The following is a 144179-nucleotide window of genomic DNA, read 5'->3' on the forward strand; positions in this document are numbered from 1 at the left end:
ATAATATTTTTTAATTTTTAAAAGAATTAATTGAAAAAATAAGTTTAAAAAATGGTGATAAAAAAGTATTTTTTAAAATAAAAATAATGAAATTGACACACTGAATTTGAAAAATATAAAAATCCAATCAAAATCATTAAACATGATATCTTTAGAGATAAGTTAAAGATAGGAATTAGCATTTAAAAAACCTTTGAAATTCACTGAAAAAACCATAGGTTTCATGCACATTATAGTTAGGAATTGGCATTTAAAAAACCTTTGAAATTCACTGAAAAAACCAAAGGTTTCAGCGGCGTTATAGTTAGGAATTGGCATTTAAAAAACCTTAGCAAGTCACTGAAAAAACCATAGGTTTCAGGGGTGTTATAGTTAGCTGGACATTTCCCTTGTACAAAACCCAAGACATTCCCCTGTTATAGTTAGTTCAGCTAACTATAACTTGCACCCCCGCAATGCACTGCTGATGACGTCACATATTACATCACTCATGACATGGTCAGTGACATCACTGATGACATCACTGATGACATCTCAAATGACATCACTGATGACATCATCCATGTGATAAATTAGTGCATCTTCTCACACCCTAATTTAACCTTTGATACACCGACTCAAAATTTCAGACGGCCAGTTTGAAAACCATAAATACTCCAATACCAATAACTACATACCCACTCATTAACTCTTAGGTCTACATACACCTCCACTCACTCACCTGTACAGTCACTCATACTTACAGTCACTCCGTACAAGACTATCATATGCATTTATACACCTATATAGACACTCACATACCACCAATCATCCATTGAGGTACTGACACACCTAGTCAGTCGTGCAAGTAATTAAACACAGTCGAATTTACTCACCTATACAGTTAAACGCACTCAAGTTCACTTACTCATAAAAATAGTACCACATTCTTACGCTCTTATACAATCATTGATACAAGCACACACTCATCCATACAGCCACTCTCACAATCACACACTCTCACATATACCCACTTATATACTCTTACACACATATATACTGCCTTTCACATATGTAGTTAGTCACACATGTACCACTGAGAAAAACATTCAATCCCTAACACACCCATACATACACTCACCCAACCATACAGTTCATCACAGATGCACTCTTAAAACCATGCACCCATAGAATCACCCACTCACACATCTATGCATAGAGTCACACACACCCTACCCACAAAAAACACTCAGGCACTCATACAGATACTCAGACAACCAATCAATAACCAATATAGACACTCATATAGGTATTCACAAAACCATGCAGCCACTTATACACCTACACACAGACACATACAGACATTCACAGTTTATTCACTAGTCTGCATTAAGATACATTTAATGACTCACTTATAGAGTCAGTTACACACCTAGAAAATCATCCATTCACACACTTGTACACCCACTCATTCTTCCACAGGTTCTTTCACTATAAATATATAAAACATATTTAAACTTTACAGAAACACACAGTCTCCGGATGATGGCATCAGTGATGTCATTTGAGATGTCATCAGTGATGTCACTGACCATGTCATGAATTATGTAATATGTGACATCATCAACAGTGCATTGCGGGGGCGCGAGTGATAGTTAGCTGAACTAACTATAACAGGGGAATTTCTAGGGTTTTGTACGAGGGAAATGTCCAGCTAACTATAACACCCCTGAAACCTATGGTTTTTTCAGTGAATATATATATATATATATATATATATATATATATATATATATATATATATATATATTACCTACTGGCGGTCACCAGTAGGTAGTTATAGTTAGGCCCTATTTTCCATAGGAAATCCGCAACATTCTATTCCCAATAAGTCTGGCGCCGATTGACGAAGTTTTCCAAACTTTTGGCCAGCTCCGGTCCGCTCCTATCCTGAAAGTTTCGGGGTGATTCGTCAAGCGGGGGCCGATAAAAAAGGGGGGTCCCAAAACGCATTTTCTCCATGCAATTTCCCATAGGACCTTTTGACGCAGCTACAGCCCGAACTGCTGAACGGAATTACACCAAATTTGGCAAAAAGGTAGTCCTCAGTTCAGACTCGTGCCTTTTGCTTAAATGGTGCAAATCCGTTCAGTAATTCCTGAGAATATTAGAGTTAAAAGTACATATATATCTATGGCCTCAGAGGATCCGAGCACCCTATGCACACCCTGAGCGCACCTTCTGCGAACCGTGCGCGCACACTCCCAATCACGTGCTGAATGCTAATTGGCTGTCAAGTGTCTGTCAACATTCGAAACCAGGAACTGTTGGCAGCCATTTTGTGCCTCGGTAGAAGCGAGGCTGAAGAAGTAAGAGAAATAAGTGTGTGAAAGATGTAAAGGGGGCAGGGTAGAAATACTCTGACCCTCTAGTGTTGCTTAGGGGGCCCAGAAGAACTCCCAGGGCCCCGTTTTTGTTTTTTTAAATGGCAAAATGCACGGATGCGCGGTTCGAGCGTAAAAAAAAAAAAACAAAGCGCAGGCTTTCGAGCTTCCTTAAGAATTAGCCCCGGGGTGCCAAATCCCGGGGGCAAAATGCGTAAAAAATTAAAAGGGGGGTGCAGGGGGGCCCCCAGCCCGGGGACCGCTACCCCCCGGGGCTAGAAAAAAATAGGGTGGGGAGCTGAAAGGCCCCACCAAGCCCCGGGGACCACCACCCCAGGGGCTTTATTTATTGAGGGAGGGGGGCTGCGTGGCCCCCCTCCTGGAGCCTTTGAGGGCCCTGGGGACTGCCACTCCCCAGGGCCGGCGCCTACAGTGTCCTGGAGTGCCCACCCCAGGACACTGTTGTTTGCTATGAGAGGGCGGGAGTCTCCCGCCCTCCCATAGCAAACTTTGTTTGGATTTTGAAAGAGAGAGCAGGGAAACCTGCTCTCTCTTTCAAAAACCAAAACATATTGCTTTTCCACACGGGGAGCTGCATGTCAGGAGCTCCCCATGTGGAAAAGCAATGCCAGCTCCCGAAGGATGCAGGGAGCCGGCTGGGACTGTGGGGGCATTGACGCCCCCACCAAGGTCTCCAACGTGTTTTTATAAGCCCCGGGGGATGGGGTCCCCAGGGATAATAAAAATTAGTGATAGGGGCTATTTTTTTTTACGGTAAAATTAGGAGTCGCGCATCCTAGCGCGTTGTATGCACGATTTCTCTCACGTAGGGTGCGCGGCTCCTAGCGCGTTGGGTGCGCGACTCCAAGGAAAAAAAACTGACATTTTTGGGAGATAAACATCAAGCTTAAGTGTTTTGTTCTTGAGTGGCTCTAAAAAGAGTTTAGATTATGTCTTCAATTAATATTTACATGAAATACATATATATATGTTTTTTGACATTTAAAATATTTCGCGGGATTCGCGCTCCCACCGCGTCAAACACACACATGACGTTTCGCGGAAGCGCACGAGCGTCGCGTAACATACTGCGTACGTGTCGCATATGGGCTTGGAGTCGCGTACCAGTCGCATGGCAATCGCTCACGAAAATACTTACCTAACGCATACCCTACGCAGATCCTACACTACAATTGTGAAATGGTGACTATGTTCCGCGCAGGGATTGAGAAAGGTGCGCATAGGGAGCCCGAATCCAAAAACAATTGTAAAAAAAAATTTAAAAACAAAAAATCATTAAAACAATAATATTTTTTAATTTTTCAAAGAATTAATTGAAAAAAAACCTTAAAAAAATGGTGAAGAACAATATTAAAAAAACATAATTAAAGGAATTGATACACTGAAATATAAAGATTTAGAAATCCTATGAAAATCATTAAACATCATAGCTTTAGAGATAAGTTATAGATAGGAATTGGCATTTAAATAACCTTTGAAATTCACTTAAAAAACCATAGGTTTCAGGTATGTTATAGTTAGGAAATAGCATTCAAAAACCTTAGAAATTCACTGAAAAAACCATAGGTTTCAGGGGCGTTTTAGTTAGCTGGACATTTCCCTCGTGCAAAACCCTAGAAATTCCCCAGTTAAAGTTAGTTCAGCTAACTATAACTTGCGCCCCCACAATGCACTGCTGATGACGTCACATATTACATCACACATGACATGGTCAGTGACATCACTGATAACATCACTGATGAAATCTCAAATGACATTTTTGAAAAAAGACAAGAAATCATTGGTTGCATGACTACTTTCTACACTGAAAGGTAGGGTGTATATTTCTGTTTTTTAAAGGTATGATTCTTATTGGTTAACAAAAACAGATTGTAAGGAATAATATATATGATAAGCTCATATGTTGAAAAGTCAAGTACAGTTCCTGTCTTGTTTAGTAACATTGTGTGCTGAACTTGTGACCTGTGAGCTCAGTGCAGTGTTCCATGAGCTGTTTCTATGGTAACAGGCAGAAGGCAGATTGGGGGAAGGGTTGAAATGTATTTCAGTTGGAAAGGGTGGTAATGTTTAACCAATAGAAATGTGTGTTTGCTTTTGAGTTTATGTGTGAAGGATTGTGATTTGATGTTTACATGTATATGTGTGGAAAATGAAAGGGAAACTTTTCCATTCTTTGTTTTTGCTGAGAGGTGCACAGTGCAGAGATTCTGTAAAAGAAAATATGGTGAGTGACTGATATACTTCTTAATCTACAAATGAACTTGAAATATGAGTTATTTAATTGTGAGGGGATGTATGTAGACTATTTTGATTTTAATCAGACTAATGTATTTCTCCTGCTAAAGTGTAGGGAGTACTTTTTATCTCTACAATCTTATTGACAGTGTGTGTGCATGTAGAAACCATTTTGTGATGAGCATTTGTGTTTTTCATGTGTTTGCAGACAGATAACTGTGTTGTTTTTATATTTTGGTAGAATTAGAAACCAGTCATTGTTTATGAATTTGTGAAATGAGATATGTTATGTTTCTATACTAAAATGTAGTACTACTTCTAGATGAAGAAATGTGTTTTGGTATAGTGCAAGGGATAGTATTGTTTGTCTAGAATCACACAGTGAGTCTGTGTGCATTTGGGAACCACTGTGAGAGAAGCATTTGGTAACATTGTGTATTTGCTGACAGATAACTATTTTAACTTGTCATGTTGTGAAGTTTTAGTAGCATTAGAAGACAGTTATGGCTCATGGTTTGATTAAATGAGTCAGGATTTGACAGAAAAGTGCAGTCCTGAAATATGTAGATTGTGTGCAGTTCCATTACCAGTTGCACTGTAGTGAATGAGTTTTGGTAAACTCCTAGGGATAGTGGTGCTTGTCTAGAATCACAGTGTGAGTTAGTGTGTATTTGGGATCAGTGTGAGAGGAGCATTTGGTGACATCATGTATTTGCTGACAGATAACTTTTTAAAAACCTGTCATGTTGTGAAGTTTTAGTAGCATTAGAATTCAGTCTTTGCTTATGAGTTGATTAAATGAGTCATGCTTTGACACTGATGTGCTGTACTCAAATATGTAGATTGTGTTCAGTGCCATTAACTCTTCTAGACTAGTGAATGAGTTTTGGTAAACTCCTAGGATAGTGTTGATTGTCTAAAATCACACTGTGAGTCTGTGTGCATTTGGGTAAGGATTGTGAGAGAAGCATTTGATAACATTGTGTATTTGCTGACAGATAACTATTTTAAAACCTGTCATGTTGTCAAGTTTTAGTAGCATTAGAAGCCAGTCATTGCTTATGCGTTGATTAAATGAGTCACCCTTAAAAGTAATGGGGTAACCCAGTGACCCTCAGAACCTGGGTATGTATATAAAGCACAAATATTGGTTCTGTTGGGAGTACGTTCAGTTTAACTGACATTAAATGTTTTTAGATGAATATTAAAGATTTTTTAACTTAATCACTTTCATACACACACATACAGAGATGAGTAATTTGAAAAAAACTGAGAGATCAATTTCCTTTTTGAACTGTATTTAGCTCCACGTATATATGAATACTATACAGGACTGACCAAAAAACATATAAATCACGACATATATAATGACCAACAATATATAATGACATGACAATTGACATATATTACATCAAACTGAATAAACATAAACTTCGACAAATATATGTTTTGAATGTAGTTGATCCAAAATAAATTGCAGTAATTGTCTTCTATTTTGAATGATGAAATTGCATGGACCAATCTGATGAACAACGTCGACGTTTCGACCCTAGAAGCTATGCCCGTATCCCTGGCGACCCCACTAAAGAAATTGCCAAACTAATCCGAGACCTCACGAATCGAGGAGTTGAGGAAGGTTTCCTCTCGGAACCTGAATGTAAGTTCCTCAATAAAACCAACCCGAGGATCCCCACAATATATACAATTCCTAAAATACATAAAAACCTACATAAACCTCCGGGAAGACCAATCGTATCCGGATGTGGATCAGTGCTGGAGCCCCTGAATCAATACCTTGACAGCTTTCTACAGCCTTTTGTACAGGAAACAAGATTGTATCTCCGTGACACAATGCACACTATTCAGTTGTTCGAAGACCAACCGTTTGACAAATCCATACAACTGTTTGTCACACTGGATGTGTGCTCACTTTATACGAGTATTCCACAAAGAGAAGCAATTGAAGTCATCAGTAACATCTTGGATACTCGTCCAAAACCCCATTGGATCCCCACTGAGTTTTTGGTACAACTTCTACGGATCGCGATGACGAAAAATTATTTCATCTTTCAGAATGTCTTCTATTACCAGTGCAAAGGTGTAGCCATGGGCGCAGGGTTCGCGCCAAGCCTAGCGAACCTGTTCATGGACGACTTTGAGGACAAGAACATCTACTCGAACCACAATCCATACATTAACAATATATCAGCTTGGAAGCGATATATTGACGATGTTGTTATGCTCTGGACAGGAACCGTGGACCAATTGACATTATTCTTGACTTGGCTTAATTCCTGCAGCACCGACATTCAATTTACCAGAACTTACAGTACGGACTCGATTCCATTCCTAGATCTGACATTGGAGGAAGAGAATGGTAAAATAATAATGAACCTATACAAAAAGCCCACCGATAGGAACACCCTCTTACAATACCATTCACATCACCCTAGGAATCTTAGGGATAACCTCCCCTATGGACAATTTTTGCGGCTACGTCTCAATTGTAGCAGAAGAGGCGACTATTTCAAGGAAACCGACATCCTCATTGCAAAAATGAGGGAAAGGGGATATCCAAAAGGACTCCTAAACAGAGCCAGAAAAAGAGCCTGGTACAGACCGAGGGAAACCTTACTTGAAATATTGCCGAAGAATCAAGAAATGGACAAGCTAGTATGCGTTACCACCTTTAACACCCGCAGTAACGAGATCAAAAAGGTGATCAGAAAGTATTGGAACCTGGTGGGTCCTGAAATCAAAATGCCCAAACCACCTTTATTTGCATTCAAACGTGCAAAGAACGTTAAAGACCATGTGGTGTCGTCATATTTAGAACCACCGTCCCAACCAGATATTAGATCACATTTCAATTTACCACCCATAACTGGACATCATAGATGTAGTCACTGCAAAGCTTGTCAATACACCTTATCTGGAGACAATTTTGTGCATCGGGGCAAAACATATGGCCTTGAACAATTTACAAACTGCAATAGCCAAAATGTAATTTATGCAATCAGATGTCCTTGCAGTTTAATCTATGTAGGACAAACGACCCAAAAAGTGAAGAATAGAATTCTTCAACACATAAGTAGAGTAAAATGTAAGACACAGGGAGCTCCCCTTGTAGAACATTACTCTAGGCTAGGTCATACTCATGAACAAATTGAGTGGTGGGTGATTGAAAAAATTGTCACACACCAGAGAGGAGGTAACATTACGGGCTCCCTTAATTATAAGGAATGCCGTTGGATACATGTCCTCGAAACGGTTAATCATGGTCTTAATGAACATGAGGAGACCTATATTCAGATGAGCAAGCTATAAGGGATATAATCTTAATTGTGTTGCTTTTAGCTTATCTTTGAAATGGTATCTGTACATCTGATAAGAGTCATTCAAGTATAATAAGTGTTGTCACTTGAGCCCAGCCCAAATACGAATGTGGACTTGTCTGTAATCTAATATCTGATTTGCTTAAGTTATAATCATCCTTACTGAGTATTGTGACAATTGCTAATGTGAGTATCTAAAACTTTGTTTCCATGGCAATATAGTTTTCGCTACATGATATGCTAAATCTTATGGATATATTTATGTAAGCATGGACGAATTTGACTAACAACGTCCTTTATTCAGTGTTCTATGAGAGTTGCTACACAACTTTTTATGTATAGGAAAAGAGCATAGGTTGTAAACAGCTGGTCTTTTACGAACACACTTCCACGTACATGGGTAGAGACTAATTTTGTCACTTAAACTGTTTATGATTCTTGATGCTCTATGCGCGCATTGACAATCTTCTAGACCAACGGGATGTCACACGTCTTTAAGATCGGGTGAAAATCTACAAACTAAAGTACATGACACGGCGTAAGAGTAGCCGTTGCCTTGGCTACCCATATGATTATAAACGGCGGGATCTTTCTCTCGCGTTCGAACATTGTTTTCCGACGCGTTAATCACTGGAAGCGAAAGGAATGCGCTCCGAGTGAATATTTAAACATACCTTTGAGTTTATAAATGATCCTTACCACTTTTTGAATATTTTGACAAATTACTGAGACATTCCGGGTTTTTAAGATCACTTTAAAAGAATTCTTGCCATTTTTTTCAAAACGCTGACGTAATGATCACGCCCACACATATAAACAGCTGATTCCTACTCTCGCGTTCGAACAATTCTTGTCCGGCACGTTGAGAACGGGAAGCGAATTCTGTGCGCTCCGAGTGAGTAATTAAGTATGTTCAGTTGGGGATGGGACTGCTACGATACTTGGCGCGTTGGAGAATGCACCGTAAATATACTCGCAGTTCTCCATTCTAGTGTAGTCTTTGCTTTTAAACAAATGATGCCTTTATACGGCGGGAGAATGGCCCCTTTCATGGTTAAGGCTGAGACTTTGTAAACGACCTTTTAGTCGTTCGGAATCAGTGCGAATTCCGTGCGCTCCGAGCGAGCAATTAAGTATGCTTATTTAGGGATGGGACTGTTACGATAATTGGCGCGTTGGAGAATGCACTGTAGATATACTCGTAGTTCTCCATTCTAGTGTAGTCTTTAGTTTCCATTGCTTTTCAACAAATGATACCTTTATACAGCGGGAGAATGGCTTCTTTCATAGTTAAGGCTGAGACTTTATAAACGACCTTTTAGTCATTCGGAATTAGTGCCCTCAATGGATTTTTTCATTTAAAGTTTGGTTGTTGGCTGGATTCCACTGGGGTGAAACTTGTGAGTTGTAACTATCAGGTCCCTATAGATTAAATAAAAAGCGACTTATTTGAGTCCTTTTTCTCCCCTTTTTAGATTTCGGTGATCGTTTTGACGGCACCGTCACTTGACTCGTGACTGCTCAATTCTCAAGGTATGTAGTCAATGCCAGGTATTCGCATTAATAATTGTGAATACTACACATGGCCATTCAGAATGGTTATTATTCTTTATTTATTATAGAATCAATATTCAACAGACGAAGACCATAGTCCATCGAAATCTTCAGATGTGACAGTACGATCGATAAATTAATTTTTCGAACTTTCAGGTGAGCCTGAGTTTCACACGTGCTCGAGGTATATTACATATCACACACATACAGACCTTGTGACTGTACGTTTTGTCTTTACAGGCTGACATTTAGACTATTGTCCTGAGGAAGACCCGCCATTGATGCGTACAAACTCACACATTATTCTAGGGTCGAAACGTCGACGTTGTTCATCAGATTGGTCCATGCAATTTCATCATTCAAAATAGAAGACAATTACTGTGGTGTCATATGCAATTTATTTTGGATCAACTACATTCAAAACATATATTTGTCGAAGTTTATGTTTATTCAGTTTGATGTAATATATGTCAATTGTCATGTCATTATATATTGTTGGTCATTATATATGTCTTGATTTATATGTTTTTTGGTCAGTCCTGTATAGTATTCATATATACGTGGAGCTAAATACAGTTCAAAAAGGAAATTGATCTCTCAGTTTTTTTCAAATTACTCATCTCTGTATGTGTGTGTATGAAAGTTATTAAGTTAAAAAATCTTTAATTTTCATCTAAAAACATTTAATGTCAGTTAAACTGAGCGTACTCCCAACAGAACCAATATTTGTGCTTGATTAAATGAGTCAGGCATTGACACTAAAGTGCAGTCGTGAAATATGTAGATTGTGTGCAGTTCACTTACCACTTCCACTGTAGTGAATGAGTTTTGGTAAGCTGCTAGGGATCGTGTTGTTTGTCTAGAATCACACTGTGAGTCTGTGTGCATTTGGGAACCACTGTGAGAGAAGTGTTTGGAAAATCTTGTATTTGCTGACAGATAACTGTTTTAAAACATGTCATGTTGTCAAGTTTTAGTAGCATTAGAAGACAGTTATGGCTTATGCTTTCATTAAATGAGTCAGGCATTGACAGTAAATTGCAGTCGTGAAATATGTAGATTGTGTGCAGTTCTCTTACCACTTGCACTGTAGTGAATGAGTTTTGGTAAACTCCTAGGGATAGTGGTGCTTGTCTAGAATCACACCATGAGTTAGTGTGTATTTGGGATCACTGTGAGAGAAGCATTTGGTAACATCATGTATTTGCTGACAGATAATTGTTTTAAAACCTGTCATGTTGTGAAGTTTTAGTAGCATTAGAATCCAGTCTTTGCTTATGCGTTGATTACATGAGTCATGCTTTGACACTGATGTGCTGTACTTAAATATGTAGACTGTGTGCAGTACCATTAACTCTTCCAGACTAGTGAATGAGTTTTGGTAAACTCCTAGGATAGTGTTGCTTGTCTAAAATCACACTGTGACTCTGTGTGCATTTGGGTAAGGATTGTGAGAGAAGCATTTGGTAACATCGTGTATTTGCTGACAGATAACTCTTTTAAAACCGGTCATTTTGTCAAGTTTTAGCAGCATTAGAAGCCAGTCTTTGCTTATGCTTTGATTAAATGAGTCAGGCTTTGACATTAAAGTGCAGTCCTGAAATATGAAGATTGTGTGCAGTTCCCTTACCACTTCCACAGTAGTGAATGATTTTTGGCAAACTCCTAGGTATAGTGGTTGTTGTCTAGAATCACACTGTGAGTCTGTGTGCTTTTGGAAAGCACTGTGAGAGAAGAATTTGGTAACATCATGTATTTTTTAGCAGATAACTCTTTTAAAACCTGTCATGTTGTCAAGTTTTAGTAGCATTAGAAGGTAGTCTTTGCTTATGCATTGATAGAATGAGTCAGGGTTTTACACTAAGGTGCAGTACCATGTACTATTCTGTTCACTGTTGCAGAACTGAAAATTTAAAAGTTTTACCTAAGCACTGTCCTAGAAGTAGTATGATTATTTAGTCAGTTTCTAAGTACCAAATAGATTGCTTCAAATGTCTATGCAGTATGCATGTAGTGTTCTAACATACTATATACTTGTCTTTTACACCTTCAATTCCCTAGTCAGTATCCATACACTTCCAGGAAACACCCTGTCACTTCCTTTGCAGTCCTCTAGAGACCCATTCAACAGCATGTACTAATCCATTCACTGTGCCAAAACCCAAACACTTATAAATTCACAAAGACACTCTCTTTCCAGTACTCTAACGATTCAGTCACTGCCTAAGTATTCATGCACTGAGCCAGGTCTTAGCACATGGACTTCTTCAAACCCCTATCCACTATGCATGCAGTCCTCTAACCACCTACACACTTGTCTTTCACACCTTCAATTCCCCAGTCAGTATCCATTCACTTCCAGCAAACACCCTGTCACTCCCGTTGCACTCCTCTAGTGACCCATTCAGCATCATGTACTAATCCATTCACTGAGCCAAAACCCAACCACTTATAAATTCACCAAGATACTATCTTTGCAGTACTCTAATCATTCAAGCAGTACCCAAGTACTGATCCAGTGACCCAGGCCTTAGTATATGGACTGCTTCAAACCCCTATCCACTATGCATGCAGTCGTCTAACCACCTACACAATTGTCTTTCACACCTTCAATTCCGTAGTCAGTATCCATACACTTCCAGGAAACACCCTGTCACTCCCTTTGCAGTCCTCTAGTGACCCATTCAGCACCATGTACTAATCCATTCACTGTGCTAAAACCCAAACACTTATAAATTCACCAAGATACTATCTTTGCAGTACTCTAATCATTCACTCAGTGCCTAAGTATTCATACACTGAGCCAGGCCTTAGCACATGGACTGCTTCAAACCACTATGCACTATGCATGCAGTCTTCTAACCACCTAGACACTTGTCTTTCACACTTTCAATTTCCTAGTCAGTATCCATACAGTCCAGCACTTGTCACTGCCTTTGCACTCCTCTAGTGACCCATTCAGTACCAAGTACTAATCCATTCCCTGTGCGAAAAGCCTAGCACTTATAAATTCACAAAGGCACTCTCCTTGCTGTACTCTAATCATTCAGTCAGTAGCCAAGTAGTCATGCAGTGAGCCAGGCCTTAGCACATGGACTGCTTTAAATGCCTATGCAGTATGGATGCAGTCCTCTAATCACCTACACAGTTGTGTTTCACACCTTCAATTCCCTAGTTAGTATTTATACTCTTCTAGCAAACACCCTGTCACTCACCCAGTGTGTCTCCTTATAGTACTGTAATCATTTAGTCAGTTAGCATGTAGAGTTTTAGTGAGGTAGGCTTTAGGGCATGAACTGCTTCAAAGTAGTATGCACTATGCATGTAGTGTTTTAACCATCGTCACACTTGTGGTTCAGGGACATAGTTTCTTAGTCAGTATTTATATAAAATGTGTTTGTACAGTAATGGAATAGTATAATTTTGAAAGTTATTAATATACATTTATTTGTGATTCTTTTTTACAGATACAGAATAGGAGTGTTTCTCATCTGTTTGCACTCTTCTCGTGCAAGATTGTTCAGATGAAGGGTCCTTAGGTGTTTCATCATACTTGCCGTGCCGCATGAGTATTTTTTGTTAGGATCCCCTCGTAACAGAACTCTTTTGAAAATCTTGTGCATGATCAAGTTGGCATTGGTCTTTGTTTGCCCCTTGGAAAAGTAAAAAATGTCCTCACCACTGCAGAAAAATGTTGTGGGCATGGTGCCTTCTGCAAAAAATGTTCCTCAGATTCGGTAAATATTTTAAAGCGGCAACATTTACAGTTTTTGTAAGTTAAACTTATAACATTTTGTTAGCTGTATGCATTTTATATATCTGTCATTTGTTTCTTGTGGTATTTTGTTGAGAATACCATGTTGTTTTTTTTTTAACAATCTTTCTGATTTTCCAGGTCTGTCGTCGATATCCATGGTCTCCACAGGAGTGTTCCGCCTTGTTGTTTTGTATTATTGTTGTTACATTTTGTTTATTAGTTTATCATTCATATATACGTTAATAAAAAAATAAAGTTTGAAAATAGTTTATCCTTTACATATTTATGATTATAAAAAATAAAGTCTGAAAAAAAAATTAATAACGTTTTGGGTTGTTCTCTTAACTGCTGTGTGACTCTTTCTTGTTCTTATTACTGTTATTTTACGGAGTCCACCATGGTGTTAAATTTTGAGGCAGTTATCGCTGGAATACTGGTGATATCTGCAGTTTGCACCAACTTCTGAATAGTGTGTTAGATTTATCTCAACTTTACTTCCGTTAAAGTTCTGATAATGAAATGGAGACTAGCCGTTCGCGTGCAAAAAGACACAAGGTGCACCTTTCCAATTTATTCTAAATACTAAAATCCTGTATTGAATTGCACTGAGGTATTGGCTGCACTTACAGTGTACACACAAAATCTATTAAGGAATCTCATTGTGTTTATATTGATTGGGAATAGTGCGTCAGGTGCTGGATCTTGACGAGATACACTGCTCAGTTCGTATATTTTTCTGTACACGAAAAAAATCACATCAAAACTTTCACTCCAATTGCAATGCGAAACAAATTACGGCGATAAGACACGTTAGCACCAGGGATTTTATACCTGCTTTCTGCCGGTGTTAAGCAGGACAACTACCTGCACCATGAAAGGGAACACAGCCAAGAGCCACACCAGAACACCCACAGGTGCCATAGAGTCAATGAGCATGATACAGGGATACCCATGAGGGCCAGAAGACTCATCTCAACAACTCCATGACCACCAATGCCCCCCAAACCCACATCTTAGTAAGTGTGTCCCTGTGGTCATTGTCTTAGCATGATAGGCACGAGCCCTGCAACATCACAGTGTGCTGTCACCTCAGCGTTGGCAGTGAGCCTGGACGTGTAGCTACGCACGCATCCTCCTGCATGCATAACTGGCGTGTGCTGGTCTGGGGTTCACAGGTCAGTGCAGGGGTGTGCCAATCCGGCAAGGGGAACGGGGTGTCTCGGACATGTCCGTGTACAGGAAGTGCGGTAAGTGTGTCTCTGTGTTCTGGTACGGCCTGCTACAAGAGCCGCAGCAGTCGATGTTGTAAAGTGGCATGCACCACCTCCAAACGGCACGGTGATGGTGTAGTTGGAATGTAGCAGGACATGCGCAAATAGGCATTACAATGGTGTGCCGTACGAGTGCACGAGATACAACAGCACACCGCACAAAAGTGTGGGGGCTCGTGGGCGGGAGGAGCAGCCGTTTGGCAACATAACACACAGTGAACTCGACCATGTGCCACATGCTGGGCATCTCATCCATGATGACCACGGTCGCAGACATCCCACAACACCAACGACTGGCCTTTGTACACATCCTGTATGATTGCAGCGTGGTTTTCACTTCTATGCTTGTTTAGTGGTGTGATGTTGGTGGGTTGTGTGACTTGTGCTCCTTGTTGGTGTGTTTCATTTTGGCCATTGTTAGTCTATATGTGTGTTGTACTTAATTGTGCATGTGTGCCATTCTGCCCATCTCCCCCCTCCCCCACTCCCTGCTTCTTTCTCTTCCTAGTGCTGTTGTGTCTATAATTTTGTTGCTGCACACATAAATACATGTAAAGAATAAATTAGAATAGTTCCTTGATTCTTTTAGGTTTCAAAACTTCTCTATTGGTTTCTTTTAAATTTTCAATATGAACCGTTTTTTAAATATTCAACAACACATAGAAGTCAGAAGTGCAACGTATTCTATCAACACACTTTCTAGAACATTCTACAACACGTGCAGGTTAAAAGTTCATCAATTTTTTTTAAACTTAACGATATTTTTTTGCAACATTTTCTTGAACATTTAACGACGCGTGCAGGTTAAAAGTTCACGATTGTTTTAAGTTCCAACAGTGCCTTCCAAATGCAAGTAGCAGGTGTGGTTGAGCTGAGCAAATTTTATTCTGTGATATGTACTCCACGTTGACACTGCTTTTTCTTAACCAATCACAAAGATGCTTTTCCACAAAACTAATGTGCACCCTACTTTTAAAAAAGAATGTTTTTCATGATATCTTTTGAGATAAGTTATAGATAGGAATTAGCATTTAAAAAACCTTTGAAATTCACTGAAAAAACCATAGGTTTCAGGCACGTTATAGTTAGGAATTAGCATTTAAAAAACCTTAGAAATTCACTGAAAAAACCAAAGGTTTCAGGGGCGTTATAGTTAGCTGGACATTTCCCTCGTACAAAACCCTAGAAATTCCCCTGTTATAGTTAGTTCAGCTAACTATAAGTCGCGCCCCCGCAATGCACTGCGGATGACGTCACATATCACATCACTCATGACATGGTCAGTGACGTCACTGATGACATCACTGATGACATCTCAAATGACATCACTGATGACATCACTGATGACGTCATCCATGTGATAAATTAGTGCATCTTCTCACGCCCTAATATAACCTTTGATACACCGACTCAAAATTTCAAACGGCCATTTTGACAACCATAGATACTCCAATACCAATAACTACACACCCACTCATTGACTTTTAGGTCTACATACATGTCCACTCACTCACCTGTACAGTCACTCATACTTCCAGTCACTCTGTGCATTTATACCCCTATTTATAGAATTTCTAGGGTTTTGTACGAGGGAAATGTCCAGCTAACTATAACGCCCCTGAAACCTATGTTTTTTTCAGTGATTTTCTAAGGTTTATTTAAATGCTAATTCCTAACTATAACGTGCCTGAAACCTATGGTTTTTTCAGTGAATTTCAAAGGTTTTTTAAATGCCAATTCCTAACTATAACGTGCATGAAACCTGTGTTTTTTTCTGTGAATATATATATATATATATATATATATATATATATATATTATTTACTGGCAGTCGCCAGTAGATAGTTATAGTTAGGACCACGTTTCCATAGGAAAAGCATTTTTTCATGTGCTTATAACTTTGGCGTCATTTGACGAATCTTTCTGAAATTTTCCACAACGTTTCTCTTTTTTGATCAGCTCCTATCTTGATTGGTCTGGGGGGGCTGAGAAAAAAGGGGGGTCACAAAACGTGTTTTCTCAATGCATTTTCCATAGGAAACTTTAGACAAGGCTACAGGTCAAACTGCTGAACGGAATTAAGCCAAATTTGGCAGGGAGAAAGGTCTTTGTCCAGAAAGCACGCTTTTGTTGTGATGGTGTAAATCCGTTCAGTAGTTTTTGAGATATTAAAGGGAAAAAGTATATATATATATCTGGGCGGATCCTAACTCCTGAGCACAAGCTTGCCTCTGATTGGCTGCTAACACTTCAAACCAGGAAGTGTTAGCAGCCATCTTGTGCCTCGCACCAAGTGAAAATATAAAACAAAGGTCCCGGGGGTAATTTAATATAGCGGAGCTCTGTCTGTGTGAGATACTCCTTGCACGCTCACAGCTATACCTTTAGAAGGCAGTCCGTCGGCTAGCAGCTCTCTACCTTTGCGAGCTAGTACGCTGCTGTGCCTCTTTGCGAGCGGACGCGCCACCTAATATAGGGGAGTTCTGTCTGTGCAAGATACCCCATTCACACTCCCTCTGCCCACATTACCAGCTCGCAGCTATGCCTTTAGAAGGCAGTCCTTCGGCTCGCAGCTCTCTACCTTTGCGAGGTAGTACGCTGCTGTGCCTATTTGCGAGCGGATATGCCACATTTGGCAGGGAGAAAGGTCGTGGTCCAGAAAGCACGCTTTTGTTTAAATGCGGTAAATCCATTCAGTAGTTTTTGAGAAATATCATATTGTACAGGTATCGATATTTGAGAATTCTGACATCTGATTGTTTGAGGCGTTACAAGCGCGAACTTTCAGCTCATTGGCTACAAACTGTTGAGACCAGGAAGTGTTGGCAGCAATTTTGTGATTCAGACCGTCAGCTCGTATCTCTCCGTACTTCTACCTCTGCGAGGCAATACTGAAAATATACTGGAGCTCTGTCTGTGTGAGAGTCATGCTTCATGCTCCCTCTCCCCACATCTCCACTATGCCTTTAGAAGCCATTCCGTCGTCTCGCAGCTCTCTACCTTTGCGAGCTAGTACCCTGCTGTGCCTCTACCTCTGCGAGCTAGTACGCTGCTGTTCCTTTGGGAGCATGTGGCCCGTGGTTCTCCCTCTGCGAATGGAGCCCACGAGCCGCAGCTGTCCCTCTGCGAGCCTGGGTGTGAACTGTTGATAAGTCACACTATATGAGCATTGAAAAGCCATTTTGTGATTCACTCCGTCAGCTCGCATCTGTCCGTGGCAACTCTGAAAACAAACCAGAGCTCTGCCTGTGCGAGATACCCCTTTCACGCTGCCTCTGCCCACATCAGCAGGTAACGCACCTTCTTCCCACATCACCATCATACCCCCAATAACCTTCATGTGCGAGATACCCCCTTCATGCTCCCTCTCCCCCACATCACTGTTCCTCAGCTATCTCTTTGAAAGCTGACGGCCCGCACCTTTCCCTATATCTGTTGGCCCACAGCTGTTCCAGCCAGTCGGCTCGCAGCTCTTCATCTATGAGCCAGCCCACCGGCTCGCAAGTCTCTGGGAATAGATGCAATGGAGCCAACGATCATGCAGGTCAGACACCCAACACTGCTCCGACACCCCCCAGCTGCAGCTCCTTGTCCACCATCGCCCCTTCACCCCAACCCCCCAGAAACAAATGTGACAGTCATGTTAGGGAATCTTGAATGTAAACAATTGGCTAATGTCAAACAATTATTAATAGGAAGATGCTTGTGAGGTTGGACAAATCATTCATGTATGGATTTACATATAAAACATTGTATTTAAACAAAAGAACAAAATAAACGTAGGTACAGGTATAGCGTGTCATCCCTCGACAATTTGTGAATCACAGCCTGCAAGATAAAAAGAAAGATAGATGGTGCGTCATGCATTCAGCAAAGGAGAGAGAATCACAGCCTGCAAGACAAAAAGAAAGGTAAGATGGTGTGTCATGCGTTGAGCAAAGGAGAGAGAGAGAAAGAGTGAGAGAGAGGAAGAGAGAGAGAAAGAAAGAAAGAGTCAGAAGAGGAAGACAGAGAAAGAGAGAGAGAGAGAAAGAGATAAAGAGTGAGATACAAGGAAGAGAGAAAGAGAGAAACAGTGTGAAAGAGAGGAAGAGAGAGAGAGAAAGAGTGAAAAAGAGGAAGAGAGAGAAAGAAAGAATGAGGAAGAGAGAGGAAGAGACAGAGAAAGAGAGAAAGTGTGAGAGAGAGTAAGGAAGAGATAGGGAATAAGAGAGAGATAGAGTGTGAGTGACACAAAAGAAGAGATGGAGAGGGACATAATGCAGCCCTCAAGTTTAGTCATCTGAAACATAGTATAGAAAGAGTATTGGCTGAATACACATACAACTGCACAATTTGTGAATCATAGCCTGCAAGACAAAAAGAAAGATAAGATGGTGCGTCATGCGTCCAGCAAAGGAGAGAGAGAAAGGGAGAAAGAGTGAGAGAGGAAGAGAGAAAAAGAAAGAAAGAGTGAGAGCAAGAGGATGACAGAGAAAGAGAGAAAGAGTGAGAGAGAGAAAGAGTGAAATACAAGGAAGAGAGAAAGAGAGAAACAGTGTGAGAGAGAGGAAGAGAGAAAGAGTGAAAGAGAGGAAGAGAGAGAAAGAAAGAATGAGAGAGACAGGAAGAGACAGAGAAAGTATGAGAGAGAGAAAGGAAGAGATAGAGAATAAGAGAGAGAGAGTGTGAGTGACAGAAAGGAAGAGATGGAGAGGGGGAGTGAGTGTTGACAGTGTGGAGAAATTCTTCACAGCTCACCTTTCTGCCACCGGTGTATATCCAACCATGTGCTGGGACATAATGCAGTCCTCAAGTTTAGTCATAGTATAGAAAGAGTAATGGCAGAGTACGTACAGCTGCACACGCGTAATTCTCTGTTTCGTCCCTGCGCACTCAGGCTGCTGCACCCCATCGACTCCCGTCGCCCACAGGTGTCTGTCTGGCCTGCGCACTCAGGCTGTTGCACACCATCGACTCCTGCCGCCCAGAGGTGTCTTCCTGCGCACTCAGGGTGCTGTACCCCAGCCAGTCCTACTGCCCAGAGGTGTCTGCCCACTGCTGTGCACCCAGGCTGCTGCACCCTATCCACTCTCAGTGCCCAGAGGTGACTGCTTGTTCCTGTGCACCCAGGCTGCTGCACACTATCCACTCCCACCGCCCAGAGGTGACTGCCCACTGCTGCGGAAACAAGCCTCTCTGTTCACCTTCTGCCACCAGCGTGTGTGTAAGAGGGTGCACCATGTGCCGAAGCAACCTTCTCAGGCGTACATGCGGTAAAGCAGAGCTCACAATTCATATTGGGTGTTGATTGTCAGGATGGCACGCATCGTCGCAGATGCGTTGAGCTCTGGTGGCACTGGCAGGAGTTCCGTGTTGGGGGGGCGTCAATCCGTGAATCACAGCCTGTTAGACAAAGAGCAAGATAAGGTTGTACGTCATGCGTCCATCAAAGGAGAGAGAGAGAGACAGAAAGAGTGTGAGAGGAAGAGAGTGAGAGAACAAAAGAGTGAGAGGAAGAGAGAAAAAGAAAGAAAGAGTGAGAGGAAGACAGAGAAAGCGAGAAACAGTGAGAGTTAGAGTTAGAGGAAGAGAGAGAGAAAAAAAAGAAAGAGAGGAAGACAGAGAGAAAGAGAAAGAGTGAGAGAGACGAAGAGAAAAACAGTGCGAGAGAGGAAAAGAAAGAGTGTGAGAAAGAGAAGAGAGAAAGAGAAAAACAGTGTGAGAGAGAGGAAGAGAGAGAGAAAGAGTGTGAGGGAGAGAACAGAAGAGATGAGGAGGGACAGTGAGTGCCCACACTGTGGACAAAACCGTCACAGCTCACCTTTACGCCACCGCTGTGTCTCCGACCACATGCCGGGACCTAGTAGAGCCCTCAAGCTCCCACATCTGAAACATAGTACAGAATGAGGAATGGCAGAGTATATACAACTGCGCATGCCTAAATCGCTGTTCCGCCGCTGCGCACCCAGGCTGCTGCACCCCATCCACTCCCGCCGGCCACAGGTGTCTGCCTGCCCCTGCACACCCAGGTCTCACTGCTCACCTTTTCGCAGACAGGGCATCCTGCACATCATGCAGGCCTGCTCCGCAGGCTAACAGGTCTCACATTTGGTGCTGCATCTTGATTTTGTCATGGCAGAGGACATACCAGTGCACCCATCATCATCGCAGGTTGCACACCCGCTCAGCACTTGTGGTGACACTAATTCAGTGACCAGTGAAGCCACGCACATGGCGGTAGACCTCCGCTGTTCGATGGCTTAGGCCTACACTGCAGTCCAGCAGGGCACACAGAATATGAGCTGTGTAGACCACTGGGACGGGGCATCATCGCAGGCTGCACACCCGATCAGCACTTACAATGCCCCTACCTCAGTGGACAGAAATTCACCATCCCGTGGCGGTGTGCCTGTGCCAGCCGCAGTGCATCCGTTGCACCAAGTCTGAAATGGAAATGGCGTGGAACACATGCATCCGGTCATTTTTATTGGCAGGGTCACATGTCCAGCGATGCCTGTGCTTGATGGGTGTGGTGTGGGTATAAACCAGCCATCAGGGAGTGGCTGTGGCGTACTGACAACTAGACCTGTGAGCAGCAGATCACTACAATGAAAGCTGGGTCATGTAGCTTTGTTGTCCCTCCCTGTATGCGTAAACGGATTGGGTTGGCCTGGTGTATGCCAGTCCTGCTTGAGGCTGTGAACAATGACTCTGGAGCTTTGGGCGTGGTCCTGTCCTGGGCTGTATGAGAAATCAATTGATGCAGGTGTCCCTGTTGTAGTGCTGCGCCACCCAGGCCGCAAGCGCCAATGTGTCACCCTGTACTCTTGGTATTGTGTGCATTATTATTGGTGGGTGACTTGCGTTCTTCACACATGTTTGGTTGCCACATCTACCTATATTCAGCTATTGTGTGGCTGAGGGTCCATGCCGTTTTTGGAAGGTCTGCTGTCCTGTTGTGCGCTGCCTCAGTGGTAGTGGGGGTGTGGTCCGGGGGAAGGTCGTAAGGGTGGTGGCAGTGGGTTTTGTGGCCTTCTTGGGTGTCTGAGTTGCATGAACAGTAGCTCTATGACATGTGTTGGTCTTCAGATGTGATTCTGGGCTGGGCTCCCTTTCACACTGTAGGTAGTCGTCCTACTTTACACCAGTAAAAGGCAGATGTTACATTCCTATTGCTAACACAGCTTATCGCCTGTTTTTGGAAAGCACAGCAGATTTGGCTGCTCGTTGAAAATATCGGGAAGTGGTGTTTTCATGTTATTTTTGTACAGGAACGCCAGCTCTGCATATTATTTGCGTTAGTTGTTGCTCTCATTTGTGGCAATTGTTTTGGGTGGGAGCTATTGCTGGAAAACTGTTTTAACCAGGTTAAGAATGGAATGATAATTTAAAATCACTGACAAAAATATCGATTTAATGAACATTATAATTAAAAATTAACATTTAAAAAACCTTTGAAATTCAATGAAAAACCATAGGTTTTACAGACGTTCTAGTTAGAAATTAGCATTAACAAAACCTTTGAAATTCACAGACAAAAAACAATAGGTTTCAGGGACGTTATAGTTATTTGGTCATTTCACTCGTACAAAAACTGAGAAATTCGAACGTTATAGTTAGTAGAGCTAACTATAACTCGCGTCCCCATAATGCACTGCTGATGACGTCATATATTACATCATTCATGACATGGTCAGTGACATCACTGATGACATCTCAAATGACATCACTGATGACATCATTCACATGATAATTTGATGCACCTCTTCACACCCTAATAAAACCTTTGATACACCCACTCTAAAATACTGACTACTATTTTCTAAACCATAGACAAACCAATAGCAGTTACTATATACCCACTGACTACTTCCTACTTATAAACACACATTCATTCACCCATACGGTAACTCATACATGTAGTCACTCATCAATACAGCACTATTATATGTACTCATACACCTATACAAACACTCATATACCGTCACTCATCCATAGAGTTATTGACACACCTAGCAAGTCATGTAAAGAATCTATAACACTGCCGTTTACTCACCTATACAGTTATACATTCACTATCTAACCTATTCATACATACTAACATATACTTACTCTCTTATACAATCACTGACACAAGCACACACTCATTTATACAGCCACTCTCACAATTACTCACTATCACATAGTCATTTATATACTCCAACACTTACATATACTGCCTTTCACATATGTAATTACTCAAACATATACCAGTGAGATATACATTCATTCACCAATACACTGATACACACACTCACTCACCGAAACAGCTATTTGCACATGTACTATTGAACCCATACACCCAGTAAATTAGCCACTCACACATGTTGGCAGAAAGTCACACACCGTCCACCCACCTACACATACAAACACCGAGCCACCCATACAAATACTTATGCTACCCCTAAGTAACCCATATAGACAGTCATGTACCTAATCATCAAGCCATGCAGCAGCTTATACAAAAACTGTGAGACTGATACAGACATTCACACAGTTTAGTCACTAACCCATGCATTCAGTAAGAGACTTGTAATCACTAACTTATACAGTCAGTCACACACCTATTAAATCCTCCCCCAGACACTTATAGACCAACTCATTCTTCAATACACCTTGACATTAACATATATAAAAAATATTTAAACTTTACAAAAACACACATTCGCTGAATGATGTTATCAGTGATGTCATCAGTGATGTCATTTGAGATGTCATCAGTGATGTCACTGACCATGTCATGAGTGATGTAATAGGTGATGTCATCAGCAGTGCATTGTGGGGACACGAGTTATAGTTAGCTCTATTAACTATAACATTCAAATTTCTCTGTTTTTGTACGAGTGAAATGAGCAACTAACTATAACTATGTGTTTTTTAGTGAAAATAAATACATGTATATATATATTTCCAAAAATTAAATTGAGAATAATTTTTGGTTAGGAAAACTATATTCATTTTTTTTTTCAATATTATACAGAAGTCGCGCACCCTTCGCGCACCTTACACGATGGCTGCGCGCATTCCGGTAGCCATTTTGAAAAGTCACGCTGGTGTCGCGATTTCGGCGTAATTTGTAAACTATCAAATATCTTTAAATTAATTATAAATACAAGTTTTCCTTTAAGTGTTTGTCTAAATTTATTAATACAAGTATTTTTAAAGTATTACTTTCAATATAATTTCAACTAAAAATTATTAGATTAATTTTGGATTCGGAGGTTAGGAGGGATGGGCATTTTGCTTGATCTGTTTTACAAGATGTTTTGGCATAGTCTCATGGACACCCTCCTCCGGGTGAGGTACGGCTTGAGGATTCTATTCAAAAGGTGAGCAATCCACAGGCAGAAGAATCCATCAGAAAAGCAAGTTACTTAGCTTCGGTAAAACTTTTTCTGGTGGATACTGTATCTGCCTGTGGATTCCTCACTGTCCCACCCACCTCCCTGTTGTCCACCTGTTTCTACCAAAAGGATGCTTTTACTGTTTGGCATGAATGTTTTTAATATGTCTTAATCATGCTTATGTTTTAATAGTGAGAAATGCTTGATCTGTTGCTATTTCTTTATGCCTTTATTGGTTATGCATTTGTATATATATATATATATTTTGTATACTGTGAATATATGTGAAAATGTGTTGGTCCACCTGTTTACCTCGGTGGCATGGAAAAAATGGGTGGACCTGATGTCAGCACACCAACGAGGTCCTCTTATGGCTCCTATGACATCATACGGTGTCGCGAGCGGAGCCGTGCTATTATGACATCATCGTCGATGTGGGAGAGCTAGGAAATAATTTCCGCGGAATGCTGGCGCAGGGGATATTCACCTCAGTGTTCAGGACTTGTCCTTTGGGAGCAACTGTTTATGTTGCCACTCCAGAAACCGAAACCAGTGATCCAAGGGCAGAAGCCCTGCAGATGGCACACGAGATGGGGAGCCAGTCGTGTGCACCGGCGGGGCAGCGAAGTGACAAGCACCACGACCCACAAAAAAGGTAACGAGGGCACTGAATGACACAGGATCTTCTCTTTGTATCTGGCAGGAACAGCAAGGTTAAAATGCCCTAGTTCCAAAATGTAGAATTAGTGCTACAACGGTCTTCAAGAGGACCTGCGATGAATGCCGCTTCTGCCTTCCGTACACTGGAGGTGACACATGGGTCACGCGGTACAGTCATATTGTGGTGGGACGCACACTCGTTGACCTCTCATGGCACTGCTCCACACTTCACGGACAACGCTTTCCATTAGCTGTGTTTTCTGATGACGTGTCACACCGGCCCCGTTCAACAGCAGAACCCCTTTAGATCCAAACAGACTCTTCCACTCTCTCACAAGAAGTGAAAACAGGCAACGCAGACACTTTCACAATACAACAGCTCGGAATGCACTTTTCGGTAAAGAAAACACATTTCTTCCTCCTAATTTATCAAATAAATGACTCACTGAAGAACAGGGGCCAGCTTCGTTCGGTAAACAGCCCTTACAATGACTTTTTTACTTTGCGATACCATTACAACGCATGCATTACCACGCATGCGTTGTACATCACAAAGTCATTACTACGCATTTTTTTAGAACGCATGGTCATTTACCATGCATGCCTTTACAACGAATTTTGTTGTAAAGGTATCTATGGTAAATGACCATGAGTTCTAAAAAAATGTAGACGATCCACGTCGTTGTAAGTAAACAGAGGCTGTTCCGTTTCCTCACAATGACGTGCACCACCTCTCAGAGACGACATGAAGCAGGAACCATGAGGAGAGTGGAACCACGAGGAGTGAGAGGTAAGGGGGATTGGGCATGGGTGGTGGTTACTTTTCTAGGGTTTAGGGTAGTGCAGTGGTATTTGGGTAGTGTAGGGGGTCGTGCTGGGGGTAGTGTAGTGCAGTGGTGTTTGTGTAGTGTAGGGGGTTGTGCTGGGGGAGTGTTTTAGGGTTTAGGGTAGTGCAGTGGTGTTTGTGCAGTGAATGGGGTCGTGCTGGTGGTAGTGTTTTAGGGTAGTGCAGTGGTGTTTGTGTAGTGTAGGGGGTCGTTCTAGGGGTAGTGTTTTAGGGTTTAGGGTAGAGCAGTGGTGTTTGGGTAGTGTAGGGGGTCGTGCTGGGGGTAGTGTTTTAGGGTTTAGGGTAGTGCAGTGGTGTTTGGGCAGTGTAGGGGGTCATGCTAGGGTAGTGTTTTAGGGTTTAGGGTAGTGCAGTGGTGTTTGAGTAGTGTAGGGGGTCGTGCAGAGGGTAGATTTAGGGTTAAGGGTAGTGCAGTGGTGTTTGGGTAGTGTAGGGGTGGTGCTGGGGGTAGATTTAGGGCTTAGGGTAGTGCAGTGGGGTTTGGGTAGCATAGGGGGTCATTGTGGGGGTAGATTTGGGGTTTAGGGTAGTGCAGTGGTGTTTGGGTAGTGTAGGGAGTCGTGCTGTGGGGAGTGTTTTAGGGTTTAGGGTAGTGCAGTGGTGTTTGGGTAGTGTAAGGGGTACTGCTGGGGTAGTGTTTTAGGGTTTAGTATAGTGCAGTGGTGTTTTGGTAGTGTAGTGGGTACTGCTGGGGGTAGTGTTTTAGGTGTTAGAGTAGTGCAGTGGTTTTTGGGTAGTGTAGGGGGTACTGCTGGGGTAGTGTTTTAGGTTTTAGTGTAGTGCAGTGGTGTTTGGGTAGTGTATGGGGTAGTGCTGGGGTAGCGTTTTAGGGTTTAAGGTAGTGCAGTGGTGTATATGTAGCGTAGGGGGTAGTGTTTTAGGGTAGTGCAGTGGTGCTTGTGTAGTTTAGGGGGGTCGTGCTGGGGGTAGTGTTTTAGGGTTTAGGGTAGTGTAGCCTTGTTTGTGTATTGTAGGGGGTCGTGTTTTAGGGTTTAGGGTAGTGCAGTGGTCTTTGTGTAGTGTAGGGGGTTGTGCTGGGGTAGTGTTTTAGGGTTTAGTTGAGTGCAGTGGTGTTTGGGTAGTGTAGGGGGTCCTTCTGGGGGTAGTGTTTTAGGGTTTAGGGTAGTGCAGTGCTGTTTGGGTAGTGTAGGGAGTCATGTGGGGGGCAGTGTGTTAGGGTTTACGGTATGCAGTGGTCTTTGGGTAGTGTAGGGGGTTGTGCTGGGGGTAGTGTTTTAGGGTTTATGGTAGTGCAGTGGTGTTTGTGTAGTATAGGGGGTCGTGCTGGGGTAGTGTTTTAGGGTTCAGGGTAGTGCAGTGGTGTTTGGGTAGTGCAGGGGGTTGTTCTGGGTATAGTGTTTTAGGGTTTAGGGCAGTGCAGTGGTGTTTGTGTAGTGTAGGGGGACGTGCGTGGATGCTGTTTTAGGGTTCAGGGCAGTGCTGTGGTGTTTGTGTAGTGTAGTGGGTCATGCTGGGGATAGTGTTTTAGGGTTTAGGGTAAAGCCATAGTGTTTGTGTAGTATAGGGGTCGTGCTGGGGGTAGATTGTTAGGGTTTAGAGTAGTGCAGCGGTGTTTGTGTAGTGTATGGGTCGTGTTTTAGGGTTTAGGGTAGTGCAGTGGACTTTGGGTAGTGTAGGGGGTCGTGCTGGGGGTAGTGTGTTAGGGTTTAGGGTAGTGCAGCCTTGTTTGTGTTGTGTGGGGGGTCGTGTTTTAGGGTTTAGGGTAGTACAGTGGTCTTTGGGTAGTGTAGGGGGTCATGCTAGGGGTAGTCTTTTAGGGTTTAGGGTAGTGCAGTGGTGTTTGGGCAGTATAGGGGGTCATGCTGGGGTAGTATTTTAGGGTTTAGGGTAGTGCAGTGATGTTTGTGTAGTGTAGGGGGTTGTGCTGGGGGTAGTGTTTTAGGGTTTAGGGTAGTGTAGTGGTGTGTAAGTAGTGTAGGGGGTCGTGCTGAGGGTAGATTTAGGGTTTAGGGTAGTGCAGTGGTGTTTGGGTAGTGTAGGGGTGGTGCTGGGAGTAGATTTAGGGCTTAGGGTAGTACAGTGGTGTTTGGGTAGCGTAGGGGGTCATGGTGGGGGTAGATATAGGGTTTAGGGTAGTGCAGTGGTGTTTGGGTAGTGTAGGGAGATGTGCTGCAGGGAATGTTTTAGGGTTTAGGGCAGTGCAGTGGTGTTTGGGCAGGGTAGGGGGTTGTGCTGGGGGTAGTGGTTTAGGGTTTAGGGTAGTGCAGTGGTGTTTGGGTAGTGTAAGGGGTACTTCTGGGGTAGTGTTTTAGGGTTTAGGATAGTGCAGTGGTGTTTTGGTAGTGTAGGGGGTACTGCTGGGGGTAGTGTTTTAGGTTTTAGGGTAGTGCAGTGGTTTTTGGGTAGTGTAGGGGGTACTGCTGGGGGTAGTGTTTTACAGTTTAGGGAAGTGCAGTGGTGTTTGGGTAGTGTATGGGGTAGTGCGGGGGTAGTGTTTTAGGGTTTAAGGTAGTGCAGTGGTGTTTATGTAGTGTAGGGGATAGTGTTTTAGGGTTTAGGGTAGTGCAGTGGTGTTTGTGTAGTGTAGGTGGATCGTGCTGGGGGTAGTGTTTTAGGGTTTAGGGTAGTGAAGCCTTGTTTGTGCAGTGTAGGGGGTCGTGTTTTAGGGTTTAGGGTAGTACAGTGGTCTTTGGGTAGTGTAGGGGGTTGTGCTGGGTGTAGTGTTTTAGGGTTTAGGGTAGTGCAGTGGTCTTTGTGTAGTGTAGGGGGGTTGTGCTGGGGGTAGTGTTTTAGGGTTTAGGGGAGTGCAGTGGTGTTTGGGTAGTGTAGGGGGTCGTTCTGGGGGTAGTGTTTTAGGGTTTAGGGTAGTGCAGTGCTGTTTGGGTAGTGTAGGGAGTCATGAGGGGGGTAGTGTGTTAGTGTTTAGGGTATTGCAGTGGTCTTTGGGTAGTGTAGGGGGTTGTGCTGGGGGTAGTGTTTTAGGGTTTAGGGTAGTGCAGTGGTGTTTGTGTAGTATAGGGGGTCGTGCTGGGGTAGTGTTTTAGGGTTCAGGGTAGTGTAGTGGTGTTTGGGTAGTGCAGAGGGTTGTTCTGGGTATAGTGTTTTAGGGTTTAGGGCAGTGCAGTGGTGTTTGTGTAGTGTAGGGGGACATGCGTGGGTGCTGTTTTAGGGTTTAGGGCAGTGCTGTGGTCTTTGTGTAGTGTAGTTGGTCGTGCTGGGGATAGTGTTTTAGTGTTTGTGTAGTATAGGGGTCGTGCTGGGGTAGATTTTTAGGGTTTAGGGTAGTGCAGCAGTGTTTGTGTAGTGTAGGGGGTCTTGTTTTAGAGTTTAGGGTAGTGCAGTGGACTTTGGGTAGTGTAGGGGGTCGTGCTGGGGGTAGTGTTTTAGGGATTAGGGTAGTGTGGCCTTGTTTGTGTAGTGTAGGGGGTCGTGGTTTAGGGTTTAGGGTAGTACAGTGGTCTTTGGGTAGTGTAGGGGGTCGTGCTGTGTGTAGTGTTTTAGGGTTTAGGGTAGTGCAGTGGTCTTTGGGTAGTGTAGGGGGTTGTGTTGGGGGTAGTGTTTTAGCATTTAGGGTAGTGCAGAGCTGTTTGGGTAGTGTAGGGAGTCATGTGGGGGTAGTGTTTTAGGGTTTAGGGTATTGCAGTGGTCTTTGGGTAGTGTAGGGGGTCGTGCTGGGGGTAGTGTTTTAGGGATTCGGGTAGTGCAGTGGTGTTTGTCTAGTATAGGGGGTCGTGCTGGGGGTAGTGTTTTAGGGTTCATGGTAGTGTAGTGGTGTTTGGGTAGTGCAGGGGGACATGCTTGGGGTGCTGTTTTAGGGTTTAGGGCAGTGCTCTGGTGTTTGTGCAGTGTAGTGGGTTGTGCTGGGGATAGTGTTTTAGGCTTTAGGGTAGTGCAGCGGTGTTTGTGTAGTGTAGGGGGTCATGATTTAGGGTTTAGGGTAGTGTGTGGTCTTTGGGTAGTGTAGGGGGTCGTGCTGGGGGTAGTAGTATTTTAGCGTTTAGGGCAGTGCAGTGGTCTTTGGGTAGTGTAGGGGGTCGTGCTGGGGATAGTGTTTTAGGGTTTAGGATAGTGCCATGGTGTTTGTGTAGTATAGGGGGTCGTGCTGGGCGGTAGTGTTTTAGGGTTTAGGGTAGTGCAGTGGTGTTTGTGTAGTGTAGGGGTCGTGCTGGGGGTAGTGTTTTAGGGTTTAGGATAGTGCAGTGGTCTTTGGGTAGTGTAGGGAGTTGTGCTGGGGTAGTGGTTTAGGGTTTAGGGCAGTGCAGTGGTGTTCGGACAGTGTAGTGGGTTGTGCTGGGGTTGTGTTTTAAGGTTTAGTGCAGTGGTGTTCGGGCAGTGTAGGGGATGTGCTGAGGGTAGTGTTTTAGGGTTTAGGGTAGTGCAGTGGTCTTTCGGTAGTGTAGGGAGTTGTGCTGGGGTAGTGTTTTAGGGTTTAGTGCAGTGCAGTGGTGTTCAGGTAGTGTAGGGGGTTGTGCGGGGATAGTGTTTTAGGGTTTAGGGCAGAGCAGTGGTGTTTGGGCAGTGTAGGGGTCGTGCTGGGGGTAGTGTCTTAGGGTTTAAGGCAGTGCAGTGGTGTTCGGGCAGTATAGGGGTCGTGCTGGAGGTGGTATTTTGGGGTTTAGGGCGGTGCAGTGGTGTTCGGGCAGAGTAGGGGGTTGTGCTAGGGTGGTGTGTTATGGTTTAGTGCAGTGGTGTTCGGGCAGTGTAGGGGACGTGCTGGGGTGGTGTTTCAGGGTACTGGTGTTCGGGCAGTGTAAGGGGTCATGCTGGGGGTGGTGTTTTAGGGTTTAGAGCAGTGCAGGGGTGTTCGGACAGTGTAGGGAGTCATGCTGAGGATGGTGTTTCAGGGTTTAGGGCAGTGCAGGGGTGTTCAGGCAGTGTAAGGGTTGTGCAGGCTTTGGTGTTTCAGGGTTTAGGGCAGTGCAGTGGTGTTCGGGCAGTGTAGGGGGCATTCTGGGGGTAATGTTTCAGGGTTTAGGGCAGTGCAGTTGGTTTCGGGCAGTATAGGGGGTCATGCAGGGGTGGTGTTTCAGGGTTTATGGCAGTGCAGTAGTGTTCGGGCAGTTTAGGGGGTCGTGCTGGGGGCGGTGTTTCAGGGTTTAGGGCAGTGCAGTGGTGTTCGGACAGTGTAGGGGGTCATGCTGGGGGTGGTGTTTCAGGGTTTAGGGCAGAGCAGTGGTGTTTGGGCAGTGTAGGGGTCGTGCTGGGGCTGGTGTTTTAGGATTTAGGGCCGAGCAGTGGTGTTTGGGCAGTGTAGGGGGTTGTGCTGGGGGTAGAGTTTCAGGGTTTAGGGCAGTGCAGTGGTGTTCGGGCAGTGTAAAGGGTCGTGCTGGGGCTGGTGTTTCAGGGTTTAGGGCAGTGCAGTGGTGTTCGGGCAGTGTAGGGGTCGTGCTGGTGTTTCTGGGTTTAGGGCAGTGCAGTGGTGTTCGGGCAGTGGAGGGCGTCGTTCTGGTGCTGGTGTTTCAGTGTTTACGGCAGTGCAGTGGTGTTCGGGCAGTGCAGGGGGTCGAGCTGGGGCTGGTGTTTTAGGGTTTAGGGCAGAGCAGTGGTGTTCGGGCAGTGTAGGGGGTTGTGCTGGGGTTGGTTGTTTAGGGTTTAGGGCAGAGCAGTGGTGTTCGGGCAGTGTAGAGGGATGTGCGGAGGGTGGTGTTTTAGGGTTTAGGTCAGAGCAGTGGTGTTCAGGCAGTGTAGGGGGTTGTGCTGGGGGTGGTGTTTTAGGGTTTAGGGCAGTGCAGTTGTTTTCGGGCAGTGTAGGGGGTTGTGCAGGGGGTGGTGTTTCAGTATTAGGGCAGTGGTGTTCGAGCAGTGTAGGGGTTCTCGCTGGGGTGGTGTTTCAGGGTTTAGGGCAGTGCAGTGGTTTTCGAAAAGTGTAGGGGGTCTTGCTCGGGGTGGTGTTTCAGGATTTAGAGAGGTGGTCTTTGGGTAGTGTAGGGGGTCATGCTGGGGGTAGTGTTGTAGGGTTTAGGGTAGTGCAGTGGTGTTTGTCTAGTATAGGGGGTCGTGCTGGGGTAGTGTTTTAGGGTTCATGGTAGTGCAGTGGTGTTTGGGTAGTGTAGGAGGTCGTGCTGGGGGTAGTGTTTTAGGGATTCGGGTAGTGCAGTGGTGTTTGTCTAGTATAGGGGGTCGTGCTGGGGGTAGTATTTTAGGGTTTAGAGCAGTGCAGTGGTGTTTGTGTAGTGTAGGGGGACGTGCTTGGGGTGCTCTTTTAGGGTTTAGGGCAGTGCTGTGGTGTTTGTGTAGTGTAGTGGGTCGTGCTGGGGATAGTGTTTTAGGGTTTAGGGTAAAGCCATAGTGTTTGTGCAGTATAGGGGTCGTGCTGGGGGTAGATTTTTAGGGTTTAGGGTAGTGCAGTGGTGTTTGTGTAGTGTAGGGGGTCGTGCTGGGGGTAGTATTTTAGGGTTTAGGGTAGTGCAGTGGTCTTTGGGTAGTGTAGGGGGTCGTGCTGGGGATAGTGTTTTAGGGTTTAGGGTAGTGCCATGGTGTTTGTGTAGTATAGGGGGTTGTGCTTGGCTGTAGTGTTTTAGGGTTTAGGGTAGTGCAGTGGTGTTTGTGTAGTGTAGGGGTCGTGCCGGGGGTAGTGTTTTAGGGTTTAGGATCGTGCAGTGGTCTTTGGGTAGTGTAGGGAGTTGTGCTGGGGTAGTGGTTTAGGGTTTAGGGCAGTGCAGTGGTGTTCAGGTAGTGTAGGGGGTCATGCGGGGTAGTGTTTTAGGGTTTAGGACAGTGCAATGGTGTTTGGACAGTGTAGGAAGTCGTGCTGGGGTAGTGTTTCAGGGTTTAGGGCAGTGCAGTTGTGTGTGTAGTGTGCAGCGCATGCGCTGTGTCGCTAGGTGAGACCTAAAAAGCATTGCACCAAAATGGCTGCCAGGAAGTGTTGGCAGCCAATTAGAGCCAAGCTCGTGCTTGTGTACTTAGGCCCCGCCCAGATATATAAAGATTTGTTTCCTTTATTATCTCGAAAACTACTTAACGGATTTACACCATTTAAAAAAAAAGGTCACTTTATGAACCAAGCACTACCTTTTTGCCAGATTTGGTGTAAATCCGTTCAGCAGTTTCAGCTGTAACCGTGTCTAAAATTTCCTATGGGAAATTAATTTTTTGACCTCTATTTTTTGAATTTCTCAGGAACTACTGAACGGATTTACACCGTTTAAAAAAAAGGTCTCTTTCTGAACCAAAGGCTACCTTTTTGTCAAATTTGGTGTAATTCCGTTCAGCAGTTCGGGCTGCAGTCATGTCTAAAGTTCCCTATTAGAAATAACATGGAGAAACGCGTTTAGTGACCCCCCCTATTTTCTCGGCCCCTGCTTGTCAAATCACCCCGAAACTTTCAGGATAGGAGCTGACCGGAGCGGGACCAACGTTTTGAAAATATATTCAATGAAATATCACTCCAAATGACCTCCAGCCAACAGGAACTGGCGAAGAAGGAGACGGACCACGAAGATTTGGTGAGATGGTATTTATTCAGCCCAAGTTACAGCAGTGACGCGTTTCGAGCCCAGGAGCCCTTGATCACACACCGGTCACAGTGAGCATGATTCATTTTAAATGCTTGAAAGTGCACTCCCACAAACTACTCGTGTTTGGTCATGTGACCATGAAAAGTGAGAAAATACCATTGAAACTGTATTGTGAGTTTAATACTCCAAGTGAATTCACTTAGTATCGAGTTAAATCTCAGATGTAAGCTGATGCTCTTAGATGTAATTAAAATAGGTTTAACAATATATAAATATAAACAAGTATATATATATATAAAAGCATAAATGTATAAATACATTTTATCGTAATATATATTTATAGCTGTGACTGGACCTCTAAATGCAGGTTCGCTGTAATTACTTTGTCTGTATAAATACATGGATAATAGGTAGATTTTTTCGCAATATATTTTGACAAAATTCTATTGTCTTTCTGTAAATTCCACCTAGTACATGCTGAACCAGTCTATTGTCATTAACTGTTACAAAAATAGATAAGGCATATGGCCCAGCCACTAAACCCATGTAAACCAATCTAATGCATCTATCTCAATTGCATAATTCAAACAGAATCCATTGACTACTAAATAGTCATTAAAGTGCAAATAACAAAGCAGCAATCAATCCACTGTGCAAAACTGTGCAAATTAGTGCAAATATTCATTAAAGTGCCTGCTGTATGATTAAATAATTTATATAAATATTATTAACAATAAAGGTACCATTTCTGGATAATATTATTAAAATCATATAAATAACATTTAAAAATGCATCCTATCGGTGAAAATAGTGCAAAAAAAGAGGTCATTAAAATATATTGTTTTCATAGGGCAAGCTTTAGAGATATATAAGTTGTTTCAGGCAAAAGATCAATTTCATTTTGTACTTAATATTAGGGAACCTATATATTAAGACCACAACATGAATACAACTTACAGGCTCTACAGCTAGAGCATTTCCGGAATCCATGTGCAGGTTGAAGCCACATTGTGTTCTGTCTAGTTTCAGGGCTATTTTTATCTAGGACAGCACCAATGCTCTTTGCTCTCCTAAATGTAATTGTGGGAGTACTTGGCAATCTTGAGTTTAATACTACATCTGTTAGTAGTATGGGCCAATTTTTCTTCACAATGGCCCTGATTTTTCTTTCTTCACTACTAAATGTAGTTATTAACCTTGGACTTTCGTTTGTGATAGTTTCCACCCTTGTAGCCACCTTTACTTCTACACCTGATTTAGTGGATTCCTTAGATTTAAAAAGGCTTTCTCTAGATCTTGATTTTGCCTTGTCAACAGCTAGTTGTAGTATTTTATCTGTGTACCCTTGTGCTTTTAGTCTCCTGATCATGTCAGTTAGGCAATAATCAAAATCCATGGTTAGACTACATATCCGTTTTAATCTTAATATCTCACTGTAGGGAATGCTAGCTATTAAGTGCTTAGGATGCAAACTGGTGGCATGAAGCGTTGCATTCCCGGCGGTGGATTTCCTGTACAGAGTTGTTTCAATCCTCTCATTTTTAATATACACTTTCACATCTAAAAATTCTGCACTCATTTTATTGATGTGTGATTTGAAGCGAAGATTGAGGGAGTTACAATTAATGGCTTCTACAAAACTTAGGGCCTCTTGTTCATCTCCTTGCCACAAGATGAAAATGTCATCTATGTACCTTAGATAACATATTATCTTTTCATTGACCCATTTTTTATGTTCTGTTTTTAGGACCTGTTCCTCCCACCAGCCTACGTGTAAACACACATAGCTGGGGGAGAAACTCCTCTAAGTTGTCTGTACAGTTCCTTCCTGAACAGAAAGAAACTGTTATTTAAACACCACTCAATGAGATTAGCAATACCCTTATTATGTTTGTGATATTCAAATGTCCTATTAGCCAAAAATTGTTTCACTGCATCTACTCCTTGTACATGGTTTATGCTCGTATATAGAGACTCAACGTCTAAAGTCATAAGCAGCATATACTCATTTCAATATTGATCTTTAATCTTTTCCAAAAAGTCACTAGTGTCCCTCACATAGCTGGGTAAATTTATGACCAAATCTTGCAAGAAAAAGTCGATATATTGGCCCACTTGTTCCCCAGCGCTTTTGATGGTTGATATGATTGGTTTACCAGGTATTGGTATTACACCTTTGTGAATTTTTGGAATTAGGTATACAACAGGGAGAACTGGAAATTCATTGTTCATGAATTTAAATTCTTCAGATGAAATAAGTCCTTCCCTGCGCCATTGTGATAGTTGTTTGTGGAGAGTCTCTTTAGCTTTGGCATGTTCCTTGTGTGTGGTTTTCTCATAGCAGTTGCCGTCACTCAATTGTCTATTGGCCTCTTTAACGTACTCGTTCTTAGGCCAAATGACCAGGTTGCCGCCTTTGTCTTTGTTTTTTATCATGATTTCATTGTTCTCACCTAGTTTCTTCATAAGGTTAACATATTACCTACTGGCAGTCGCCAGTAGGTAGTCATAGTTAGGACCTATTTTCCATAGGAAATCCGCAACATTCTATTCCCAATAAGTCTGGCGCCGGTTGACGAATCTTCGTGAAATTTTCCAAACTTTTGGCCAGCTCCTAACCGCTTCTATCCTGAAAGTTTTGTGGTGATTCGTCAAGCAGGGGGCAAGAAAAAAGGGGGTCCCAAAACATGTTTTCCCCATGCAATTTCCCAAAGGACCTGTTGACGCAGCTACAACCCGAACTACTGAACGGAATTACACCAAATTTGGCAAAGAGGTAGTCCTCAGTTCAGACTCGTGCCTTTTGCATAAATGGTGTAAATCTGTTCAGTACTTCCTGAGAAAATTAGGGTAAAAAAGTTAGTGATATCTATGGCCTCGGAGGATCCGCGCACCCTACCCGCACCGTAAGCGCACCCTCCCCGAACCAAGCGCAAACCCTCCCGATCACATGCAGAATGATAATTGGCTATCGAGTGTCTGTCTACATTCGAAACCAGGAACTGTTGGCTGCCATTTTGTGCCTCTGTAGAAGCGAGGCTGAAGAAGTAAGGGGAATAAGTGTTTAAAACATATAAAGGGTGCAGGTTAGAAATACTCTGACCCTCTAGTGTTGCTTAGGGGGTCCCCCTTTTTTTTTTAAATCGGCAAAATTCGTGCAGGAGCCCTCAAGGGCCCTGGGGACCGCCACCCACCAGGGCCAGCTCCTACAGTGTCCTGGGGTGCCAACCCCCAGGACACTGTTGTTTGCTATGAGAGGGCGGGAGTCTCCCGCCCTCCCATAACAAACTTCGTTAGGATTTTGAAAGAGAGAGCAGGTCCTGCTCTCGCTTTCAAACTCCAAACGATATTGCTTTTCCACACGGGGAGCTGCATGTCAGCAGCTCCCCATGTGGAAAAGCAATGCCAGCTCCCGAAGGACGCGGGGAGCCGGCTGGGACCCTGGGGGCGTTGGGGCTCCCCCCACGGTCTCCAATGTTTTTTTATAAGCCCCGGGGAATGGGGTCCCCGGGGATAATAAAAATTAGTGAGAGGGGCTATTTTTTTTTACGGTAAAATTAGGAGTCGCGCATCCTATTGCGCTGGGTGCACTGTTCCTCTTGCGTTGGGAGCGCGGTTCCTAACGCGTTGGGTGCACGGATCCAAGGAAAAAAAACAGAAATTTTTGGGAGATAAGTGTTTTGTTCTTGAGTGGCTCCAAAAAGAGCTGTTGTGTTCATTGAGAGTTTTTGGTAATTATAAGTAAGTACCTATACAGAGTCTAAAGTTGTTGAGGAAGACTCTGTTTCCTTCATCAGTAAAGTGTACTCCATCTCTCCTATACATCTCTTGCATATGAAAGCGCAGATTGTTATTGTAAATGGACCCCATTCTATAGTCTCGGAGAAAAGCAGAAACAGATTTATTCACATGTTTCCTAGCTTTCTCAATCTGTGGACAAAAATGATTGGACCAGTTCCACTTCTGCCTTTGGCATATGTTAGAATACACAAAGGTAGTTTTGGGAAAAAGTGAAAACAATTCTGTAAAGGTGTCCTTCATAAGCATTTCCAGACCTACCCCAGTCAAAGTGCCTAGGTCATTGCCACCACAGTGCACTATTATGAGGTCAGGGTGTTGGATATGCATAAAGGTTTTTACCAATGGCATCAATTGGTGCCACTTTAACCCTCTCTGTCCAATCCATTTAATGTCTACATTTGGCAAACCTAGGTCTTTGTGACTGCCTTTGTTTTCTGCATACCTTTGGCTCCAGAAAATATAGCTGTGTCCCACAATCCACACTCTAAGCATCTTGAAGGGAGGTCTGGATGCACTCAGATGGTCTCTCTAAATGAAATGGCAGTTTGAAAAGTAAGATTTTCTAAAATGGTAGCTAAGATGCAGTTTTTTTTTCAAACGCATGATTCTTATTGGTTAACAAAAAGTGCCTGAAAGGAACAATATATATGATAAGCTGATATGTTGAAAAGTCAAGCACACTTACTGTTTTGATAGCAACATTGTGGGCTGAACTTGTGACCTGTGTGCTCAGTTCAGTGTTCCATGACCTGTTGCTATAGTAACAGGCAGAAGGCAGTTGTAGGTAGGGTTCAAATGTATGTCATTTGGAAAGGGTTGAAATGTTTAACCAATAGAAATTTGTGTTTGTTTTTGAATTTATATGGGATGGAATGTGATTTGATGTTTACATGTATATGTATGGAAAATGACAGGGAAACTTTGCCATTCTTTGGTTTTGCTGAGAGGTGCACAGTGCAGAGATTCTGTATATGAAAATTTGGTGTGTGACTGATATCTGGTGTGTGACTGATATACTTCTTAATCTACAAAACAACAAAAGAGAGCAAGATGGCGGCCGCAATGGTGGCCGGTTAAGCTAGTGCCTTCTACCTCTACAACGGTTACCGGGCCTATGTCGGCGTTTAACTAACCACTCGATCCCAGCTCCGGAGGTTTTGGTCTCACATCGGTCTCACATCCTTCGAAGGTCTTTAGATTCCTTGCGGCTGCTTCAGTGTGGAGAAAGCGGCACTTCATACTCCTCCGGCATCCATTATTGTAATTGGATGGCAAAATGGATCCCCGAATTTGTCCAGATGAATATAGGAACAGCAAGGATAGATATTGTCTGGGATGCGCTGAAGGCGGGGGTAAGAGGTGAGACATTAAGATTTGCTGCAAGGAAGCGTAAGATAGAGCGCCAAAAGGTTTTAGATGATTTAGGGACTCTCTCTCAGCTGGAGCAAAAACTGGTGCGAGAGATAAAGATTGGCGGGAGGGTAAAGGATGTTCAAGCGGAGGTGGCAGCTTGTCGGGGGAAAATTTATCAAGGCTATGCAGATGGGGCGGCTGCCAGCTACCAAATACATAGGAGAGAGCTCTACGAGTATGGTGAAAAGGTCGGTAAGGTCCTTGCCAATAGATTACGTCAAAGGGAGGTGGATTCTAGGATAGATAAGATTATAGATCTTGAGGGAAATATGGTGGAGACTTCTTCCCTGATCCAGGATGCTTTTAGAAAATACTACGAAAAATTATATACATCTGAGTCAGTCGTAAGCGCTGAGGGGTATTTAGCAGGAGTGGCCTGCGTTGGGGTAAAGGAACAGGATAAAGGGGCACTAACGGAGGAGCTTTCTCCAGAGGAGATCGAAAAGGCAATGATGTCATTAGCAGTGGGGAAGGCTATGGGATCAGACTCGATCCCCCTGGAGTTCTATATTAAATTTAAGAGGGAACTAGAGAGGATAATGACCTTAGTTTTTCAATCAGCATTTGTTGGGATTCCTCCGGCCTCTTGGTCTCAAACTATAATAGTAGTTTTCAAAAAAAAGGGAAAGGATCCTCAGGAGCTCTCCTCGTATAGACCGATCTCGTTAATAAATGCTGATAATAAGATCTACTCAAAGTGTTTGGCAACGAGACTGGGAGATGTGATCAGCCCCCTGGTCTCATTACAACAACATGGGTTTATAGCTGGGAGGGGGACCACGGACCATGTCAGGCGACTCATCACGATATTTGACTGGGCTCAGGCAATGAATGTCCCTGTTGGGGTGGCCCTGTTGGATGCTGATAAAGCATTCGACAGGGTCTCTTGGGAGTTTTTATGGGCCGTAATGAGATGGAAGTCGTTTCCTAGCAGATATATATGGGCAATACAGTCAATGTATTTAACTCCGAGAGCAAGGGTTCGACTGGGAGGGGAGGAGACACAGTTTTTTTTGATTAGTAGGGGCACACGTCAGGGGTGCCCCTGCTCGCCACTTTTGTTTGCTCTGTTTATTGATCCTCTCATTGCAATGCTAGAGTCGGACCCAGTTATTTTACCGGTAACCTCGAGTCAATACTCAGCTAAAGTCCTGGCATATGCTGACGATCTTGCGGTACTGTCATCAGATATGAGCAGTGCTATGCCTAGAACCGAGACTATTACTGGAAACTTCGGAATAGTATCTGGCTATAAATTAAATTTGGGGAAGACCCAAGTATTGCACTCAGAAGTTGGGTCTCCAGTGGATTTAGGGGTGGGTGTGGCCACAGAGGCTATGTATTTGGGTATAATTGTTTCATCTAAAATTCAAAACATCCCGAGGATTAATGTAGAGCCGATACTTGCTTCTTCAAATAAAACTTTGGAGCGAATTGATCGGCTGCATCTTTCCCTATATGGAAGGGCTAATGTCTTGAAAATGTCTATCTTTCCTAAATTGCTGTATTTGTTTCGGGCTATCCCTATTCTCTTTCCAAAAGAGTTATTTGATAGAATAGAACGGATGTGTTCACGATTTCTTTGGGGATACCACCACTCCAGAAGGGCAATTAAATGGCTTTACTTGCCATCGGAACGTGGAGGTCTGGCTCTCCCAAACTTCTATTTGTATTACTCAGCCTCGCTGTTCCAATTAATGGGTGTTTTGATTTGGGGTAAGATGACGGTGTTGGATCCTGCTTTCTCTCCATCTATTTATGAGTGGTGCTTGGAAAATTCAGCACAAGGGTTACTTTTAAAAGTATTAGAGCCAAGCTACTACAAAAAGACGAGGTTTAAAACCATTCAGGCGGCCTATGCAGTTTGGAAGAGGCTTTGCAAATTATTCTCTATTCCCTGGATTATACGGTATACACCGTTAGACTCGTCAGTCTTACCCTATGTGGTGTTTAAGGATTCCGTTATGCGTAGGTGGTCACAGCTTGGTATTAGGTTAGTAGGTGATTTGTTGGAGCAGGGCGAGATCGTATCTTTCTCAACTCTACAAAGCAGATTCGGGGTTGGAAAGGTGGATTTCTTTAAGTATTTGCAATTAAGAAGTGCCCTACAGTCCACAATTGTGGGGGGAAAGTGTTACCCCTTGCAGATCCGTGTCTTGGATTTAATAAAAGGAAAATGTAAAATAGGGCAACTATATGCAGAGCTTATGCTAATACAGGCTGATGACCTAGGAAGGCAGAAGGCAATATGGGAGGAGAAAGCGGCGATAGTTAATTTGGATTTACAATTGGTAATGCGAACGGCCAGCTCTATCTTGCTTTCTGGTAGCCTTAGAAGCCAATCATACATGGCCATGTTTAATTTATATTATACGCCAGGAAGGATAGCAAAGTGGAAGGCTGGTAAGGGGACTAGCTGCTCAAGGTGTGGATTCTATGCAGCAGATTCGCTGCACATGTTTTTCTCCTGTCCGGCCTTACAGCCACTCCTGCTGGATATTCAACGGTTCCTGTCACAATCTCTGGGAATACCAATATCTATTACGGCTTCTTTGGTTTTGTTTGGAATAGAATTCAGTACAGATATGGGTAGGCAGTCGTCATCCGATAGAGGATTTAAATTTATTTGTATGTCAGTTTTGAGGTCTTGTATGACATCTCAGTGGTTGGATCCTGAGCCTCCTGCCTTCACAAGCTGGAGGGCAAAACTCATTGCTATATATAATATGGAATGGGCATTATATAAATTGAAAGGGATTACAAAGAAAAAGTTGGGGGTGGCTATTTGGGAACCGATCAGAATTTGGATACAGCAATGATATATTTATTAATGCATTATTGTTTTGATTGTTTTGTTTTTTCTGCTTTTATGTACGGGTTTTGTTTGTTGGTCGTTTATTTCTCTGTTACAAATAATGGTCTGTAAATAATGAATTGTGCTGCTGAATCGAGAAAAATAAAAATATTAAAAAAAAGGAATATGATTTGATGTTACATGTATGGAAAATGACAGGGAAACTTTGCCATTCTTTGGTTTTGCTGAGAGGTGCACAGTGCAGAGATTCTGTATATGAAAATTTGGTGTGTGACTGATATCTGGTGTGTGACTGATATACTTCTTAATCTACAAAACAACTTGAAAGGTGAGTTATTTAATTGTGAGGGGATGTATGTGGACTATTTTGATTTTAGTCAGACTAATGTATTTCTCCTGCTAAAGTGTAGGGAGTATTTTTTTTTGTCTACAATCTTATTGACAGTGTGTGTGCATGTAGAAACCATTCTGTGATAAGCATTTGTGTTTTTCATGTGTTTGCAGACAGATAACTGTGCTGTTTTTATACTTTAGTACAATTAGAAATCAGTCATTGTTTATGAATTTGCAAAATGAGTCATGTTTGAACACTAAATTGTAGTACTCGTAGATTAAGAAATGTGTTTTGGTAAACTCCTAGGGATAGTGTTATTTGTCTAGAATCACACTGTGAGTCTGTGTACATTTGGGAGCCACTGTGAGAGAAGCATTTGGTAATATCATGTATTTGCTGACAGATAACTGTTTTAAAACCTGTCAAGTTGTTAAGTTTTAGTAGCATTAGAAGCCAGTCTTTGCTTATGCATTGATAAAATGAGTCAGGGTTTGACACTAAAGTGGAGTCCTGAAATATGTAGATTGTGTGCAGTCCCCTTACCCTTTCCATAGTAGTGAAAGAGTTTTGGTAAACTCCTAGGGATAGTGTTGCTTGTATAGAATCACACTGTGAGTCTGTGTGCATTTGGAAACCACTGTGAGAGAAGCATTTGGGAACATCATGTATTTGCGAACAGATAACTGTTTTAAAACCTGCCATGTTGTCAAGTTTTAGTAGCATTTGAAGCTAGTCTTTGCTTATGCTTTGATAAAATGAGTTAGGCTTTGACACTAAAGTGCAGTACTTAAATATGTAGATTGTGTGTAGTCCCCTTACCCCTTGCACAGTAGTGAATGAGTTTTGGTAAACTCCTAGGAATAGTGACGCTTGTCTAGAATCACACTGTGAGTCTGTGTGCATTTGGGAACCACTGTGAGAGAAGCATTTGGTAACATCATGTATTTGCTGAGAGATAACTGTTTTAAAACCTGTCATGTTGTCAAGTTTTAGTAGCATTAGAAGCCAGAGTTTGCTTATGGATTGATAAAATGAGTCTGGCTTTGACACTAAAGTGCAGTACTTAAATATGTAGATTGTGTGCAGTACCCTTACCTCTTCTAGACTAGTGAATGAGTTTTGGTAAACTCCTAGGATAGTGTTGCTTGTCTAAAACCACACTGTGAGTCTGTGTGCATTTGGGTAAGGATTGTGAGAGAAACATTTGCTAACATTATGTATTTGCTGACAGATAAGTGTTTGTCAAGTTTTAGTAGCATTAGAAGCCAGTCATGGCTTATGCTTTGATTAAATGAGTCAGGCATTGACACTAAAGTGGAGTCCTGAAATATGTATATTGTGTGCAGTCCCCTTACCCTTTCCATAGTAGTGAATGAGTTTTGGTAAACTCCTAGGGATAGTGTTGCTTGTATAGAATCACACTGTGAGTCTGTGTGCATTTGGAAACCACTGTGAGAGAAGCATTTGGGAACATCATGTATTTGCGAACAGATACCTGTTTTAAAACCTGCCATGTTTTCAAGTTTTAGTAGCATTAGAAGCTAGTCTTTGCTTATGCTTTGATAAAATGAGTCAGTCTTTGACACTAAAGTGCAGTACTAAATATGTAGATTGTGTACAGTACTCTTACGCCTTCTGCACTACTGAATTAGTTTTGGTAAACTCCTATGATAGTGTTGCTTGCCTAAAATCACACTGTGAGTCTGTGTGCATTTGGGTAAGGATTGTGAGACAAGGATTTCCATAGTAGTGAATGAGTTTTGGTAAACTCCTAGGGATAGTGTTGCTTGTATAGAATCACACTGTGAGTCTGTGTGCATTTGGAAACCACTGTGAGAGAAGCATTTGGAAACATGATGTATTTGCTGACAGATAACAGTTTTAAAACCTGCCATGTTGTCAAGTTTTAGTAGCATTAGAAGCCAGTCTTTGCTTATGCTTTGATAAAAATGAGTTAGGCTTTGACACTAAACTGGAGTCGTGAAATGTGTAGATTGTGTGCAGTCCCTTTACTCTTTGCACAATAGTGAATGAGTTTTGGTAAACTCCTAGGGATAGTGTTGCTTGTCTAGAATCACACTGTCAGTATGTGTGCATTTGGGAACCACTGTGAGAGAAGCATTTGGGAACATCATGTATTTGCTGACAGATAACTGTTTTAAAACCTGTCATGTTGTCAGGTTTTAGTAGCATTAGAAGCCAGTCTTTGCTTATGCATTGATAAAATTGGACAGGCATTGACAGTAAAGTGTAGTACTGAAATATGTAGGTTGTGTACCCTTACCCCTTCCACAGTAGTGAATGAGTTTTGGTAAACTCCTAGAGATGGTGTTGCTCGTCTAGAATCACACTGTGAGTCTGTGTGCATTTGGGAACCACTGTGAGAGAAGCATTTGTGTACTTCATATGTTTGAATATGCATAACTGCTTAAAAACGTTCCTGTTCTCAAGTTTTGTTAGAATTAGAAGGCAGTTATTGCTTATGTAATCACCCAGGAAGTGTCCTTGCAAATACCGTAAACATTCAGTTAATATTCAAGTAGTAACTAAGTGAGGCAGGCCTTAGCACATGCATTGATTCAAATGCTTATCTACTATGCATGCAGTCCTCTAACCATCTACACAGTTCTCTTTCACAATTTAATTCCACAGTCAGTATTCATACACTTCAAGCAAACACTCTGTTACTCCTCATGTACTCCTCTAGTGACCCATTCAGTAGCATATACTAAACCATTCACTTTGCCAAAACCCAAACACTTATAAATTCACTCAAGCACTCTCTTTTTAGTACTCTTATCATTCAGTCAGTATCCAAGTGCTCATGCAGCGAGCCAGGTCTTACAACATGGACTGCTTGAAACCCCTATGTAGTATGCATACAGGCCTCTAGTCACCTACATATTTGTCTTTCACTTCTTTACTTAATTAGTCAGTTTCTATATACTTCAATAAACATCTTGTCACTCATCATGCACTCATCCAGTGACTGATCCAGTACCATGTACTAATCTTTTTACTGTGCCAAAACTGAAAAACTTAACAGTTTTACCCAGGCACTCTTCTAGCAGTAGTCTAATGATTCAGTCAGTTTCCAGGTACTCATGTAGTGAACCATGCATTACCACATAGAGGGCTACAAATGTCTATGCAGTATGCATGCAGTCTTCTAACATACTATACACTTGTCCTTAACAGCTTCAATTCCCCAGTCAGTATCCATGTACTTTCAGCAAACATCCTGTCACTCCCCCTGCAGTGTTCCAGTAAATTATTCAGCACCATGTAGTAATGCATTCACTGTGCCAAAACTGAAACACTTGTAAATTCACCCAGGTACGCTTGTTGCAATAGTCTAATCATTCAGTCAGTACCTAAGTACTAATGGAGTGAGGCAGGCCTTAGCACATGGATTGATTCAAATGTGTTTCCAGTATGCATGGAGGCCTGTAAGTACCAACACAATTGCCTTTGAGACGTTCAATTTCTCTGTCAGTATCTATAAACTGCAATAAACACTCTGTCACTTTAATTGCACACCTCCACTGACTCATTTGGCAGTAAGTACTAACCTATTCACTGCACTAGAATCCAAAATGTTAAAAAGATTCGCTGAGTCACTTTTTTTTGTAGTACTCTAATGATTCAGTCAGTAGTCAGGTAGTTTTGCAGTGATCCAAGTGTTACTCTATGGACTGTTTCAAACATCTATCCATTATGGATGTAGGTCTCTAGCCACCTACATACTTGTCTTTCACACCTTCAATATCCCAGACAGTATTCATACAGTTCCTGCAAATACTCTCTCACTCTCCTTATACTACTCCAGTGACCCATTCAGCACCATGTACTAATCCATTCACTGCACTGAAAGGCAACCACTTATAAATTCACCCAGGTAGTCTCCTTGCAGTGCTTTAATCATTCAGTCAGTATCCAAGTACTCATGCAGTGAGGCAGCCCTTAGCACATGAATTGCTTCAAACGTCTATCCAGTATGCATGCAGTCTTCTAACCACTTACACACTTGTCTTTCACAGCTTTAATTCCACACTCAGTATACATATAGTGCAGCAAACATCCTATCACCCCCCCTGTACTCCTCCAGTGACCCATTCAGCACCATGTACTAATCCATTCAGAGCGCCAAAACCCAAACACTTATAAATTCACCCAGGCACTCTCTTTGCAGTACTCCAATCATTCAGTCAGTACCCAAGTACTCATGCAGTGAGCCAGGCCTTAGTACATGAATTGCTTCAAATGCCTATCCACTATGCATGCAGTCCTCTAACCACCTACACACTTTTGTTTTACACCTTCAATTCCCTAGTCAGTATTCATACACTTCTAGCAAATACTCTGTCACTCCTCTTGGAGTCCTCTAGTGACCCATTCAGCACCATGGAGTAATCCATTCACTGTGCCAAAATCCGAACACTTATAAACTCCCCCAGGCATTCTTCTTGCAGTCCTCTAATCATTTAATCAGTATCCAAATAGTATTGGAGTGAGACAGGCTTTAACATATGAATTGATTGAAACATGTGTCCAGCATGTTTGTAGGTCTCTAATCACCTTCACACTTGTCTTTCACACCATCAATAATCATGTCAATATTCATACACTTCTAGGAAATACCCTGTCACACACCCAGTTTGTTTCCTAATTGTATTGTAATCATTCAGTCAGTTAGCATGTACTCTTTTAGTGAGGTAAGCTTTAGGGCATAAACTGTTTCAAAGTGGTATGCACTATGCTTGTAGTGTTTTAACCATCGTAACACTTGTGCTTCATGGCTATAGTTTCTTAGTCAGTTTTTATATAGAATGTGTTTTTACAGTAATAGAATTGTATGAATTTGAAAGTTATTAATATACTTTTATTTGTGATTCTTTTTTACAGATACTGTTTTTCGACGTTAAAATAGAGAAATCATGCCTGAAAAAAAAAGAAAAAGAAGAGAACAGAGACAGGAGAATTACTTGAAGAAAAGTCAACCACAAGTATTGAATGTACAAGATAATGTGGCTAAAAAGAAAAAATCTTCTGGTAAGATCACAAAGCAATTTATTAAAAATGTTTGTAGGAGGAAACAGAATGTACAGAACGCTGAATCCACTGTGAATGTTTCAACTAGAAAAAAAATTCAAAATAAGAGGAAAAGCAAAAAAAACAAATATTCAGTCAAAGGAGACAAAGTGTGCTAAAAGAAGGCAAAATCAGTATAAGGAATTACGAAAAAAAATATTTTACAAGAGAGTAGTACATAATTTGCTGAAAGATGTGAAGAAATATAAAAAGAGAGCTCTGGTTTTTTTATAACAAGAAGAAGCATATTGAAAACATTGTTGAAAAGGCTTTAGAAGTAAAAAGGAAACTGTTAATTTCAGTATTATACAGAATTCGATCACTAGATAAACCAATCAATTTAATGAAGGCCAAAAGTAGGAGGAAAAGAGTAATTAATAGAAGAAAAAAAATGATATTTTTTGGGGAGAATGGAAACACAGTTCCAGTTCAGAGCCTTTCTTTAATGAAGAGAGTTATTTACAGAGCAAAAAATTACTGTTTGCAGTTGACACCAGTGGTAGAGGTTACGAAGTTAGAGATGGTTGTCCAATTGAGAAAGAGAAAATGGTTGAAAGAAATGCAGAAGAAGTGATAGCTGATGAAGTTCTAGGGAGACGTCCTAAACACCCTGTGTATACATGGGATTGCAGTAGTATTTGTAGTGTACAACAGGAATCTATTGATAAATGATGTAATTTTTTACGAGCATATACTAAAAAAAGTGTTACACAAAAGATTAAGGTGTTGAAAGGACTAGACCCTTGCAGAGTGAGAAAAAATACTGGTTTGCAAGGTAATTCTCTGGCTTGTCTTTCTATGAAAGTTTGTGAAAGTGTTTTTTACCATTTCAGGAAGCTGGCATTATATCATACTCAAATGCGGAAGTTAGTGAGAAGATTGTATTATGTGAAAAGTTCAGCACTAAAGTTAAATGAGTTGAACAGTGCTCTTTTATGTGGCTCAGTATCAGATGTGAAGAAGGTTTGTGAGGATATTGAGTTTTGTTACTTTGGTCCTCAGCAAGAGAGTGGAGAAACTGTGACATTAGTAGAAGAAAATGTTGAAGACAATGTAGAACCTGTGATTACAAAACATTTTGAGGATGAAATCACAAAGTTTAAGGTAATTTCAGATGACAGACCAAATGTTTCTTGTATTTGTTGTCGGTGAACTCACTATAAAAATCAGACTAGGGGTGTCAATCTGTATTTAAAAAGTGAAATAGAAGATAATGATAAGTGGATGGAATTTGCAACTTATTTGCTGGTAGAGGATTGTTTTGATTTGGGATCTAAGCAGAGTATTTGCAGATATTGTTATAACAAATTAGATGAGAATAAAATGCCTGCTAGAGCAGTTAATAATAATCTAGAGTTGGTTGCTATTCCTCCAGAGCTGATAGATTTAAATACGTATGAGTCTATTCTCATTCAATGTGTTCATCCGTTTCAGGCTATTGTTCGTATGGAGCCTAAAACAGGTAAATTACCTCCATCAGAGTTGCAAAGAGGATTGAAAGGAAGAGTTGTGTATTTACCGTTAGACTTAAGGAAAAATATTGAAACTATTGGTGTAGACCATGCAGAGCCACTAGTCATTCTAGTTAATGGTGTTCCTACTAAGAATAAGAAAATCTGGCAAGAGTTAGTGGATGTTAGAAAAGTGCAAAAGGCATCATTGCATCTGTTAAAAAATTATGAGTACTATAGAAATGTGTTTGTAGGCGAAGAAGAAATAGATTTAGCAGAAGATACTGAAACATTAAGTGGACAAATTGAAAAAATGGACATGTCCAGATGTGAAGAAATCTATGAACATTACAGTGTACATCCACTTCATTCTAAAGAGGTGATGGGGAATACGATTGAGTTGTTCCAAATGAAAAAAGCAAAAGGAAGTCCCATGAGTGTATGGGAAGAGAGTTTGGAAGCTCTTTGTTTCCCGCAGTTGTTTCCAACAGGAAAAGGTGGACGATATGATGAACGTCCTGTGCAGTTTCCTGCATCTGAATATCGGACAACAAGATTATATACAGAAGATCCAAGATTTGGACAATGTAACCCTTATATGTTTCATCTTCTGTTTGAAAGTAACTTGTCTGGACTTTCATATGCAGTAAATCACATTTTAAAAACTGGTATGCATCTGCAAAATGTAACTGCTAAGGATTTTATGGATAAAGTGCATCAGAGAGATGATCATTTAGAATCTCCGTTGATTAATCTGATGGCATGTCAGCGAGGGACTAATGAATATTGGTACCGTCGTCAAGGAGAACTGAAATGTATGCTACGTAACTTGGGAACTCCTACATGGTTTGTTACACTAAGCTGTGCTGAGCATGCTTGGGATGATTTACTTGAATTTCTTCGAGAGGCAAATTGCAATATAAAAAATATTGAATACAAGACACCTGGAGAATTGTGCTTATTGGATCCTGTTAATGTATGCTGATATTTCAATCATAGATTTGAAGCTATGATGTCTTTCATCTGCAATAAAAAGAATCCTCCTCTTGGAGAAGTTGTGGATTTCTTTTGTAGAAAGGAGTATCAAGCAAGAGGTGCTCCTCATATACATATGTTGTTATGGATCAAGGACGCCCCCAAATTTGGAACAGATGCAGATGAAACTGTTTTGTCTTTCATTGAAGATTATGCCACATGTGCTGTACCCAATAGCAAAGAACATAAAAACTTAAAACAACAAGTCTTACGATTCCAAAGCCATCGATGTGGAAAATACTGTCGACGAAAGTACGAGTCAAAGGATAAGTTCTATTCCAAATGTCGTTTTGGATTTCCACGTCCTGTATTATCCAAAGGAAGAGTGAACAGTTTTATGTCAGCTGTGCGACATACTATCACAAGAAAGTCTCCAAAAATTACCTACAACTTAAAAAGAAGTGAAGAATCAAAATACATAAATGACTACAATCCAGTTATTTTATCCATGTGGAATGCTAACATGGATATTCAGTATGTTGCGGACAATTCCATTTCTGTCGCTCGGTATGTAACGTCCTACATTACTAAATCAGAAAAGACGAAATTGAAAGAAATGTGGGAAGAGATTTCTCACGAGAAGACTCTAAGTAAGAAATTATACAGTTTCAATTTGAAGATGTTATTGCATCGTCAAATTGGAGCATATGAATGTTCAGATCAGTTATCATCTGCAAGTCTATATTCAAAAAGTAGAAGAATCATTTGGGTGAGTCTAGGTCTTGCAGGAATGCGAAATCGGGTACTGAAATCTGTTCAAGAAATTGAATATTTAGCAGAAAAAGAACCAGAAAGTACAGATATTTTGAAAACAAATATGTTGGACACATATTACCCAAACAGAAGTCATCATCTTGAGAACATGTGTCTCTATGAAGTGCTGCAAAACTACACTTTTAAACGGAATACTACAGAGAACATCAATGATGGAAAATATGCAGTTATTGGTTCTGAAGGATGTCTGGTGAAACAGAGGAAAGGAAATTTAATTAATCACAGGAAACTGAGTTGCGACACTGTTGATCAAAGGGAATTTTACTATTTAGCCCTTTTGCAATTGTTCAAACCATGTGTCAATTAAGTACCTGAACTGGTGCCTCCACAGGGGCCGAATGGCTGACGTCTACTCTAGTTGAATATTTCCCAACTCCCCTGCACTCCTAGAACCAGAAGACTCTCTGACTCCAGAACCACGGGGGAAAGGGGAATGGGAATATTAGAGAGACTGCCACACTGGTGTTGCCACTGGAATGCCTGCACCTGAAAATATAAGCAAACAATTATTACAGTTCTAAACTTCTACAATCAACTTAATACTCTTCCCAATTTACCCCTGATTACCTTGATGTATGTGTGGAAATTGCCTCTCTCTAGCTGAACTCGCTAATTGATAGTCCGTGTATAATAATCTTTTTCTCTTTCTTAGTTGCAGGATGAAAGGAGTTCTGTGGTGAACAGGATACCAACTTGACACAGTACCCTCAGCAGAATAAAATATGCAGGAGAAGAGACCGGTGATTGAAAAGGGCGAATGAACCCATTATCCAAGTATTTTTCCAAATATTCCTTTAAATGCTGATTCTCAGATTCAGATAATGCATAAATTCGACGACAGGGTAACAAAGCTCCTGGTTCCAACTCTATCTTGCAGTCGTACTCCCGATGTGGGGGCAGCTTCAAAGCTTCCTTCTCATTAAAAACAGACTCCAGATCTTGATACTCTTCGGGAATACTTTGAATTTCCACTGCACAAATCATTCGAGCTTGCTCAGCCAAACAAGTGGATGGGGAAATTCTAGGTTCGTTCCTTTCTGGATGAAAGCAGTATTCCAAACAAAACTCTGAGTTCAATTTTATTGTCCGATTAGCCCAATCAATCTGCGGATTGTGTTCCGTGAGCCAAGGTAACCCCAGGATCAGCTGAAATTGAGGGGCATCAATGAGATTGAAACGTATGAAACTTCGATGCTTCTCAGGGCCCATCAACATTATCTCTTCGGTATCAAATGTAATGGGACCGGACGAGAGATTAGTCCCATCCACTGCTCTAACTGGCTCAGGTTTTTCTTTCTTGATGAAATTTATTCCCAATCTTTTAGCGAATTGGATGTCACAAAAATTTCCAGTAGCACCGAGTCAATCATTACAGATACTTCTCGCACCTCCACTTCCCTAAACGAAATCTGACTGGAAATGATTAAGTGAGGCGCAGAAGACTGCAGAGTATTCAACAAAAACTGAGGGTTTGGAGTTGTCTCTTCAGCAGCTCCCACCAGAGCAACTCCTTGTACTGGTGGAGCCGGTCTTTTACCCACGAGGAATTCTTAGGTTTATTTGGACACTCTTTGACAAAATGGCCGGGTGCGCCACAATACATGCACAACTTGCCTTGTCGTCTCTTGTCCCGTTCCTCCTTACTGAGGGGACCTCGAACTGTTCCTATTTGCATGGGTTCTTCACTAGTTCCAACTTCACTTGACCTGGATACTTCAGTTCTGATCCTATCAAATCGAGGTGGCATTGGCCGGGAATCCTTTCGACGTTCACTTCTTCTTTCAAATTGACGTTGATCAATTTGCAAGACTAGGTCGATTAATTCCGACACTTCTGTGGGTCTTTTCGGAATCTGGGCCAGTCCATCTTTCAATTTATCTCGTAAACCCCTGTAGAATATGGCTGCTCTTTTGGCCTCTGGCCATTTTGTCTCCACAATTAATTTATTAAATTGCGCCAAATAAGCCACCAGTTCTCGATTCCCCTGTTTGAGATCCAACCACTCATTGTCTGTGGTCTGTGAAATAGTTCTTCGATCAAAAATTCTCAAAAATTCAGATTTAAACTCTTCAAAATTATAAAGGACTGGATTGTTGGCAGAAACTACAGGCAAGGACCAGGCTGCGGCATCTCCACTCAGGTAAGACAGTACGAAAGTCACCTTAGACTGATCTTCCTTAAATATGATTGGTTTACATAAAAAGTGTAATGAACCTTGCGTCAGGAAAATTTGCGCCTTATTTGGATCCACTGGAAATCTTTCTGGTGGGGCTAAAGGAATTGTGGGAGATAAGGCATGGACTACTTGAGTAGTTCATTCTGAAGAGGAAGGGGATGGGGAAAATGCTGAAGACTTCTGTGCTCTAAAACTGGGACTTGGACTAATGGTAAGCTCATCAATTCTTTGTTGCAGATAACTGGCTTCCTGATTAGATTTCCTTACTTCCTCCCTAGTTTCACTTAACTGCTTCTGTAGCCCCTCTAAGATTGACGCCAAAGCCTTGGCGTCAAAACCGTCAGCCATTCTGCTCAGGTAGAGTTCTTTTCTATATAGGGCACTTCAATCTGTCAATCAAGTACCTGAACTGGTGCCTCCACAGGGGCCGAATAGCTGACGTCTACTCTAGTTGAATATTTCCCAACTCCCCTGCACTCCCAGAACCAGAAGTCTCTCTGACTCCAGAACCACGGGGGAAAGGGGAATGGGAATATTAGAGAGACTGCCACACTGGTGTTGCCACTGGAATGCCTGCACCTGAAAATATAAGCAAACAACTATAACAGTTCTAAACTTCTACAAATCTTCCCAATTTACCCCTGATTACCTTGATGTATGTGTGGAAATTGCCTCTCTCTTGCTGAACTCGCTAATTGATAGTCCGTGTATAATAATCTTTTTCTCTTTCTTAGTAGCAGGATGAAAGGAGTTCAGCGGTGAACAGGATACCAACTTGACACAGTACCCCCAGCAGAATAAAATTTACAGCTGGTAAGATGGTAAGTAGAAATATATATATTTGTATTTACTTGTAGAGTCTCTTTGGTAGGTCAATGCTGGCAAGAAATGGCGTGCCTTGAGAGAGTAGATAACTTGACTAAACTGGTAAACTGGTTGACCAAGTAAGAAAGGTCAGAAACGTCTGTTTTTAGTGTACAAAGTCCAACGCCACAGTAGATTGTGTGCAAGTCTTAAAAGCGCTTAATAAATGGAATTCAAAGTCTAGCGCTTACCAAGGTGGGCGTCACTAGAATAGTTCTTGACTGACAAATGGTTTTGCTTCACATACTGCAGACGAGTCGCTAGGACTGAGGAAATTACCATATGCAGCAATTCTCGAGATGACTACTGCCTCTTATCACAGAAACGAACTGGAACAAATAATTTACCAAAAAAGACAGTACCTGAATGGCAGTAGTGCGAGTAATTTCACTGCTAAGTAAAACCTGGAAAGGAGCGAGCCAGGGAATGCTCGCTTACTGAATCTCCGGGAAAGCCTTTAGCGCTGAGGAGAAAAATTCGACTCTTCCCTGGAAAATGACCGTTGAAGTGCGCGGAGCACAGAGTGCGCGCGCGCGACACTCCAGACACTACACTACAGAAAGCTAAATGGAAACACTAGAATGCTGACCTGATACAGCGGCCTCCATGATAAGGTATCTTTCAAAAGGAAGGGGGGGGGAGAAGAGAGTAAGCTCAAGCCTGAGCTATGGCAGCAAACCTTTTGGCAACCCTGTGGCTCCAGCTAGGGGGTGAATAACCAGAAGAATACACCTGCCTAATTTTGAAAGCGGGGGCTGCATGTCTAGTATCAGAGTCGGTGTGGCCAATCCTGACACCATGGCGTTCAGAACTGGAATTACTTGGAGATTTTCAGAGCTATGAAGATTCATTTAATACTTGTAAAGATAGCATACAATGCAGTGCTTTTGCAAATTATGTGAAAATGTTGAATGATGAAATTGATCAAGAAGTTACAATTGCAGCTGAGATTGCTAGAGACAGTTCTCAAGACAGTCAAAGTTCTGCTGCACTGAGTCAAGATCCACTAGGACAACCAATTGTTGAAAATGAAGCAGCAACTGCCATGAATGAGGTGGAAACAGCAATGTATCAAGCTCAAGAAGATGTAATACAGTTAGGAAAATTGGAAGAAGAACTAAATGTTGAACAGAAACAAATATATCAACAAGTGAAAGAGCAGATTGACCATGGATTACTTCATGAAAAGAAAGAGTGCTCATGTACATCATTTCAACCTATCCGAATGTATGTGAGTGGTCAAGCTGGAACAGGAAAAAGTTTCTTAATTAAAGTAATTATAAGTTATCTGCAAAAAACAACTGAGTCGCATTTGTCTTGCGTTGTCACTGCTCCAACTGGGTTGGCAGCACATAACATTAAAGGAGTGACTTTGCATTGTTTACTAATGCTACCAGTAGAGCATGAGAACAAATTGGAATACCACAAGCTATCTGGAGAAGCTTGTTGTGAAGTTTCAAGAGTCTTGAAGAAAATGAAACTTCTCATTATTGATGAGGTGAGCATGGTCTCAAACTTGATGCTTGCCTTTGTGATTTTAAGAATGCAACAAATTCTTAAAACAGAGTATGACGTGTTATTTGGAGGAAAACACGTAATAGTTTTTGGAGATCTATTGCAACTCACTCCGGTAAAAGGACAACCGGTATTTAAAACACTTGCACATGAAGATACCAGAAAGTCTCTTGGTAGTGTTGGTAATGTGAACATTTGGACTAATTTTGAATACAAAGAAATGACAACAAATATGCGACAGGAAAATGATGCTGAATATGGAAGTATTCTTCAAGATATGAGAATTGGAATTCTTACAAAACATGGCAAACAAGCTTTGGAAAGTCGATTACTTTGCAATGTCTTTCCAAATGAAAATGTACTTCCTGCAAAAGTGTACATGAAAATTGCTGAAAATAAATCAGTGATCTGTTTAATGCCAACACTGCGAGAGTGTTCCATATTCAACGAAGAACTATTGAAACCGGAAAAAGAAGAAATTATAAAAATGGAAGCCATCGATAAAATAGAGCATGAAGGAATTACTATTATTTTGACGGGAAAGTTGAAAACAAAACTGGATTCTTTGGAAAAAAAAATATCTAAAACAGCTGGTTTAGAAAAGACACTGTATGCGTGTGTAAACTGTCAGGTAATTTTAAGGCGAAATTTGGATGTAGAAAAAGGGTTAGTTAATGGCGCAATGGGTAAAGTGGTAGATTATGTTAACTATCAGAAAAAAGAAGGAATTGAATTTTTTTTAATTAAATTTGATCCGATTGAAGAAGTTAGAGAAATTGGTCATTGTTCAGTTCATTTTTTGCTTGCTAAAGATTTATATGTCCGTAGGAAACAATTTCCATTTTCTCTGGCATATGCAGTGACTATTCATAAATCTCAAGCATTAAGTGTAGACAGTGCATTGGTGAACATTGGATCTACTGTATTTAAAGAGGGTATGGCATATGTTGCTTTGTCGCTAGTCAGAACATTATCTGGTTTGTTTTTGATTGATTTTGATGAGACAAAGGTTACTGCAGATGCAAACTGTGTAAAAGAGTATAATAGGTTAAGAAGGGTGTATGCTCCAAATTTAGGTCACTATCCTGTATTTGAAAAGCGTATGGTTGGTCAAAAAAGAAGGTTTGACAATATCTGTTCTGAAGGTGTTGAGAAGGGAATAGCACAAGATAATGTTGTGATTGCAGGTAAAAAGAAATTGGACACTGTTGAAGAGGTTGTTGGTTATCAGTTTGAAAATAGTTCAGGTGTCAACTGCTATGCTAATGTCGTGGTCAATGTTGTTTTTTATCTTGAAGGTTTGCAAGAACAAATTATGCAGAATCGGCAACAAAGATTTTGTTCTCTGTTGCATTCTCTTTTTGAAAAATTGACAACAGACACAAGTAAAATACAATCTGTTTCAGATGTTCGTAATCTTTTGGATGTGTGTTCTGGTTCTACACAATTTTCACAAAATATCCAACAAGACGCTAAGGAATTTTCAATGTATATGATTACCATTTTTGAAAATGAAGGTGTAGAAATAGAAACTATTTTTGGCCTTTCTTTCAAATGGGAACATTATTGTGAAAATTGCATGTATACATGTAGCTCCAATGTAGACACTGAGAGATTTCTGTATTTAACATTACCAGACTGTAAATCAGTGTCTTTCAATAAATTAGTTAAAGCTGCTTTCAAAACATGGAGTGTAGCCAATGTAAATCAGAAATGTTATCCACATTATTTTTAACAAAATATGGCAAATACATAATTTTAATGATGCAACGTTGTACAGCTGACGGAAGAAAATTGGATACTTTAATAAAGCAATTTGTAGCAGCACGACTATCAATATCAGGAAGAACTTTTGTAGCAATTGCTATAATTTTCCATGATGGTCCTTCCACCACATCTGGACATTACACTGCCTATCTAAAATCTGACAAAGGCTGGACACTTTGTAATGATTCCCAGTTGGTTTTCAAACAACGTTTGCCTAGGGAATTACAAAATTCCTCCCTAATATTTTTAAAGTCAAAGTTTTAGGAAGATAATTCACTCTCTGAGGAATTTATTATTATAATTTAATAGGGCTACCATTGGACAATTTACATAAAAAAGGAGTGCAAAAATACCATTTGGCCTCAAGGAAAGGTATATGTTTGAATTATGGACTTTTTGGTGGTCATTGATTCGGTGAATATTTTAAAGCAGCAACATTTACAGTTTGTATAAGTCAAAGTTATAAAATTTTGTTAGCCGTAAGCATTTCATATATGTGTGATTTGTATTTTCTGGTATTTTACAGAGAATAGCATGTTGTTTTTTTTTTAACAATCTTTCTCTTTTTTTTTTTGCCCGATGTTAAGTGATGAGTACGATTGAAATCACTATTTCTAGTGAAATTCAATATATTCTGAGAACAGCAAAAAAGGCAAACAAATTACTTTGTGGAAATTATGCTGTGTTGTAAAAAAAATTTTATTACATGTTTTAACTATTTTTTTCTTTTCTTTCACAGATCCTAATTTTAAAATAAGCAATTTACATCAATTTAGATTGCAAAAAAAATCTGAAAAAAATGTATACCATTTTTTATTTCTATTACTGTGAAGGTAAGTTTAACTAAGTATCAATATGCAGACTGGAGAGATCTGCAAGAAGCTACAAAGTATAAACAGGTTTTTAAAAACACTCTGTTTATACCTATGTAGTTTTGAAATCTGACCGTAATCGGATATCATATGACCTGCAAAAAAAGAGATTTGAGGGGTTCATAATATTTCCCATTGTACCTATTGAAGGACCGCAATCATTTCAATCATTCTTCTTTGAACATCTTTGCAGACAAAACTCTGTGCTTACCTTCTATCATTCGCAAGCAATTTTAAAAACAGAAATATGTCACTTTTTGTAACATAGTTATTGCATAAGACACTCTTTCATATTTACAAAGAGAGGAAAAGGCACTCTGTGCACTTTTTATACTCCATGTAAATACAACCTCATGATGCACACCAGTTTGCGTTGAAAGGGTGTTCTATAAGTGTTGTTGTGCATGATTGCACTGAATACTCATAGAACAAGACAGAACTCTAGATTTATCAGAAATCATAAATCTCAATATGTGTGTGAATGCTGCACCATTCTAAAATTGGTGTAGGAAAGCACAACGAGGAGAATTGTTTTCATTTCTCCACATTTTTATATCTTCAATGCATTCTAAAATGTTCAGCATACATTGAAGGAGAAAAATGCGTTTTTTCATTGTTTTTGTGCAGGAAGGTTTGTCTTCCTGCACAAAAACAAACAGCACATGACACAGATATCCTTGCACTATGGTGCAAGGGTGCCTGTGTCACCACATGGCTGCAGTTTAAGCAGCCGTGCAGAGAGAAGCATAGATTTGCAACATATTTATGTACATATGTTGCATCCCTGTGCTTCGGAAGTACTACAGCTCACTGCAGTTAAAGAGGTTACTGTGTGATGCTGCTGCACTTCCTCATTGTTCTGCACTTATACATTCACCATACGCTACTAATGTATTCATTCAGTCAATTACGTACTACACATACATTCATCTAAACTTTCACACACAAACAAATATAGCTCTTTTTTTAAACCAGGAAAGTTAGTTCTTATAAGAACTTTTCTTTTTCTTCTTTCTTCTTTTATATTTTTTGGGGGGTTTTCTGAACAATTTAAAATTTTGGGGGGTTTTTCTGGAAAAAAAGGAAAAAACAGAACAGGAAGAACAAAACAATGAACTTCAGGGGAAAAAAAACTAGCAATGGTGACTTTCTTGCCTGCGACAGATCAGATCGATAGACTGCTCTCCGTAGCATAAAGTCGCATTGCATTTAGTGCAGAGCACTTTAAAAAATTGGAATTATGGACGGATGTCCAAATTTTGTGCTGAAGGATGCACTCTTGAAGTGCTCGGCTGCGATGAGTCGGAAGGAGCAGGAGCGACTCTCATCCTTCGACATTCCTCCCGAGCAAGATTTACCAGATGAAGGGTCCTCAGATGCTTCATCATGCTAGCTGTTCCACATGAATATTTTTTGTTAGTATCCCCTCAAGACATCACTCTCTGGCAGATCTTGCACGTCACCAAGGTGACATTGGTCTTAGTTTGCCCCTCAGGATAGGTAAAAAATTTCCACACCACAGCTGAAAAACGTGGTGTGCGTGGTGGCTCTTCCACAAAATCATCCTCGGATGTATGAGGCGATGCAGGAGATGCCTGCTGCCCTAAGCCATTGTTTGCTCTGAAAAAAGTTTGAGCTAAGTAAAAACTTAGTCAAAAAAGCTTCTTCTCTGCAAAGAGATGCTCTTCCAAAGAAGGTCAAAGAAGAATGATTAAAATGGGTGGGTCTTTCAATAGTTAGAACAGGAAGTGTAATGAACCAATCAAATCTTTTTTTTGCAGGTCACATGGGATCCACACACCCTGCGCTTACACAGCACGCACCCAGCGCGCATCCGCGAAATTGAATTTAAAAGGAATATAGGATTAGATGTAAAAATATATTACTTTTAAGAGTAGTTTAGAGTTTATCTTCAATTAATATTCACATGAAATATATATATATATGTTTTTTGAAATGTTCAATATTTAGCGGGATCCGCGCACCCACCGCGTCATACACGCATATAACGCATCGCGGAAGCGCGCAAGCGTCGCGCTACGTACATCGTACGTGTCGCGTATAGGCTTGGAGTCGCGTACCGCTCGCAGTGCAATCGCGCATCAAACACATACCCAACACATACCGTGTGCGGATGCTTTCGCGTAGGGATCGAGAACGGTGCGCATAGGGTGTGCGGATCCCCCAAAAATGGAGAAAATAAAATAAAACATAAAGTTTTGAAAATATAGTTTAAAAAATAGTTTTAAAAATATAAAAAAATATTTTTAAAAAACCCAATAAAAACAAATAATATTTATTAATTTTTAAAAGAATTAATTGAAAAAATAACTTTAAAAAATGGTGATAAAAAAGTATTTAAAAAAAACATAATTAATGAAATTGACACACTGAAGTTGAAAAATATAGAAATCCAATGAAAATCATTAAACATGATATCTTTAGAGATAAGTTATAGATAGGAATTAGCATTTAAAAAACATTTAAAATTCACTGAAAAAACAATAGGTTTCATGCACGTTATAGTTAGGAATTGGCATTTAAAAAAACCTTTGAAATTCACAGAAAAAACCATAGGTTTCAGGGGCGTTATAGTTAGGTATTGGCATTTAAAAAACCTTAGAAATTCACTGAAAAAAACATAGGTTTCAGGGGCGTTATAGTTAGCTGGACATTTCCCTCGTACAGAACCCTAGAAATTCCCCCGTTATAGTTAGTTCACCTAACTATATCTCGCGCCCCCGCAATGCACTGCTGATGACATCACATATTACATCACTCATGAGATGGTCAGTGACATCACTGATGACATCACTGATGACATCTCAAATGACATCACTGATGACGTCATCCAGTGACTGTGTGTTTCTGTAAAGTTTAAATATGTTTAATATATATAGGGAAAGGCCTATGGAAAAATGAGTGGGTGTATGAGTGTGTGAATGGATGATTTAGTAGGTGCGTGACTGACTCTATAAGTGAGTCATTAAACGTATGTTACTGCAGACTAGTGACTAAACTGTGTGAATGTCTGTATCTGTCTGTCTGTTGCTGTGTAAGCGTCTGTATGGTTTTCTGAATAGTTACATGAGTGTCTATATTGGTTATTGATTGGTTGTCTGAGTATCTGTAAGGGTGTCTGAGTGTTCGTGTGGGTGGCGTATTTGTGACTCTGTGCATTGATGTGTGAGTGGGTGATTCTATGGGTGCATGGTTTTAAGAGTGCATCTGTGATAGACTGTATGGTTAGGTGAGTGTATGTATGGGTGTGTTAGTGATTGAATGTATATCTCAGTGGTACATGTGTGAGTAACTACATCTGTGACAGCCAGTATATATGTGTGTAAGAGTATATAAGTGCGTATATGTGAGTGTGTGATTGTGAGAGTGGCTGTATGGATGAGTGTGTGCTTGTATCAGTGATTGTATAAGAGCATAAGAATGTGGTATTATTTTTATGAGTAAGTGAACTTGTGTGAGTATAACTGGATAGATGAGTAAATGGGAGTGTGATTAATTATTTGCATGACTGACTAGATGTGTGAGTACCTCTATAGATGATTGATGGTGTGTGAGTGTCTATATTGTCACGTGGTTTTAGGCCACTCCCTATTTACAGTGCTAAGTTAGCTCAATCACGTTAGTTGTTAGATGACCATCTTACTGCTTTTGCTGCCTTTGCACCCGACACTGTTGTTACATGTTATTCATTTGAGAAATGCAGACTCGCTCTTGTCTCAAGTGAATGTTATTTATACATCCTTAACAGTTGCTAGTGCCCTTGGTCTGCACATCGAGTAAAGAACTGTTCTAGGACACTAGACGGTGCCGGCTGATTGTGTTCAGGGTGATCGTACCACTGTTTAGTCATAACATGCACGCAGCTGCAAATACCAGAAAGTCGTAGGCTTTAATATTACAGCGCAGCGTTTTGTTAGGCATTCGATAGAAGAGCTGAAGCAGAGAACACTGAGCTGATCCTGTGATGTGATACACCTAAGCTGATCTATACGGTATGGGGTCCCCTATGCAAGCCTATGAGACCTTCTAATAGTCTAATAATATTTTATTAGTTGCTAGAGAAAGGAGGGTGGTTGTTTTCCACTGTCATTATTAATATGATCGCTCCTTTCATTTTCTATGGTATTGTAACAATGCTAATGGTAATGATCTTAACCATTTGTCTGCTTATGTTAGCCAAAGTACTGTATAACAGGACTCGAGGTTTATGAATAAATTCTTTAAACTTTACTGTGTCTTAGTTATTCTGTTGTGGACTTATATATATGTGCAAGCGGGTATTTCGGGTTCCCACCATTCCTGAGAATAACTAAGTCGCATGTTCTGGGTTGTCTATACATTGGGACCGCCGAGCTAAATCTCGGATAACGAATGTGACACTAAGCTAGTCGGATAAGGGGTTCTTAGTTCTGAGGGGAGTTTCTGGTACACCACAATTCTCTAAGGTTCTGGTTTCCTGCGCATAGTTCTGTGCATACGCAGAATCCCTACAACATGGCGCACCTAACGTTTGGTCTTAATATCTGAGATGCCTTAGTAGTGCTTTTATTAGTCCACAACGCCCTCACTCTGGTTTCCGGATAACGGGAGTGACGGTTTAACCTACCTAGGTTTTAGGCTATAGGTTCTTTCAAGCTTGATAATAAAAAAGGTTACACTAATCTAAGCCCAAGTGCTACTAAAGATCTCGTTGTATCTTCTTTTTCGTCCTAATGGCGGTAGAAATTCCCGCTCATAGTAGGGTGTCTCTACGTGCTCATTTGAGGACGTATGGGGTGCCTGATGACGGGATGGCAGTGGTGTTTGTCGTTAGTGCAAATGCCACTTACCCTTATGAGTTGTTTTACTCTTGGGTTACCTTTGAGGCTGTGGAAGACGTCGATAAAACGTTCCACAAATACACTGCTACGCAGGTGCCTCTTCATTATACCCCATATATGGCTTTAGAAATTCCTATTTCTACCTGGCAGCACACTATTTGGTTTAATGGCGCCCTCCCCCACACGGTCACCCCGGCGAGACTGGGTCCTTTGTCAATTGAAGGAGCTACCTGGCCGGTGCTGGCCGGACATACACCTCATCCACGCTACCTGACGGTGGGTGTGGATAGCTTACGTATACTACACACAACCCTGATTACGGTCCATAGGGCTTTAGTGCAGTATGTGTCGCGCACTGTACAGGTGGGGGCACCTACAGTTGCGGGACACGGGGCGGATCACCATCATGCGGTGGTGATCAGTCCTGTAATGGTAAACGCGGTTGTTGGCAAGCGCCCCCAGAATAAGGATGAGTATCCTTATTGGCTTGCAGAGAAATTCGATCAACTAGAAGCCGTGTTTCCCAACACTAGTCCTGTGGAAAAACACAGGATACTGACTATTACTTTGCCGAAAGAACTAGTCCCGGACATTGTCGATTGTGACAATTGGGGCAAGGTCTTTGCCGCGACCTATTCGAAGTGCTTCGGCACTACGTCTATGTCGGTACTACCTTCCATTATCAAAAAAGTCCAGGAGGATCATGGTGCGGAAGCAGCTATTGAGTTGGGAATGCGGCTTATCGACAGCTTCGATATAGTATGTTCCATGATTATGGGAAATCTCAAAGGAGATGCCATGCAGTTTCAAGTGGGAAACATGATGGCACTAATTGCGGATGAAGATAAGCCGAGGGAGTTTGCAAAAGTTATTGCAAAAGCCTATAGGATGGTTGGACGTAGTGCACTAGGCGTGAAACCCGTCATCAAAATTCCTGATGTAGTACAGCACACTAAAGTGAGTTCATCTACAAAAGACGATAAACCCAACTTTCCAAAACAAAATTGGCGAGCTAAAAAACAAGATAAACAGCAACAGAAACAGGAGACTCGTCCTGCATCCCCTGTTCAGGCGTATGTTGAACGCACTTATGATTTGCGTGATCGTTCTCGTATTAAGTCACCTGATAGGTTTCAGGTTCCTGACCAGCGCTCTCCTCGTTCTTCACAGGAAACAGCGGCTTCACACTTTGGTGGAGGAGACCGTGGGAGAGGCCGGGGTGCTCAAGGACGAGACCAGCCCCGACAGGCGGACGGAAGAGGCAAGCAGGAGGATTCTTCACGTCCACGTCCTCCGTTTCAGAAAAAGAAAGTTGCTGCTATCTCAGCGAAGTATGCCTCAGATGGTACGGACACAGCTTCTGAACATGAAATGGGCGCTGACGCTGCTAGACAGCGCGGCGGAAGTTACAGTAGTGCGGGGAGCAGTGCGTCCATTTCTGGAGGCGACAGCAACTAAAATCGATGTAACAGTAGAAACAGCTGATACTCGCGTAGCCCCCCCAGAGAGATTATTTGACGTAGTCCTCAATATTGAGGGTGACATACAACAAAAAATTAACGCGGTATTTTGGGATAATCTGACGACCACCTATGATATACTATTGGCGGAGAAAGATTGGCCCACGGCTTTCGTTCTAAACGCTCCAAGGGGGGAAGAAGTCATTCTTCCTTCTTTTGGACACGTGGTGCCCAAGGAGGAGTCTGGGAAGTTAGCCGAAGAGTGGGCACGGGTGCTAGCACCCGCGTTGTATCGTAATCAGGTGGGGTGGGATAAATGTTCTACCCTCCACGAAATTCCATGCGGTCCGATCCCCAGCCTCAACCCCAATACCCTATGCGTCGAGAGGCTAGGTCTCACGTCGCGTCTATCCTTGAACAATTGGAATATCAGGGAGTAATTGAAACGTGTGTGTCACCAATGAATATTCACTGTAACGAAGCCTGACGGGTCGTACCGCCTAGTTTTGGATTACCGGCACTTAAACTCGCACTGCCGGAATTGTGCGGTACAAAATACCCATAGTTCGGCTCTCGTCGATAGTCTTGTGAGAAAGAGGTTCAAAACCACACTCGACTTGTCCAATGGCTTTTATTGCCATAACATATCCCCTCATAGTTATGAGTGGACCACTTTTACTTCGGGTGGTAAACAAAAAGTGTTTAAAAGGCTCCCAATGGGCTATAAAAATAGTCCTGGGGTATTTGCTGCCCGTGTGGTCTCTCTCTTAGAGATGGTAGACCCGGAGGCATACTCGTACGTCGATGACATCTACTTGACAGACGACGAGTTGCTTCCACACCTTGCTCGCGTGGACAACATAATTACTATGTTTGCGGACTTTGGTTACAAGTTTAACTTTAAGAAGTCCCACATTGCCGAGTACAGAGTTTTATTCTTGGGGTACGAACTCAACAATGAGGGCCGCGGCTTGGCTCCGCAGTTCCTTGAGAAATGCGCACGCCTTCGTATTCCTGCGACACTGAAACAACTACAATCATTGCTGGGCTTTCTGAATTTCGGCCGGACCTACATTCCTGAATATGCCCAGCGTATCAAGACACTATATGCCTTGGTGCAACCTACTTTTACCAAATCTTGCTGGCTGCCAGAGCATTCGGCTGCATTGCACTCTTTGCAGTCTGACCTTCTTACTGCGAAATATTTACAAACTCGTGATAACCACACAAACATGGTCATAAGAATTGTACCGGGTGTGGAGGGGTTCACGTACTTAACATACAATGAAGGTGACACAGTCCCCATTGCATACAAATCTCATTTATATACTTCGGCTGAAATGCGTTTCTCCACTGTCGAGAAAGTTTTGACAGCAGTTCAGATGGCAATCCTGAAAGAACGAGCGCTATCACAGGGGAAACGCATGATGGTGGTGACACAATTTCCTGCCCTAGAGGCAGTCACTAAAGCTAGTGTGCCGAATTCTAAAGCTTTACATCCAAGGTGGATACAATCGGCGACCTCCTTAGCCTCGCCTGACGTCGAATACATCTTTGACGCAGGGCTACAGACTCAGGAGAGTTTGGAGTATGAATTAGTTCATCCGGCTCCACTTACATTGCGCCCGTTGGAGGAGTTCCATTGTGTCATTTACACTGATGGGTCCGCGCAGCCCGCAACTGGATCAAGGCACGCTTATTCAGCGGCTTGCGCAATTGTTGTTGGTACTTTCGTGAATGGAGAATTCATACAGGATGCGGTGCATACGCAGACTTTGGGTGATTGTACCACACAATTGGCAGAGCTTAGAGCTCTGGTGCTTGCACTGGAGTTTGCTGATTACAGAGTCACAACTCTTATAGTGAGTGATTTTTACTATTGTGTTCAATCTTACAACGACAATCTGCTGTTTTGGATCGCGAATGGATTTCGTGATTCAAAAGGTAGCACAGTGAAGCATAAAACGCTTTGGGCCAGGGTGGCTGAACTAAAAGGCAGTCGACCCCTTGTGAATGTTATTCACACTCTTGGTCACCAACGAGTTGGCGTCCATGCTGTCGGTAACTGTTTGGCTGACGAGGCAGCTAAAACAGCAGTGGCAACATACTTAGTAGCAGCAGTTACAAGATCCAAAAGTAAGATCGATGATGACATCTTGGCAGCCATTGCTGCTTCAGAGACTGGGACAGACTTCCCTAGGGGTTTCCCGTCTCGATACCATTATCACTTAAGTCCTGATAACGTCCCGTTAGTGAGGATTAATGATGTTGGGGATAGAGTTATTCCCAATTCGGACTGCAGGCCAGCTTTGGTACAAGCTGCACACGAGGGTGTTGCGTCAGCGCACGCCGGAGTGTCCGCAACTGTGTCACTGTTGCAACAGCGTTATTGGTGGTACGGTTTGTACAAACATACGCGGACTTATGTCCTCAATTGTGGTATTTGCCAACAAATAAAGCCATCTACGGTGGCGCGTCCACCACAAACGCAGCTGCATATATCTAATCAACCGCTAGCGTGTGTTTATTTAGATCACTGCGGTCCATTTTCCTCAGACACTGCGTACAAGTATATCTTGGTTGCAGTAGATTCGTGCACACGTTTTCTTTGTGTGTGGCCACACAGGAGTGCTGACGCCAGGACTGTCATCAAAGCATTGCGTGTCTTTATAGGGAGTTTTGCATGTGGAACCCTCCATTCTGATCAGGGCCCTGCGTTCGCCTCTAAGGCGTACAAAGAAGCTATGGGAAGTTTGGGAGTCCAAGTCAAATTTTCGTCTCCATACCGGCCTGAGGGCAATAGTGTTGTGGAGCGAATGAACCGTGACCTAAAGCAATCATTGACAGCCAGGGTGTTAGGTACTGGCAAAAACTGGCTAGCTCATTTGTATGACGTCCAACGTGCACTTAATAATCTCCCTAGAAGGTCTCTGGGTGGGAGGACCCCGTACATGATGCTCTTCGGGGTTCGAATGTTTGTCCCAGACCTTGAGGGTCTCGACATGGCGGCAGCAGCCGCGCCTTTTGACTTAGATGACCACTGTACTGTCTTACAGAATCTTCAAGAAGCAAGAGACACTCTAGCAAAAGAGCACATATCCTCTGCGTCCGAAGCTGGACTACAGATTCCGGTAGTCGGCTGGCTACCCAGAGTTGGTGATCTGGTCCGTGAGAAGGTGGAGAAGAAAAAGGAGTTTGGCCCCTCTTATCGTGCACCAGTGCCGGTGCTTGGAGTTGAGGGTACCCGTACAATTGTTTTGCCTCCTCTTCCTGGTCACAGAGACAACAGGTACATTTCAGTTGACAATGTCAAGCTACACAGGGTGGCCGATACTCCATAGTCTGACACCTTCAGTTTCTTGCCCTTCAATGATGCGCAGTTCTGTTGTGGTGCCACCATCTGACATCGTGCCTGAGGTTGCCATTGAAATGCAAGTACTTTCTGATTCTGCTGTATCACCTGCGGATGATGATGCTGAGTATTCTTATCCTGCTGATGTTCCATTGTCCCTTTTGCATTCAAATGACATTATCCAGTCTAATTCTTCCTTTGGAACTGAATCATTGACTTCCACTGCCCCTTCCAAATTTTCGAAATTCTTTGCCTGGTTCAAGAGACAATTTTTGGTTCCCCCCTGGATTTACATTTGGCTGGTGCTCATTTGCATTTTTTTGTTCATGTCCATTGGTTTTGTGGTGGTGTTTTTTAGGCTTATAAATGGACACTACCTGAATGAACGTTCTACAATTAGATTAATTAATGGAACTTTGGCCCACATTCATCGTCACACATCATGAAGAGGGACCAGACTTTTGTGAACATCACCGCCTGGCCTGTCCGTGATGGAATAGCATGGGATGCAGTTAAATTCCAAATTCATGGGCCCACGGAAGTAATTAATGTACCATCTGTTTATCGTGTTTCTATGGGTGATGTGGTTAAACAGAACATTCGGTCTGATGATTGGGATGTAAAAACTATAGAGACACTGTTTTCTGATTTGAAATACTATGCCGCATTTGATGCTGAGGATTTGTATTTGAATACTGGAAACTATGCAGAGCAGTTTTGTTATCAACATTATGGTACTCATTTTCTTCATAGGGCTAACACATTTCGTAGTTTAGTCAACTTTACTCAGTGGGAACATTGCCCTGCCCCGATGATTGGTAGTTCAAAAACATTGGTTGACAAATTTTCATATTTTTCGGATTTTAGTGTATCCAATAATGCATCCTTTTATTTTAAACTTAGGGATGAACCTATTTCGAAGGTGCGTTTGACACACACTAAATTGTTGTTTTCCAAGTCCTTCATGGACGATTTGGCAATTGGAGGGTATGACGTTTGGAAAGATGCTATTGATCTCAAATCGGTTTGGGGAACTAAGTCTTGGCAAGTACAGGGCACAGAAGCGTTACATCGTGCCTGCCTAATCCCAAACCACATGTTATTTTTAAATTCCACAATTTTTCAGACAACCTGTTTTGGATTGGCTATTTCTAAAAAATTAAATTCCCCCTCGATCCCGGATCTGGGTGCTTATCCTGGTTGGGAGAATCACACAGATCTGTCCCTTACTATGTTGCAGTCTTTTATTTCCAATTCCACCTTTAATATTAGTGCATTGGACCCTAAAGGTTGGTTGGTATGGCAGAGAACTTCGGATACCTGTCAACGTAGATTTTTAGGGTTGATTCCCGGGTACATACAAGATAGAGTAGACCCTCGTTTTTTGTCCACGCACACTGTCACTACCTACTCGGTAGGTAAATTGTGTCAGTCTTGGTTGCAACATTCCACATTAGATTCAGTTAAAATTCACTTGTCACGTTTGCATGACAAAATTGATTTGAATGATTTTGTTAAAGGTCCCGCATTGGGAAGATCCGAACGATGGGTGTATGCTGTTTACAACGAGGTTTGGAAGTTGTCGCAGATTGAGGCTGCTTCCAGGCTCCGTGCTATTGACCAGGCCAATATGGGAAAAGTATTGGCAGTTATAGATAATAGTATTAATACCTTATCTTCGAGAATATATACATTGGATAACATTGTTTCATCTGTTGTAGATATTGTCCAGGAAGATGTGTCTATGTTGTATCATGGTCAAAATCAATTACGTTCGATTATGCAATTTGCTTGGACTTTGCAGACGTTAAAGGCGGGGAAAGTACCTTGGGATTACATGAATATTTCTTCTTTATTCCGCCCATTTAATCTGACAGCAAAGCAGCAATTCATGTCCATGAAAGGTGCTACGTATTCACTACTGCATATAGAAAAGGTAGAACCTTTGCCTTTTTCTGTGGCAGAGTCTGAGTATGCAGTGTGGCTCATCCATGGGATGGTCACTCTCCCGATTTCTATGTATAGGTTTAGTTTGTGCATGAAACATTACGCCTTGGGCAGATATGAAAAACTTGGTTCTGCATTTTTGCATGAAGTCTGGTCTCTCCCATTTACATATCGATGTGAGAGGGAAGGCAAAGAAGTTTATTTGAAGGGTGAGGAGTGTACGACTGCTCCTGATCATTCCGTAGTGTGTAGACATATCCAATTACATGGATCGTGTAATATGAATGCCCCTAATTTAGCTTGCTTATTGAAGGGCATTCCTGTGCCAGTTATAACGCCGTCATTTACGCTGCTTGCTAATGGTATTTATCTGCTTCTAAATAGTGAGGCTTGCTGTGGGATGTTAGCTGGAATTCCCTATATTGTTTCAGTTTCACGAAGGGTAATTTGCTGTAATAACGTGCTTTTCCCACCCCCGCAAGGCCGACTGGATATATCCATCTGGCCGACGATTCCGACCTTGAAAGCAGAGTTCAATAGGATGAGCAGAATAAGGGCTCTTTTGTCTCAAAAGGAGGTTGCGTTGACTTCGTCACGTGAAACATTTCTCCTTCAGGTGGCGAACACTCGCACGGAAGTTCAAGCTCTTTTGAATACTGACCTCCCCCTACATTTTGGCACATTGATACACACTATCTTCAATGCTTCTTCTACGACTGGTCTGGTCCATTTTTTTAAAATTGTAGGCTCTGGCCTTGTGACGTCTTTCCAGTCTATCTTTGGTATAATACCAGCTATTTTTCATTCCATTTTTTCAGGAGTTTTCGGAGGGTTTCCTCTGATTCTCGCATTAATTGCTGGCATACCCCTGTTGGTCTGCGCTCTACGCTATGGATGCACGACTTGCGCTACTCGACCACGGATTCAACCTGTTCCATCTGCGTAGCCGGATGTGGGAATCCTATGGGACTTTACCGCTGGCTACCTTGAGTGTCGCTTATGGATTATCCTTCCGGTTCCCGTTTTTTACTTGTGTACAGCCTGTTTTTCACTGTCTCGAATGTCCATTCCAATGGGCTCTGGATATGTGTTTGTCAAACTTGGTGTCGCCTGACCTGGATTTTGATCGACTGATGTATCCCTTAGTGGTTCATGAGTTTGACTGTTCTGGAGTCGTGTTTATGGCCTTGGGTGCGGCGCATGGAGTCCTTGGATTATGGGATATCGAGAAGGCAGCAGTTGACTTCCTGGCACGAAGTTACATCGAGATGCCTGCTTCTTGTCCACGTGGAGTGCTTGATGCTCATTTCCCTGTGGAACACGTGTGTTCTTTTTCTTTGCTGAATTGGATGACAGACAATTTTGCGGATGACTCAAATGATTTTCTACTGGAAGCTGCGGCTGCATATGCTGCTTATACTTTCATACGTTGACAATTGTGCTCACACTGTCTGATGGTGAGTCAAGTGGAGAAAATTATTTTTACATTTTTTTCTCTTCGAATTTTTTTTCCTCTCATTTTCTGAACTTACATTTCAAGCTCTTTAGTCTGCATCGTTGATCTTGAACTCTGCGTTCTGTTGAAATATTCGCCCCTGGTTATACCGTGGTTCGATCAAAGGGGGATGTCACGTGGTTTTAGGCCACTCCCTATTTACAGTGCTAAGGTAGCTCAATCACGTTAGTTGTTAGATGACCATCTTACTGCTTTTGCTGCCTTTGCACCCGACACTGTTGTTACATGTTATTCATTTGAGAAATGCAGACTCGCTCTTGTCTCAAGTGAATGTTATTTATACATCCTTAACAGTTGCTAGTGCCCTTGGTCTGTACATCGAGTAAAGAACTGTTCTAGGACACTAGACGGTGCCGGCTGATTGTGTTCAGGGTGATCGTACCACTGTTTAGTCATAACATGCACGCAGCTGCAAATACCAGAAAGTCGTAGGCTTTAATATTACAGCGCAGCGTTTTGTTAGGCATTCGATAGAAGAGCTGAAGCAGAGAACACTGAGCTGATCCTGTGATGTGATACACCTAAGCTGATCTATACGGTATGGGGTCCCCTATGCAAGCCTATGAGACCTTCTAATAGTCTAATAATATTTTATTAGTTGCTAGAGAAAGGAGGGTGGTTGTTTTCCACTGTCATTATTAATATGATCGCTCCTTTCATTTTCTATGGTATTGTAACAATGCTAATGGTAATGATCTTAACCATTTGTCTGCTTATGTTAGCCAAAGTACTGTATAACAGGACTCGAGGTTTATGAATAGATTCTTTAAACTTTACTGTGTCTTAGTTATTCTGTTGTGGACTTATATATATGTGCAAACGGGTATTTCGGGTTCCCACCATTCCTGAGAATAACTAAGTCGCATGTTCTGGGTTGTCTATACATTGGGACCGCCGAGCTAAATCTCGGATAACGAATGTGACACTAAGCTAGTCGGATAAGGGGTTCTTAGTTCTGAGGGGAGTTTCTGGTACACCACAATTCTCTAAGGTTCTGGTTTCCTGCGCATAGTTCTGTGCATACGCAGAATCCCTACAACAATATAGGTGTATAAATGTATATGATAGTCCTGTACTGAGTGACTGTAAGTATGAGTGACTGTACAGGTGAGTGACTGGATGTGTGTGTAGACCTAAGAGTCAATGAGTGGGTATGTAGTTATTGGTATTGGAGTATCTATGGTTTTGAGAATGTACGTCTGAAATTTTCATTGGGTATATCAAAGGGTTTGAGAAAAGGCACTTATTTATCACATGGATGACGTCATCAGTGATGTCATCAGTGATGTCATTTGAGATGTCATCAGTGATGTCATTGGTGATTTCACTGACCATGTCATGAGTGATGTAATATATGACATCATCAGCAGTGCATTGTGGGGGCGCGAGTTATAGTTAGCTGAAATAACTATAACGGGGGAATTTCTAGGGTTTTGTACGAGGGAAATGTCCAGCTAACTATAACGCCCCTGAAACCTATGTTTTTTTCAGTGAATTTCTAAGGTTTTTTAAATGCCAATACCTAACTATAATGCCCCTGAAACCTATGGTTTTTTCAGTGAATATATATATATACTAGTTAGGGTTTGGGGCCGATAGTGGTATAGTGTGGGAAGGGTATTTTTAGTGTTTAGAGTTGAGTAAGCGTAATTTTGGGGTGTAGGGGTAGGTATGGGTATAGGGTGGTAAGGGTATTTTTAGTGGTTAGGGTTGAGTAACGGTATAAGGTGGTAAGGGTATCTTTAGTGTTTAGGGGTGAGTAGGGGCATAGGGTGGTAAGGGTATTTTTAGTGTTATGGGATACGTAAGAGTATACAGTGGTAAGGGCATTTTTAGGGTTATGGGGTGGGTAGAGAAGTAGGGTGGTAAAAGTATTTTAGGGTTTAGGGATGGGTAAGGGTATAGGATGTTAAGGATATTTTTAGGGAGTAAAGGTGAGTAGGGGAATAGGGTGGAAAGAGTATTTTTAGGATTTAAGGATGGGTAGGGGTATAGGGTTATGAGGCTATTTTTAGGGTTCAGGGGTGGGAAAGGTAATACAAAGTGGGTGATTTGGGGGTCTCCCCCCAAAAAACTCAAATATTGACATACATTTAAAATAACACACACACTGACCATGCTATGAGTGATGTAATATGTGAGGTCATAAGCAGTACATTGCGTGCCATATGTTATAGTTAGGTCAGGTATTTATAACTGCTGAATTTCTATGGTTTTGTACAAGTGACATCTGAGCCCAACTATAATGTTCCTGTCACCTTTGTTTTTTTTGTGAATTTCTAAGGTTTTTTAAATTTTATTTCCTAACTATAACAACCTTGTAAGCTTTGGTTTTTCAGTGAATTTATATTGTTAATTAATGTTATTTCTTAAATATAACGTCCCTGCAACCTTTGATTTTTTTGCGTGAAATTCTACAATTGTTTAATATCATTTCCCAATAGTAACGTGTAACCTTTGAGAGTGGGTGTACAGGTTGGTGAGTGGGTCTGTGAGTGCCTGTGTGGTTATGTGAGCGGGTCTGTGAGTGCCTGTGTGGAACTCTGAGTGGGTCTGTGAATGCCTGTGTGGGTCTGTGAGTGGGTGCATGAGTCCCTCGGTGGGTTTGTGAGTGAGTACGTGAATGTCTGACTGGATCTCTGAGTGGGTGCATTAATGTCTGAGTGGATCTATGAGTGGGCAGGTGGTCAGACAGGAAGGGGACAGGTGGAAAGCAAAACACAATAGAATAAATAAAGATTTATAATTTGAGACCCAGAGATCTTCCTCCTGGCTGAAAAAAAATGGTCTATAGGTCCTCGTGCCTACTCCCTCTGTGATAGTTCTCCTGTCCACCTTGGCCACAGTGTGCTACCCTATGCCGACTTCAGTTTGTGCCTTCTCTGATCTTTTTCTGACTTCTTTTCTGCTTTTTTCTGTTAATTTTTTACCTTTATTTTGCCTGTTTCTGCTTGTTTCTGACTTCTGTTTTGCCTTTTTTTGCTAGTTTCTGACCTTTATTTTAATTTTTCTGCTAATTTCTGACCTCTATTTGGCCTCTTTCTGCTTGTTTCTGACCTATATTTTTACTCTTTCTGCCCCCCGGTTCCTGGCATTGCTCTCGCACACAGGGAGCTGCTATACATGAAGCTCCCTGTGTATGGAAGCAATCCTCTCATCTGTTTCCTTGCCCACTAGACAGTAGGCAGGGAAACAGATGAAAACTCTGCTCCCAGCAGGTGGGAGAATTTTGACAGATCCCACTTGCTGGGAGTGGAATGAGTGTTTGCTCTCACTTGGCGGGATCTGTCAAGCTAGAGCAAACAGTCAAGTCCCAGAGGTGGGAGCCCAGGGACAAAGGGAGCTTGCCCCGGAATGTGGCGGTCCCCAGAGCCATTGTTAGCTCAAGGAGGGAGACTACACAACCCCCTCCTTTAATTGGCACAGGCTAGCCGCGGGTAGGTGATGATACCCAGGGCTTGTCTTTGGACTGGGAAGCGGGGTCCTTCTCCCATTTTAATGATGTATTTGTCCCATGGAGGTGGTTGTCCCCAGAGTCCGAGGGACTAAGCAGGCCTCTGTATCAGAATTTATTTAGCTTTGATGGAGGTTGTGGTCCCCCGGCCATATTAAAGCCTCAGGAGGGGGTCCGCACAGTCCCCCTCTCAAATTTAAATAAAGCCCCGGGGAGGTGGTGGTCCAGGTGCAAAAAAGAACCCTAGGAGGTGGGCCCGTGCCCCTCCCTCCTTCTTTATTAAAACTCCCACATGCCCCTGGGAACTGGCCCACCTGGGTTCTAAACTGAAAACAAGCATAGGAGACTGCACCTGCTTTTTAAAAAATGTTGCCATGGATTCGCCACTTAGGGGCTCATTACGATGTCAGGCAGAAAGCCTCCTCCCGTCAGTTGGAATCTTCCAGACAGTGTCAGTGCCCTTACGACCGACTTGGTCGGTTTACATTCCGACCGTCCGATTATTGTGTTTGCGGATTAGTCCTGTCGGTCGGAACCGCATTGTACAACCATATCTACAGCATTTCCACCGTTGGGATTACCATGTCAATTTCCAACAGCTTTTCCATGTCGGCCTGTCTGTTACGGAAAGGCTGTCGGAAAGTGACTTTGGGGGCCCCATGCAGGGCCTCTAGCCCCTGCGGCCTACTGTTGATGGCCAAGGGGATTCCTAAGGGACCCCACTGTAAAACCTTGCACAGTGTGGCAGGCACCGTGGGGGGCCTGCGACAGGGTGCAGGTTTTTCTACACACACCCCATTTCCCCATGGGAGCCTGTGTTCCGGCTGGTTGTCGGGTGTAACATGAGCCCCAATAGGAAACAAGAGAATCTGACTGAACAGTGTTTGGTCGCATAGTAATCTGGTGGTAGGAACCACCAACCGCAAATCGGTCAGTTCTGAATCTAGGTGGTGTCGGGTGGAGGCTTTCTGCCCGAGATTTTAATGAACCCGTAAGTTGCGATTTTGCAGCAAGAATTTTTTTTAATGCTCCTTTGACCTGGCTGGGTCCAGGTGGGCCCTAGCACCAATGCTAAGGGATCAGTGTATTCCTACCCTGTCCCTTTTCATTTTTTTAAAATCTTTTTGCTTGGGACTCAGCTGAGGCTTGAACAATTTCATTTATGGTTTGTGTCGCTCATGCATCCCCTTGCATGGTGCATGGGTGATGCAAAATCTTGCTAAATAAGACCCTGAAGGGCTCAAATGAGCAGGCAGGGGGAATGTTGTAGTGTGAGAGTGACAGCTTTCAGAGGACCCAGGGTACTGTTTGCACCCTTGTGAGCAAGATGAAGACAATTATGATTTAGTTCAATAGAAATTTATAATCAACAATAAGGCTTTAAATAATGATATTTTTTCTACCTTGGATTTATGTTCCATGAACCACAATTATGTTTACCTATAAGATATGGATATAATATCTCCTTAAGAAGGATGAATATAATAGAAGATATAGTTAATGTGTGTAATCTGGCCATCATAAGGCACATTTAGCTACGAATCTTGCACTCTACAATCCCAAAATACAACTGAGAAATCAGTTTAATAATATGCTTACAGCTTATGTTTCAGGGTCATCATATTGCATGTGAGACATTTGATTGTGTTACCTGCCATGGTAGGATATCTTTTATTTCATCACAGGTTTCTTTGGTGAAAGGTCCTTGGCCAACTGTACATGGAAGGAGAAAGTTTAATGCATGAGCGATGGCAAACACAGCAATGTAACTGTGGTATGTGTAGCTCAGATCGTTCATCTCAAATAGGGATATGGCCCTTTCATCCATCAAATTGTACTGGGAGCAAGGTACCAACTGCATTGTAGGTGTACCAACTGGCCCCATGAGTGTGGTAGTATTCTCTTTGTCCTCCAGCCAGGTACACTTGAAGGCTTTCTCCCAGAAAAGTCTGATAAAAATATCACCAGGAGACATGCTAGGATTGAGGCGGTGAAGAAATTCTTGGAACCCTGGCATCCTGCCTGTGTAAGGTTTGAGAACTAAAGCCCCATTCAATATTTTCCAGGCTTTCCCTGCAAAGAATCCAGGAGACATACCAAATGATGTTGAAAATATCCAGATCTTACCAATAACATTATGCTCATAAAGAATTTCCAATAACACCTTCACATGCAACTCGGCACTGTGAAATATAATTGTCTTTGCTGAATGTCTTTGTATTAGTGCAGCAACTTGCAGGACCCTTTCTTTGGAGTATCGCAGGTGAATCCTCTCCACGTAAGCCACACAGCCACCATCTGCCTCAATCCCCGTCCGTATGGCCTGACCACCCTGCAAACCGATCTCGTCATCAGAAATGATCATTCCCACCCAGGTCCAACCAAAGTGCCCCATTAAACGTGCCAGGGCGATATTCGTGAGAGCGTTGCCCGAGATGGTGCGTAGAAAGGATGGAAACTGTAGCTTGTCACTCAGGACGGAGGTTACCGCTGAATGGCTGATCTATATGAATTGAAGAAGTTTATTTTTTTTCCAAAAGCATACATCAACTATAAATGTATCTATACAATAGCAATAAGCAAACTGTGAAAAGTGTTTTCTATTTGGCAACCATGCTCACTATAAAACTATTTACATACTACACTGTTTGCACAATGACACATAAGGCACCTATGGTAAATTTGGGTGTGTTCCAAAATAAATCAGGCTGTTCGAATTACCAATGAGTGCATTAAGCTATTTCTGAAGGTTCTAGGTGAACATGAGAGCAAGAATGGCATACGAAGAATCTGAAAGAATGTTTCAGAGCAAACAAAAACATTTGTTATCATAATGACAAAGCAAGGATTGGAATCATCTAAGCAGTTGAGAATTGCTGGATTTCCCAAAACTACAAGTTTGTTTTTTGAAACACATTTATGTTAAAAATATTCCCTTAGTTTCTCATATATTTTCTTGGTGCAAAATCATTCTCTTGTTGAGGAGATGTAATGGCACAGATATGTGTTAGTAAAACTCAGAAAATATATAGCAAACTTTAAATCCACAATGCGGTACCCATAGTTTCAGGGTATCTCGATATAAGTACCTTGTTGCGAGAGAAAATGGGGGAATTTGTGAATATCTCATAGTTATGTAGCACAATTACCAAATTAGTGAACAAATACTAAACATTAATATTATTAGATGAATCTAGTGATGGTGACCCCAGATGACACCTGAGACAGGAGGTAGATATTACCACAATTACCACTACTCATATAATCTGCAACTTGGCATCGGAAAAAGGGCTAAACAGCATATGGATGCCAGCATCGAGATCTGAAAGGCATTTCGAATCATGATTATCGATGGGATAGAATATTGTTACAACAATAACGAGGTACAAAATATCGAAAGATGAATTCACAGAGGAAGGTAAGGATTTACTATTCTCAACTCAACATCTAGGTATGTTGAAGATATATTCATCACCAAAGTGTAAATGTAGGTTAGGTATAGAAAAGGTAAAGAAACATATCTTTCAGTATTTTGCCCCTGATATATATGTAACAGTATTCTGTCCCGTTGATATTTGGGATTCGATATTGCCAGCCTACACCTTGGTACAGGAGTGTGATGCTGCAGCTGTCCTTCTACAGTGTCTACGAGCTATAGTCTTCCCTGATGTCCTTACACCCACACCTCTCTTCCAGAGCATAGGCGAGAAGTATTTTTACTAGAAAATGTCAGGCTATAATTCAGGGAAAACATTACATTCCACCACTTTCAAAATAAGCAGTTCCCACTCCAGGAACAGAAGGTAAGCTGTATCTTGGTGAGCCCTGTTTTCTTTCAGCAGCTCTCATTGGGACTGTGACTGGGGCATTACATGATAGGTTTTGTAAAATTTATATATTCAGCAGTGCAATGAGCATTCTTTGGATCAAATAAAAAAATGAAAAATGAACTAAAAACAAACATTTTTAAACAAACTGCTGCCATGATTCATTTTTGTGAATAAATGAGAACTGAAGTGTCTGAATAAATACATTCACCTCTAGCCTTTGAAACAATCTTATAACAAAATGTACTAAGAGTATGGAATAATATAGACCAGTGATATAGTTCCTATTCTATATATGGCCTACATCAGTTAGTACACATAACTGGCATGTTTTATTTAATTTTTTTTTCCCCCTACGATTTATCAACACAGCTCCACTCACAGTACATAGTAGGAGAACTATTAAATCATGATAGTTTGTGATATAATTTTTTTTAGTTCCTAGTGCTTTTTTGGCACTACATCCTCTTCAGATGTACACATAGTCTTTACTAAAAGAATTCAGTAGTGATCCTCTTGGAAACAGAGTTTTTCTTAAACTGGGGAATAAGAATCAGCAGGCCCCTACAAATTCTTTATCCAAATCCGTTTGATTCACCAGAGAAGTTTGATTGTCCATGAAACATAGATGATAATAGTCACTATATTCAATTCTTAAAAATCCTTTCAGTAAAGCAGTTAGCTCATCGCCAGCCTTATATACTAAGTATCTAGCAAGGAGACTACCCCAACTTAACCCAGGCTGCGTTACACTGTAGATCTTTGGCTTGACAGGAAAAAAGAAATGCACTCAGCAACAATTACTCATTCACCCAAAGCAAACTATAAAGCTATGTTCATGGAGTTCAAATGGTGTACAAACTAAGATTCAAAATGCTTATTTGACTACCATTATCAGAGAGTTTCAAATTGTTGTACTTCAAGAAAAATGGTCAATTCAACAATGTATGTTGGAAGGATCCACTGGGCGCTTTGCTCTGGCCAGAAAAACTAAGAGACATGGATGCCCAAGTGGGGGCCTATTAAGGTTTTAGCAATTGACCTAAAGATTGAAAGTGAATAGGTTGTCATAGATGATAACATTGTAATAGTAAAGTTGTAAAATAGGCATAAAGATAATACAAACTTTATTTTATTAATTAAGGTTTACATACATACCAACACAAGTGCCAGAAAGTCAATGTCTAGGAAACTTATAAATATTTTTCTACATCAATTACAAGATGCAACGCATCCCGAAATGATAATTTCAGAAGATTTTAAAATGAACCTGCTGTGGTCATACACCCAAGACGATAATATATTACAACAAGATCATCTATTGCTATGTCCAAACAGTCGGTTACCCCAGAGCGTATCTGATCTGGAGACACCATGGGGAAAAATCTAGTAAAAGATCTGGAATCCCTTGGTTTAAGGGTATTACATTTAAGACACCAACATGACTCACCACCCGCATGAACTTACCAGGCAGCAGGCCTGAAATCTAGAATTGATTTACTATAATATTTTTGCTTTTATTTCAAATGATATCTTCCTTTCAGACAAAAACAACTGAAAGTGATCATGAACAACAAATTATGGAGATTTGATTCAGATTCAATGTTCAAGACATCAAAATGAAAAGTCCCTACCTAGGGTGTCAATAACTGTAAACTATAGGAGGCAGCGCTGGTCGGAAGGAACTAAAGTCTCAATTACGAATACAGCTGCAACATTGGTCGAGTATGGTTTTTTATTGGATTCCATCATGGTAACAGCACAATGGGCTCTTTTTACAGAAAAGTATTGGCCTCCTATGCATCGAAAAATCATGATAACACTCAGCAATCTAACTGCCAAGCTCAAAATGTAAGCAAGTTTAGAGCATCAGCCACATGTCACATTCTGAAAAGGAATAGTGATAGCATATTGAGACAAGCAAAGAAGTAGCCAGAGAATCGAGAACTCTACACCAAACTGAAGATCATAAATAGAGACGTTCGGAGGTTATTCTAGGAAGAAGAATTAAAAGCAAAACAAATACTCTTTGCAAAAGCACTGTATAACAGTAAAAAGAAAAACTAAAGAGGCTTTTGGCAGACGAAAAAAACTAAATAGAGTCTCAAAGACGCTTAAAACATCGACATTAACAGATGCTACAAAGGCAAAGCGTCACAAATCAGATAACCCAAGGCAACTGTAGACTGACTTTCTCAGAAGAGCAGGTATAAAAACTCATCAAGAAATACAGACAAGATGGGGTATCCTGTCTAAATGGAACCCCATTTGCCCTGAATAAGGAAATTCCTGCCTTTTGGGCAGGATACCTGATGAAAGTTTTGAACAATGCTCTTCAGTCAGTGATCACTCCAGATTCATGGAAAGGCTCTATAATAATGCCCATCTTCAAAAGTGGTGATTGGGCAGTACCAGCAAATTACTGCCAATTATGCTGCAAGATACGGAGGCTAAACTCCTTGCAGGAATCCTTCTGACAGAATGTTTGCAATTGACAGTAGTAAGGCAGATTATTCTGCCAAACCAATCCGGTTTTGTACAAGGGTCAGGTACGGCATACAATATTTTAGCACTTTCAATAACTATAGACAAATAAAATTCCTGTAAGCAACCAATTTACCTGTGTGTTGTAGATCTTAAGTCAGCGTTTGATTGTGTATAGTGACAAATTCTCAGGCAAACATGTTAAACAAGGAATTCCTGACAAGTGGGTCTGGGTGAGAATAGATGATGGTTCATACTTATCAAGGAAAATTGAAACCTCCCAGGGGCTAAAACAAGGGTACGTACTTCCTCCACACTTATTTAATCTAATTTTGTCAGATTTAACACAAGCACCGGACGAAGCAAATGTGCACCCCCTCAAGTTAGCAGACATGTAGATATAGAACCTACTATATACTGGTGATATCATTTTGTTAAGTCAAACAAAGGTTGGTTTGCAACGCCTCATAGACACAATATCAAACTACGCTCTGGCTAATGCTATGGTCATAAATATGAAAAATACAAAAGTTATGGAAGTATGTCACAGGTTACAGAGAAAGCATTAATGGTACATGCAAGGTCATCAACTGGAGCAGGTGAAAACATACAGGTATTTGGGAGTATTCTTTGACAACAAAGGTTCCTTTTAGCAGCATAAGACAGACTTGCAAAGGAGAGGCAATACCCTACTCTTAGCAATCTGTACTTTACAGAGGTCTCTGGGTGGGCAGGCCATTTCCCACTGCTAAAGGTAATAACTGTAAAATGACTGCCTATTATCCCCTATGGAAGTGAGGCATAATGTGGTAGAGACTCAATTTTAAACAATATTCTTACAAAAATATTTAAATCTCTCTTTCATCTCCCCTGTAACGCCTCAAATCAGATTTATGCTAGGGAAGGCAATTATATTAAAGTTTGGAAGAGAATAAAATCAAACACCTAAAACCTAATGTGTCTCATTCTCTGGCAAGAAATTTTGGAAATATCTATAAACGACTATAGATCTATTTTAGCTGACTCTGTATGGGATATGTCACACCCCCCTGAGTTCTTTAAAAAAGTAATCAATGGAATAACAAAACAATCCTTGATGCTGAAAGATACAGAATCCCTTTTGCAAAGATCGCATGCCTGGATGATACTGAACTAATACAAATCTTGTAAATCACAGTTCTATTTAGAGACTGGATGGACTATGAAGCTAAAACATGTTTTCATTAGAGCATGGTTCCGGCTTCTACCAGGCCTGACTCATGCGATGCCTTGGTTGCATACACCAAAAACCACAAGCTGCAGATTATGCAAAAATGGAGAAAAAAAAATGTTATTCATTCAGTCTGTCTATGTGCAGTATTATTGGAAGAATGAAGGGCGCTATTAAAGATACCTTTTAATACACATGGAATACATATATGTAGAAAAGCAATAGTAGCACTTTTACCAAATTTTTGATACTTGCGACTAGAAAACTGGAATCTTACAACCCTATCTCAATTTAATTTCAATGCACATATTTGGGGAACTATTTAAATGAAGAGCCGAAATTGTCTATAATGAGATACCAATTTGCATTTTAAGACTTGTACTTGAAAGTCTACACAGTGGGGATAACAAAGAGAACCAGTGCACAATTTTGACTATTTGTATGAAGTTGGAGGCTGGCATTTCAGGAATTTTAAAATAGATTTTTAAAACTGTAATCTGATTTTAATTAATCAAACAATAACAACGTATTACTACCAGTTATCTTCTTGCATATCACCCCATCATCAAAATAGACATTTGTCTATGTTATGTTATTATAATAATCATGCATCAATTATGGAACTTCAACTACATCAAATATTATGATGGCATCAGGGTTGAGTTCTTTTGACATCACTGCCCAGGAAGATTGAGAGCCTAAGGTTTTGCTATGTTACTTCCTGGGATGTCATTTAAGTCAAGTGTATATAATATCATTTCCACTACCCCAGACATTTTGGTGAATCGACTTTAATGCACCCCAGCACCATTGTTTTGTCACATGAGGCAATGTTAACATTGTATGGTAAATGTCAGCCCCTTTTCCTTACCTCGCTGTTGTTTTGTGGGAAGAGAAGCATCTGTGAGTTGTATCTCTTTCTTCAAAGAGATAACATTGTGGACCAAATCCTACTTGCAAATTCAACTCCGTATTTCGCATTTCCTTCGGCAACCTAATCCGGGTGTCCACCCGAAATGAAGACACCCTGGTCTTACAATGTCCCATTATCAGATCCATATCTTATTTAAGGAACCGAATGATGATTGTAAAGCATGTGTAACAATCAGGTTATATTAGTCTCCATATCGACAATGTACTCTTGTTTACCTGTGGGTAGTGAAGGACCCCCATGATCCTGGCCATTGGGACACTTAAGGATGACATGGTTTCTCCGATTATTCCGGCCAGTGGTGGTTGTGTGGGACACCTATATCCAGGAATTGGCCCCTTCTTCCCTGAGAGAAGCTCCAAGGTGGCCCAGATAGCTCTGTTCTCAGACATGCAGGAATCAAGGATCTGGAAACCCAAGGTGATGTTGGGTAATAACTCAGGGGTCTGGTTAATCACATCTATGGCAAAGAGCACGGCCAGCGCCACACGATAATTTCGAATATAGAATCTAGAACATAAAGTACAGTGTGTGTTATCTGTGATTGTGTGGAACAAGGTTTAAGCAGTATATTAATCAGTTACTCAGCAACATTTGTGAAACAGAAAGACAATAGAAGTAATTTAACATCGAGTTAAGTTTCTTACCATGTAATTATGTTTGCACGTGGTAGTTATATGGCATGCACTGTGTCGAAAGGCCACAGCAACCAAATATGTCTGTAAACAAAATTCATTGCTGTATAATAAGGGTGCTCACATTGTGAACAAAATAGTAAAATAGTGACAATTTTTTATTAACATAGATATCATTTTTATGAATTAGAAAGGAAAATTGGAAATTAAAGAGCCAATAGTTATGCTTTGCAGTTTATCTTTGCTATAGTGAGATACTATTCTATACATTGCAGTATTTTCTGGAGAACCATCGAAAGACCGACAATTTAAATGTATTTCCTTTGGTAATGCTCATTCTGAGGAGTACTCTATCTACCCACGGATTAATCAACTTTAGAATCCTTTGGGTCCCCAAATTGGATCCAGATAAAATCTTGCAATAACTCCTCCATGCCAGCAGGTGGTGCCATCATATTCTGTTCTGACTCTGCCCATCCCCGGGACAAGAAGACACGGAGTGATATGCAGGTGCCACCTCTGCGTACTGATATGAGCCCTCCTCCCTTTTTCACACTCTCAGGCACAAAGCGTGTCTGTCATGATTGATGTGATAGCTGGAAGCGAGCACACCAAACTTTGAAACGTACTACTCCCAAATGTCCACTCGGAAATAGCGAGGTGGGTTGGCAGTGAAGAATCTGCGAGCAGAATATCCATCAGAAAGCATTACCAAAGGTAAAAAGCTTATTGTTCTGAAAGATGCTTCACCTCACAGAGTCTTTCAAATAGTGGATCTGAAAGGTGGACTTACACCAGGACTTTCTGTGCGGGACCAAACAGGTAAATTGGCCTTCCTTGTGGACTTCAGTGTTGATACGGTAGTGCCTAGTGAAAATATGGACAGAAGCAAATATAGCGACTTGGTATATCATAGTCGCAGCTTCCGCTCTGGTGAATGAGATCTGTGTCCCTTTTTGGACAAATCATAGCACAGCTTAATGCAGAGGACAAAACAAAGCAGTCATATTGTTTCGGAATGCCGTTCTCTTCTGCCCACGGGTGATGCTAACAAACTGCAGATTTACATGAGGTCTTGTTCTGCCTATAAATATAGAAGCTAAAGGCCCGGCGTGGATCCAACTGGCGGAATCTCCACTCCTCCTTGAATAGGAGAACTTGGGAAGGGAAATAGACTGCCCACATGGAAAATTGACATCAATTTCAGAAGAAAGGATGCCTGTGTTCAAGAAATACATTTTGTTCTGGGCAAAAATGATCATATTTAAAAGTTTGGACAGCACCATCCTCATGGGAGTAAGCCAGTCAAAAGCGCAAACCTCAAAAGTAAGTCACAAATCCCACATACAAGAGGGAGAGGAGCTGGCCTAACGGCTTGGGAGCTCGACCTCGGACCTGGGGAATTGGGTTTGAGTATCGGTAATGACGCTGAACATCCTGTGATTCTGCGCAAATCACTTAATCTCCCTGTGACAAACAAAAAAGTGAATGTGTGTCCTCATGTATCGGAACTGGTGCTATGTAAAGTGCTCTGATAACTGATTGGATTCGGGTCAAGTTCGCGCTATATAAAAACCCTGCAAAAAAAGGAAACACCCCTTTTCCACTCGTCTGATTAGAGTGGCATAATTAAAACTGCATAAATGCATGAATATCTGCTGAATGCATATCTGGAAGACAGCGGCAGTAAATGTAAATTTGAAAAGTAGTAGTGAAACCTACAAACGTAATGAAAAAAGTGACACGTGAGACTTACAGTGTAGATTAATGTGGCAGAATGCACTAGTGTCATTTTTGGATATTTGCTAGGGTCTATTGAAATCACATACGTCCAAATGCAGACGTCCCACCTCCCATTTGATTGTCAATACCATGGGGGCCAAGTACTGGATGGATTCAGTGGCTTCAATTATTCCTATTCTACTAGACGGTCAGGCTCCTCTCTCTTACTGTGGGGTCCGGATGAGGGCTGGAAGTGCCCTGTTGAACTACCAGAAATGTCCTCTCAGTCAGTGTGATCCTAGGAGAAAATTATTTTAGGAGATAAGAACTTCTAAAATATGTCCACCTCTTAGACTCTCCTGCAAAATTATAACAGGCTCTTCTGCTTTGGAATCTAATTGAGTAAGTAATCTCTCTGAGTGATCTACCCAAGAATATCAGATCCTTGCTGAGCCACAGAGACACCATTCTTCCCTCAAAACGTTTAGTCATTAATTTAATTTCCAAAACACTTCTGGCTTGATTACTATAATGTCCCACTCAAAAGTTTGCAGCTCTTCAATGATCACATCTTCAAAAGTATATTTCCCAATCAAATATATAGAAACCCTAAGACTATAGGAACATTCACTAACTTGCTCCTACTCCCCATATCATAATAGGGTTAGGTAGAACCACCAAATGATTTACTCTCATCTGTGCTGCCTTTTACTTCTTCCTAGCTCGCCTGAGCAAACTACTCTTTTCTTTTGCAACTTAGAATACCACATACCTCACCGATGTTACAAACCTGAAGCTTTCACCCTCATTAGAGTGGTCCAGAAAATTACCTGGATTTTCCCCACCCCGAAATTAACGCTCCCAGGGGTATTGGTAACTCCGGAGATTCGCAAATTCCTGATCTCTTGTATTGCGAATCCCTTCAAAACTTTAAAAGAAGAATTTACCTGCTGATTTAATAATTCCAGGTTGGGTTTTGCCAGTTCCATCATTTCCCTTAGATTTTCACACTGAGACAAAATACCCATGTGAAAAAAAAACAGGTCCACAGAAACACTGGGGATCTCATAACTTCAGTGGGGCCAGTAACTGCTGATACCAACCTCATCAAAATTAATAGGCGACTTGGACTGAGGACCTCTGTGTCCAATATACCCACAGTGAAAGCTGTCACCCAACCATAGTCAGACACTGCTCTCACTCGCAATGAAAGTAAAACCAGAGACTATAGTGACCTACAGGCAGGTGGGATGGTGCTCACTGTGCATCTCAGAGACATCATGAGCGGGAGTACATAGCCAGGGAATGGTGTAGTATGAAGCAGGACAGCGCTGACTTTGACCACACACAGGCAGTGGGAGCAAGGGGCCAGACAATGCCTACAGCAGCGGAGGATGTTAAATAGTCCCTTGTGCCCTGCAAAGCAAGTCCTCCCCAAGAGGTGGAGTAATACTCCAAACAACCAATAGCATTATATTAGGATGCTGCACTTCTCAGGGTAGACCTAAGATGCAATTGACAATACCTTGAGCCAATGGCTGAAACAGGTTTGACCCAAATGAGCCTATAGTTTGAGGGGCTGACTCAAAGAACACTTTATGATGGTTATATATAGGCAGTAGGTCTGGAAGACAGCAACGCTTTCAACATAGACTTGATAAGACACAACACTAAGCTAAAGCGATGAATTAAAATAAGTAAGTTAAATGTTAAAATACCAGTACCAGTGTGTGAGATTAACAAGAATCGCTGGGCAAGATCATTGCAGCAGCATTTACAACCACCACTCCGATAACAGAATGGGAGCAGCCTACCCCTGTCCTGTGTGAATATTGTGGACCTACTTCCACTGCATCCAACCTGCCTTGCTTATATTCTGGCTGCCATGCATGACAAGGTAGCCCATATGCCACACAACTTTACTTGTGGGCCGCTAAACACTGGCACATGTCCCTTAAATGTCCCTGAACTGGCACTAAAAGTTTGCCCCTTTATCGCGAGTGGCTGTGGGAGAAGCCGCCAGGAAACCCACACAATGACATGTGCCTATGATGTATCCTTCGCACAGCTCTATGATGGGTCACTCAATAGCCGAGGTGTCTCCTTAAGATGCCATCTGAGAAAAAGGCATTGGAAAAGCCTGCAGATCTGGCTCTCGCAGGATGTGCAATGAATATATTTCTTTTAAGGCTGCCAAAAAATAAAACATGTGACCACCTAGATGTAGCTGGCACTATTAGGATTGCTTTTAAATAAAAAACCTTTCTGTTGTACAGGATTATTATAATAATAATTATTATTATTACTAATATTATTATTATCATCATCAACATAATATTTATTATTTTCATTATTTAAAAGAATGAATCACCTTCTAAGCAAACACTCAAAGCACAGTGTTAAACACTTTATAACTTTAAAGAGGAGACAGAAAATCAATCATCATCAACTGGGCACCCAAATTGAAGGCAGAATAAAAAACTAGCTTTAAATATTAGTATAGAAATAAAAGAAAAAGCACAATTTAAACCATCTATTTCACTGAAGAGAAAGGAACTACTTTTAGGTGGATGTGAACAATACCCAGAGGCTTTATGCAGTCACTCAAAGTGAAGGGAGTCAGTGGGTAAAGCGGGCAGTGCCGCGGTCCCATGCTGTGTGCCATGGTGGGTGGAAGCAAAATGTGAATGGTAAAGTAACAGAACAACAAGCGAACCCCTCTGACTAAAAGACCCTCAATGTATATTATGTTTGGATTTTTTGGTAAATCATTAGTCTGGTGAGACAGCTAATGCTGTCTCAAAGGCCAGACCTAAATAAGCCTTGTATAAAAGAAAAAGTATTTTTGTTGATCTAAGAAAACAGACATTCCTATATTAGTCCCTGGCACTAAAGGGAACTACTTTAGGGCATATTAAGAGATCCTTGCATCATGCTTGCTTTACGGAACGTGGTATATGTGTTGACACAAACCTCGAAATCAGATTAAGGATGCCACGCAAAGACAGTTTGCGTGGCTTTGAATGGCTTCAAAATAATGGAGTAAGGCAACACAGTGCAAATTGCTGCTTTGCCTTTCTGTGCACAAGGGAGCCGTTCATGGGCATTGTGGAGGGTGTTTCCATGCAACTCCCATGATTGATGATCCATTCCTAGGGAATGCAACAAAAAGATACGCCTCCCAGAGAGGCATAATGAGGAGAAATGACATGCATTCTGCAGCACATGTAGAAATAGAAAAAGGCCTCTCGGGATTGTTTTTGTGCAGGGTGGTAGTCCTTCCTGCACAAAATCCCATTAGATATTTAGGTATCTGGGTTTCACACAATTTCTCGCAAATTTTTCACTTAATTATACTACCATCATTAATAAAGTCAGAAATATTCTAAAAGCTGGCAAAATCTACCTCTTTCAATAATTGGAAGAATTGCTTTGATTAAAATGATGATACTTCTGCTATTTATCTTTATCTTTTCAAACTTACTTATTAAAATCCAGCAAAACTATTTTTTTAGAAATAGATCAAATGCTACGATAATGTATCTGGTCAGGGAAGAATTCACCCACTCAATTAAAAATGCTACAGCTGAGTATGGAAGAAGGCGGATTAGGGCTCCCCCATATGCAGAAATATGGAAGGACTTTAATAGATGATCTAATAAAGCCATGCGTGGAGCTAACTTTAAACACATGCAGTTCTTCTCTCAATGGCAGTTATATTATACCCCTGAGAGACTCTCAAAAATGTTCCCAGATATGGCATCAGGCTGTTTTCGATGCAACCACCCAAAAGGGGATTGGTTTCATATTTGCTTATCCTGCCCTAAATTAACAGACTACTGGACAAAGATCCTCCAGTGGATCAACAGGCAACTTAAGCAAAATCTAGAGCCCCACCCTGCAGCTATTTTATTTGGAACTTCTAACCTAAACTTACTTGTCCATCAAAAAAAGCTTATTTTTATCGCCTCTTTGGTAGCCAGATCCTTGATTTGAATTGGAGATTACCAGTGCCACCTAGTTTTTCGCAATGGTTAGCCAAAATGAGGGAAGAAATCTATTTCCATAGAATAGAAAACTTAGAGCATCTATGGAAGGTTGAGGTTGGAGAGGGGATATCCATGGAGACAAAGAGTTAGGGGATAAATGAAGAAAAATGAAAAGAAAAAACACCTGCAGCCAGGACACCATCTGGCTGCAGACTAGCAAGTGTAAAAAAGAAAAAAACAATACAACAAGCCTTTTCCATGCAGGATCTGGAACAACCTCTGTGTCCATGACGACTGCCCCAGCGTTACTCCAATTCAGGAAAGAATTAAAGACTCACCTCCTTATAGAACACTACATCACAATGCAACAGCCATCCCCAACCCAGCTTCCGCTCCTGCCACTTGTTGACTTCAATCTAATCTTTGACCATGTGCAGTGCTTTGCTACCTTTTGGCTAGGTTTGCGCATAGAAATTGGGACATACTTATGTACATGCTAGACATCACACACACACACTTGCACTTTGGTGCAAGGGTGTGCACATAGTGCAAGGCATGCTTGAAGACCACCGGTGAAGGGGGAGAGAGAAACAATCCCATATCTTAGTACAAAGGGCACTGTACTTCTCTCTCCCTTTCACACAAGGCAACGGAGCAGCTTTGGCTTCAGTGCTGAAGGAAATATTAGTAAATCTACCCCCTCCTCCATGCCACCAGTGTCTTATAAGGAGGAACCTTTTGGTTGGTTACAGAGAAAATCTGTGACAGACATTTGTGAGTCTGAACAGAGCACTTCCTCTGTAAGAGATTCAATAAAATTAAGGTTGAGAGAATCCCATCCTCGTCGCCAAAATACTGTAGTAATCAAGTCCACTCAGTTGTGATGATTTAAGTAGGTTTATTGGAAGTTGGTACAAGATCACAGGTAGATAAAAAGAGGACCAGATGAGGATCTGTTCAGGTCCAGAGGGAGACCCCACCAGGAGCAGCCAGGAGGCAGCTCAGCCCAGTCAACTGCCATAACTCACTGCAGATTCCCAACATTCTGACAGCATCCTCACATGAACATTCCACTGGTGGTAGATTGGCATTGCATCAGCATAAGCAGGATATAACAGAGAGTTCAGTACAACACTGGGGAAGAAAAGAGGTCTCTTAATATTAGCCACAATTGTCGAAGAACTAGAGATGCAGCGTAGATGAAAAGGGCAAGGGTGTATTCGGAAATTGCAATGAGTTAGGAGACTTATTGGGAGGAGAAATTACCACTGAGCTGCAGTCATTATCTATGTGAGATATTAGATGTGGAAATATCAATCTTATTCTGTATGTAAAACAGTGAGATGGAAGATCTCTCTTATATATATATTCCCTTTAACCAATAACAGAATCCAAACATCCTGTCATAGAATACTTCAATAGTCTGTGCCAGTCGGACAGGGATTCACATGAAACAGGACCCGTTGTCCTCTTACCCGTCACAGGTTTCTGGTCGGGGCTCCTCGTGAAATGTTGGCTCTGAGGAGACAAATGTTGAGTGAATGACAAAGGATCCTCCAATGATGATATCCCCCTCCCTAGAGTAGGAGTTCTGCTTCCAGACATGTAGGTCACAAGGAGGGTCCTGGGTGCCCTCGCCCACAGAGCAGAGAAGAAGAAATACTGTGAAGACAGAGAGGACCATTGGTGCTCTGGTGGACTCCAAGGCCTCAGATGAGGGTTGTCTTACATCAAGGTTCACAAACAACAATTATGGGTTTAAATTCATCTGCAGTGCCTAGAGGTGGAGATTAAGAAACTATTCTCTCCACTGAAAATCAGTATACCCAGGCAGCTAGCAGCTCCCAAAGGCAGTGCCTGGCAGGCTGCATGAGTCAGCACTTTTAAAAAACCTGCCACAGGGCAGAGTTTGAAAATCACTGATGGTTCAAGAACCAAGGCCTAAAGTGGGCAGAATTCTGCAAAAGATTATCTGGCAGGAACCAACAATATGTTTCTTCAAAGAATCAATATGGCCTCATACTTGGGATTTTATTAGCTGCCTTTCTCTGCAGTGAGGAGGCTGTATGGCACACCTTGGCCCCTTCACATGCCAGGCTGTTGGAATGGCTGACCACAGAGTACAATGCTGCTATCTGACTGGCACCCTCACCAGTTCAAGGGTTATATGGTTCCCCCCACACTCCCCGAAGGACCCAGGTGTTACCTGAACGCAGTGTCTCATGCCATCCAAGACATCACTCCAAGGATTATGCACAATTGCTCCTAAGATGGATAGCAATTAGTATATTGTGATGAGAGCTTTTCTTTTAATTGCAAGTGGCAATAAATACAAGCATTCATCTTTAATTGTTGTTGTTATGTTTGCCTCAAGGTGTGTCCTCAGAGAACAGAGGCTATTGAGGGAATCCATTATTATGTAACGTCACACCCCTGCATCTTCGCTCTGACCCAGATCTGAACCCTCTATATTTGGAAGTAATGAGATTCTATGCTTAAGCATCTAAATAATTGCTACTAAAGATAAAAAACACTTTTTCACTTGGATCATTTGTTACAATGCAACATTTAAACTGCACCTTGATGATAAATGCAGCCACCATTCCTAGTGAGTAAGGATATAGACCCAGAAAAGCAATCACCCAATGCTGAATAGCACATCTTGTCCAAAACCTAGGTGTCAGAAGAGGTGTGTTGCTATGTACCAAATCTGACCAGAATGGGTGTGGCCCACACTCGTGGCAATTGTGGCCACTATGCATAGATGTATATCATTTAACCATCACTTGGTCATTAGACATAGACTCCTAAGTTAAGCTAAATAAAACATTCACCCTGGAAGGGACTGAGGACCATCCTCACATAGTGTGAGGAAGACTACAGTCCATATTGAGGGCCCTGGATAGAGGAGATGTGGTCTCACTGATTACTTAAGAACATTTAGGGGTGGTCAGGTCAAAGGTTGCACATCAGAGCAGATTACATCTTCTCTTAGCTAGCATGCAGCAGAGTGACATCAATTAGCTGACTACAACAGAGAGAATTTTCCCATTGGGAAAGTGGACAATGGTGGCATAGCCTGATGCCCCTTCAGAGACCCAGGTTATGAGGTAGTGGTGCCATTCCTGTCCATCTAGGCCTGTAACCCTTTCTTATTAAACATAAGTATTTTAATGTGAAATTTTTGTATTATGCTAATGTGCTTAACTGTGATGGCTTGCGTACAAGTACCACTGCTACATTGACAACTATTACTCTGGTGAGAAACAGATTGCACAATCTTCACAACGGATTTGTAGGATCTGTTTTTCAAATAGTGGTGCATAACGTATGTGAAATTGAGCTTTCACTAGCTTATGACAACTTTGCATGTGATCCATCATGGATGCAACACCACAGTATACCACATGATTATTGCTGTTGTTATTATTTTGTCGTAATGAAGGATTCTAGGCCTTGCAAGCAAGAAAAGACTAAGACTTTTCTTGCTGCACTGAACGACATGAACAGATCCTACGGTAACCTAACTGTCTCAGACTAGACAACATACTATGTAACAAGTCATGTCACATGTACAGACACTGGGAACGCTCGAGTCTGATGCACTAGAATGATGAGTGAATCTCTGATTGTAATGCAGTGTTTTTTTTTGCTTGTTTCCTGTTGGTGAAGAGCCTGTAAACCATGAACTCATGATGTGAATTATGAAATCCTTTGTCTAAAGTCCCATAAAAGGTTGTGATTCCTCTATGCTACAAAAATCCCTTCCCCTTTCTTAGAAGGGGAATCTATGCTGGATTTCCAGTAGAACGTTACTAAGTTCTTCTGTTTTCCTTATGATTTTTATGCTCATTGAACTAATTGATTGTTCGAGTAAACCTTTAAACCTTAGTCCTTGTCTGTCATTATTATGCTGAAATGCTTCTAACCTACTATTTAATGTGTAAGATTTAGCTGATATGAGAGACAGATCCATTAGGGAGCACCAAAGTCCAATAGGAACTACACCACTCCCAGTCCAAGAGTCGTTGGCACGTCCTGGAAAGCAAATGAGACAGAGGTATGTGAACGGACAGATCTAGCTGCAGACCTCATGGTTCTGACAGGGCATATTTGGCTCTGTTTAGACCTATTTGAATGAGGCAAATTGACCATAGAACTGACTACTGTACCTTTATGACATATTAAAACAATATAACCCCTATGGCAGGAACGGTTTGCTGTGGGGCAGACACGGGACATGTAGCCATTGTCCTGTGGCTGTACCACGGGGACAGTGTCAGGGCAGGAAGGCAGTCAGTCAGTAGGCTGTGTCATGATAATGTAGTCCTCCATGCAGGCAGAGCACTGGGGTTGCTGTTGGCCAACGGGAGGCGGTGAGGATGAGCCGGTTCGGTATGCCAGATAACTAAGACACTGATCTTGGGCTGGCACGGGTTGGCAAAGCGCTGGGGCACTGCGGTCCATGTCAATGTAGGGCAGCCTATCAGCGGGTGGAATGTGGCCAGGGGAGTCTGGATCTGTACATGAAGAAGAAGCCGCTGCCATCACTGGGGCAGCTGGACACGGTGCTGCTAGATGACAGTCTGCACAGCACGCCCAGCAGCTGCAGCGCTGGTGGTGGTCTGATGCAGAGGCAGCTGCCGGGACAAAAATAAACAAGAAGTGCCCGGCGTTGCCAAGAGTGTTGTGTGTGGTGCCCACCACTGCCATTGCACTGACGAGGGAGGGCAAAAAAGAGTCCTTAAACACAAGAGCTGAAAGACCACGAAAGCGGACGAAAACTGTAGTTAGGGGGTGCTGCTTCCGGTGACAAATACAAAACAAGAAAGTGAATGAGTGGCGTGCGCTCGCTGGGGAAAACAAGCACGGAGGCGAAGCCGTGAAAGCATTTGTAACCTGACCCAAATCAGATGGCAGGCTGCGCGCACTGACTTTGGAGCTGGAGAACAGGGTTCGAGCCTCGGCGTAGGCTGCATTATTTAATTATTAAAAAATATACAGCGATCTCGGAGTGGGGGTGGGGAGAGACAAATTAAAAAAATAATACACATGGAGGGGGAGACAGATACAATTTAAAAAAAACATGGTTGAGACGGACATATATAGCATCTGAAACCAAGTACAACAAATGATGCAAGGAGGTGGGGGAACAAATAACGCTGCTGAATTTGGAGCAGGAAAACAGGATTTGAGCCTCGGCGTGGGCTGCATCATTTAAGCGTGATTTAATTATGAATAAATTAAACATAAATAAACAGGGTCGGTTAAGTGCAGGAAGCTGCCAGATGTGGAAATGCGAGCAGCAAAGAAAAAAAGTAGTCCCTGAATAAAAAGATAACTGCCAGCAGCGTAAGTTAACTGTAGTTGGTCGATGCTGCTTCCTCCAGAAACAGAAGAAAAAGGAAGTGATGTATGGGACCACAAGCCAACAATGACCAAGATAAGAACAGCAATGCCAGATTCCACCAAATGCAAGCGACAAAACAAGGACAAATGCAATGGGTGGAGTTTTAGTAGTAATACTGATTTCTTGATGCCTCGTAGAGGCAGCGAATGCGCTGCCTATGCGAGACCTAAAAAGTGGCACATGTGTTTTTGAGTTCTACATTTCCTTGAAGTGAAAACCTCTAAATTAATTTTACAATACCATAAGGTATATCTCTCCCACTGGCAAACATTGTGTTACCTTGTTTCACATATCAGTGCTAACCTTTGATTTGGAACAGTTAGAGATGTCAACTTTGGACTTAAATTAATTGTAATTTAAACTCCTCTTTAATGGTAAAGTCTGATTTTTTAAGTCACAATTCTGAAATGCCACTTTTAGAAAGCTGGCATTTTCTTGTCTTAACCATTTGGCGTCCGCTACCAGTGTCCTGGGACACATGACTGTAAATAACATAGCAGTTGAATTTTGTGTATTCCACCAAGACAGTGAGACAAAAAGGGACTTGGTGTTGGCAGGATGGGTTATCCTCTTAGGTTAGCTGTGGGTGGAGCTATTCACTGCCCCACTTACAATTCAAAGGGATACCTCCAGCCCACACAAAGAAAGGAGATCCTGCCACCAGCCTTTGTCACCGCAGACTTCTTACGGCTTTGGCAGGGAAAGGTAAGAGTTTTCCAGAACTAGATGTGGGGGTCGAATAGGAAAATTCCTCACTTCAAAGACAGGCACCTGGCATAAATTTGGGACTCACAACAAGTGGTAGCAAGGAGGGACCAGCAGGTCAATCTAATGCTAAGAATGGAATGAGACGAAAAACTTGGATATGTCATCCGATCAAAATATGTCATACCAAAAGGTATCCTATTGTACGGCTTGTCCCTAACGAGTCCAAATCCTTACTTATTTGTTTGTTAGACCCTCACACACCCTATTGGTTTCATGCTTCATCATTGGGTCTTATCCGTAAAAATCTGGATGGGCTTGAACATATTCCAGGGAGCAGTTTGAATATTCTCCTGCCGGGTTCTTAGACTAAAATACCTTAGAATACCTAGATATCCCTTTATCCGTGGTGAGCCTTGTATGATTAAAAAATACAAGAATGGGAGGTCTATGGAGATAATAATCCTATACCCTACATAATATACAACATGTAGGATCATTATCTTCATAGGCACCCCCTTTTTTTATTTTCCTCGTATACCTCCTGCTGCCTTGCCCCGTTGAACTTTACCTTCTCTGGAGAAGGCACATTGATCTTGTAGGTGCTAATTTTCACTAGAAATTAAATAATTCATAAATCTGGTTCTACTGATTGGATTTAATTCATTTTGGAGGCATTGTTTTTATTAAAATGTATCCTATGTTACTAGATTTTATTGCTATTTTAATTCTATTATTTTTCTACTTTATTACTATGTCTACGCTGAACAAATACTTTACGCATTGCCTAACTGCATTTGTGCCATGCTACATAAGGGTTAAGTATATGTTAACCTAGGTAATTTTGTGGTTTACCCTGACAAGTATTGTTGTTGTTGCCTTAGCGAGGCTTCCACCCCCATCAACTAATAACCCAATTTCTTACAGGTACTTAGAAATCAGCGCCAAAACAGTCTTGATTTATTCTGCTGCAAAGTGAGACAAATGTCTTCTCAAAACATTTCAGATATAGTGATTTCTTGATGCTCCAACTTTCACACATCTGTTGAACTTGCATTTTATCAGTTATCGATGTGTTACTGTCACTCTCTTTTTGCAACCAAACAGTATTTACCCAACATTTGTTGCCTCCCAACCCTCATAGGCATACCCCTGAGCACAGGTTTAGTTTCTTGTCAGATTTGGGGGTCTCTAGTTGGCAGAGGTGGGTACCTTTGACCAAATAGGGACCCTTGCGTCTAGTCAGGGTAAGGGGGTACACTCCTAAAAAAAACTGCTCACCCTCTTGGTAAATTGGCACGAGCAGTCAGGCTTATCTCAGAGGCAGTGTGTAAAGCATTTGTGAACACATACAGTAATCCAGTGACAACACTACAGATGGACACCACACAAGTTGTAGTATAAAAATAAGTATTTTTATATAGACTTAACACAAGACCACAAACGACAAAAATCCACAGTACTTTACTTTAAAAATGGTAGAAATAGCTTAGTTCTCTTTAGATGGTAAATGCGACACATTAAGTTCAATGTACCTTTGGATACGTAACGCTATACAACAAAAGTGTTGCAGGGAAGGTGATGCGTCAGTTCCTTACACGCAAGAACGGTGATGCATTGGTTCCCTACTGCTGCATAGGTGACGGTTATGCGTCTGTTCTTCTTTGCATGGGGAGCTGATGCGTCGGTTTCTTACTGCGCCTCCGTGGCGATGTGACCCGCAGCGCCGTGATGCGATGAAGATCTGGTACAATGAAACAAAATGGCGTCTTCTTCTTGATGCAACAACGATACGTGCACGCCCGACGGCGGTGCGGCGACTCAACGAACCTTCTGAGCCACGACAGGACCTGAGACACGCTTCACTGGTGATGCGACGACGTCTGCTGCGATGGCGACACTCTTCTCTGGTGATGCGAGGCGCTTAGGATATGTGATGCAACAGCGCCAGCGGCGACACCCTTCTACAGTGATGCGACAAAAGCGGCTGCGGTGGCGACATGCTTCTCCTGTGATGCCACGGCGTCTGCTGCACGGCGACACTCTTCTCCAGCGATGCGAGGCACTTCTGCGATGCGATGCGACAGCGGAAGCGGCAACACCCTTCTTCAGTGATGTGACGACAGCGGCTGCGGCGGCGACATGCTTCTTCTTCGTGAGTCGCGCTTACAGGTCTTTGCGACACGCCATCCGTCAGAAGGCCCAGCACATCAGCAGGCACTTCAAAAGAACTCAGGGGAGATGGTTGGAGAAGTTTGTTATCCCTGAGACTTCAGTAGGAGGCAAGCTCAATTTCCAAGCCCTTGGAGATCCTTTACAAGTTGATGAAAGTAGCACAAAGTTCCTTTCTCCTTTCTTTGGCAGTCAGGCAACCACTGCAGGCCAAACCCCCAAACAGCACTCAGCTTAGGGATAGTCTCCTCCTTCAGTTTCTCTCTCTGGTTCCTCTCCTCAACAAAGGTTCTTCTTGTTTCCCAAAAGTGATCTAAAGTTCTGGGGTCTGGGTCCCCCTTTTTATACTCATATTTTCTTTGGTCTCTGAAGGCAGTGAGGCCTTTGCCTAGTCCAAATCAGTTCTGGTCAGTCTTGGAGGACTTTGTTTTCAAGACTCCTTCTTTCCTTCGACAGTGTGGGCCAGGGACATCAGACACACCACAGGATGTGGAGCAAGCATTGTGGAAGGCAGGCAGAGCCCTATTCAGGTCCCAGGTGCAACTCCTCCCACCACTCTACATGCAGATCTCTCTATTCAGCCTTGTGCTGACTCACTCTGTCTTTTGGAATACCCCAGCCCCCATCACTCAAACTCGAGACCAGGAATACACAACCTAGCAGAGGCAGGCTTGGATAGTTAGGCAAGAAAATAGCTACTTTCTAAAAGGGGTATTTTCAAACACAGAATGTTAAAACAAACTTCACTAAAAGATGTATTTTATCATTCTGAGTTCGGGCATATTAAACTCGAATTCCTACAATGTTCCCTGGGTCAGTTAGGATTATAAGGTGTTATAATCAAACTGCCCATTCTGGTCTATTGTGAACAGGTGGCCTTGCAATAGTGAAAAACGAAAATGGCTGTAATTCACTATTAGGACATGCCAAACACATAAGGGCATGTCCTACCTTTTACTTACAATGCACCCTGCCCTTGGGCCTACCTTAGGGGTGTCTGATATGAAGAAAATGGAAGGTTTAGGGACTGCCAAGTAGGTGCACTTGGCCAGTCAACATGGCAGTACCAGACTGCATATTGGCTCTGCAATGGCAGGCCTGAGACACATTTTACAGGTTGCTTCTGTGGGTGGCACAACCAGTGCTGCACCAGCAGCATTTGATTTACAAGCCCTGGGCAACCATGGTGCACTGTACTAGGGTCTGACCAGTAAATCAAATGATCCAATCATGGAGTCACTAATCCATACATCAATTTACAATAGGGAGCACTTGCACTGTGGCACTAATTAGCAGGGGCACAGTGCCCAAAGCATCTAAAATCAGCAAAAACATATGAGGCAACAGCAAAAAAATGGAAGGGAGACCCATGCCAATGATGCCAGGTCTAAGACGTGTCGCCTCCAGCTCAAATGTGGGGAGAACTACCCTACCTCTTGGGAGTTTTCATCACTAAGCCGCAAAAATCTGGACAGACCATCAGCATTGGCATGTTCTGTACCAGGCGGTGTTCCACCGTGAAGTCCATCCCCTGTAGGGAAATGGACCACCTCAACAGCTTTGGATTCTCACTCCTCATCTGCTTCAACCATCTGAGGGACCTGTGGTCTGTCTGAACCCGGGAGTGAGTCCAAAACAGGTATAGTCTCAACTTCTTCAGTAGCCAGACCACAGCAAATGCCTCACGCTCAATAGCACTCCACCTCTGTTCCCGTGGAAGTAACCTCCTACTGACGAAGGCTACAGATTGGTCTAGGCCCTCCTCATTCATCTGTGACAAAACAGCCCCCACACTGCGCTCTGAAGCATCTGTTTGAATGATAAACTCTTTTGAGAAGTTGGGTGCCAGGAACATGGGCGCCATGCACATGGCAGTCTTCAGGGCATCAAAAGCTTTTCTGGCAGGTGTCAGTCCAAATCACTTTCTTGGGCTGCTTTCTGCTCTGTCAAGGGTGAAACGATGCTGCCATACCCCTTGACAAACCTCCTGTAATACCCAGTGATTCCTAAAAAGGCTCTCACCTCTGTCTGGGTCTTGGGGAGTCCCCAAGCCAGGAGGGTCTCAATCTTGGGCTGTAGGGGCGTGACCTGGCCGCTCCCAACCTGGTGTCCCAAGTACACCACGGAACCCTGCCCGATCGGGCACTTACTCGCCTTGATCGTGAGGCCTGCTCTCCGCAGTGCAATCAACAATTCCCAGAGGTAGGCGCAGATGTTCTTCCCAACTGGTGCTGAACACTGCAGTGTCATCCAGGTAGGTGGTACTGAATTCTTCCAGTCCAGCAAACACCTGGTTGACCAACCTCTGAAAGGTGACAGGGGCATTCTTCATTCCAAAGGGCATAACACTGAACTGGTAGTGCCCATCTGGTGTGGAGAATGCTGACCTCTCTCTTGCCCCATCGGTCAAGGCGATCTGCCAGTACCCAGATGTTAGATCAAACGTTCTGAGGTACCGGGCAGCCCCTAACCGATCAATGAACTCATCAGCTCTGGGGATGGGGTGCGCGTCAGTCCTCGTGACTGAATTGAGCCCTCGGTAGTCCACACAGAACCGGAGTTCTGGTGTGGCACCTGGTGCGGCAGCCTTTGGGACCAAGACCACTAGGCTGGCCCAAGGACTGTCCGAGGACTCAATCACCCCTAATGCAAGCATCTTGGAGACCTCCTCCTTGATGCAAGCTCTCACCCTGTCAGTCACCATGTAAGATTTGTGCTTAACAGGAGGACTATCTCCAGTGTCCACATCATGGACGCACCAATCAGTGACACTGGGAATTAGGGAGAACAGATCAAAAAACTTACCCAGCAACTGATGACAGTTATTCTGTTGCTCCGGGGTCAGGGTGGAAGAGAGGTTTACACTATCCACTGACCCATCTTGCTCTGTCACAGGAGGTCAGGAAGAGGCTCAGTCTCCTCCACCATTCCAGCATCTGTTGCTAAGAAGATGCCCAATTCGGACCTCTCCAAGTGGGGCTTCAGGGGGTTCACATGCAGGACCCGCAAGGGGTTCCTGGGAGACAGCAAGTCCACCAAGTAGGTAACAGGACTTTTGTGCTCCTCCACCTCAAATCGTCCGGTCCACTTATCCTGGAGTGCTCAGGGCTCTACTGGGGCCATGACCCACACTTTCTGACCAGGCTGATGCTCCACCAGAGTGGCATTCCGGTCGTACCACTGCTTCATCTCCTCCTGGCTGGCTTCCAGATTAGCCTTGTCTGAATCGCCTAGTCTGGCTCCTGAAGGCCAGCATGTAGCTATATACATCCTGGGGAGGTTTCCTGGGAGATTGCTCCCAGCCTTCCTTGACCAAACTCAGAGGTCCTCTCACTGGGTGACCATAGAGAAGCTCAAAGGGGCTGAACCCTAGAGACGTCTGTGGCACCTCACGGTAAGCAAAGAGAAGGCACGGTAAGAGGACGTCCCACTTACGCCTCATGGCTTCTTCCAGACACATAATCATGACCTTGAGGGTCCGGTTGAACCTTTCAACCATCCCATTACCTTGGGGGTGGTAAGGAGTGGTGAACTTGTATGCCACATTGCACTCCTGCCACAGGGACTTCATATACTTGGAAAGGAAGTTTGTACCTCGGTCAGACACCTCTCTAGGGATGGGGAACCCCACATGGGAGAAAATTCCCATCAGTGCCTGTCCTGCCATGGGAGCCATCACTGTCCTGAGAGGGATAAACCTGTTGCCCATGGCTCTCTTGGGGTCTAGGGGCCCCACAATGTCAATAGCCACCTGCTCAAAGTTCTTGTCCTGCCCCAAATGTCCTGCTAAAGGCACATCATGAGCCAGCTCCAGTAGGAAGGCTCTGAAGCGCTGGGGTACCACCAGCACACGGGCTGACCCAGGCTCAGCAACCTTAGGCTCACTATACAGGAGACCATTCTGACAGTAGATCCAATGTGATGCAGACTGATCACCTGCTGCCTGGTTTGCAGCCTGCTGCCGCAAACCCACAAGAGAAGGGCACTCTTTCTGCGTCTTGCAGAACTCTTCCCTGGAGGGTCCTCCTTTCTGCTGCCAATGGGTCAGCTCAGGCAGGTCCCCCAGTTCAGCTCCCTGTTCCCTTGTAGGCTCCAGGGCATCCCCCTCAATGTCTACCTCCTCCTTGACCGTGGGAACTGTGGGGGCGGGTTTCCCATGCCCTCGGCTTCTTCTCTTTAAGGCAGGTACCTGGGCCACTCTTTCAGGCTCCAGGTCCACTTGCATACCCTTACTGGCTGTCATGGACTGTGTGGTCACACACGCCCAGTCAGGCAGACCCAAATGAGCACTTCGCTCCACCTTAGCCCAAGGGGAGCTCTCCAAATCGTTACCCAACAGACAATCTACAGGCATGGCTGGCCTCACAGCTACATGAAGAGTCCCTGAGATCCCCCCACTCAAAGGGAACCTGAGCTACTTTGCAGTGGCTCTCTTTGTTGTCAACAACTGGGTAAAATGCATTGGGGATAACCTGCTCCTCAGACGCGATTTTGATAAAATATATTTATCATAATATAAGTTCATTACAGTTAGAAATATATAGATGTTTAAAATATTTTAGATTATTGCTTGCTCTCATATACAGTTTAAAGTTATTTAAATATAGCTTTGAGACATAAAAAAAAATGAGTGAATGGCATACCCGGCGCCTCATTATACGTCTATGACGTGACACAGGGCCTGGCAGCGTGCACTCGTCGCAAACACAACGCGCAGCGGGCGCGACCCCATACATATATGATGTTACACAGGACGCAGTGCCACGAATCTGTTGGATATGAAATGCGCATCCTTTACGAGTTTAGCATTATGGTGGATACGATTCGCGTGGTGATGGAGCTTGGTACACTTCTGGTATGGGAGTGCAGTTTTCTCAGCAAAAAAAAAAGATATACATATTATTTGGGAAGATATAAAACATTACTTAATTTTTAACCCTTTCGATGCGCGTGACGGAGTGGTTCCATCATGCGCGTCGGTCGCGCTGTGCGGATGACGGAACCACTCCGTCACGGCCCCGCCCGCGCACGAACCCTTCAGCACAGCGCGGTAATCCGCGCCGCGCTGAAGGGGTTAAAGTAAAAAAAAAAGAAGTATAATAGAGTTCCAAAATATATTTTTTTTTAAATAGAAAAAATGTAGATTTTATAAACATTAAAATATGAAATTAACATTTAAAAAAACCTTCGAAATTCACTGAAAAAACCATAGGTTTTACAGACGTTATAGTTAGGAATTAGCATTTAAAAAACCTTTGAAATTCACAAAATAAAACATAGGTTTCAGGGACATTATAGTTAGTTGGGCATTTGGCTCATATAAAACCAGAGAAATTCACCTGTTATAGTTAGTTGAGATAACTATAACTCCCGCGCCCGTCATTTGAGATGTCATCAGTGATGTCATCAGTGATGTCACTGACCATATCATGAGTGATGTAATATGTGACATCATCAGCAGTGCATTGCGGGCGCGCGAGTTATAGTTAGGTCAACTAACTATAACAGGCAAATTTCTCTGGTTTTATATGTCCAACTAACTATAACGTCCCTCAAACCTATGTTTTTTTTTGTGAATATATATATATATATATATATATATATATGTATATGTGTTTTCAGAAATCCGCTGCGAAATCACCGCTCTCCTCCCTCACGACGCCGGTGCCAGCAACAGTCGCAACTCCGCTTTAAATGTTTTCACCAGGATAAGATCCGAGAATTCCTCGTAATAAATCCAGCGGCACACCAAGGACAAACAGAATAAGAACTTTATTGTGTCAAACAAACAGTTCTGTTTGTTTGACACAATAAAGTTCTTATTGTGTTTGTCCTTGGTGTGCCGCTGGATTTATTACGAGGAATTCTCGGATCTTATCCTGGTGAAAACATATATATGTACATATATATATATATATATATATATTATCTACTGACGGTCGCCAGTAGATAGTTATAGTTAGGACCCTCTTACCATAGGAAATCCGCAACATTCTATTTTGAATAACTTTGGCGCCGGTCGATGAATCCTCGCAAAATTTTCAAAATAGGTTGGGCGTTGAGCTCCGCTCCTACCCTGAAAGTCTCGGGGGGATTCGTTAAGCGGGGGCTGAGATAAAAGGGGGGTCCCAAAACGCGTTTTTCCCATGCATTTTTCCATAGGACCTTTAGACAGAGCTACAGCCCGAACGGCTGAACAGAATTTAATGAAATTTGGCAGAGATGTAGTCCTCAGGTCAAGGAAGTGCCTTTTGTAGGTTTGGTGTAAATCTGTTCAGTAGATTCTGAGAAAATAGCATTTAAATCAATATATATATCTGAGCCAGCTTACGGTGCACTTACGGTGCGCTTACCGTACGCGTACGGTGACGTGCGCGAGCGCGATTCTGATTGGCCGTTAGATCTTAGTAAACATTTGAATCGGTCGAAACCAGGAAGCGGCGGCCGCCATTTTCTCTCTCGCACTCTGACAGGGGGTTGAAAAACAAAGTGCAAAAACATGTAAAGGGGCTGTTTAGACAGCTCCCAAGCACCTAGCCATGTCGAGGGAGTCCCCAACGACCCCCCAAAAGAAAAAAGGCAATTTTAATTTTTTAGAAAATTTCGCCGATTACGCTTACCGTACGCGTACGGTAGAAAATACTAAAAACAAAAAAAAAATATCCACATATTCCCCCCCCCGTGTGCAAACGGTGCCCGAAGGGCACCATTTGGGCACGGCTTATTCCAGCTAAACAAAACATATATTTTACCTGTCACAACGATGCTCATCATATGTCCTCCATGTGCGCACGGTGCGCGAAGCGCATCATGCTTTCATGGCCCATCTAGCGTAACGTGGGCACGCGGTGCGCGAAGCGCACCGCGTGCTCACTGTGCGCGCACGGTGCGCAAAGCGCACCGTGCGCGCACGGAACGAACTGCGTTAAGTGGGCGTGCACGCCACAAATGGCGTAAAGTAACTTAGCATTTAAAAAACCGTACAAATTCACTGAAAAAACCATAGGTTTCACACACGTTATAGTTAGGAATTAGCATTTAAAAAACCTTGCAAATTCACTGAAAAAACCATAGGTTTCACACATGTTATAGTTAGCTGGACATTTTACTGATAAAAAAACAATGAAATTCCCCCGTTATAGTTACTGTAGGCAACTATAACTCACGCGACCGTAATCCTCTGCTGATGACATATGTGTCTTTATGAAAAAAAAATATTTGTAATATATGTATAGCTAAAATTTAATGGAAGAAGACATGGGCAAATAAGTGTCTAAATACAGTATTAGCATCAGCAGAGGATTGCGGTCGCGTGAGTTATAGTTGCCTACAGTAACTATAACGGGGGAATTTCATTGGTTTTTTATCAGTAAAATGTCCAGCTAACTATAACATGTGTGAAACCTATGGTTTTTTCAGGGAATATATATATAAATATATATATATATATATATATTCACTGAAAAAACCATAGGTTTCAGGGGTGTTATAGTTAGCTGGACTTTTCACTTGTACAAAACCATTGAAATTCCCCCGTTATAGTTAGTTCAGCTAACTATAACTCGCGCGCCCGCAATGCACTGCTGATGACGTCACATATTACATCACTCATGACATGGTCAGTGACATCACTCATGACATCACTGATGACATCTCAAATGACATCACTCATGACATCATCCAGTGAATGTGTGTTTTTCTGAAAATTAAATATGTTTTATATATGTATATCTCAAGGTCGATGGAAGAATAAATGGGTATATAAGTGTCTAAATGGATGATTTGTTTTTGAAAAATTGATTGTGTAACTGACTGATTAAGTGTATCATAGTGAATACATGGCTTAGTGAGTAATGTTTAAATATGTAAATATCTGTATCAGTCTCTCACTTTGTGTATAAGTGGCTGCATGGGTTGGTGAGTAGCTACATGGGTGTCTATATAGGTTATTAGTTGGTTTTTTGAGTATCAGTCTGAGTGTCTGCATGGTTCGGTGTGGGGGTATTACGTAGTGCATAGGTGCATGAATGAGTGACTCACTGTTTGTATGTGTTGAACACAGCATGTGTGCAGGACTGTATGGGGGGATGAGTGTGTGTATGGGTGTGTTAGTGAGTGAATGACTGTCTCAATAGTGTCTTTATGAGTAACTGCATATGTTTTAAACTAGTATATGTGACTATTGGTGTATATATGTGAGTATATGTGAGAGTGAGAGATTGAAAGAGTTCCTGTATGAATAAGTATGTGTTTCTATAAGTGATTGTTTAAAATACTAAGTATGTGTAAGTTTCCGTAGAAGTAAGTATGGTGGTGTGTGTATAACTGTATATGCAAGTAAATGTATGTTTGATTCTTTATTAGCATGAGTGACTATGTGTGTGAGTAACTCTATGGATGAGTGGCATTGTGTAACAGGATGTATAGGTGTATGAGTACATATGATGAGTGAGTACATGTATGAGTGACTGTATAGGACTGTTGATGAATGAGTGGATGTGTATGTGGATCTTAGAATTACTGAAGAGGTTGTTGTAACTGGTATTGGTATGTCCATTGTTTTGAAAATTTTAGTCTCTATTTTTGAATGTGTGTATCAAAGGTTATATTAGGGTGAGAGGAGGTCTGCCACTCTATCACAAGGATGATGTCATCAGTGATGTCATCAGTGATGTCATTTGAGATGTCATCAGTGATGTCATGAGTGATGTCACTGACCATGTCATGAGTGATGTAATATGTGACGTCATCAGCAGTGCATTGCGGGCGCGCGAGTTATAGTTAGCTGAACTAACTATAACGGGGGAATTTCAATGGTTTTGTACAAGTGAAAAGTCCAGCTAACTATAACACCCCTGAAACCTATGGTTTTTTCAGTGAATTTCTGAGGTTTTTTAAATGCTAATTCCTAACTATAACGTGCCTGAAACCTATGGTTTTTTCTGTGAATTTCAAAGGTTTTTTAAATGCTAATTTCTAACTATGCCTACAGAGATAGGACATGTGAAGAAAGAAGAAAAAATGCACAGAAAGAAACAAAAGAAGTGCAGAAAGAAGCAACAGAAGTCCTCAAATACGAAGATAAGTGCAGGAAGAAGGATAACGTGCAGAAAGAACAAAAAGAAGAGCAGAAAGAAGCCTTGTTGCAAAATCATCCTGTACCCTCAACTTTTTCAGACGGATACTGGTGGTAACTGAGTCTGACTAACCAGTCCTAGAGCCAGTGCTATGTTAAAAGACACTTAGAATACAGTGAAAACACCTACATACACTAGGGAACATTATGCGTTGGGGTCCCCCTGTGATTAGCATGACCTCCTCTGTAAGCCCCTAGTGTATAATAGGGCATGGGGATTAAAACTACCTCTTAAAACAGGCCACAGGGCGTTTTTGCACACGTTAACTCAGGCCCCGTCCCCTCCCTTCACCACTGTGTGAACACGCCCTGTGTCCATTTTTAGTTGGGAGATTAAGTTCATTTGAATCCTGAGGGTCCCTAGGGTCCAACTAGCCCACTAGGTACCTCCAGTAAGTGCCACAGAGCTGCGTTGCAGAGAGGTGTAAAAAGTGGCACGGCCTGGACCACCTCTCTGCAATGCAGCTCAGTGGCGCTTACTGGAAGCACTTGGTGGGCTAGTTAGCCCCCAGGGGCCCTCAGTATTGAAGGGAAATTATATCCCCAATTTAAAACGTGCCATAGTGCGTGTTTGCACACGTCACCTCAGGCCCCGTCCCCTCCCTTCACCACTGTGTAAACGCGCCCTCTGGCTGTTCTAAGTTGAGAGATTAAGTCCCCCTGAATCCTAAGGGTCCCTAGGGTCAAACTAGACCACTAGGTACCTCCAGTAAGCGCCACAGAGCTGCGTTGCAGAGAGGTGTAAAAAGGGGCTTGGCCTCAGAACACCTGGCTGCAGCGCAGCTCCCTGGCGCATACTGGAGATGCCTGTTGGGGGCGCGTTTGCAGAGTGCTGCACGGAGGGGGCATGGCCTCCGGCACGATGCCAGTCTTTTATTTATTTTAGTTTTTTAAGAAGGGGGGCTGTTTGGTTCCCCTTTTTATTCTAATTTATTGGCCCTGATGACCCCATCCCCCAGGGCCAGTCTCCTAATTATATTTTTTTGACCCCAATCCCCAGGGCCGACCACTGTTTTTTATTATTTTTAAAAAATATATATTTATAGACACACCTAGGACATGCTGGACAAACCGTACGTACCTATCACCATGACGATTTGCGTGATATTCATTAAAAGGCGACTATGCATGCAATGAATCCACGTGGAATGTATTTACACCACTAGTGAAGCTCTGACATGTCTGATGCCCTACCGTGCCTAATCCTGGTAGACACCCTTGTCGTTTATTTATACAAACATGGGTAGCTATTGACGGGCACATTTAATACACATGCACACCAAGCCATTCAAAGGGGATTCGACAAAAATTCGACCAAAACTATGCAAGAAACCCCCCTCACGGTTAATAAAACACACATCCACTGCCGGATGTGTAATACTTTTTATTTTACTCTCTGGAAAGGGGACGAACATCACTTGAGAGTCACAGCGTGCTCCTGACAGAGCCCAATGCTGTGTTACACCCACCATCGCCTGCCGAGTGCCACACACCTCTGTGTTGTATTCCACTAGCTAGTGCATATGCTATGACACTCTCTAGCCCATGTGCACTGTAACACCACCCCGTGAATATGTCATGCCACACTTGTCTTCGCACGGGTTATATTGCCCCATCTAACGTGCCTTTCTCGATGCCTATGTTATAACGCACAGTGCTATGCCATACATATTACAATCTGGGATCCATATCTTTGTCACAGTGCATATGCAACGTTACACTCCCCAGCACATATTTTATATTACAACTTTAGAGACTAGTTAGGTTACACAACACTGCCCTGTGCATATTACACTCCAAGGCGCATATCGCATAGCACGCGCTAGTGCCTGTGCTATCTCGCGCTCTCCAATGAATCTGTCATTGCGCACAATGTATTGCATATTATATTTCACGCCCGGTTCATCTTATATCACACTTTTTGGTGCATAGTTTATACCATACACTATATCTAGTTTTCATTTTCAATCGTGCTCTCAGGACTATGTTCTATATAACACTGTGTTCACCTACCCTTTTCACGGGCATTACATTTTGCGATAGGGGGTGGAGGGTCAGGGGGTGTTTCTGCCAAGTGAGCCCGGAGTCACAGTCACAAACGTCCTCTTCTTCCTGAATAAAAGTGAGATTATGCTGCATACTTGTTCATATTTTAAGTAGTTCGCACAGACACAATGTTTTAAAAACAATAAAGTTCCTAATACCCGCCTTCTCTGAACAGTTAGCTTGCTGCCCCATCCCCTTCCTCCCTATCCTCTGTTGTGTGAATCCATGGACTAGCCTCCTCCCTCCTGCCATGCATGGTCTGATGTGCTGCCACTGCCCTCAATTTAGTATGATGTACCAGTCCACTCCTCCTGCCCTCCATTGCCCAATTCTATGCCCCATCATTGACCTCCTGCTTAAACTCTGTGCTTTGCTTGCTGCCCCTATTCTCCTTCCCCCTGCCCTCCGATGTCTTTGTGCATGCCCCTGCTCCATCCTTTTTGCCCACCATGTCCCATGGACCTGCCACTCCTATCTACTCTGAGTGTTCTGTTGAGCTGCCACTCCCCTCCCACCTGCCTAGCATTGCCAGATGACTGTAACCTGTCCCTGCCACCTCCACCCTGCCTGTCCACATGCCATGCCCCTATCCTCTTCCTCCTGTCCTACATGGTCCATTGTACTGCCACACCCTTCTGCCCTCCCTGGTCTGTTGTGCTGCAACTGCTCCTCCTGCCTGCCCTGTGTGGTCTGTTGTGAGGTCCCTTCCCCTGAACTTTCTTGTCTGTGCACAGGTCCTGACCCTCCCTTCTATCCTCCATCGTCCTTTGTGCATGCCCCTCCACCCTCCTTCTTGCCCATCATAGCCATTGTGCTGCCACTAACCCTCCCACTTGCCATGCATGGTCTTCTGTGCTGCCATGGCCCCTCCCACCTTCCCTGTGTGGTCAGTTAGCTGCCCCTGACCCCCTCCCACCTTCCCTCCATGGTCTGTGTGTATGCCATCACAGTCTCACTGTTGCTCTTCATGGTGTGTCTTGCTTCTAGTGCCCATCCTGCCTGACCTCCATGGATATCTTGCTGCTCCTGCCCTGCCCCCTTGCCCCCAGCCCTACTCCCTCCCTCCTGGCTTGTCTGTTCCATTGTAATGCCCCTGATCCGTCCCTCCTGCCCTTTATGGTCTCTTATGCTGCAGCTTTCTCTCCTGTCTGTCCATTATGGTCAGCTAGCTACCATTGCCTCTTGCCCCTCTGTTCTCTGTTGTCCATGTGCATGGTCCTGTCCCCTCCCTCTTGCTTTCTATGGATTGTTGTGCTGCACTCCCGTCCTGCATGCCCTGTGTGGTGTATTGTGCTGCTGCAAACCCTGATGCCTGCCCTGCAGGGTCAGTTTGGTGCACCTCTCCATGTCCCTCCTGTCCTCTGTTATCCAAGTCCATGTCCCTATCCCATTTCCTTCCATGATCCAATGTACCATACTTGCGAACATTTTGAACTTGGTAAGAGGGAGATTTTGAAAAAAAACTGGGGTATCGATTTTCCCCTTTGAGTTACATTGAAAAAGAGGATATTGTAGACAGGAGACAGATCAAATAAAGCCCATTTGAGCTTAAAAACATTGGACGTTTCCTGGCTGAATCGGGTCTGTTGGCATGTATGGTTGTACTACCATTGCCTCTTCCTTCTGCCCACAATGGTCTATTACATTGCCACAGCCTTGAAGGAGGGTAGATTTTGTATCACAGGGGGCCCCTGGCCCGTTCTGTCCACACCTGAAGTATGAGACCCTTGTCCTTGCCCTGCCAGCTGCATTTGTAGGCCGTATTAAATTGACCAGCGGGTCCTGTGTTGCTATATAATTATCCTGAGACATCCTTACCACTCAGCCAGCATAAAACCCCTGTGTAGGCCCTTCTGTTCAATATGTAGGCCTCTTTGTTAAATTGACCATAGCTCTGCAATTTTAGTGTATAGCAGTCTGAAGGCAGGTCTGCGAGGCCTTCTGATCCAAACTAGTAGCCCCCACCCTACCCGAGTGCTCCGTGCTCGGTATCAAAGTTCAACATCCCCCTGAAGCTGTCGACATACAGTAGGCTGCATCCTGGACTGGTACTTGCTTCCTGGGCAGGTTTCTCGTTTTTAAGGAAGTGGCAACCGCAGAGCGTCAAGTTAGGAGAACTGAGGAGATTTTATACATGAATATATTGAATTCCCGTACAATACCCATTATTTTCTGCTTGCTCTATGGAACTTACGATAAGCGATTGGCCTGAGAGACTGACCTTTTCACCCAGTCCATTGTCAGCATTAAGTGGGTAAATGACGAAATGTCTGGTAAAATCTGCAGACGAAGCTTTTGGGTAGCATACGTAGGTAGATGTAGCGTGCAAAGGAGCCCACAAAATGATATAAAAAGGGAGCACCCACAGATATCGACGGACTACCTCGCCGTCTGTATGTAGGTTAACAGGCAGTGCAGGTTTTCCCCAAGAGCTGGGAGCTCTTGTCTTCCTTTGCTTAAAATGTCTTGCTCTGCTTTGCTTGAAGTATCTTATTCTATTTTACCTATATGAAATGTCATGTTATGTTTAACCATTGTTCTCTTTACTTTTGCATTTAAAAGATTTTGTATTGTAATTGCAGGAATGCTTGATCTAAGAGTAAACGTGAGTGTTCCTAGGTAACATTTTCCTTGGTGTAACTTGTTTCTCATGATGCATTTATAGATGTGTTTTCTCTCTCTCTCTGTCAGTACATTAATTGAGATACAGAGAATATTATGACAGCTGTATGATTATCTGGATTCTGTATTTTGTACTTTATGTCTCTATTCTTCGGTTTCTTTGAAGTTGCATCTTCTCATTAAACTGCCATTGTATTCTGCCTCCAATTCCATGTCTCATATGTCTGTTTTCTTCATTTTTGGAGCAAGCGTTCCTAGGCACCCCGGCTCAAATTAAGGTGCCCCTTTTGTCCCTGACTTACTCTCCTGCTCAGTTCTGTGGTGGCTCCCGGGGATCTGGGGACCGCCCCTAGCTTCCTTGACCCGTAATAGATCTTCCCTCCAACAGCCTCTCTTGCAAGTCCTGTATTGTTGGTTTGTTGCCCCTGCCCCCCTTTCCACTGCCCTCCATAGTCTGTTGTGCTTCCACGGCCCTTCCTGCCTGCTCAGTGTGTTTAAATTGTTGCCTTTGCACCCTCCTACCTGCCTTCAATTTTCAGAGTCCGTGCCCCTGGCCTCTGCCTCTCAACAGTATCCTAATGAACAACTAGATTGCTAACATTCTATATTTATTACAAAAGTGTGGAACGCCTGACATCATCTTGATGTAATCAAAACTGTAATACCTAGAGCATTTCCTTTAGAAATTACATATATGAGAGGGTCTTATTGGCATCAAAATTATGGTTAGTGCTCTAAAAGACTAAAATAAGGACATATTTTCTGAGTTTTCAAATAGCGACAAAGCACTTTTAAATTATTTGTTATCTTTATGTTTTTTTATCCAGTTGACCACTTGATTAAATGTTGCACTTAGGGGAGAGGATGTGGTGTTACTTCCAGAACTGCAGACTTTGCAACTGGGGAACCAGGTTGAAGTTTCTGCTTCAGCTCGACATTCTGTGATTCTGGTCAAATCACTTAGTCTCCCCATGTCTACAACCAAAATGAATTTGTTCTTGTGTGATGTAACCAATGCTCATGTAAAGCACTCCAATACCTGACAAGTCTGCACTATATAACACTGCAAAAACACAAAATAATAAGTGTTTTGCACACTTCTGTCATTGGGCTATATTTGGGCTACATCTGGGTGATTTTGGGCTACATTTGGGCTCTTTTGTCTCCGGTGGCCATCTTGGGAGATTTATTTGTTATGAAGTTTCCTAATTTTCTCATGTACTGCAGTCTCCTCAGTAGGAAATGCTTTCAGTTTTTTACTTTGATTCCATCATGAAGGTATTCAGATATGTCACACATTTGCCATAAATTCTGAATGTTAGCACTCTAGTTGCTCATTAGATCACTGTAGTAAAACTACTGCACCATGGAAGTCTGCTTCTGGTATTAAAAGTGCATGTTTCAGTCTGCATGTCAGAATTTTTTAATGAAATAGAAGAGGATTTGAGAAGTCACTCAAAATGTGCCCTCATTTTCTTTCTTCAGCATTAATCATAATTTCTATGGCAAAATGAACCTCCTCATTGTGTTCCTTTTTAAATTAAATGTTTTAAGTTTTACCAGTTTATTCCAATCAAGATGGCTTCAGGTGTGCCATACTTTTGTCATAATGAAGACAGTAAGCGCTCTAGTTGTTTTTAAGAACATTCTGGGACATTCTGTCATTGGGCTATACTTGGGCTACATCTGGGTGATATTTGGGCTACATTTGGGCTCTTTTGTCTCTGGTGGCCATCTTGGGAGACTTATTTGTTATGAAGTTTCCTAATTTCCTCATTTACTGCAGTCTCCTCAGTAGGAAATACTTTCAGTTTTTTACTTTGATTCCATCAAGAAGGCATTCAGATGTGTCACACATTTGCCATAAATTCAGAATGTTAGCACTCTTTTTTGCTCATTAGATCACTGTAGTAAAGCTACTGCTCACCAGGGAAAACTGCTGCTGGTATTGAAAGTGCATGTTTCAGTCTGCATGTCAGAATTTTTTAATGAAATAGAAGAGGACTTGAGAAGTCACTCAAAATGTGCCCTAATTTTTCTTTCTGCAGCACTAATCATACTTTTTATGGAAAAATGAACCCCCTCATTTTGTTCATTTTTAAATTAAATGTTTTAAGAGTTACCACTTTAATCCAAGCAAGATGGCTTCAGGTGTGCCATACGTTTATCATAAGTAGGACTGTTAGCGCTCTAGTAGTTCTTTGGAACACTCTGGGAAGCTGCAGTAGAACACAAAGGAATCAACTGACAGTCTCTGCCCTTGTTGGATGTACATGTTTTACTGAGAATGTCAGACTTCATTCTCACATGACTGAGAAAGATTATGTGAATTTACAGAAAATAAGCTCTCAGTTTAGCCTATAGATCACCTTCCAAACCTCTGTGGTAAAAGCATGAGAAAATATTTTTCTCTCAATCATGATATCCCAGCAGAAGGCTTTTTCACATGGTGAAATCACCTTAGAACATACCGCAATTCCTAAAATGAGTATGGTACCATCAACAAATGATTTATAATGTAACTAAAGTCTTAAAACCTTCTATTAACTGCAATGCTTTTTAATGAGGTGCTATCATGTATATTGGTCCCAAGATGGCTGCCAACACTTCTTGGATGAAGTGCTGACAGCCAATCAGATCTCAGGATGAGATGTGTGGTTAGGCTCCGCCCACATATATATATGCTTTTAAATGCTATTTTCTCAGGAAATACAGAACAGATTTACACCAGACCTGCAAAAGGCACTTCCTTGACCTTATGGCTACCTCTCTGCCAAATTTCAAGTAATTCTGTTCAGCCGTTCGGGCTGTAGCTGTGTCTAAAGGACCTATGGAAAAATGCATGGGGAAAACGCGTTTTGGGACCCCCCTTTTTTCTCGGCCCCTGCTTGACGAATCCCCCCGAGACTTTCAGGGTAGGAGCGGAGCGTAGCGCCCCACCTATTTTGAAAATTTCGCGAGGATTCGTCGACCGGCGCCAAAGTTATTCCAAATAGAATGTTTCGGATTTCCTATGGAAACAGGGTCCTAACTATAACTACCTACTGGCGACCGCCAGTAGGTAATATATATTATCTACTGGCGGTCGCGAGTAGATAGTTATAGTTAGGACCGAGTTCCCATAGGAAATCTGAAAATTCTATTGTGACTTATCTTCGTGAAATTTTCAAAACTAATGGGGCGCTCCGCTCAGCTCCTACCCTGAAAGTCTCGGGGTGATTCGTCAAGTGGGGGCTGAGAAAAAATGGGGGTCCCAAAACACGTTTTCCCCATGCATTTTCCCATAGGACCTTTAGTCGAAGGTACAGCCCGAACAGCTGAACAGAATTACTTGAAATTTGGCAAAGAGGTAGTCCTCAGGTCAGGCATGTGCCTTTTGCTTAAATGGTGTAAATCCGTTCAGTAGTTCCTGAGAAAATCAAAAGTAAAATCACATATATATCTGGGCGGAGCCTAACCACACATCTCATTTTGAGATCTGATTGGCTGTCAGCACTTCATCCAAGAAGTGTTGGCAGCCATCTTGGGACCAATATACATGATAGCACCTCATTAAAAAGCATTGCAGTTAATAGAAGGTTTTAAGACTTTAGTTACATTATAAATCATTTGTTGATGGTACCATACTCATTTTAGGAATTGTGGTGTGTTCTAAGGTGATTTTACCATGTGAAAAAGCCTTCTGCTGTGATATCATGAATCATGTTTGAGAGAAAACTATTTTCTCATGCTTTTCCCACAGAGGTTTGGAAGGTGATCTATAAGCTAACTGAGAGAATATTTTCTGTAAATTCACATTATCTTTCTCAGTCATGTGAGAATGAAGTCTGACATTCTCAGTAAAACATGTACATCCAACAAGGGCAGAGACTGTCAGTTGATTCCTTTGTGTTCTACTGCAGCTTCCCAGAGTGTTCTAAAGAACAACTAGAGCGCTAACAGTCATACTTATGACAAACGTATGGCACACCTGAAGCCATCTTGGTTGGAATAAAGTGGTAATTCTTAAAACATTTAATTTAAAAAGGAACAAAATGAGGGGGTTCATTTTGCCATATAAAGTATTATTAGTGCTGCAGAAAGAAAAATTAGGGCACATTTTGAGTGACTTCTCAAATCCTCTTCTATTTCATTAAAAAAATTCTGACATGCAGACTGAAACATGCACTTTCAGTACCAGCAGCAGACTTCCCTGGTGAGCAGTAGCTTTACTACAGTGATCTAATAAGCAACTAGAGTGCTAACATTCTGAATTTATGGCAAATTTGTGACACATCTGAAAGCCTTCTTGATGGAATTAAAGTAAAAAACTTAAAGTATTTCCTACTGAGGAGACTGTAGTAAATGAGGAAATTAGGAAACATCATAACAAATAAGTCTCCCAAAATGGCCACCAGAGACAAAAGAGCCCAAATGTAGCCGAAATATCACCCAGATGTAGCCCAAGTATAGCCCAATGACAGAATGTCCCAGAGTGTTCTAACGAACAACTAGAGCGCTAACAGTCTTACTTATGACAAAAGTATGGCACACCTGAAGCCATCTTGAATGGAATAAAGTGGTAACACTTAAAACATTTAATTTACAAAAGAACACAATGAGGGAATTCATTTTGCCACATAAATTATGATTAGTGCTGCAGAAAGAAAAATTAGGGCACATTTTGACTTCTCAAATCCTCTTCTATGTCATAAAAAAATTCTGACATGCAGACTGAAACATGCACTTTGAATACCAACAGCAGACTTCCCTGGTGAGCAGTAGCTTTACTACAGTGATCTAATGAGCAACTAGAGTGCTAACATTCAGAATTTATGGCAAATGTGTGACACATCTGAATGCCTTCTTGATGGAACCAAGTAAAAAACTGAAAGTATTTCCTACTGAGGAGACTGCAGTAAATGAGGAAATTAGGAAACTTCATAACAAGTCTCCCAAGATGGCCACCAGAGACAAAAGAGCCCAAATGTAGCCCAAATATCACCGAGATGTAGCCCAAGTATAGCCCAATGACAGAAATCCCAGAGTGTTTTAAAGAACAACTAGAGCGCTAACAGTCTTACTTATGACAAAAGTATGGCACACCTGAAGCCATCTTCATTGGAATAAAGTGGTAACACTTAAAACATTTAATTTGCAAAGGAACAAAATGAGGGGGGGTTCATTTTGCCATAGAAATTATGATTTGTGCTGCAGAAAGAAAAATTAGGGCACATTTTGGCTTCTCAAATCCTCTTCTATTTCATTAAAAATTTCTGACATGCAAACTGAAACATGCACTTTGAATACCAGCAGCAGACTTCCCTGGTGAGCAGTAGCTTTACTACAGTGATCTAATGAGGAACTAGAGTGCTACCATTCAGAATTTATGGCAAATGTGTCACATCTGAATGCCTTCTTGATGGAACCAAAGTAAACAAGCATTGAAAATGCAATAGGTCTCGCCCTCGTTTAAGTTAAAGCAATTCTGTTTGTGATTAGGTGGCTTTTTAGCTTTGCTTTTATTAGTGTTTTTCAAAATTTCATGTACATAACATGCATATATGTATATGTATGCATGCATTTATATTTGTATTTATATAGATATGCAGATTATATATATATTTATATATTTATGTATATATATATACACATACATATATATAAATGCATATGCATATATGTGCATATGTGTGCGTGTAGAGAGAGGTAGAGAGGTAGAGGTGTAGAGGTAGAGACGTAGAGGTAGAGAGGTAGAGGTAGAGGTAGAGAGGTAGAGAGTAGTAGAGAGAGAGGTAGAGAGAGGTAGAGAGGTAGAGAGTAGAGGATGAGTAATAGAGAGTAGAGAGTAGAGAGAGAGTAGTAGAGAGTAGTAGAGAGAGTAGCAGAGAGTGAGTAGGAGAGAGTAGTAGAGTGAGTAGTAGAGAGTGAGTAGTAGAGAGAAGTAGAGAGTGAGAAGTAGAGAGTAGTAGAGAGTAGTGTAGAGGGAGTAGTAGAGAGTAGCAGAGAGTGAGTAGTAGAGAGTAGTAGAGAGTGAGTATTAGAGAGTGAGTAGTAGAGAGTAGTAGAGAGTGAGTAGTGGAGACTGAGTAGCAGAGAGAGAGTAGTAGAGAATGAGTAGTAGAGAATGAGTAGTAGAGTGAGTAGTAGAGAGTAGTAGAGAGAGAGTAGTAGAGAGTGAGTAGTGGAGACTGAGTAGCAGAGAGAGAGTAGTAGAGAATGAGTAGTCGAGAATGAGTAGTAGAGAGTAGAGAGAGAGAGTAGTAGAGAGTGAGTAGTAGAGAGTAGTAGAGAGTAGTAGAGAGAGAGTAGTAGATAGTAGAGAGTGAGAGCTAGAGAGTAGTACAGAGTTAGTAGTAGAGAGTAATTAGTAGAGAGTAGTGGAGTAGTAGAGAGTAAGTAGTAGAGAGTAGTAGAGAGTGAGTAGTAGAGTGAGTAGTAGGGAGTAGTAGAGTGAGTAGTAGAGTGAGTAGAATTGTGAGTAGTAGAGTGAGTAGTAGAGAGCAAGTAGTAGAGAGTGTGTAGTAGAGAGAGAGTAGTAGAGAGTAGTAGAGAGTGAGTAGTAGAGAGTGAGTAGTAGAGAGTAGTAGAGAGTGAGTAGTAGAGAGTGAGTAGTAGAGAGTAGTAGAGAGTGAGTAGCAGAGAGAGTAGTAGAGAGTAGAGGAGTAGTAGAGAGTGAGTAGTAGAGTGAGTAGTAGAGAGTAGTAGAGAGCGAGTAGTAGAGAGTGAGTACTGGAGAGTGAGTAGTAGAGTAGTAGAGAGTGAGTAGTAGAGAGTGAGTAGTAGAGAGAGAGTAGTAGAGAGTAGTAGAGTGAGTAGTAGAGAGTGAGTGGTAGAGAGAGAGTAGTAGAGAGTAGTAGAGAGTCAGTAGTAGAGTCAATCAATCATAGGCATTTGTATAGCGCACTGCTCACCCGGAGGGTCTCAAGGCGCTGGGGGGGGGGAACGCTACTGCTCGAACAGCCAGGTCTTGAGTTGCTTCCTGAAGGCGAGATGGTCTTGCGTTGTCCGGAGGTGGATGGGGAGGGAGTTCCATGTCTTGGCTGCCAGGTAGGAGAAGGATCTTCCTCCGGCGGTGGCTCTGCGGATGCGGGGGACGGTGGCGAGAGCGAGGCTGGCGGAGCGGAGCTGGCGGGTGGGCTTGTGGAAGGTCAGGCGGCTGTTGAGGAACTTGGGGCCCAGGTCGTGGAGGGCCTTGTGTGCGTGGGTGAGGAGTCGGAATGTGATTCTTTTGTTGACGGGGAGCCAGTGCAGGTCTCTCAGGTGTCCGGAGATGTGGCTGTGTCGGGGGGATGTCCAGGATGAGTCGTGCTGAGGCGTTCTGGATCCGTTGGAGTTTCTTCTGGAGTTTGGCGGCGGTGCCGGCGTAGAGGGCGTTCCCGTAGTCCAGCCGACTGGTGATGAGGGCCTGGGTGACCGTCTTCCTGGTCTCGGTGGGGATCCACCGGAAGATCTTTCGAAGCATGCGCAGGGTGTTGAAGCATGAAGACAAGACGGCGTTGACTTGTATGGTCATCGAGAGGGAGGAGTCCAGGATGAAGCCTAGGTTGCGTGCGTGGTCTGTTAGCTTGGGGGTGGCTCCCAGGGCGGGGGGCCACCAGGAGTCGTCCCAGGCAGAGGGTGATGATCCCAGGATGAGGACCTCCGTCTTGTCTGAGTTCAGTTTCAGGCGGCTGTTCTTCATCCATTCGGCGACGTCTTTCATCCCTTTGTGTAGGCTGGCTCTGGCGGAGTCCGGGTCGCTGGTGAGGGAGAGTAGTAGAGAGTGAGTGGTAGAGAGTAGTAGAGAGTAGTAGAGTGAGTAGTAGAGAGTAGTAGAGAGTAGTAGAGAGTGAGTAGTTGAGAGTGAGTAGTAGAGAGTGAGTAGTAGAGAGTAGTAGAGAGTAGTAGAGTAGTAGAGAGTGAGTACTGGAGAGTGAGTAGTAGAGAGTAGTAGAGTGAGTAGTAGAGAGGGAGTAGTAGAGAGAGAGTTGTAGAGAGTAGTAGAGAGTGAGTAGTAGATTAGTAGATAGTGAGAAGTAGAGAGTAGTAGAGTAGTGTAGAGTGAGTAGTAGAGAGTAGCAGAGTGAGTAGTAGAGAGTAGTAGAGAGTGAGTATTAGAGAGTGAGTAGTAGAGAGTAGTAGAGAGTGAGTAGTGGAGACTGAGTAGCAGAGAGAGAGTAGTAGAGAATGAGTAGTAGAGAATGAGTAGTAGAGTGAGTAGTAGAGAGTAGTAGAGAGAGAGTAGTAGAGAGTGAGTAGTGGAGACTGAGTAGCAGAGAGTAGTAGAGAATGAGTAGTAGAGAATGAGTAGTAGAGTGAGTAGTAGAGAGTAGTAGAGAGAGAGTAGTAGAGAGTGAGAAGTAGAGAGTAGTAGAGAGTAGTAGAGAGAGAGTAGTAGATAGTAGAGAGTAGTAGAGAGTGAGAACTAGAGAGTAGTACAGAGTGAGTAATAGAGAGTGATTAGTAGAGAGTAGTGGAGTAGTAGAGAGCAAGTAGTAGAGAGTAGTAGAGAGTGAGTAGTAGAGTGAGTAGTAGGGAGTAGTAGAGTGAGTAGTAGAGTGAGTAGTAGAGTGAGTAGTAGAGAGCAAGTAGTAGAGAGTGTGTAGTAGAGAGAGAGTAGTAGAGAGTAGTAGAGAGTGAGAAGTAGAGAGTGAGTAGCAGAGAGAGTAGTAGAGAGTAGAGGAGTAGTAGAGAGTGAGTAGTAGAGTGAGTAGTAGAGAGTAGCAGAGAGCGAGTAGTAGAGAGTGAGTACTGGAGAGTGAGTAGTAGAGTAGTAGAGAGTGAGTAGTAGAGAGTGAGTAGTAGAGAGAGAGTAGTAGAGAGTAGTAGAGTGAGTAGTAGAGAGTGAGTAGTAGAGAGAGAGTAGTAGAGTAGTAGAGAGTGAGTGGTAGAGAGTAGTAGAGAGTAGTAGAGTGAGTAGTAGAGAGTAGTAGAGAGTGAGTAGTAGAGAGCGAGTAGTTGAGAGTGAGTAGTAGAGAGTGAGTAGTAGAGAGTAGTGGAGAGTAGTAGAGTTGTAGAGGGTGAGTACTGGAGAGTGAGTAGTAGAGAGTAGTAGAGTGAGTAGTAGAGAGGGAGTAGTAGAGAGAGAGTTGTAGAGAGTAGTAGAGAGTGAGTAGTAGAGTAGTAGAGAGTGAGTGGTAGAGAGTAGTAGAGAGCAGTAGAGTGAGTAGTAGAGAGTAGTAGAGAGTGAGTAGTAGAGTGAGTAGTAGAGAGTAGTAGTAGAGAGTAGTAGAAAGTAGTAGCGAGTGAGTAGTAGAGAGTGAGTAGTTTAATTTAAAAGGAATTTTAAGAAAGAAGAGAGAGATCCCTTAAAAAATCAAGGGAATAGGATACTTTTACAAGTGTCAACTAGCAGTCCCTTGACTGTATATTCAAACCAATATAATTCAGAAACATAATTTCTCACACTCTCACGTGATTAAAAAAAATTTTTTGTTGCCATTTATTATTTGTCAAGCATGTTATACATCACCATTAAAAACTCGATCTGTTCTAGTCCCTACTTAACATTGATCAAAGCAGAGAAAATAATTCCAACAATATATTCAATTAGAACAAAAACAAAGCTAAAAAAGCTAAAAATGTCATTTGATATTACAAAATAATCAGAAAATACAGACAGAACAATTTGTTACATTACACACACCTCGTTATGAACCAGCATAACTGAGAAAACACAACAACAAAAGACAATACACTTTGTCATATATTCACACATCCAAAACCAATACTGGACTTTAACCGCTTGTGGGATGTTTTGGGTTCTTTATCCCTATAAGCATGTATCCGTTTCTGTGGATTGTGTGTTTTCCATAAGCGTCGACGCGTTTCGATAGGCTATGTTTTATGCCACTATCTTCCTCAAGACCTTAGATAGTTGTTTTCTCTCAATATTCTGTGCTTCTTTCCTGTTTACAGAAAGAAATATTGTTATATATTTGTTTGGAAAAAACCATTTCCCCTAAAAGCTGTTACTTTATTGCCTCTGTTGGAATTAGCCTTGTGGGAAACTTTGCCCTTGTGTCCATATTATATTAAATGCTACTTGTTTACATATAGCGTCGGCATTTTAGGTCCTATTTAACTAGTGGCTGATCCATGGGGATTGCCTACAGTTATGTACCCATTGCCAGGTATAGGGGTTCTTAACCAGAGAGATAATTTTCTACTTACGTAGTTAATGTCGTTTCTTATGCCAACATTGTTCTTGTGATTCAAACTCCATCTGTTTATACTGCTAAGATGGTATTAGGGATCAGGCCTGTATGAAATTCTTCGTGTGCCTTCCACCCCGTGTTCTGAAAAGAGGAAATAAAAAGAGACTTTTCTACTTCTATGTCTCCTACTTTGGGTTTCTATACCACCCTCCTTGCTACCATGTCCATTTTTATGCTGTATCATTGATTCAGCAGTGGTTCGTAATATCCTCTGTGAATTACGTCTAGGAAAGAATCTAATGCATTCCTACCTTTATTATGTTGCACTAATCATCACCCGCGTTGTCCGTGATACATAGATTGTCCTCAACTGCAACTGCGTAAGGCTTATAGACGAGACCGTTATGGATAAATAGTCCTTCGTATTATGGGTCCCCTATAGCCTAAAATAAAGGGGTTGAAGAGGTTAATCTCCCTCTTGTTAGTCCATTCCCCAATCTCTCTGTGGTACGGAATATAATCCGGCCCATTATCTCTCCGCTCTTCATCTTACCTTGAACACGCCGATAGTTGCATGGACGCGGGGAAACGTCTTGGTTCTGCTTACACTGTTCTACCTCCCAGCCTTTCTTTATTTCCTCACCATTATGCCATGTGACCCGTATCGGCCAATGCCGAATCGTTATTTCTAACATCTAGTTCCTCCTGTTTGTAAGATGCAGTGCTATTGGTTAATCGTTTGTTTGTTATTTTTTTCGCGTGTATCTTTATTGTTTTACTTCCTCGCGTGATTTTCGCACATAATTCTGTTATAAACCATGTTTTATAATACTCCTACTGCTGATCACTGCATTTCATCGTTACAACTAATACCAAGTCGATATTCTTTACATCTTACTCTTTCTTGTGGAGTCCCTTAGTTACCATATATAAACTCCTGCCCATTTGTCTCTTCTTTTTTTGTATCCATATTTCCTTTATTTCTTCAGTCCCTTACACTTTGTACACGCATGATACTACCGTCTGTTTTTATTGTGGTGCACATGCCCATAGTTGTTTTAAGAGATCTTCTATACAGATTATTCTAGTACTCTAGGTTTGCTTGTAATTTTATTCAGAATATGATCACTTTTTATTATTAAATGCCTAAGTTGGATTAAATAACTCTTTTGACAGCCCATTCGTTACTTGCTATGTTAAAGGTGATGCCTACCACTGTGTGCCTAACTATAATTTGGTTCTCGTCATTTATCTGGAAATGATACTCATCCAATCTTCTTTTGAGTTCAGGCCCCTATCAACCGTGTTAAGGTAACACATGAACCACTGTTCTCGTTGTTTCCTTCTGGTATCTAAGTCACCGCCTCGCCTGTCTATTCTGATCTTCTCTAATATGTACCATTTAAATTCATTGCATTCATGTTTCATTTGTTCGTAGTGTTCAGTTAACGGAGCGTTTAGTTTCTTATTTCTAATTGCTGATTTATGCTCTAACAGGCGGGTGCGGATTTCTCTACCTGTCTCCCCTACGTAACCTAGGCCGCAGGGGCATATGAGGAGATAGATAACATTCTTGCTGCGGCAATTGTTTAGAGATTTGGCCCATATCTGTTTATTGTTATGCGTTATATTTTTTGTTTCCATGCACTGGGGGCAAATCGAACAGGTCCCGCATTTGTAATTGCCCTTAACTATCTCACCTGTCAGGCTCTTTTGAATATTATTAGTTTGTTTATAGGTCTTTACTAGGGAATTACGAATAGTCTTGTTACGTCTAAATGAAAACAAAGGTTTCTCCAGTGTCTTGTTGGCCTCATGGTTTAAAATTTTCCAATTTCTGTTAACTATATTTTTTATTTTGTTGCTCATATTAGAGTATTGTGAAACGAACACTATTTTGTTGATTGCATTATCCTTTCTCTTTTTGTTAGTTTCCAATAGACTGTCTCTGTTATAAAATCTGGCTCTTTTCAGTGAGTGTTTTATTAGTTTTTTTGGATATCCTCTGGCTTTCAGCTTCCTCGTTAGAACCTCTGCATGATGATAAAAATCATCCAGTGTGGTGCAGTTTCGTCGCAATCTCAGAAATTCCCCGAAGGGAATATTATCTTTTTGAGATTTTGGGTGGTTACTGTCATACGCTAATAATGTGTTTTTGTCGGTTGGTTTAGTAAAAAGCTCCATCTGTAGGACATTGGCCACATTCTTGATTTTGATATCTAAAAACTCAACGTGGGAGTTGCTGAAATGCGCCGTGAATTTGAGGTTTGAATCACCCAGATTGATCCATTCTAAGAAGGATTCTAGATCCTGGGTGGCACCGTTCCAGATGAAAATGATGTCGTCTATGAAACGGTGCCACCCTTGGATATTTTCATAATAGGGGGCCATTTCATTGAATATATGTTTCTCTTCAAAGTTCCCCACATAGAGGCATGCCAGGCTGGGAGCACAGGTAGCCCCCATGCTGGTCCCTTTAACCTGGATATATGTATCCTCCTTGAACAGAAAAATGTTATTTTTGAGCACCATTTCAATACATGACATGATGAAGTGTTTATTTGCCCCTTCCAGATCCTCTTCTTTCAATATATCAGAGATTACCCTGATAGTATCGTTCTGGGGAATATTTGTGTATAATGCTTCAATGTCAAGGGTGACCAGGATTTGTGTCACCCCATTGAAGCTCTGCCCTTCGAATATAGAGATTGCGTGGGCTGTATCCTTAATGTAGGATCTTTGTTTTTGTACTATAGGTTTAAGGAAGTGGTCTGCGTATCTGCTCAATGGTTCTAGTATTGAGCCTATACTGCTCACTATAGGCCTCATCGGGGGGTTGTTGATATTTTTGTGGATTTTAGGTAGACCATATATCGCTGGTGTTATTGGGTGCATGTTTAGTAGATATTTATATTCATTTTCACAAATCCACCCTTCATCGCGCCCCTGTTTTAAGAGGGCAGACACTTCTTTCTTAAGTTTGTCTATAGCTGTTAGGTGAATTGGTCGATAATGTTCCCTCACATCTAAGAGTTCCCTCATTCTTTTGTCATAGTCAGAAGAATCAAAAATAACAACCCCCCCGCCTTTATCGGCGGGTTTAATTATAATGTCATCACATTCTTGTAATGATTTTAAAGACGTTTTCTGATTTTTTGTCAAGTTGTTATTGTTATATCTCAGCATGTTGTTTCTCATGGTTTTAATCTCCAATTCCACAACCCGTTCAAAGATTTCAACAATATTTCTTTCTGTAAACAGGAAAGAAGCACAGAATATTGAGAGAAAACAACTATCTAAGGTCTTGAGGAAGATAGTGGCATAAAACATAGCCTATCGAAACGCGTCGACGCTTATGGAAAACACACAATCCACAGAAACGGATACATGCTTATAGGGATAAAGAACCCAAAACATCCCACAAGCGGTTAAAGTCCAGTATTGGTTTTGGATGTGTGAATATATGACAAAGTGTATTGTCTTTTGTTGTTGTGTTTTCTCAGTTATGCTGGTTCATAACGAGGTGTGTGTAATGTAACAAATTGTTCTGTCTGTATTTTCTGATTATTTTGTAATATCAAATGACATTTTTAGCTTTTTTAGCTTTGTTTTTGTTCTAATTGAATATATTGTTGGAATTATTTTCTCTGCTTTGATCAATGTTAAGTAGGGACTAGAACAGATCGAGTTTTTAATAATTTAAAAGGAACACAATGAGGTGGTTCATTTTGCCATAGAAATTATGATTAGTGCGGAAAAAAGAAAAATTAGGGCACATTTTGAGCGACTTCTCAAATCCTCTTCTATTTCATTAAAAACTTCTGACATGCAGACTGAAACATGCACTTTCAATACCAGCAGCAGACTTCCCTGGTGAGCAGTAGCTTTACTACAGTGATCTAATAAGCAACTAGAGTGCTAACATTCCGAATTTATGGCAAATGTGTGACACATCTGAATGCCTTCTTGATGGAATGAAAGTAAAAAACCTGAAAGTATTTCCTACTGAGGAGACTGTTGTAAATGAGGAAATTAGGAAACTTCAAACAAATAAGTCTCCCAAGATGGCCACCAGAAACAAAAGAGCCCAAATGTCGCCCAAATATCACCGAGATGTAGCCCAAGTATAGCCCAATGACAGAATTTCCCAGAGTGTTTTAAAGAACAACTAGAGCGCTAACAGTCTTACTTATGACAAAAGTATGGCACACCTGATGCCATCTTGATTGGAATAAAGTGGTAACACTTAAAATATTTAATTTGCAAAGGAACAAAATGAGGGGGTTCATTTTGCCATAGAAATTATGATTAATGCTGCAGAAAGAAAGATTAGGGCAAATTTTGACTTCTCAAATCCTCTTCCATTTCATTAAAAAATTCTGACATGCAGACTGAAACATGCACTTTGAATACCAGCAGCAGACTTCCCTGGTGAGCAGTAGCTTTACTACAGTGATCTAATGAGCAACTAGAGTGCTACCATTCAGAATTTATGGAAAATGTGTGACACATCTGAATGCCTTCTTGATGGAATCAAAGTAAACAAGCATTGAAAATGCAATAGGTCTCACCCTCGTTTAAGTTATAGCAATTCTGTTTGAAATTAGGTGGCTTTTTAGCTTTGCTTTTATTAGAATTTTTCAAACTTTCATGTACATACCATGCATATGTATGCATATATGTATATGTATATGTTTGCATGCATTTATATTTATATAGATATGCAGATTTTATTTATATGTTTATATATGTATATATATATATACACATACATATATATAAATACATATGCATATATATGCATATGTATATGTGCATATGTGTGCATTTACAGAGAGGTAGAGAGGTAGAGGTGTATAGGTAGAGGTGTATAGGTAGAGGTGTAGAGGTAGAGAGGTAGAGGTAGAGAGTAGTAGAGAGAGAGGTAGAGAGGTAGAGAGTAGAGATCGAGTAATAGAGAGTAGAGAGTGAGTAGTAGAGAGTAGTAGAGAAAGTATCAGAGAGCGAGTAGTAGAGTGTAGTAGAGTGAGTAGTAGAGAGTGAGTAGTAGAGAGTGAGTATTAGAGAGTGAGTAGTAGAGAGTAGTAGAGAGTGAGTAGTAGAGTGAGTAGTAGAGAGTAGTAGAGAGTAGTAGAGAGTGAGTAGTAGAGAGTAGTAGAGAGTTAGTAGTAGAGAGTGAGTAGTAGAGAGTAGTAGAGAGTGAGTAGCAGAGAGAAAGTATTAGAGAGTAGTAGAGAGTGAGTAGCAGAGTGAGTAGTAGAGAGTAGTAGAGAGAGAGTAGTAGAGAGTGAGTAGTAGAGAGTGAGTAGTAGAGAGTATTAGAGAGTGAGTGGTAGTGAGTAGTAGAGAGTGAGTAGTAGAGAGTGAGTAGTAGAGAGAGAGTAGTAGAGAGTAGTAGAGTAGTAGAGAGTGATTAGTAGAGAGTGAGTAGTAGAGAGTAGTGAAGTAGTAGAGAGTGAGTAGTAGAGAGTAGTAGAGAGTGAGTAGTAGAGTCAGTACTAGAGAGTAGTAGACAATGAGTAGCAGAGAGCAAGTAGTAGAGAGTGTGTAGTAGAGAGTGAGTAATAGAGAGTAGTAGAGAGTGAGTAGTAGAGAGAGAGTAGTAGAGAGTGAGAAGTAGATAGAGTAGTAGAGAGTGAGAAGTAGAGTGAGTAGTAGAGTGTAGTTGAGAGCGAGTAGTAGAGAATGAGTAGTGGAGAGTGAGCAGTAGAGAGTAGTAGCGAGTGAGTAGTAGAGAGTGAGTAGTACAGAGTGAGTAGTAGAGAGTAGTAGAGAGTGAGTAGTAGAGAGTAGTAGAGTGAGTAGTAGAGAGTGAGTAGTAGAGAGTGAGTAGTAGAGAGTGAGTAGTAGAGTAGTAGAGAGTGAGTGGTAGAGAGTAGGAGAGAGTAGTAGAGTGAGTAGTAGAGAATAGTAGAGAGTGAGTAGTAGAGCGAGTAGTAGAGAGTAGTAGAGAGTGATTAGCAGAGAGAGTAGCAGAGAGTAGTAGAGAGTGAGTTGTAGAGTGAGTAGTAGAGAGTGAGTAGTAGAGAGTGAGTAGTAGAGAGCGAGTAGTGGAGAGTGAGTAGTGGAGAGTGAGTAGTAGAGAGCGAGTAGTAGAGAGTGAATAGTAGAGAGTGAGTAGTAGAGAGAGTAGTAGAGAGTGAGTAGTAGAGAGTAGTAGAGTGAGTAGTAGAGAGTGAGTAGTAGAGAGGAGTAGAGAGAGAGTAGTAGAGAAAGAGTAGTAGAGAGTGAGTAGTAGAGAGTGAGTAGTAGAGTAGTAGAGAGTGAGTGATAGAGAGCAGCAGAAAGTAGTAGAGTGAGTAGTAGAGAGTAGTAGAGAGTGAGTAGTAGAGAGTGAATAGTAGAGAGTAGTAGAGAGAGAGAGTAGTAGAGAGTGTAGTAGAGACTGAGTAGTAGAGAGTAGTAGCGAGTGAGTAGTAGAGAGTAGGAGAGAGTGAGTAGTAGAGTAGTAGAGAGTGAGTGGTAGAGAGTAGTAGAAAGTAGTAGAGTGAGTAGTAGAGAGTGAGTAGTAGAGAGTGAATAGTAGAGAGTGAGTAGTGAAGAGAGTAGTAGTAGACAGTGAGTAGTAGAGAGTAGTAGAGCGTGAGTAGTAGAGTGAGTAGTAGAGAGTGAGTAGTAGAGAGTAGTAGGGAGTGAGTAGTAGAGAGTGAGTAGTAGAGAGTGAGTAGTTGAGAGTGAGTATTTGAGAGTGAGTAGTAGAGAGTAGTAGAGTAGTAGAGTGAGTAGTAGAGAGTAGTAGAGAGTGAGGAGTAGAGAGTGAGTAGTAGAGAGAGAGTGGTAGAGAGTAGTAGAGAGTCAGTAGTAGAGTAGCAGAGAGTTATCAGTCAGTGTCAGTCAGTCAGTGTCAGTCAGTCAGTCAGTGTTAGTCAATCAGTGTCAGTCAATCAGTGTCATTCAGTCAGTGTCAGTCAGTGTCAATCAGTGTCAGTCAGTGTCAGTCAGTGTCAGTCAGTCAGTGTCAGTCAATCAGTGTCAGTCAGTCAGTGTCAGTCAGTGTCAATCAGTCAGTGTCAGTCAGTCAGTGTCAGTCAGTCAGTGTCAGCTAGAGCAGCTCTGCTGACCTGGTTCTCTGGCTCTAAAGCAGCTTTGCTGACCTGGTTCTCTCTCTCTAAAGCAGCTCTGCTGACCTGGTTTCTCTGGCTCTACAGCAGGTCTGCTGACCTGGTTCTCTTGCTCTAGAGCAGCTCAGCTGACCTAGTTCTTATGCTACAGAGCAGCTCTGCTGATCTAGTTCTCTGGCTCTACACATCTCTGCTGACCTGGTTCTCTGGCTCTAAAGCAGCTCCGCTGATCCAGTTCTATGGCTCTGAAGCAGTTCTGCTGACATGGTTCTCTGGCTCTAGAGCAGCTCTGCTGACCTGGTTCTCTCCCTCTAAAGCAGCTCTACTGACCTGGTTTCTCTGGCTCTGCAGCAGCTCTGCAGACCTGGTTCTCTGGCTCTAGAGCAGCTCTGTTGACCTGGTTCTTAGGCTCTAGAGCAGCTCTACTGACCTGGTTGTCTGGCTCTAAAGCAGCTCTGCTGACCTGGTTCTATGGCTCTAAAGCAGCTCTGCTGATTTGGTTCTCTGGCTCTAGAGTAGCTCTGCTGACCTGGTTCTCTGGCTCTAAAGCACCTCTGCTAACCTGGTTCTCTGGCTCTAAAGCAGCTCTGTTGGCCTGGTTCTCTGGCTCTAAAACAGCTCTGCTGACCTGGTTCTCTCCCTCTAAAGCAGCTCTGCTGACCTGGTTTCTCTGGCTCTACAGCAGCTCTGCTGACCTGGTTCTCTGTCTCTAGAGCAGCTCTGCTGACCTAGTTCTTAGGCTCTAGAGCAGCTCTGCTGACCTGGTTCTCTGGCTCTACAGCAGCTCTGCTGACCTGGTTTTCTGCACTCACGATGCACGCACCCGACTTCGCGAAAATATATTTAAAAATAATATAAGTTTATTATAAGTAGTCGCGCACCCAGCGCGCCTCAGCATGTATATGATGTCACGCGGGACCCGCAACCGCGCAAACATCTCGTACCATAATGCGCATGTGTCACGAATTTGCAGGAGCAGGAGTCGCAGACTGGTCGCATACCAATCGCGCATATCACGTGATATTAAATGTATATGATGTAAAACACGCAGCCGTCGCACACCGTACGCGGATCCTTCATGACTTTTCTAAAATGGCGGCTAGAATGCGTGCACCCACCATGATGTGTACACTTTGAGTGCGCGACTCCGAAAAAAATAGAATTTTTTTTTTAAAGAAAATAATATAAATATATTAAAATAAAAATGAAAATAAGAAAATTAATCAATATTTCAGTTTTAATTAAAAACATTTTTTTGTTGCAATTTTCAGAAAAATATATAATGTTATTTAATGAATAAAATATGTATAAATAAACAGTTAAAAAACTGCAGAAAATCAGTACAAAAAAATTAGATATAACTACTATCACACTTAAAAGTTAGCATTTAAAAAACCATTGAAATTCACTGAAAAAACCATAGGTTTCAGGGGTGTTATAGTTAGCTGCCCATTTCACTCCTACAAAACCATAGAAATTCCTCCGTTATAGTTAGTTCTGCTAATTATAACTCGCGCGCCCGCAATGCACTGCTGATGATGTCACATATTGCATCATTCATGACATGGTCAGTAACATCACTGATGACATCTCAAATGACATCACTGATGACATCATCCACTTGACAATCTGATACACCTCATCAAACACTAGTATAACCTTTCATCATTCACTGTAAAATACAGAGTACCATATTTGAAACCATTGACACACCAATACCAGTTACTACATACCCACTCACTGATTCCTAAGTCTACACACACAACTAGCCATTCAACAACAGAATCATCTATACATGCAGTCATTAATTAATAGAATACTATCAAATGCACTTATACACATATATAGACATTGACACATCAGCAGTCATCTTAGTCGGTTATGCAGTCATCCTACTCACTCATGAAAAAAATGTATCACACTTAAATTTACTCACTTACACAATTATCCAACACCTCATTTATTCAAACACATAGTAACTCATCGTTAATATGTTAAAAAAGCACCATTACAATTATACACTCATTCATATAGTTACTCTCACAATCACTGACTCTTACACATACTTATTTATATACACCAACTCTCACATACAATGCCTTTTATTTTTTTACTTTGTTGAAGATGTACAAATAAAACATATATTCGCTCACCAACACACAAATAAATACACTCAGTCACCCAAACAACTGTTTCCACATGCACTCTTAAACCCATACACCTAGTCAATCAACCATTCACACATCTATGCATAGAGTTACACACACCCCATCCAACCACACACAAACTCAGTGTCCCATACACATACTCACCCAACGAATCAATAACTAATATACACACTCATGTAGTTAGTGACCAACTGATGCAGCATGTTATACAACAACAGAGACAGTGCTGCACACATTCACATAGTTTAGTGAATAATCCATGTATTAAGTGAGACACTTTTAATTACTCACTTAAAAAGACAGTCAGACAGCTACTAAATCCTCCATCCAGACAGTTATATATCCACTCAATCTTCAATACAGATTGGTATATATATATAATACATATTTAAATTTCAAACTAAACCTCATTCAGTGGATGATGTCATCAGTGATGTCATCAGTGATGTCATTTGAGATGTCATCAGTGATGTCACTGACCATGTCATGAATGATGCAATATGTGACATCATCAGCAGTGCATTGCGGGCGCGCGAGTTATAGTTAGCAGAACTAACTATAACGGAGGAATTTCTATGGTTTTGTATGAGTGAAATGGGCAGCTAACTATAACACCCCTGAAACCTATGGTTTTTTCTGTGAATATATATATATATATATAGTGAGCTGGACTTTTCACTCGTACAAAACCATTGAAATTCCCCCGTTATAGTTAGTTCAGCTAACTATAACTCGCGCGCCCGCATTGCACTGCTGATGACGTCACATATTACATCACTCAAGACATGGTCAGTGACATCACTCATGACATCACTGATGACATCTCAAATGACATCACTGATGACATCATCCAGTGAATGTGTGTTTTTCTGAAAATTACATATGTTTTATATATGTATATCTCAAGGTCGATGGAAGAATAAATGGGTATTTAAGTGTCTAAATGGATGATTTGTTTTTGAAAAATTGATTGTATAACTGACTGATTAAGTGTATCTTAGTGAATACATGGCTTAGTGAGTATCCGTATGAGTGTCTGAGTGTCTGTATGGTTCAGTGGGGGGTATTACGTAGTGCATAGGTGCATGAATGAGCGACTCACTGTTTGTATGTGTTGAAGACAGCATGTGTGCAGGACTGTATGGGTGGATGAGTGTGTGCATGGGTGTGTTAGTGAGTAACAGACTGTCTCAATAGTGTCTTTATGAGTAACTACATATGTTTTAAACTAGTATATGTGACTATTGGTGTATATAAGTGAGTATATGTGAGAGTGAGAGATTGAAAGAGTTCCTGTATGAATAAGTATGTGTTTCTATAAGTGATTGTTTAAAAGACTAAGTATGTGTAAGTTTCTGTAGAAGTAAGTGTGGTGGTGTGTGTATAACTGTATATGCAAGTAAATGGATGTTTGATTCTTTATTAGCATGAGTGACTATGTGTGTGAGTAACTCTATGGATGAGTGGCGTTGTGTAAAAGGATGTATAGGTGTGTGAGTACATATGATGAGTGAGTACATGTATGAGTGACTGTATAGGACTGTTGGTGAATGAGTGGATGTGTATGTGGATCTTAGAATTACTGAATAGGTTGTTGTAACTGGTATTGGTATGTCCATTGTTTTGAACATTGTAGTTTCTATTTTTGAATGTGTGTATCAAAGGTTATATTAGGGGAAGAGGAGGTCTGCCACTCTATCACAAGGATGATGTCATCAGTGATGTCATTAGTGATGTCATTTGAGATGTCATCAGTGATGTCATGAGTGATGTCACTGACCATGTCATGAGTGATGTAATATGTGACGTCATCAGCAGTGCATTGCGGGCGCGTGAGTTATAGTTAGCTGAACTAACTATAACGGGGAATTTCAATGGTTTTGTACGAGTGAAAAGTCCAGCTAACTATAACGCCCCTGAAACCTATGGTTTTTTCAGCGAATATATATATATATATATATATATTTATATATATCACACACAGAAGGTTGCCCTCGAGGAGACATCACACATGAAGGGGTTACCGCCCTCACGCCACCGGCAGCCGCTGTATCCAGCCTGCCCTCATGCCTCCTTCATCAGGATTCAGCCTTAGCCATGTGTGTTTCGAGCACTTAATTGCTTTCGATCACTGGCACAGAAATGCGGGAACAGCGGCTTTAACCAATAATGCCTGATGGAAATGGTAGTCCATTACAATAGTGCCGGACTTCAAATTCATCCAAATCCCAAGTGGGTGCCGCTTGATCCTTCTGTGTGTGACGTTTAGCGGCTGGCACACTACTAGTTGGTGAATGAAGTCCCTTTGGCCCTTGAGGTTCCTTGGGGGGCAACTACCCCTCCTGCCACCTCCATTAACACCCACACAGCCCCCTTTCTCCACCACTCTACAAATGCACCTCCTGATGCACTACTTGTTGGGGTAAGTAGACCACTGTAGTCCTGAGGCGCTCAGGAGTAAAGTGGAATTCATTCCCCAACCATAAGCACACCAGGAGGTGTGTTGCAGAGTGGTGGAGAAAGGGACATGGCCTTCAAGTCCTTTCAGCACTCCCACTGTCTGGGCCTTGCTGGAGGTAACAAGAGGGCTTGTTAGCCCCCAAAGACAATCAGCATTCAAGGGGATTTTATTCTCCACCAACCACCATTGCTCCAGGAGGCGTGTTTGCAGAGTAGTGGTGAAGGGGGCATGGCCTCCAGCAACTTGCAGAGTTTTTTTTAATAAACTTTTTTTAGTGAAGGTGGCTGCGTAGCCCCCTTCACTCAGCTGATTCTGGCCACGGGGACCCCATCCCCTGTGCCAGTCTTTATTTTTAAATGGGGAGGGTGCGACATGGTCTCCTTCCCCAGGCTGATTATAGCCTCGGGGACCCCATTCACCTGGGCCCGGCCATTTCCTTTTTTTAAAATGTTTTTAAAATAAAGGAAACGGACCGAGTGGCCCCCCTTTCCCAAGGCCAATTTTAGCCCAGGGCACCCATTCCCTGTGGCCTGCCTTTAATTTTATTTTTGTGTTTTTCAAATGGAAGAGGGCTACACGGTCCCCCTCTTAAGGCCAATTTAGGCCCCAGGGATTGGGGTCTTTATTTATCTTTTTTTTCAAAATGGGAAGGGGCCACATGGCCCCCTTCCCACACCTATTTCAGCCCCGGGGACCCATCCCCCAGGGCCAGACCTTCATCTTTTAATTAAAAAATGGAGAGGCAGGCCTACACGGCCCCCCTCCCCGGGCTGAAATTGCCCAAGGGCCTCCATCCCCCGGGGAATGGCCACCTTGTTGGGGAGCATGGGGGGAGCCTGAATGCCCCCACAGTCCCTGCCGGCTCCCTGCCTCCTGCAGGAGCCGGCATTGTTTTTGGAAAGAGGAAGCTGCTGACATGCATCTCCCTCTCTCCAAAAGCAGTTCTGCTCTGCTTCATTGAAGCAAGATCATTTTTAATGCTCTCACTTCCATGAAGCAGACCATAGTTTGCTATGGCTGGGCAGGAGCAGTGCTCCTCATTGATAAGGGAACCCCCTCTGAATTTTAACTGTAGGTCTGGGAGCAAAGGGAGACAATAAGCAACCAATATCAATCTCAAAACGTCACACTTGACTTATATATTTTTTTTCAAGGCTGAGCCAGCTCAGTTGGGCTACCTACATTGGAGACATGATGCACGAATGATTTGCGATTTTATCAAAACATTATTTTATTCTTTCAAAAAATCTTTTTTTCATTGTTTGTATCAAAAAGCTTAAAAGACATACATCATATTCGTAATTCTTTTCATTTTTCTTTTATATGAATACTGTACATTTCATTATTTTATAAAGAGATACAGTCTCCATAAACATGTTCATTCAAGTGAAAACTCTTTTATATAACCCCTATAACTAGACAACATACATATACTAGCCTCTCACAAACACATACACACTCACTCATACAACACAATGTATCCTACCCTCCCAAGATTGCATACACTTACAGGTCATGCAAAAGATAAAGATATTTCAGTCTTCGTGACCGTGTTACGGGCCAGGTAGTTAGTACACGGATGTCTAAATGGGTATGTAAGATCCAGTATAGATTGGAAACCGGCTGTTTTAGTGAGTGCTGAGGTGTGTGACTGTGTATGCAAGTGGCTCTATTAGTGCTGCATACATAAGTGCTGTGTGGTGTGTGAATGTATGTGTGAGTGCCACAGTCGCTGTCTAACTGGGTGTATTAGTGGCTGTATGATTTTGTAAGTAGGTTTGTGAGTGACTTTATGGGTGGGCGACTGAGTGTATAACTAGGTGTATGGGTGTGTAAGTGTGTCTGTAACTGAATGTTCTAGCGCTAAGTACATAAATGGTTGTATAGCTGTGTGAGTGGTTGTGACAGTGTCTTCAGCATTAGATATTATCTTAAATCCAAAGACTCTGATGATCTTAGCAAGGGTGGCCACATAGATGCTGAAGAGTGTGTGGCTCATACATAAGCACCCAAGATGATAGTTTGGGTTCGATTTATAGAACCCAACAAGATAATTATTTTATATTTTTCCAAAGCCACTCCCAGAAGTAGTTACTTTATTTGTTGAACTCACTACCTAATTGTAGCTCCCTGCACATCTTCACCATCCAATCCAATATGTTCTTTTATATCTTACTTGTTGTACGCCACTTCAGCTGCCTTTCATCTTCAAGACTACATAACTCTTCTACACCCTTTTCCAGTATACTACTCCTGCCTGCCATAGTTTTGTGTTTTGGGCCAGAGAGAGTACTAGAAAGAGTGACATAGACAAGGATCTAGGTTATCATAATGTAGTCATTAATTGGGTCAGTCAGAGAGGGTTAAAGTGGCATTGTTTGCTGCCTTTGGTTGAAAGCATTGTTGTTTGTCAAAATCCAGACCTCTTGATTGTGCACTGTGGTGGCAATGATCTTGGCACACTTACTGGGGTATGACTGGAAATCATTATGAAGGATGCCTTTGGTATATTAATGTAACTTTTCCCACATACAGCATTGGTGTTCTCCATTTGCCAAGAACAGAAATGGGAGTGGTCAACTCAATTTTGCCCGCAGTTAGAGAAATGCAGGAATTATTGTTTCTGGATTTCTCTGAGACCACCCAATGGGCTCTATATACCTTAACAACTTATGCTCTGACATGGACAAAATATATCAAAAAGATGGAGTCTATTTCCCAGGCAGCAGGGTGTTCCTCAACAAGTTAAAAGGCTGCATCCTTTTCTTTGTGCAGTTATCATCTACACACCATGAACACAAAGGCTCTTATCAGAGCCAACCCTTCTCCTAAACCCTGTTTTTTTAAAGGTTTTTTCAAATTTCTCACTTGGATCTGTGAATCCACCACAGATCTTCAACCAAATAAGGGGTTTGCTGGCTATGTTACAGGAGGATCTGCAATGGATCCGCAGATCCATTCTCAACCAAAAGCACACATTCAATACAGCACATTTAATACAGTCAGTGTATGAGTGGGTATGCGGGTGTGTGTGTGAGTGACTATGTGGTCTCTGAGTAGGTGTATGAGGGTCTGTGAAACTTCCACTTGTTGAACAACAACGACCGCAACACCACCACCCTGCTGGACAACCTCACCAACCTCGGACTCAAGCAGCTGGTCACCACCCCCACCCACTACGCCGGACACACACTCGACCCCGTCTTCTCATCCAGCAAGGACATCGCCTTCAGCCATGCCACCGGACTCCACTGGACGGACCACAGCTGCGTCCACTTCAGCTTCAGAAGGACCACGATCCACCACCACCAGCAACAGGTTGCACGCAGAAGCTGGAACAAGATCACAGCCGACCAGCTCGCGACCGCCCTGAGCAAGAACCCACCCACCAGCGCAACGAACCCCAGCCAAGCGGCCACCAACCTCACGAAGTGGATCAACGACTGCGCTGACGACCTCGCCCCTCTGAAGACCCCGACTAGCAGACCCGGTAGCAAGAAAGCCCCATGGTTCACCGACGAACTCAAGAGCTCCAAGAAGAACTGCCGAGCCCTCGAGAGAAGCTGGCGCAGAGACCCAACACCGGACAACATGACTGCCCTCAAGCTCGCCACCCGAAAACACCACCAACTCATCCACGCCACCAAGAAAACCGCATTCAAGGAACGACTGGACAACAACGCACACAACAGCAAGGAACTCTTCAACATCGTCAAAGAGCTCTCCAACCCCAACGCCGGTAACAACGACATCACCCCTTCACAAGACCTCTGCAACTCCCTCGCCTCCTACTTCCACAACAAGATCGCGGACATACACAACAGCTTCAGCACTCAACCGACGCACGCCACGACCGAACCACCGCCCCCCACCACCACCCTCCGCGCCTGGACCCCGATCAGCACCGAAGACACCGTCCGCACGATGAACTCCATCCACTCCGGATCTCCTACCGACCCCTGCCCTCACCACGTCTTCAACAAGGCCGACGCTGTCATCGCACCCCACCTGCAGGACATCATCAACACCTCCTTCGACACCGCTACCTTCCCGGAGAGCTGGAAGCACGCCAAACTCAGCGCTCTACTAAAGAAGCCATCAGCCGACCCCACCGACCTCAAGAACTACCGCCTCATCTCGCTGCTCCTGTTTCCTGCAAAAGTCATCGAGAAGACCGTCAACAAGCAGCTGGCCGCCTTCCTCGAGACGAACGGTTCCCTCGACCTCTCGCAGTCTGGCTTCTGGGCCAACCACAGCACCGAGACCGCCCTGATCGCAGCCACCGATGACATCCGAGCACTGCTTGACAACGGAGAAACAGCAGCCCTCATCCTCCTAGACCTCTCCGCGGCCTTCGACACTGTCTGCCACCGTACACTAGTGCAGCGACTCAGTAACGTCGGAATCCAGGAGAAGGCACTGGAGTGGATCATCTCCTTCCTTGCCGGAAGGACACAGAGAGTCCGCCTCCCCCCGTTCAGATCTGAAGCCACCGAAGTCATCTGCGGCGTTCCTCAAGGCTTCTCGCTCAGTCCAACCCTCTTCAACGTGTACATGAGCCCCCTCGCAGACATCGCACGCCAGTACAACCTCAACATCATCTCCTACGCCGACGACACCCAGCTGATTCTCTCCCTCACCAACGACCTCGCCACCGCCAGAGCCAACCTCCACGAAGGGATGAAAGAGGTAGCCGAATGGATGAAGAACAGCCGCCTGAAACTGAACTCGGACAAGACGGAAGTCCTCATCCTGGGTTCCTCACCCTCCGCCTGGGACGACTCCTGGTGGCCCCCCGCCCTAGGCAGCGCACCCAAACCAACAGACCACGCACGCAACCTGGGCTTCATTCTGGACTCCACCCTCTCCATGACCAGACAAGTCAACGCCGTCTCCTCGTCGTGCTTCAACATCCTGCGCATGCTACGAAAGATCTTCCGGTGGATCCCCACAGAGACCAGGAAGACGGTCACCCAGGCCCTCGTCACCAGCCGTCTGGACTACGGCAACTCCCTCTACGCCGGTACCACCGCCAAACTCCAGAAAAGACTTCAGCGGATCCAGAACGCCTCAGCACGACTCATCCTGGACATCCCCCGTCGCAGCCACATCTCCGGACACCTGAGAGACCTGCACTGGCTCCCGGTCACCAAGAGAATCACCTTCCGCCTCCTCACCCACGCACACAAAGCCCTACACAACCAAGGCCCAGGATACCTCAACAGCCGCCTCAACTTCTACGCTCCCAAATGCCAGCTTCGATCGACCGGCCATGCATGCCCTCGCCACCGTCCCCCGCATCCGAAGAGCCACCACAGGGGGACGGTCCTTCTCCTTCCTCGCCGCCAGGACGTGGAACTCCCTCCCGACCCACCTCCGCCTGACCCAGGACCACCTCGCCTTCAGGAAGCAACTCAAGACCTGGCTGTTCGAGCAGTAGCGGCCCCCCCTCCCCTAGCGCCTTGAGACCCTCTGGGTGAGTAGTGCGCTATATACATGATTGATTGATTGATTGATTGATTGATTGTGAATGGGTGTGTGTGTGAATGTGTGAGTAGCTGTATGTGTGGACGTATAAGTGGGTATGTGAATGTGTTAACAGGTGTGTATGGGTGTGTGAATGATTGTGTAGGTGTGAGAGAGTATGTAAGCAGCTGTGTCAGTCTGTGAGTGAATGTGTGAGTGGTTCTGTAAGTCAGTGAGTGTCTATGTGAGTGGCTCTATGGGTGTGTGAGTGGGTGTCTAATTGTTTGTGTGAGTGTTTAAGTGAGTGTGTAAATGTGGTAATGGGGTATGTAAGTGGGTGTGTGAGTGGCTGTGTGGGTGTATGATTGTGTGAATGGCTGTGAAAGAACCTGTGTAAGTGTGTCAATGGGTGTGTGAGTGAGTGCACGAGTGTGTGAATAGGGTTGTTAGGGGGCGTGTGAATGGGAGTAAGACTGGTTTGTGAATGGTTTTGTGAGTCAGTGAGTGAGTATATCAGTGGCAGAATGGGCATGTGAGTGGATGTGTTGGTGGCAGTATGGATCTTTAAGTGGTGTATCAGTGGCTCCCAAACCTGTGTCTCGCGTCCATTGGTTTCCTTTATCCACATGGGTCAGTGTCTCAACACTGCTACAGCATGAGAGAGACAGATCACCTGGGCGTCTGAGCCTGCATCCTCTCAATGGATTTAACCAGGTCTGCATACTCTAGTCCTGATATCAGTATTCACTCAAGCAGGTGCATTGGATTGGAACCCAGTGTCATGGTCCACCCCACACAGCCGAAGCAACATGAATAAAGGCAACCATCTTGCCTAGTAAGCCACATCTCTACCACCCCACCAATCCTCGTCTCTCCAAGGCTGATTTTAGACAGGTGCCAGTGGGTACTGCTCCTCTTCTGCTGGCAGCAGTGAGGAGTGTAGACCGGAGAGAGGCTGCTGTGTAGATGCCAGATACTCGTATAGTCATGCAGAGTCAGACGGGAGGTCATTCAGAGAACATCCAGCTCCAATAGCTGCAGGCCACACCCCCGATTAGTGTCCAATATTATAATGTATAAAATGACAATGCTTCATCTCCGTAATACAATTTAACAGATTGAGACTGAGACCAAGTTCAGCTACACCCTAAATCTCAAGACACAGGAAAAGACTCAATGAGCTCTGGATGAGTAATAATTATGCTTGCAAAAGTGCAGCGCTGGTGATCAATCAATCAATTATGTATCTTAGATAGTGTGACTATCCACCCGTTAGGGTGTCAGGGTGCTGAGTGGGGTTAGGGTGGCTCTGCAGTTCAGTAGAAGAACCATGTCTTGAGGTCGTTCTTGAATTGAGGCAGCGGCAATGATTGCTTGAGATGTAGTGGCAGGGATTTCCATGTCTTCACAGCGAGGTAGGAGAAGAATGTTCCTTCAGTTATGGTCTTATAGATCCATGGGATGGTGATAAGGGCATGTTGGGCAGAGCGGAGATGTCTGGTGGGAGTGTAGAAGGAGAGGTGGTGGTTGAGGTATGCAGGTCTGGTGTTGTGGAGGGCTTTATAGGCGTTTGAGGATGAAGAATGCCATCTTGAGCTGGTAAGGAGGTGAAGTAATTTTTTTAAAATTATATAATCATATCAACATACCTCCATTCATTGAATCAGTTACTCAAATATTTAATACAAGATCACATGAACACTTGGGAATTTGAAGCACAAATAGTGTTTCTTCATATGTGAAAGCCTCATAGTCCATTTTGTGTTATATAGCTTGAAAGGGAGAGTTAATATAGGAGACTGTCATCAAATTCCTCTCATCCCTCTTAAGGGCTGATTATGAGTCTGGCAGTCCACAGAATGCCAGACTTGTGGGGGTGCGGTGGTGGCAGTCTCCCCACCGCCCTATCATGAGATGAGCAGTGGAACTGCTACAGCCCCGTCTCAGCTGCCAGGGAACTGTCAGTCACTGGCAGTGTTGTGGCGGTCAAGAGGCATCCATATGCTGTCCCACCAAGCATATTAGGAGTTTCCTCTCCACCAGGGTTAACATGGCAGTTCCTCCTCCATATAAACCCCTGTGTGCATGCACACCAGTTCCTCTGCGGCATGGACATTTTAGTCCTTGCTGTGCAGGAAATGTTTTTGGCATTCCCATTGAGGTGTCTGTTTTTAAACACACCGCCACGGGAACGCCAAAAGAAAAAAGCCAGACAGACAAGCGGAAACCTGTAATCTGGCAGGTGGCCCCACCACGAGTTTGGCAGTGTTGCAGACCTGGTGTCACACCGCCAAACTCGTAATTGGGCCCTTAGTGTCTCGGTACAGAAAAGAGCCTGACATCTCCAGAAGGAAGACTGTTCACAGGCTTATACATTTCAAACAAAGAGGCCAGAAGGGATTTATCAAGTCTGTAAAATATTTTGCGCATTAGACAGAGAGTTTTCAAAAACCCCTTTTTTTTTACTTGTAGCCAGTGAAGACTACAGTTTGCCGATGTAATGTGTTCATTCCTTTCAGCCCACATGCAGCACTAACTGCAAAAGTGTGTACACTTAGGAGTTGGTGGAGCAAGGGCCCCCGGAAAGACTTTATAGAGAAGATTGAAGCCATTTATTCAAAACCACACACAAGAGATAGATACTTCACGACTTGGAGAAAAAACAAGAGTGCCTTTCTTTAGAATCTTCAACAGATAAAAACCATGAGCCATAACATACTTTTCGGTGTGCTGCCCTAGGGAACTGTATATTCAAAAGGAGGCCCAAGGCTTTTATCAGTTCTGGCAGAAGAGGTGATGGACCAATCTAAGGAGGGCATAGACCGTTGACCATATATCAGTATTTTACCAATCGTTATTAGTTCAGGCTTATTGGTGTGTAGCTGCAAAAATAGTAGGACATCAAATCCTTTATTGGTAGTAAACATTGGGAAGGATTGTCAGTGGGACCCACAGAGGGTTTATCCAATCCAAAAATTAACTGGGTCTTGTCTGTGTGAGATATAGAAGAGCAGCAAAAAAGATGTATTTAGAATCATCAAGGGCAGGATGTAGATGTTAAATTATAATGGTGATAATAAGGAACCCTGAGGAATCTCAAGAAGAAATGTGATGAGATTGTGCATGATAGGGGGCAGGATCACTATTTGAGTATGATCTTTAAGAAGGGAGACAAACCAAAACAACACCTGAGCTTGAATTCCTGTGCCTTCAAAATGGAATATCTTACTGCACTTAACAAACAAAAAAACAATATTTAAGAAAGTAAAGTGCACAGAAATAGATCTTCACCTCGAAGTACCTCATGCCATAGTTTATGTAGAACTCTACTAACAGTTGTTGTAATTTCTACTGTTTAATGAATGAAGTAAGTATGTTGTTTTTTTATGTTGTTTATGAAATACTAGAGTTACTATGTTGTTGTCTTTTCTACTGCCTAATGAAGTACTAGAGTAACCATGTATTTTGTACTATTCAATAAAATTAATTAATGTAGTACTCTATTATGTTGTATTTTTACAGTTTAACATAGGACTGTAATAAGTAATTTGTTGGAATGTTGTTTTTAATAAAGTAATGTGGTAAGAATGTTTTTTAAAAAATGTTACAGTTTGATTTACTTCCTTAGTACACGTTCTGCATTTTCTACTGTTTAATGTGGGCCTTTATTAATTATTGTGTTGTATTTTTTGCTATTTAATTAAATACTGTACTAAGTGTGTTGATGCATTTTCTGCATTTTACTTTATTACTGTAGTAAGTGTGTTTTTGCATTTTCTACTGTTTACAATAGTTCTATACTATATATGTTGTATATTCCACTATTTAGGTGCTGATTCCTATCCTGGAGAAACCGGGTACGAACCGTCGGACGGAGCGTATTCTCCGTCCGACTCGTACCCGGTCGAAATATCTCACAATCACGCAAGTACGATTCGTACGGAAACACCATTTCCGTACGAATCGTTAAAAACACCGACCGAACAAAAAATACCCACAATTCTGATCCGGGACGCCGCGGACGTGACGTCCGGACGGAGTCAGGCAGCGTTCCACGAACCAGCAAGTACGAACCGTACCGACGTCACTGCGCACGGACAACATTTTACGGGAGCCAAAAACTGCCGGGAAATCAGGACGACGCACACAAGGAGCATCTGGACGCGACGAAAAGCCATGGACCCCAACCTACGTGTCATCCCAGCCCTCATTGCAGTCCACCTGGTGTACAGGAACCGACGCAGATGCCGCAGAAGGTCAGAACAACACCCAGGGTCAAAGGGGGGGGGGCAGGGTCAGGAAACATGACCCCACCAAAGTCCAAAAACAAACATGCCCTGTACATACCTGACCCCCAGGGCCTGGTCACTTCGGGGGTGGGGGTGTGTCCACCAAGGCCTGCGTCCGCCACAACGGAAGTCAACATGGACGCGAACCGGAAACACAACAATTGTGGTACGCACCGTACACACGTCTTAAGAGCGTGGGTACGGGCCGTACCACGCCCACCCCTACGTCATCCCATCAATGTCGGTACGGCCCGCACCCACGTCCCAAAGGCATGGGTACAAGCCGTACCGCCATTGTTGGAGTGACGTAGGGGTACGGCCCGTACCCAGGCCCTTGGGACGTGGGTACGGGCCGTACCGCCATTGTTGGAGTAACGTAGGGGTACAGTCCATACCCAGGCCCTTGGGACGTAGGTACGGGCCGTACTGCCATTGTTGGAGTGGCGTAGGGGTACGGCCCGTACCCAGGCCCTTGGGACGTGGGTACGGACCGTACAACCATTGTTGGAGTAACGTAGGGGTACGGTCCGTACCCAGGCCCTTGGGACGTAGGTACGGGCCGTACCGCCATTGTTGGAGTGACGTAGGGGTACGGCTCGTACCCAGGCCTGTGGGACGTGGGTACGGGCCGTACCACGCCCACCCCTACGTCACTCCAACAATGGCGGTACGGCCCGTACCCACGTCCCAAGGGCATGGGTACGGTACGTACCCCTACGGCACCCCAACAATGGCGATACGGCCCGTACCTACGTCCCAAAGGCATGGGTACGGGCCGTACCCCCATTGTATGTGTGACGTAGGGGTAAGTACCGTACCCATGCTATCAGGACGTGGGTACGAGTCGTACCACGCCAGTGGATAGACACATAGGGGTGTGTGGCAATAACCCCCAGCAGTGCCCAGACATAGGAGGGGTGGGTGCAGAGTCCTCCTAGCAGTGCCCAGACATAGGAGGGGTGGGTGCAGAGTCCTCCCAGCAGTGCCCAGACATGGGAGGGGTGGGTGCAGAGTCCTCCCAGCAGTGCCCAGACATAGGAGGGGTGGGTGCAGAGTCCTCCCAGCAGTGCCCAGACATAGGAGGGGTGGGTGCAGAGTCCTCCCAGCAGTGCCCAGACATAGGAGGGGTGGGTGCCTAACACTCCCAGCAGTGCCCAGACATAGGATGGGTGGGTGCAGAGTCCTCCCAGCAGTGCCCAGACACAGGAGGGGTGGGTGCCTAACACTCCCAGCAGTGCCCAGACATAGGAGGGGTGGGTGCAGAGTCCTCCCAGCAGTGCCCAGACACAGGCGGGTGGGTGCAGAGTCCTCTCAGCAGTGCCCAGACATAGGAGGGGTGGGTGCCTAACACTCCCAGCAGTGCCCAGACATAGGAGGGGTGGGTGCCTAACACTCCCAGCAGTGCCCAGACATAGGAGGGGTGGGTGCAGAGTCCTCCCAGCAGTGCCCAGACACAGGAGGGGTGGGTGCCTAACACTCCCAGCAGTGCCCAGACATAGGAAGGGTGGGTGCAGTGTCCTCCCAGTAGTGCCCAGACACAGGAGGGGTGGGTGCCTAACACTCCCAGCAGTGCCCAGACATAGGAGGGGTGGGTGCCTAACACTCCCAGCAGTGCCCAGACACAGGAGGGTTGGGTGCCTAACACTCCAAGCAGTGCCCAGACATAGGAGGGGTGGGTGCAGAGTCCTCCCAGCAGTGCCCAGATACAGGAGGGGTGGGTGCAGAGTCCTCCCAGCAGTGCCCAGACACAGGAGGGGTGGGTGCCTAACACTCCCAGCAGTGCCCAGACATAGGAGGGGTGGGTGCCTAACACTCCCAGCAGTGCCCAGACACAGGAGGGGTGGGTGCCTAACACTCCCAGCAGTGCCCAGACATAGGAGGGGTGGGTGCCGAGTCCTCCCAGCAGTGTCCAGACACAGGAGGGGTGGGTGCAGAGTCCTCCCAGCACTGCCCAGACATAGGAGGGGTGGGTGCCTAACACTCCCAGCAGTGCCCAGACATAGGAGGGTGGGTGCCTAACACTCCCAGCAGTGCCCAGACATAGGAGGGGTGGGTGCAGAGTCCTCCCAGCAGTGCCCAGACACAGGAGGGGTGGGTGCCTAACACTCCCAGCAGTGCCCAGACATAGGAGGGGTGGGTGCAGAGTCCTCCCAGCAGTGCCCAGACACAGGAGGGGTGGGTGCCTAACACTCCCAGCAGTGCCCAGACATAGGAGGGGTTGGTGCAGAGTCCTCCCAGCAGTGCCCAGACACAGGAGGGGTGGGTGCAGAGTCCTCCCAGCAGTGCCCAGACATAGGAGGGGTGGGTGCAGAGTCCTCCCAGCAGTGCCCAGACATAGGAGGGGTGGGTGCAGAGTCCTCCCAGCAGTGCCCAGACATAGGAGGGGTGGGTGCAGAGTCCTCCCAGCAGTGCCCAGACAT

Source organism: Triturus cristatus, chromosome 8 (assembly GCF_964204655.1).
Source record: "Triturus cristatus chromosome 8, aTriCri1.1, whole genome shotgun sequence".
NCBI classification, from domain to species: Eukaryota; Metazoa; Chordata; class Amphibia; order Caudata; family Salamandridae; genus Triturus; species Triturus cristatus.